At 47.8% G+C, this 112,059-nt stretch overlaps 2 protein-coding genes and 1 long non-coding RNA gene across 8 annotated transcripts; 2 read left to right on the plus strand and 1 right to left on the minus strand.

Moving 5' to 3' along the window:
* The first annotated feature begins 1,048 nt into the window (after positions 1 to 1,048).
* LOC309520457 (methanethiol oxidase-like) lies at positions 1,049 to 32,792 on the plus strand. Of its 2 annotated transcripts, none has more exons than XM_082202286.1 (12): positions 1,049 to 1,272; positions 7,250 to 7,303; positions 11,295 to 11,407; positions 14,122 to 14,307; positions 18,455 to 18,575; positions 21,984 to 22,166; positions 22,641 to 22,819; positions 25,733 to 25,811; positions 27,217 to 27,338; positions 28,859 to 28,951; positions 29,040 to 29,158; positions 32,404 to 32,792. In XM_082202286.1, the coding sequence occupies exons 1-12, from the start codon at positions 1,218 to 1,220 to the stop codon at positions 32,564 to 32,566; spliced, it is 1,467 nt and encodes a 488-aa protein (XP_082058412.1). In that variant the 5' UTR covers positions 1,049 to 1,217; the 3' UTR covers positions 32,567 to 32,792. The 2 variants fall into 2 exon arrangements, with proteins under 2 accessions (XP_082058412.1, XP_082058411.1); XM_082202285.1 differs by lacking the exon at positions 1,049 to 1,272 and adding an exon at positions 5,676 to 5,800.
* Positions 32,793 to 36,220: 3,428 nt separating this feature from the next.
* RFX5 (regulatory factor X5) lies at positions 36,221 to 57,430 on the plus strand. 5 transcript variants are annotated; one of them, XM_082202168.1, is made up of 12 exons: positions 36,221 to 36,491; positions 37,039 to 37,256; positions 37,898 to 37,969; positions 42,719 to 42,856; positions 44,024 to 44,057; positions 47,028 to 47,110; positions 49,228 to 49,347; positions 50,230 to 50,346; positions 50,823 to 50,904; positions 52,678 to 52,876; positions 54,436 to 54,530; positions 55,579 to 57,430. In XM_082202168.1, coding segments are annotated over exons 3-12 (2,148 nt in total). In that variant the 5' UTR covers positions 36,221 to 36,491; positions 37,039 to 37,256; positions 37,898 to 37,967; the 3' UTR covers positions 56,857 to 57,430. The 5 variants fall into 5 exon arrangements, with proteins under 5 accessions (XP_082058294.1, XP_082058297.1, XP_082058295.1 ...); XM_082202171.1 differs by having other exon boundaries at positions 37,898 to 37,965; XM_082202169.1 differs by having other exon boundaries at positions 37,072 to 37,256.
* A 26,469-nt stretch (positions 57,431 to 83,899) lies between these two features.
* Positions 83,900 to 98,230, minus strand: LOC309520789. Its single transcript, XR_014214422.1, has 3 exons — positions 96,895 to 98,230; positions 96,292 to 96,483; positions 83,900 to 84,515 (listed from the first exon to the last, which is right to left on the minus strand). It is a non-coding gene; the product is annotated as an uncharacterized lncRNA (long non-coding RNA).
* Positions 98,231 to 112,059: the final 13,829 nt, after the last annotated feature.

A 112,059-nucleotide genomic window follows, 5' to 3' on the forward strand; every position in this document is an offset into this window, starting at 1 on the left:
GTCAATGAAGCAGAAGTAGATGTCTTTCTGGAACTCTCTGGCTTTCTCCATAATCCAGCGCATGTTTGCAATTTGGTCTCTGGTTCCTCTGCCTCTTCTAAATCCAGCTTGCACTTCTGGGAGTTCTCGGTCCACATACTGCTTGAGCCTTCCTTGTAGAATTTTAAGCATAACCTTGCTAGCGTGTGAAATGAGTGAAATTGTGCGGTAGTTGGAGCATTCTTTGGCACTGCCTTTCTTTGGGATTGGAATGTAGACTGATCTTCTCCAGTCCTCTGGCAACTGCTGAGTTTTCCAAACTTGCTGGCATATTGAGTGTAGCACCTTAACAGCATCATCTTTTAAAATTTTAAACAGTTCAGCTGGAATACCATCACTTCCACTGGCCTTGTTATTTGCAGTGCTTTCTAAGGCCCGTGATACACTTGAAGCACATCTAAAAAGGTAAAGGGACCCCTGACCATTAGGTCCAGTCGTGGCCGACTCTGGGGTTGCGGCGCTCATCTCGCTTTACTGGCCGAGGGAGCCGGCATCCAGCTTCCGGGTCATGTGGCCAGCAGGACTAAGCCACTTCTGGCGAACCGGAGCAGCGCACGGAAACGCCGTTTACCTTCCTGCCGGAGTGGTACCTATTTATCTACTTGTACTTTGACGTGCTTTCGAACTGCTAGGTGGGCAGGAGCAGGGACCGAGCAACAGGAGCTCACCCCGTCGCGGGGATTCGAACCGCCGACCTTCTGATCGGCAAGTCCTAGGCTCTGTGGTTTAACCCACAGCGCCACCCGCGTCCCTTTACCTTTTTTAAAGGCCTCCACATTGACTAAAGAGAGAGAAACGAGGGCTTCAGATAAGCAGGCACAGTTAGAGATCATGCCATCCCAACGTGTGCTTTCATCAAAGCCCGTGTGAGAAGAGGAACTGGACCAACCGGAATCCGAATCTTCTGTGACTGTCTCCTCCTGAGGTTGGAGATCTCCCAAGGGCGTGTGATCACCTGGCTACAGGTGGATGGGGTGGGTGGGCCAGGAAAAAAACTTTCTTGGGAGTCAGCTTTTCCCTTAATGAGTTCCTTTACAAAACCACGCCTTCCTCACCCACCGTTTTGGTATCCTCTTGGGTGTGTGCGCACACATATATTTAGAGGATCCCTCTGGGTATAAGCAGATCTTGAGCATCTTCTTACTGCCGTCAGACGCACAAGCCTGGGCTGCCAGAGGATGTATCAGACAAAAGGAGGAGTTGTCCCGGAACAAGAGGAGCCCGAGAAAGGAGGTAAGAAATGACCCTCTCTGTCTTTGGCCGGCTGCAGCAATAATTAGCATTCTCTTTTATTATATATATAATTTTTATTAAATTTTCTGTTTTACAATTTAAAATACTCATTTTAACATCCTTAAAATAAAAACGACTTCCCTTTACAATTGTTCATTTTGCGTATCATAAATGCCTGCACATTTTACAAAAACTAAACCCTTCAGTATTCCATTATCACATCCATCAAAATTATTTACACTGTTGAATTTATCTTAATGCTCACAGCGTTTTCAGGTGTATGCAACCCTATTATATTCAATAAATGTTTTCCAATCTTCTCTAAACATATGTTCTTCTTGTTCTCTTATTCTATATGTTAAGTCTGCAAGCTGCGCATATTCTGTCTGCTTCAGTTGCCATTCTTCTTTAGCTCGGACCTCACTCATTTTCCATTTGGGGCTAACAAAATACAGGCCACAGTAGTAGCATATATAAATAAACTTTTTTGATAACTGGGAATTTCAGTCTGAATTATCCCCAACAGAAAGGACTGTGTGTGGTGTGTTGTTGTTTTTTTTTGGGGGGGGGGGAGAGAAACATTTTTTTCAATTCTTTATGGATCATTTCCCAAAAGCCTTTTACCCTTTTACAAGTCCACCTCTTTGCATCTCCAGCACTTATCTTATTCAGTCTTATACTTCTGAGCAAGCCTACTTGGAGTTAGCATTCTCTTTTAGTTCATTCATTCATTCATTCATTCATTTAGGGTCTCTCCAGACTGGTGAGGCTTTTCTGTAGGGGCATTGATGCAATAAAAGTGCCTCGGTGATGGATTGATACCAGGCTGTCCACACAGAATTCCACTTCCATTAGTTCTTTTCCTGCTACTGCCCTTTTTTTCCTCTCCCTCCCAATAAACCCTCCCCCCCCCAGACTTCCCTCAGCTCCTTTCTCTGATTTCTCAACTTATGTTGATCTCTGCATATTGTAAAATTGTATGTTGTTGTTGTTTAGTCGTTTAGTCGTGTCCGATTCTTCGTGACCCCCTGGACCAGAGCACGCCAGGCACTTCTGTCCTCCACTGCCTCCCGCAGTTTGATCAGACTCATGCTGGTAGCTTCAAGAACACCATCCAACCATCTCATTCTCTGTCGTCCCCTTCTCCTTGTGCCCTCCATCTTTCCCAACATCAGGGTCTTTTCCAGGGAGTCTTCTCTTCTCATGAGGTGGCCAAAGTATTGCAGCCTCAGCTTCACGATCTGTCCTTCCAGTGAGCGCTCAGGGCTGATTTCCTTCAGAATGGAGAGGTTTGATCTTCTTGCAGTCCATGGGACTCTCAAGAGTCTCCTCCAGCACCATAATTCAAAAGCATCAATTCTTCGGCGATCAGCCTTCTTTATGGTCCAGCTCTCACTTCCATACATCACTACTGGGAAAACCATGGCTTTTAAAATTGTATACATCCTTGTATTATCTATCTATTACGTTAACCCTCACTAAATTTGTGTATGTTTATTCAAAACCTGCCAAGGAGTCCAATTCATTTTGTCGTCTTTTTAAGTACAGTCACACCTCGGGTTGAAGTTGCTTCAGGTTGAGCGCTTTCGGGTTGCGCTCCGCGGCGACCCGGAAGTAACAGAACACATGCGCAGACGCTCAAAATGACGTCACACGCATGCACGGAAGCGGCGAATCGCGACCCGCGCACGTGCAGACGCGGGTTGTGTTTACTTCAGGATGCGAACGGGACTCCGGAACGGATCCTGTTCGTATCCAGAGGTACCACTGTAATTTATAAAAAGTTCCCGTTCTTCTTTACAAATTGCGAGAGAAGGACAACTGCGGCTTTAAAGGAAACGAATTTCTGATTGGAAATGAATCCATATGCCTTCCCTGAAAGCTTTGAAAGCAAGATTGTGTATAAGAGCCCTGACACCATCATGAGCACAAAAAATCATGAATGCGCAATGAAAAGCATGACGAGGAGTGCTTGGAGGAGGAAGGCTCAGAGCTGAGAGATTGGTGGTGGGACCCTGGGAAGACGTCAGAGGGAGAAGATTGGGTGGAGAGTCTGGATGCTGAAGGGGCGACAGGGTTTTGTCAGAAGCCACCACTGAATCATATCTTACAGGTGGCCCTCCATCTTCTGCTTAAAACCCCCAAAGAAGGAGAGTTCACAACCACTTGAGGCTGTTCATTCCACTGTTGAACAGCTCTTACTGCCAGAAAGTTCTTCCTGAAGTTTAGTTAGAATCTGCTTTCTTATAACTTGAAGCCATTGATTTGAGTCCTATTTTCCAGAGCTGGAAAAAACAATCTTGCTCCATCTTCCATGTGACAGCCCTTTGGATATTTGAAGATGGCTCTCATATCTCCTCTTTTCCAGGCTAAACATACTCAGCTTCCTCAACCATTCCCAACAAGGCTTGGCTTGCACGCCTTTGGTCATGTCTTGGTCACCCTCCTCTGCAAACATTCCAGCTTGTCAATATGCTTCCTAAACTCTGGCGCCCAGAACTGGACACAATATTCCAGGTGTGGTCTGACCAGTTTTGAGGTCTGCACCCATGCAAATGATATTGAGTTGGAAGAGAATAAACAACAATGATTGACACGGACAAGGGAGTTTCCATTCAAGGGCGCACAGTCATCTACCAGGAGCTAATTGCTGGTGGAATCTAGCTAGATTAAATGGCCTAAATTACTCGTGTGGATTAGTTTCTATTGGTCTACTCTCAGCAGGAATAACATTGGCTAGAACCTTGTGGATGGGCAGTATGAAGGCATTTCCTGTTCCCCCTTCTTACAATCCCTTCTTTAAATCAGACTTTTTCTTTTTAAATCAGAGCTTGGGCCTTTTCTTGATTTTTTAAATTATTTTATTAAAAAATAGTAACACCCCCCACTACACGTCTGGGTTTCCCCAGACATATGGTCATAAGTCTGCCCAGATGCCATTTTCCGGCCGAATCCCCAAAGGAAAACCTGGACGTACGGCAGCCCTACTAGATAGCCCATCAAATAGGCCACCTTTAAATATAGGGTTCTCTTCTGTAAAGCCACACACCCTCATAACTAGTTTGGAGTGCATTAATTAATGGGCAGCACATGGAGATATTGATCATGACTTGTGGTATTGTGAAGCAAACACCTTATGTGTGCATTACAGTGACAAACTAAACATTCTCTAGAATTTTTTTTTTTAAAAAGCTTTATTATAGGGTTGTATCCAGTGTTGGATCTGTTCAGGGTAAATCTGTTGAAGTGAATGGACCTGAATGACTTGGATCCCTCAATTTCAATGCGTCTATTCTGGACAGATTGCATAACTTAGCTGGATGCATCCCATAATCTCTATATAAACAACATCATGCAACTTCATACTATCTCCACATTCCTTACAAATTCTGAAGGTTGTGTCTAGCATTAGTCCAACTGCACCCATTAAGAATAAATGGGCCTGACAAATTTAGGGCTATTCATTTGAATGGGTCTACCCACAGTATAATGTACTTGGATCCACCCCATAATATTCCCTGACATTCTCGGAATGCTGTAGTTGGAAGTAGTGTCCAGGCAGAAGTCTGCAAAAATTTGGATGTATGGTTAAGTCGATAATCCTTTAAAATAGCTCAAAAACGGGATTTCAATGGCTTTAGTCTGAGTAGCTTACTGTATTACGCTTATTATTTTATCATTAATAATTATGATTTATGAATTGCATTTATAATGCCTTTCTGCAACAGTGGTTTACACTCTTAAAGTACTGAAACAAACAATTTAACTTGTAAAATTGGCCCGGTGGATGGGTGGGGAGTATTGAACACAACCCTAATTACTTTTTTTTAAAAAAAAAATATAACAACCTTTATTTTACCTTTTAATCTCTCCTAAAAATCACATTAAAAAACAAAACAAAACACCTCTCTGTTATCTGGGTATTATCAAAGTGAACTTGGAAGACCAGAGCTCTTTCTTGTTTTCTTTTTTTAAAATAAATTTATTTGTTTGGCTTTTCAGATTGGAAATTGAGTCACATATGTAGAACATATAAAGTAAAAAACAAGGAATCTCTTGGACTTTCCTCCTCCCCGACTGTTAATCATTTCCTCCTGCATCTTTTATGACCACCCAAATCTTTTGCATCTCCGCTGTGTCCAAAATTCACCACTAAGCTACAAGGGATATTCCAATGTCCTGCTCATGGTTTTAACTGTTTGCAATGCTTTTTAAGATAGGTTGTCAATTTCCCCCATTCCTTATTGAAATTTTTGGTCCCCCTGATTTCTGACACTTCATTTAAGCCATTTAGGCATAAAACCCATCAATTGGATCTGTATGAGACTGGGCACCAAGTCTCCCTCTCGCGGTCCGTCCCCTATTCATGCCCCCCAGCCTGGACTGGTCCGTCCTTTATTGGGCTCCCCCCCCTCTGCCTTTGCCACCTGCCTCCCTTCAAAAGACCAGAAGAGGTTGTGCACAGAGGTTGTGGGAATGGCGATACGAGTGTACAGCTCGACTCTTGCTCAACTCAAACTGCAAGCAGGTGCAAAGACGGGATACTGAGGAAGAAGAAGAAGAAGCAGCCATAAGGATTAGCCATAAGGATTGCTTTCAGGATTAGATCTAGCGGGCTCAGGATGGAAGATTTCGGTTGAATATCAAGGGGCGGAGGGTGTTTTCTTGGGGGCAACATACATTTAAAATGTTATGATGCCATGTTCCTGTCCATCCACCTCCCAAGTATCCTGGGAGTTGTAGTTTCTTAAGGGTGCTGTGGACAGTTGCTAGGAGACGTGCACAGGGCCGGATTGAGGTCTGATGCGGCCCTCAGCTACTGAATGTAACAAGGCCCTTTATACGTCCAGCTGTCCTTTGTCAACAACAAATTGTCGCTGTTTTTTGAATACAGTGGTGCCCCGCAAGACGAATGCCTCGCAAGACGGAAAACTCGCTAGACGAAAGAGTTTTCCGTTTTGGAGGTGCTTCGCAAAAGGAATTTCCTATCGGCTTGCTTCGCAAGACGAAAATGTCTTGCGAGTTCCTGCGGGGGTTTTTTCCTCCCCCCCCCTTTTTCTAAGCCGCTTATCAGCTGATCCGATCAGCATATAAGACACTAAAAGCCGCTAATAGCGCTAATCCGCTAATCGGTCAATGGGCTTGCTTCGCAAGACGAAAAAACCGCTAGACGAAGAGAATCACAGAACGGATTCTTTTCGTCTTGCGGGGCACCACTGTATATGCTATGTGCGGGGCCCATAACTTACATCATGGGAGCCTACACAACACAAAACACTGTTGCTGTAGGTTGGTTTTATTTTATTTTATTTGCTTTTTATCTTATACAGTGGTACCTCGGGTTAAGTACTTAATTCGTTCCAGAGGTCCCTTCTTAACCTGGAACTGTTCTTAACCTGAAGCACCACTTTAGCTAATGGGGCCTCCTGCTGCCGCCAGAGCACGATTTCTGTTCTCATCCTGAAGCAAAGTTCTTAACCTGAAGCACTATTTCTGGGTTAGCGGAGTCTGTAACCTGAAGCGTATGTAACCCGAGGTACCACTGTATTTTGGAAACATCCAGGTTTTTTTTCCTTTAAATTTTTTGGGGGCCCCCAAGAGAGTGGGGCCCTAAACTATAGCTTGTTTAGCTTATACGGAAATCCGGCACTTGGGACACAAACCCTATTCCCCTCCTGGAATATTTAGGGGTGTGCGTACCCCTGCGTCTCCCCATAAAAAAGCACTGCCCCTATGATTGCATCCCTTAGTTGTCAGTCTCTCATCAGAAGTAAATAAAGTACCTTCAATGGGTGGGATGTCTGTTTCAGTCCTGCCTTTTTAAAAAATGTGAGTAAGTTTGACATCTTTCTCTGTTTTTTAATGCTGGTTTTAATGTATGTGCTTTTTATTGCTGTAAGTTAATTTTAATAATAATTATAATATTTTTGATGTGGCTATACTGACTCTTTCATTCTCCCTCTTCCAAAACCTACAGAGCAGTGTGGATGTCATGGCCCAGGTTATGCAACCCCTCTGGATGCTATGAGAGGTAAGTCTCAAACTGATTCCACCACCGGCCAGAAAAAATTGAGACCTTATTTCAAGCCACACGACAATCAGGTTTAGCAGTGCTCCCAGATCAAGATTGCTCAGGAGGAAGATTAAGGGATTAGGCACAAGCACAGAGGAGGTGTGTCTTATCAGTGGCTAATAATTATGGCAAAACTTCCAGGTAAAGGAGCAGGATACATTGAAAGACCAGTTGTTGAGGGTGTAAAAGAGGATGTGCTGTTCCGTTTCTGCCCTTCTTGTGGTCTTCCCAGGGATATCCAGTTAGCTGCTGTGGGAGGAAAGGTGTGGGGACTGCTCTGTTCCAGCAGGGCTCGTTTTTTTATTTTATTATAAGAAAATTTACAAACAATCTCTAGCTATGGCTATATAATAGTGGTGTACAATAAAAGCAGGGGGCGCTATGGGTTAAACCACAGAGCCTAGGACTTGCCGATCAGAAGGTTGGCGGTTCGAATCCCTGCGACGGGGTGAGCTTCCATTGCTCAGTCCCTGCTCCTGCCAACCTAGCAGTTCAAAAGCACGTCAAAGTGCAAGTAGATAAATAGGTACTGCTCCGGCAGGAAGGTAAACGGCGTTTCTGTGTGCTGCTCTGGTTCACCAGAAGCGGCTTAGTCCTGCTGGCCACATGACCCGGAAGCTGTACACCGGCTCCTTTGGCCAGTAAAGCGAGATGAACGCCGCAACCCCAGAGTCAGCCACGACTGGACCTAACGGTCAGGGGTCCCTTTACCTTTACAATAAAAGCATCAAAGCTTCATAAAACTATAAAAGGCAGAAGGATCTCCTTCATTCTCAGAAAATGCTTGGTGGAACAGGAACATTTTTCGCAGGTGATGAAATGTCAGGATTGTTGGCGCCTGTCTGATTTCAGTAGGAACAGCATTTCAAATTGTGGGGGCCACCACACTAGAAGCCTTGCCTTGTGAAGAAACTTATGCCACATTTGCACTGTTTATTTAAAGTGCTGTGATACCATTTTAGGCAGTCATGGTTTCCCCTAAAGAATCTTGGGAGTTGTACTTTGTTAAGACTGCTGAGAGATGTTGAGAGGCCCCTGTTGCAGAGGTACAATTCTTAGAGTGGTTTAACAATCTGTGAATTGTAGCTCTGGGTGGGGCCTCTTAACATCTTTTCCAAGATCTCACACCTGCCCTGTGGAACTCCTCCTGTCAGATATCAAAGAGATAAGTAATGATATAATCTTCCATAGACATCTGAAGACAGCCTTGTTGCTGTTTTTTGTGCTGAATATATGCTATATGGTAATTTATGGGCCTAATAGGTATCTAAACCATTTGCACATAACAAAATATGTATTTTATCAAAGTAACTGTTGAACTGAAATACAATTACGCAGAAGTATATTAATAGTGGAAAAAAATTGGGGCCCCCAAAAGAGTGGGGCCCTAACCTATAGCTTGTTTAGCTTATACATACTGTATTTTTTGCTCTATAAGACTCACTTTTCCCCTCCTAAAAAGTAAGGGTAATGTGTGTGCGTCTTATGGAGCGAATGCAGGCTGCGCAGCTATCCCAGAAGCCAGAACAGCAAGAGGGATTGCTGCTTTCACTGCGCAGCGATCCCTCTTGCTGTTCTGGCTTCTGAGATTCAGAATATTTTTTTACTTGTTTTCCTCCTCCAAAAACTAGGTGCGTCTTGTGGTCTGGTGCGTCTTATAGAGCGAAAGATACGGTAAATCCTGCACTGATCTGAAGGCAGCCCTGTATCGGGATGCTTTTAATATGTGCTGTTCTGTTGTGTTGTGTTTCTGCAATATTATGTTGGAAGCCACCTAGAGTGGCTAGGGCAATCCAGTCAGATGGGTGGGGTACAAAAAACAAGTTGTTATTGTTATCATAACGATGATGATGATGATGATGATGATCCATACTGAGCTACAAGTCCCAGAATTCTTTGGGGGAGGGAAGCCGTGACTGGTTCAAGTGCTATCATAACACTTTTAAAAATGTGGCGCAAATGTGGCATAAATAAATACATGAATACTGTCGGACAGTCAGGAGGGCGTCTTCAGATGATCACAATGATCTGGCTGGTGTAGAAAGAATGAAAAATATCTCTTCAGGGAACCTGGTCCATTTAGGGATTTCTACACTAACTAACAGGGACGAGGGTGGCGCTGTGGGTTAAACCACAGAGCCTAGGACTTGCCGATCAGAAGGTCGGCGGTTCGAACCCCCGTGATGGGGTGAGCTCTCGTTGCTCAGTCCCAGCTCCTGCCAACCTAGCAGTTCGAAGTGCAAGTAGATAAAGAGGTACCGCTCCGGCGGGAAGGTAAACGGAGTTTCCATGCGCTGCTCTGGTTCGCCAGAAGCGGCTTAGTCATGCTGGCCACATGACCCGGAAGCTGTACGCCGGCTCCCTCGGCCAGTAAAGCGAGATGAGCGCCGCAACCCCAGAGTCGGTCACGACTGGACCTAATGGTCAGGGGTCCCTTTACCTTTTTACACTAACAAAACTTAGCTTGGTAATATACCAGTAGCCACTGCAAAGCTTTCAGTTTTGGAATAATACACTCACTGTGTGCTGGTACGCCTGGCACTTTTATCAAGATATGAGTGCCGGCACCTCATTTTTTTCACACACAAAAAAAGTACTGAATGCGCCGGTGCAGAACTGTTCCAGCCAAAAGTCAAGACATTCTGCATTAGCTGCAGTTTCCAAATCAACGTCAAGGGTGGCCCCACGTGGAGCGCATCGCGGTAGTCCAACCTAGTAGTTACCTAGGGCCGCATCATTATGGCCAGGTTATATGAATGCTGCTTCATTGTCTGCATTCAAATACTCTTTCTGAAATGTGTGAGAAACTGCACCCAGAGCGCTGGATTGACATCAAAGAGGCCTGAATTAAATTCCCTACTAAACACACATTAAGCCAAGCATCACCTGCCTTGATAAAGCAGTAGCAGGGACATTTACGCTGCCCTGAGGTCCTCGGATGAAGGGTGAAATAAGAATTAATAACCACACTCAAAGTCTTTCGAGTCTTCTATATTAAACTTTCACGCCTCTTAACAGCACCGCATATTACACTCAGCACAATAAAGAAAAGTTGTCCAAGCTGGCAGGTAACAAATTACTTTCAATTCATCAAAGCTTATTAAAATTTCCCTGGGTGCCTGAATTCAGAAAATGCAGAGTCACTGGGAATTGCGAATCAGAGGATGCTTCTAGGCGGTCTGTTGACTGAGCATTCGCCTTAGGCTGTGGTGCGCACAATGCTTTTAAAGCTCCTCCGAAGCCCCTTCTCGCCCCTCAAGGAATTCGGGGCACTGTAGTTCGTTGCTGGGAATTATAACTCTTGTGTGAGGTAAACTGCAGTTGAGGGAAATAATGTGTTTTGAATGTGCAACAGAGGTAAAGCTTTGGTTTCCTCCTTGCAGGGAGACCTTAGACGACAATGGCTATTTAAAGAGGCTTCACTCTGATTTCACTTCCAGTTTCCAGGCACTTCTTTGTCCCATAAAGTCTAATATTTTGTGGACGCAAGACCTTCCAACCATCTTTTAATTGTGCCACCTGCATTTGAGTTGGAGACCAGTGCCATCTGGAGGTCCACAAGTTCCACCTCCTGTCCCTAAAACAACTAAGCAGCTCTTTTAATCTTCCACTGAAATATTAAGAACATAAGGAGAGTCTGTGGAATCTGGCCAGTTCCGTGCATGCGCAGGCGTGGGTTGCGAACGTGCATCCCACACGGATCACGTTCGCAACCCGAGCATCCACTGTAACCTTAGAGAAATCACATTCGGTATGTAATATTGGGACAGATTGTTGCCTGTCCTACAGGGATCGTTGCGACAAGGTGATATCGAAAGACTGTTAGGATGGTATTTGATACAGGTAAGCTTTGCCAAAAGATTTCCCTAAGCTTGGGCTGAGTGGCTCAGAGCTCGTCCCTTTCCTCACCCAAGACAGATCCCTAAATATGGACTTTCCCCCCCTGAAGGTCCACGAGAGAAGCTGATCTACGTCCCCTGCATCTTAACTGGGACTGGAACGCAGCAGCCTGATTACCTTGCAACGGTGGATGTGGATCCGGAATCTCCCTGCTATTGCCAGGTATCACATTAGATCCACCTTCTCTCGCCTGGTGCCCCTTCTGGCTGCTTCGGACTACAACTCCCATCAGCTCTAGCTAGCGCAGGTGGGGCTGATGGGAGCTGTAGTCCGAAGCAGCTGGAGAAGGCGTACGACTTGGGAAAGCTGGCTTTAGGAATCTTTACCACACAGCCAAAAGCCTGTCTTTGGGGACTGTAGCCTCACGAAAGATTCACCTCCAAGAATGGTTGATAAAAGATCCACACTTCTCACTTTGGGAAGTAGTATGTAGGAAAGAAACTGTTTATCAGCCAAACTATCTCTGGCATGGAAGACAGCCAACATTCGAATTCAGAACCCACGGTCCAAAGTGGGTCAGGAAAGGCATTGAGACTCAATTCCGTTCCATGTAAACGCGGATTCTGACTCCTTATGTGTATTGCCAGCAGCGGTTAATTACGCTTTCTGCCACCGGCTGATTTATAGCATGGGAATCTTAGCGAGGTGACAGGTAACCTCGATTAGAATCGTCTGGAAAGACAACCCCCGTGGGGGGAAGATGGAAGAAAGCTCAACCCTAAGGGGTGGAAGGAGACTTCAGAAGGCGTTGTGGAATGCCTTCGAGAACTGATGGGAACCTCAAAGATGGTCAGAGTTTCTAGGGAAGCATTTCTGCCTTAGAAGTCCTCTTACGGGTTCATTATTCGACACTCCTCATTCCCCGAAATCAAAGGACTCTGCAGAAACTGGCTGCCAAAAAGCTGAGAGGCGGAATCAGCAAAAGGCAGATCTTCTTTGCACGGCGGAGATTCTGTCCTTAATCTTCTAGCATTCAGCTTTGTTGGATGAGTTCAATGCCCATTAAATTCTAGGGTTATGAGAGAAGGAGGGAAAAAAAATTCTCCACCCACTTTCACCATTCCATACTTAATTTTATATGCATCTATCATGTCCCTTGGGACACGGGTGGCGCTGTGGGTTAAACCACAGAGCCTAGGGCTTGCCGATCAGAAGGTCGGCGGTTCAAATCCCTGCGATGGGGTGAGCTCAGTCCCTGCTCCTGCCCACCTAGCAGTTCGAAAGCACATCAAAGTGCAAGTAGATAAATAGGTACCACTCTGGTGGGAAGTTAAACGGCGTTTCCGTGTGCTGCTCTGGTTTGCCAGAAGCAGCTTATTCCTGCTGGCCACAGGACCCGGAAGCTGTACACCGGCTTCCTTGGCCAATAAAGCGAGATGAGCGCTGCAACCCCAGAGTCGGCCACGATTGGGCCTAATGGTCAGGGGTCCCTTTACCTTTACCTTTATCATGTCCCTTCTGTCTTGTGGGAAGGAGTTCCGGAGTTTAACTGTGCACTGTCTGAAAAGGAGCTTTATATTGCCTCTCCTGATCCTAACCTAATCTAGCAGGGCTCTCCTTACCTCCTTGGTTCGTTCGCTTTTTGATCAGCCATACCGAAACCTGGCTAGCTCCGTCTGTGAAAGCATGGTTCTGATAATGCCAAATTTGCAGGTCCAATTCCCGTATGGGACGGCTGCATATTCCTGCGTTACAGAGTCCCTTTGTACGTGCCCTGTGTTATTTCCACCCCCTCTCCCAGTTAAGAAATATCGGGAAGGCCTTTGCTGACAATCTCCAAGATACTTTTTGCTGGAGAGGCGAAGACGAAGCAACTTAATAAGACCTGAGAACAATTAACATGCGTCAAATTAATAGAACAGTTTCTTCCAGATCGGGCAGAGCTGTGCACCTGCAGTTCATTTGCATGAACTGCACCCCGGGGGCAAAATCGACCTTTTTTTCATATCGCTGGAATCACCACTCGAAGTGCTAAGTGATAACTTGTTCAGGTTGCTCAAATAAACACTCCCTTAAATGAAAGCACATGGCGCTGGCATCACTTGTCTGGGAAATGTCACTAGCCCCGCAGCAACTAAGTTGGGCCCAGTAATTCCATCGTATACAAGCCCATATTTGCTAATGTGCATCTTCGCATTATTCATTGTGTAAGCACCTCGTGTATATTTTCTCTTTCAGTATTCATAGCCTAGTTGAGGCTCTTGTAAAAGAAAAAGGAAAACGTTTCCTGAAATATACTTGGAGTCGAGTGTGGATTTCATGCTCTTTATTCAGCTCATAGTAGGGAGGAGGAATGGAAGTTCCCCCCAGAATGTCTGCTTTATATACATTATTTACACAATGGGCCCCACATGATTGGCTGATTCTGGGATTCTCCTGTAGGCCAATCAGGTTGCAGATTCACTTCTACCTGGTGTTGGATTAGGTGGCTCCTGCGGACCAATCAGACTGCTGCATTCTGGATCCTATTGTTCTAGGACCAATCAGACTGCTGCATTCTGGATTCTATTGTTCTAGGACCAATCAGACTGCTGTATTTTGGATCCTATTCAACTCAGTACATAACATTTCTGTTTTTTAAAATAAAAAGAACAGAGTTGCCCATGTCAAAATATGCCCTTTGTCAGAAGAGGCAGGGGCCAGCCCGATTGTTAGGCAAAGTGAGCAAGCTGCCTCAGTCGGCAGCGAGGGCACAGCTATGCAATGAGCAAAGGATGGAAGACAAAAATGAATTCAGTTCACATTTCAAGGGAAACCTATTCAGTTTGCACTTTTGGAAATGAGACGCACATGGAAGCGCTTTGGGCAGAGGGGTGGACATCTGCCCCCCCCACCTCACCCAGAAGTCTTACCTTACTCTCCCGTCTTCCCAATAGGTGATCCATCGCCTTCCCATGCTGTATATCGACGATGAGCTTCATCACACCGGGTGGAACGCCTGCAGCAGCTGCTTCGGAGACACCAGCAAGAAGCGTAACCGCCTAGTCCTTCCCAGCCTGGGGTCTTCCCGCATTTACATAGTGGATACGGGGACGGACCTGCGAGCCCCCCGGATGTTCAAAGTACGTCTTCCTTCTCTCAAAGGAGCAGGACTGAGCTAGGCTTGGGTAGAGTGTGGGGAGGGTGGATGAAGCGGAAGGGTCCTGAAGATATCATTCATTTATTTCATAATATTTAGGTGCCCCACCTCTCGCGGTTTTACCGCAGTTTTATTCTTTTTTATTCTTTTTACCTAAATATTATGAAATAAATGAATGATGTCTTCAGGACCCTTCAGAAAAAAAAACACCAATGAAAAACAGTTAAAAACAAATATTTAAAACAGTGGTTCTCAAACCTTTCTCTCTAGGCCACACTTTCAGAAATTCGCTGGCAGCACAACAATTTTTTAATTGATAAGGAATACAATGGAAAATGAAAAGAAACAACTCTTAGCCATGCTTGATTTGTAACGCAGAAGAACAAAACTACTGTGTGTGTTCATCGAACTTTGAGAAAGTATAAAACAGCACAGCAGTCACCTAAGAACATTTCAATCATTCCCAAAATGTAACACTGATTACCCTTGAATATTCCTGCCACACCTACCATCCTCTCCTGCCGCAACAGCGTGGCACGCCCTTCGAGAACCACTGATTTAAAACATTTTCTTTTTACAAATTACATTCAATGCTAAACTTAAAACCAGGTGAAGACACAAGTCAACATCCTGCGTTTCTGGGGGGGGGGGATGTTCTTAGCAGACGTCAAAGAGGGCAGCGAAAGCCCCTCTCTGACATCCACATAAACCGGGACCACATAACACCGGTCCTGAGAGATCTGCATTGGCTCCCAGTACGTTTCCGAGCACAATTCAAAGTGTTGGTGCTGACCTTTAAAGCCCTAAAGGGCCTCGGTCCAGTATACCTGAAGGAGCGTCTCCACCCCCATCGTTCTGCCCGGACACTGAGGTCCAGCGCCAAGGGCTTTCTGGCGGTTCCCTCATTGCGAGAAGTGAGGTTACAGGGAACCAGGCAGAGGGCCTTCTCGGTGGTGGCGCCCACCCTGTGGAACACCCTTCAGATGTGAAGGAAATAAGTAGCTATCCTATCTTTAAAAGACATCTGAAGGCAGCTCTGTTTAGGGAAGTTTTTAATATTTAATACTGTATTACTTTTAACACTTGATTGGAAGCCGCTCAGAGTGGCTGGGGAAATGCAGCCAGATGGGCGGGGTATAAATAATAAATTATTATTATTATAATTATCCATAGGGAGTTCCAAAGTGTGGGTGCTGCCATATTAATGGCATTCGCGATGTGTGTTGAAATGTCCTGAGGATGGCAGTGGAAGGTTTAGAACACAGGGATGGTGAATGCTGGGGTGGAAGCCAGATGCGGCCCTCCAGACCTCTCTGTCTGGCCTTCGGGACTCTCTCCAGGCGACGCCCCTCCTAAGCCACGCCCCTTCTTCTCAGGCCACACCTCTAACTCGCTCACCTTTGCGTCCTCCTTGAGTTTTTGCCTGGCTGGGATGGATCCCTGGACTCTGATGAGGCGTCGAATCACAGAATCTTAGAACTGTCGGGAGGGACCCTGAGGGTCATCTAGCCTGACCCCCCTGCAATCCAGAAATATTTTGGCCCAACGTAGGACTCAAACCCATGACCCTGAAATTAAAAGTCTCGCCGGCTGAGCTTGCTTGCCTGGATGGAGAATGGCAATGTATCAGACTTTTCCCGGGCAACCCTCCCGTGGGCAGCGTGCCAGCGGTGGGCGGGGTCAGAGGCAAAAGTGGGAGGAGCAACAGATGCAAATTAGGCCTATGTAAAGTAGGTGGATTCCTGCACACGCCCCTCTCTGTCCTCCATTCAGGCCTGGTCAGGGTTCAAGCACACATTGCAGTCAGGTGAAAGATTCAAGAAGGGTGTGGGGAGGGTCAGGAGGGGTTCTGGCCTGGGGAGACCTCTGAGGGCCAAATTGTGGGAATCTTCAGGGAGATAGGAGAGGATATATTGTTTCTTAATATCCTTTCTAACTTGCGCTAGCAAGTTCTATAACTTAGCAGAGTTTTACATTCCCCTTTTAAACGCAGAGCAGATAGCTGGTTGCAGGCTCGTTTAAGCCTCTCAATATTACGTTCCTGGTAAGTTCCCTTATATCCCCTTTCCCTCCCCCATGCCTTTTTATGAAGATTACCCGCTCTGGGATCCCACAGCTAATTCTCCCCTGGTCTCCTCGCTGGCCCAAATAGGACTAATTTAGCCAGCTAGCCCTGGTGATCATCTAATGTTTATTGGATGGATTTCCCCCCTAAATTGATTTTTGATTTGTTATTCATTTTTTATACCGTATTTTATGCTGTTTTAAATTTTAAATTTTAAATTTCTTGTTAGCCACCCTGAGCCCGGATTTCTGAACCGGGAAGGGCGTGGTATAAATAATTTTTTATTATTATTTAAAAAAATAAACACGCCACAATCTTGTGTAACGTATATAAAAGACGTTTACTCACACCATCAGTTCACAGTTGGATCCCTGAAGGCAGACTTAGTTATAAATATGTACATATGGATCTACCCCATATAGGGGGTTAATCCCAGTGACTGCAAACTGGAAGTCACTGCAGTTCACACGACAAAAGTAGGATGGAGAAGAAGGGAGGGGGGCTGTGTGCCCATGTGCTTTTGCTACCTGCACAGGTAAGGTCACGCCCACCTCTGGTCACATGCAAAAGGAAGGATGCTCCAGGCCAGGAGGAAACAGGAAGTTTTCGACCGGCTGGAACAAACATCCCCTTTGCATGTCCACTCTAGGAAAACAAGGAATGTTGTACTTGTCTGCTACTTATATATCACATCCCACACAAATAGAGGGCCGCATTATTCTCCTGAGGTTCCCACCCCTGGACGATCCAGTTATTATGCCCCACGTCAAAGAGGCTAACCAATGAATAAAATGGAAATGAGCACTTAAGACAGGATCGCTTTTAATGAGACCAAATGAGGGGAAGAAGCCACCCTTGTGATTTGCTTTCTGATGAAAAGAAGAGTACAAATTAGGGGAGGCGCATAGGTAATATTTTGCTGACCCAGAAAAACACCTTTGGCTCGCTCCATTATTGGCTGGAGTAAAAAAAGTTTGTTGCGTTGCAGAAGCCAAGAATAGGCTTCATCCGAGTAGGAGGAGGAGGAGAATGATTCATAATTCGTACAAAAGCAATTACGCCCGGAAACTGTAATTAGAGTAGATGATATTGAGCCACGATCAGCAGAGGTGGTCCCCTCCCATTAAAAATGTTGGCTTTGGCGGGGGATGTTTAAAATGTTTTCAGAGGATGCAGTCGAGATCGTGAGAGCAGAAATAGATTGGGCATTAAAGGTAAACATGCCCAGGAAGGGGTAAATTGATACGGTTTTCCTGGTGATCTAGACCAGGAAAACAGAGGACAGACAGAAAGCGGACGAACGTGTCAAAAAAGAACAGATTTGAGTTACCACACCTCTTAACGATGCCTTAAAATTCAAATGAATGTATTAGAAACAAGACTTTATATTGCAGTTTTTATACATATACATATGTGTGTGTGTGTGTGTGTGTGTATGCAAATGGGAAGTAAATTGAGTACAAAGTCGGTATCTAAATTCTAATCAGAAATTAATGTACTTAAATTAGTTGTCTTGTAATTTCAATAGGTCTACTCTGAACAAGTCAAGCACGCAACCTCAAGAATTGAAATAACAGAGAAACTCACCATATATCTAAAGCAAGTGACTTCCTTTAAGAATCCTGGGAACTGTTGATTACCCCTCATGATGCTATAATTCCAAGCATCCATAATAAACTACAGTCCCCAGTGTTCTTTGGCGGAAGTAATGTGATATAAATGTGTTGTGTCCACGCAACTAAAGTAGCGAAAGATGAAGGATCTGGGAGAGAAATGAGACAGGTTTTATAAGGAGAAAAGAGCCAACAAAAGAATAAGTTTCTCTGAGAAAAAACAAATCTTTATAGAACATGGATCAATTAAGAACTGGTGAGTTCAGCAAAACTCACATGATCCACTGAGAAAGATCATTTTAATCACATCACAGCCCTCACTGGTGACGACCTTTGGAGTTTGATCTGTGGGTGTGCTGAATCCTGGATTTTAAGAAAAAAGTGCTTTTGTGTAAAGAACAGGATGAATAATCACACCAGAAACTTATTTCTCTCCCTGACTCTCCTCGCAGGTTATTGAGCCCAGGGAAGTCTTTGAGAAGTGCAACTTGACTTTCCCACACACCTCCCACTGCCTGGGCAGCGGAGAGGTGATGATCAGCGCTTTGGCCGACACGCTTGGCAATGGGAAAGGTATGGACAGCTCTGTTTGTGTGTCACTTGGGACTTAAAGGGCGTGGGAGGCAGAGCCCCATGGTGCAAAATGTATATGCAGTTGGCATATGCTACTACAGTCGTACCTTGGCTGTCAAAGTTAATCCATTCTGGAAGTCCCTTCGACTCCCAAAACCGTTCGAAAACCAAGACACAGCTTTCCGATTGGCTGCAGAAGCTTCATGCACTCAAAGCCGCTTCGGACATTCAGTTTCCACAAAACGTTCGCAAACCGAAACACTTCCAGGTTTGCAGTGTTCAGGAGCCAAAACGTCCAGGTATCAAGGTGTTTGAGAACCAAGATATATGTTTATAGATGCCTCCGGGCAAATATTTAGATCGTGAGTGGCTGGGGCCTCGCCAGCACTGCATTCTGCACCCAGAGACCCTGTAAGAATAGTATAGAAACATGAGGATAGCCCTGCCGCTGGATCAGGCCAAAGCGGGGCTCATCCAGTCTAGCATTCTCTTCTCGCAGTGGCCAGGGCTGGATTAACCATTCAACGAAATAAGGGCATCGAGGGGAGAGGAGAACCACAGAAATTTTCCATTACCAGATTTACTATGGACCGTATTGTGAATCAGGTTCCACCAAAAAACCTCCCACACACATATAATATTATTTTTTTATTTTATGGTTTATATTTTGAATTAGAGATATATATGGAGGCACCAAAGTCAAATCAAATATCTTTAATACGGTCAGTGACCAGGAAGCAATTTATAAAATATGACATTAAGAGTAGTATTGTGCTACAAGTAGCAGTAAAAATATGGCCAATTCTCAGAATTGGTGCCTATATTTATGACCAGGTTTCGAGTTTTAAGTTTTTAAAATTCAATTCAGGAGTCGCTACTGTTTATTATCATTCTTTCGATGTTTACAGTTTGAACTCCTTTGTAGACATCATTGCTCATCTTATTCTTGTTGCAATGTAACAGTACTTTGCCACGGACCTGTTAATTTCGGGCTCTTTGTCAGCTAAGAGGTGTCTGATATAGGTGTCGTCTGTACTACGAGGTATTTTCCTCAGAATCAGCTCGATCAGCTCTTTTCTTGAGTCTCGATATAATGGGCAGTATAAGATGACATGCCCAATGGTTTCGATTTCATTGCTGTTACAGGGACATAATCTTTGTTTGATCGGTATTTTATTGTATCTTCCCTCTAGAAGAGCTGAAGGGAGAGCGTTAAAGCGGGCCCTGGAAAATGCCCATCGGTGTTTAGCGTTGTCTAGAACTTTGAGATAGTTTGCTAGATGGGGCCTTTGGGAGTTGTATAGAAGTTTATAAGTTATCGGAAGTTGGTTAAAGTCATTTTGGGTTTCAATGTCCCTAAGTCTTTCTTTGATTATGTTCTTGGCCCTTCCCCCTTCTAAACTTAATAAATACTCTGGGGAGAGACCATATGTGGCCAGTTTTCTGAGAATGCCCTTCAACCAGCTAGATTGGAATTTGTCAAGAAGCATCAGGGAAAGTAGTCCAACCGGCGAGTTGTTAAGTCTTAGCCAAGTGCATAAGGTTCTTATCCATTCTACCAAAGTCTTTAAGTGTTTGGGGCCTCTAACGGTCTTAATCCAGCCCTCCCAGAGAGACACCCCAGTGGAAAACCCCAAAGCAGGAGCTGGGCACGAGAACCCTCTCTCCAGCTGTGATTCCCAGCCCTGGACCAGTGGGATCTCTTTGGCTTGACCCAGCAGGTCTTTCCTGATGTTAACTCCCATCGCCCCCCAGCCACCATTGCCAATGATCAGGAAGGATGATGGGAGTTGAAATCTAGCCATATCTGGAGGGCCACAGACTCCTCAGTGTGGGATACCCACAGTACATCCTGGATTAAGAACTTAATTCGTTCTGGAGGTCCGTTCTTAACCTGAAGCACCACTTTAGCCAATGGGGCCTCCTGCTGCCGCCGCACGATTTCTGTTCTCATCTTGAAGCAAAGTTCTTAGCCCGAGGTAATATTTCTGGGTTAGCGGAGTCTGTAACCTGAAGCGTCTGTAACCCGAGGTACCACTGTATTTAAACTAAAAGCTTAAAACCAGCCTATATAAGCTCCCCTTCTAAGCTGCAAAGGGATGCACTCTGCTGAACAACAGACATGAGGAAGGAAGGATAATAATAGCTAGACTGGGGACTGGGAGCGGCTGCCGAGACCATATAACCCCCGTCCTGAAAGACCTACATTGGCTCCCAGTATGTTTCCAAGCACAATTCAAAGAGTTGGTGCTGACCTTTAAAGTCATAGAATCATAGAATAGAGTTGGAAGAGACCACAAGGGCCATTGAGTCCAACCCCCTGCCAAGCAGGAAACACCATCAGAGCACTCCTGACATATGGTTGTCAAGCCTCTGCTTAAAGACTTCCAAAGTAGGAGACTCCACCACACTCCTTGGCAGCAAATTCCACTGTCGAACAGCTCTTACTGTCAGGAAGTTCTTCCTAATGTTTAGGTGGAATCTTCTTTCTTGTAGTTTGGATCCATTGCTCCGTGTCCGCTTCTCTGGAGCAGCAGAAAACAACCTTTCTCCCTCCTCTATGTGACCTCCTTTTATATATTTGAACATGGCTATCATATCCCCCCTTAACCTCCTCTTCTCCAGGCTAAACATGCCCAGCTCCCTTAGCCGTTCCTCATAAGGCATCGTTTCCAGGCCTTTGACCATTTTGGTTGCCCTCCTCTGGACACGTTCCAGTTTGTCAGTGTCCTCCTTGAATTGTGGTGCCCAGAACTGGACACAGTACTCCAGGTGAGGTCTGACCAGAGCAGAATACAGTGGCACTATTACTTCCCTTGATCTAGATGCTATACTCCTAAGTCCTAAACAGCCTCAGTCCAGTATATCTGAAGGAACGTCTCCACCCCCATCGTTCAGCCCGGACACTGAGGTCCAGCTCCGAGGGCCTTCTGGCAGTTCTCTCACTGCGAGAAGTGAGGTTACAGGGAACCAGGCAGAGGGCCTTCTCAGTAGTGGTGCTCCCTGTGGAACACCCTCCAAACAGATGTCAAGGAAATAAACAACTACCTGACTTTTAGAAAACATTTGAAGACAGCCCTGTTCAGGGAAGTTTTCAATGTTTGATGTTTTATCGTGTTTTTAATATTCTGTTGGGAGCTGCCCAGAGTGGCTGCGGAAACCCAGCCAGATGGACGTGGTATAAATATATCATTATCATATTTATTAATATCAAATAAATATATTGTCTCCTAGCATCTATTCACATCCTTGCACCCTACCCCAGTCTTCACACACACACAAATGTGTGCCTCCCCATGCCTGCTTGAATTAATTTGCACCCTGCTAACTGCAATGACCTCAACCCAAATCACTTCTCTCCGTAAATATGTCGCTTTCTGAGAACAGTTGTTGTTGTTGTGACTCCAGGCGGATTCATCCTTATTGACGCGGAGACCTGGGAAGTGAAAGGGACCTGGGAGCGGCCGGGGGACGAGCCCCCGCAAGGCTACGACTTCTGGTACCAGCCCAGGCACAATGTCATGATCAGCACCGAGTGGGGAGTGCCCAAGTACTTTGTGAACGGTTTGAACCCAGAGGATCTGAAGAAAGGTACATCCTTCGTTTGAGACGGGGTGTGTGTGGGGGGGAATACCTGCTGTTGAGGCGGTCAATTTCAGGGCCACCTTCAGATCACAGTGGTTTGTGGATTCAGAAAGCAGAGAAGGGGGCTTTATTCCAGCCCTAGTGTGTCACGGTCCGGTTCACATGCGATCGAAGTCCCGGCTGGGGACGTCGGGACTGGGGGCAGGATGGCGGGGTGGGAGCAGGAATGGGAGTCCAGAAGCCAGAAGTCGCGAAGTCAGGGGTCCGAGGGTCAGGAAGCAAGGAGTCGCGAAGTCAGGGGTCCGAGGGTCAGATTGTGTTTTTGCTAATAGAGAGTTAACTCCAACTTGCACAGTGTGATTTACTGCTGGCTGACACTGAGGGCTAAAAAACCCCAAGCAGCCTGTTTCCTTGGGTGTTGCAGGATCGTGACCAGGGACCCTCTGTGGTTGATGTTGTCCTTGTTTTGCTCCTCCGCAGAGCGCTACGGGCGTCGGCTGAACGTCTGGGACTGGACGACTCACTGCCTCATCCAGCAGATTGATGTCGGAGAGGATTCCGCCCCGCTGGAAATCCGGTTCCTACATAACCCCGATGCCGCCCACGGAATGGTGGGCTGCACATTGCAGAGTTCCATCCATCATTTCTTCAAGACAGAGGTTAGAATGAATGGGGGCAGGGGAGCCCACAGGACTTTGGGGGCCCAGTAAGCAGCTGGTACAGGGACGCGGGTGGTGCTATGGGTTAAACCACTGAGCCTAGGACTTGCTGATCAGAAGGTCGGCGGTTCGAATCCCCGCGACGGGGTGAGCTCCTGTTGTTCGGTCCCTGCTCCTGCCAACCTAGCAGTTCGAAAGCACGTCAAAGTGCAAGTAGATAAATAGGTACCACTCCAGCGGGAAGGTCAACGGCGTTTCCGTGTGCTGCTCTGGTTTGCCAGAAGTGGCTTAGTCCTGCTGGCCACATGACCCGGAAGCAGTACGCCGGCTCCCTTGGCCAATAAAGCGAGATGAGCGTCACAACCCCAGAGTCGGCCATGACTGGACCCAACGGTCAGGGGTCCCTTTACCTTTACCTTTTTAAGCGGTTGGTGGATTGGGCCCTCCGACTCACTTGGGAATAAGGACGCAGATTTGCATAAAATACCATTTGGGGAAGGGATTCTGCATCCTCTGCCCACACTTCTCCTTTAGCAGTACTTGGAGAAATTAACTTCTAGGGAGCGCCTGACCTCAGACGAACCCACCAGGGGAAGGATGCTTCCTGGTTGCTAGGAAAAAAGGAAGGACAAACTCCAGAGATTCCCAGGGCCAGAAAGTGAGACAGGAGCAATAAAATATAACTGTTTACTTATCACCTGGGGTAGCGCTGTGGGTTAAACCACAGAGCCTAGGGCTTGCCGATCAGAAGGTCGGCGGTTCGAATCCCCGCGACGGTGGAGGAAGTGCAGAAGTGTGGGTTGTCCTCCCTCTATATAGAGTCCATGACGTATAGCCACGCAAAGGCGGTGATCGCTCAAAGATTAGGGGATATTGCCAGACAGGAGGACACAGCCCGTGTGAAACCTGGGTTATTTCTGGGGGAGCAGTTGTATCGGGCTGCTCCAGCTCGCTACCTGGCGGATATCCACTACGTGGAATACCGCAGACTATTTACTGTGGCTAGGCTGAATGTTCTTGACTCGGCGGTTCTGAAGGGAAGATATGGAGGAGTCCCATATGACCAGAGATTATGCCACTGTGCATTGGGTGAGGTAGAATCCACAGAGCACATTTTACTGAGCTGTCCCAGCTACAACGATTTAAGACAGTATCTTATAACTCCATACTTACCCCAGCTCAGTTCCCGACAAAGAGGAAAGCAGACAGCACATCTGCTAAATAAGTCTTCTGGGAAAACAACTTTGTCAGTGGCTAAATTTCTTTTCCTGACACTCAAGCGTTGGAAACGTATAACTGAATGTCTTGATGTGGGTTATTTGTGAGAGATCTAGTACTGTGGCCCTACCTTATTTATGTACCCCGATGATGTTATACTTTATAATTATTGTGTTTTATTTTTGACTATCAGTCGAATAAAGGATACTGATTGATTGAATCCCTGTGACGGGGTGAGCTCCCGTTGCTCGGTCCCTCCTCCTGCCAACCTAGCAGTTCGAAAGCACGTCACAAGTGCAAGTAGATAAATAGGTACCACTCCGGCGGGAAGCTAAACGGCATTTCCGTGCACTGCTCTGGACCTACCGCCTCCCTAAAGCACCTCCCTCCCAAAAGGCCCCCCCCCCGGCCTATGCCACTCATGCCACAGCTGCTGACACTGCCTCGTCTTCGGCAGCGTTGGCATCCTCTTTCTCAGCAGGGCACAGAGCCTTGCCTGGGCGGCGGAGGTAGCCTCTGCGCCGTTGGTGCTTCCCTCCCGCTCAGCCGCCTCAGCTGGAAGGAAGGGATGGCGCCCAGAGGTGTCTGCTGCTTCTGATTGGCTGCCGGAGCTTCCTGCAGCCAATCAGAAGCTGTGCCGTGCCGCGTCGCGGAAGTCAGTATCCACGCAGGGAGGCTTCTGTCCCGCGCATGTGTGGCGCGGGGACTGACCGAGCGGGCGGCAGAGTCCGCAAGGTTTGTGGGTCGGATTAACGAATCTGGTGGGCCGTATCCGGCCCGCGGGCTTCAGTTTGACGACCTCTGGACTAAAGTTACGAGAAAGGAGATTCCAATTAAAAATATGGAAAAACTTTCAGGCCGTGAGAGCTGTTTGACAGTGCAACAGTCTCCCTCGGGATGTTGTGGGCTCTCTTTAATAATAATAATAATAATAATAATAATAATAATAATTTATTGCCCATCTGGCTGGGCTTCCTCATCCACTCTGGGCGGCTTCCAACAAAATATTAAAATATTAAAATACAGTAATGCATCAAACATTAAAAGCTTCCCTAAACAGGGCTGCCTTCAGATGTCATCTAAAAGTCTGGTAGTTGTTTTTCTCTTTGGTGGGAGGGCGTTCCACAGGGCGGGTGCCACCACCGAGAAGGCCCTCTGCCTGGTTCCCTGTGACTTCGATTCTCGCAGTGAGGGAACCGCCAGAAGGCCCTCGGCGCTGGACCTCAGTGTCTGGGCAGAACGATGGGGGTGCAGACGCTCCTTCAGGTATACTGGATATACCTTCAGATATACCTTCCTTGGAGATTTTTAAGCAGAGGTTGGGTGGCCATCTGTCAGGGGGTTGGACTAGATGGCCCGTGGGTCCCTTCCAGCTCTTAAGATTCTTGGATTCTGTCCCTTGCACAAGAGGGATAAAAATGGAACTGCCTGTGATGGAACAGTTTCAGAGGAATACCCAAGGTTTGTAGGAGCGCAGACCTTCCTTCGTGGTGAATCCCAGGAAGGGAATCCCAAAACAGAGCTGTGTGTGCAGATTGGTCGAGGAATGCTGGCTGATGGTTGAGTGGAGGAAATCGAAAGCCAGGGGTTGGGGAGGAACACAGTCGTCTGTCTGGGCCCTTCAGCAGAGATCCCTCCACGCTGCGGCGTCTTGGCGCAGCGGATCCCCCTTCTCAACATGCTTTTCTGCTGCAGGACGGGGACTGGGCGGCCGAAAAGGTGATCCAGATTCCAAACAAGAAGGTGTCCGGGTGGTACTTTCCTGAAATGCCAGGTGAGTAAGGAACGAGAAATGGGCGGCCGGTGAGTTGAATAGGATCCAGAATGCAGCAGTCTGATTGGTCCTAGAACAATAGGATCCAGAATGCAGCAGTCTGATTGGTCCTAGAACAATAGGATCCAGAATGCAGCAGTCTGATTGGTCCTAGAACAATAGGATCCAGAATGCAGCAGTCTGATTGGTCCTAGAACAATAGGATCCAGAATGCAGCAGTCTGATTGGTCCACAGGAGCCACCCAATCCAGCTCCAGGTGGAAGTGAATCCGCAACCTGATTGGCCTACAGGAGAATCCCGGAATTAGCCAATCATGTGGGGCCCATTGTGTAAATAATGTGTATAAAGCAGACATTTTGGGGGAACTTCCATTCCTCCTCACCACTACGAGCTGAATAAAGAGCATGAAATCCGCTCTCGACTCCCGAGTATATTTCACTTTCCACGTTCCTTTCAACTGAATCCAGCAGCCACTGTTCCAAGAGTAAAACCTAGCGTCGGATTTGGGCAATAGGGCAGCTAGCGCCACTTCCTGGAAGACAGAGAACCGGTCGCTGTCGTTCTGTGCTTTGTGAACCCCTTAGATTAGACTACTGCAATGTGCTCCACGCAGGGCAGCCCTTGAAGGCAGCCTGGAATTGTAGTTCTGAGTTGGGAGCTTCCGGGCGACTCTCAGCACCCTCAACAAGCTATAGTTCCCAGAATCCTTTGGGGGCTAGAGGAAGCCATTACTGCTTAAAGTGGCATCAAAAGTGCTTTCAATGAATGGTGTGGTCTCTGAATCTGTGTGGCAGAAAATAACCTAGGGAGTGGTTTTAACATTTAAAGCCCTAGGACCCTCGTACCTACGGGACCGCCTCTCCTGGTATGTCCCACGGAGGACCTTGCGGTCTTCAAATAAATACATCTTTGAGGTCCCGGGTCACAGGGAAACTAGACTGGCCTTGACCAGAGCCAGGGCCTTTTCAGCTGTGGCCCCGATCTGGTGGAACGCTCTGTCACAAGAGACTAGGGCCCTGTGGGACTTGACATCTTTCCTGCAAGACAGAGCTGTTCCACCAGGCCTTTGGCCAAGGCACAGTCTGACCCCCTCCTTCAGTAATCCTCATAGAACTCTAGCCCAACTGCTGCCATTAATTTGATTCTGAATTGATTTGAGAATGAATTGATTTTAGAACGTATTTCAATGAATTGATTGTGATTTTATGTATATGTTATTTTTACTCTTGTTAGCCGCTCTGAGCCCGGCTTCGGCTGGGGAGGGCGGAATATAAATAAATTATTATTATTATTATTATTATTATTATTATTATTATATTATTATTATTATTATTATTATTATTATTATTATTATTATTATTGAATAAGAGAAAGCGAATGCTGACCTGCCCTCTTCTCCTTCAGGTTTCGTCACCGACATCCTCATTTCGATGGACGACCGGTTCCTCTACTTGAGCAACTGGCTGCATGGCGATCTCCGCCAGTATGACATCACCAACCCATTCTGCCCTAAACTGGTTGGCCAGGTAAAAGAGCACCTGACCCCTTGCCAGACTTTGTAGCTTCCGGCTGACCACGGTTGGAAACAGGATACTGGGCTAAATGACCGCAGAATTCTTATCACATCCACACCCTTGGTTCAGTTACACCTCAGGGATGATGATGATGATGATGATGATGATGATGATGATGATGATAATAATAATAATAATAATAATAATAATAATAATAATAATAATAATTTATTACTCATACCCTGCCCATCTGGCCGCTCTCCACACCCACTCTGGGTGGCTTCCAACAGAAAATTAAAAACACGATAAAACATCAGCCATTAAAACATGTGGCTGCCTTCAGATGTCTTTTAAACGTCAGGTGGTTGTTTATTTCATTAACATCTGATGGGAGGGCGTTCCACAGGGCGGGCGCCACTACCGAGAAGGGCCACATCCAACACCCATCTGTCAATCCCTGGACATCACAACGATGACTGGGGATTTAAAAGTACCTGGCAGGCAACAAAACACAGATACAATGGAGCGTGAAGGCTCTCAGCAGGGGGTTCAATGTTCCTGGAACTCCCCACCGCTGCACTAACATCATCATCATCATCATCATCATCATCATTATTATTTGAATTTAGATACTGCCCTATACCCAGAGGTCTCAGGGCAGTTCACATAAAAACATCACAGTATATAAAATAAAATAAAAGCAAAAACCAATAATACCCTGTTAGGGAACTGACATCGGAGCGAGAGGCGAGGGGAGGCTCCCAGATGATGCTGGCGAAGGACCCAGCAGCCGGCGGAGAAACAGCTCAGTAGAGGGGGAAGCCATTCAGCGCAACACCAGGGATAAAGGGGGGCAGACGGGGGAAGTGGAGAGAGGGCTCCAGGACTCTTCACTGGACAGCAGTGAGGAGAGCCCAGGTCCTCCGCTGCCCACGCCTTCCCTGCGCAGAAGACTCCCGCCCAGTGAGAGGAGGAGGAGGAGACTGGGTGTCACACAACTTTTATGTTGGAAGAGGTTCAAGAAACGCCCGCTGACGGATTCTGCCAGTGACTGAGGCAGCCACGATGAGAAGGGGCTGTGCAGCCAGAAAGGTTTAACAAGGCAAATTAGCCGAGAAAGGCAGCAGTTTACGCACGAGTAACTCATACCCATTACATACCCCTTGCAAAGAGTCATATTTTTAAAAGGGTATGGGCTGTTGATCAGGTCAACCAAAGGCCTGGTTAAAAAGGAATGTTTTTGCCTGGCGCCTAAAGGTGTATAATGAAGGTGCCAGCCAAACTTCCCTGCTTCCCCTAAAGAATCCTGGGTACTGTAGTCCGCCCCCCCGCAGTTCTAGAACTCCCAGCACCCTCCTCAAACTACAGTTCCCACAATTCTTTGTGGGGAAAGCCACATGTTTTAAAAGTGTACGGCATGGATATGACCTTGTCAAGCCAAACAGCTCCTTGGAAGATGCTGTGACCCGTGAGCTCAGCTGATTATCTCTCTCTTTCTCCGGGGTTTTGGGGGGCTTGTTTTGCGCCCCCAGGTGTTTGTTGGTGGGAACATTTACAAAGGCGGCGTGGTGACCGTCCTGGAAGACGATGAGCTGGACTGCCAGCCCGACCCGTTTATGATCCAGGTGAGTAAACCGGGAGCCGCAAGGGTGGCGAGGGAGCGGGAGGAATCCAAACTGAACCTTCCTCACGCCGCGTTTTCTCTGCCTTTAGGGAAAGAGGGTCTATGGCGGACCTCAGATGATTCAGCTCAGCCTGGACGGTAAGAGGCTGTACACAACGACCTCTTTGTACACACCTTGGGACAAGCAGTTTTACCCTCAGATGGTCAGGTAAGAAAATCAAGAGGCTAACTGGCTGATTCCGCCCCTTCTTAGAATCATAGAATCATAGAGAGTTGGAAGAGACCCCAAGGGGCAGCGAGTCCAACCCCCTGCCAAGCAGGAAACACCATCAGAGCACTCCTGACATATGGTTGTCAAGTCTCTGCTTAAAGACCTCCAAAGTAGGAGACTCCACCACACTCCTTGGCAGCAAATTCCACTGTCAAACAGCTCTTACTGTCAGGAAGTTCTTCCTAATGTTTAGGTGGAATCTTCTTTCTTGTAGTTTGGATCCATTGCTCCGTGTCCGCTTCTCTGGAGCAGCAGAAAACAACCTTTCTCCCTCCTCTATGTGACATCCTTTAATATATTTGAACATGGCTATCATATCCCCCCTTAACCTCCTCTTCTCCAGGCTAAACATGCCCAGCTCCCTTAGCCGTTCCTCATAAGGCATCGTTTCCAGGCCTTTGACCATTTTGGTTGCCCTCCTCTGGACACGTTCCAGTTTGTCAGTGTCCTTCTTGAATTGTGGTGAATTGTGGTGCCCAGAACTGGACACAGTGCTCCAGGTGAGGTCTGACCAGAGCAGAATACAGTGGCACTATTACTTCCCTTGATCTAGATGCTATACTCCTATTGATGCAGCCCAGAATTGCATTGGCTTTTTTAGCTGCCGCGTCACACTGTTGGCTCATGTCAAGTTTCTTCCACAGCTCTGTACTGAAATCTGGTATGTGTATATCACAAGTTCAGGGGGTTGGACTAGATGACCCTCGGGGTCCCATCCAAGGCTGGAGTTCTGTGATTCTGTAAGTGTCACAGCCTCCCTGCCAGGGAGATGCAAGGATTGAACCTTCACCTTCTGCAGGCAAAGCAAGTGCCAATGCGCTGAGCTAAGCCCCTTCCCTTAAATATAATAGCAAGATTCCAGTCCTCATGGTTATTTTCTTTTTTAAAGATTTCATTAAAGCTTTTTCATAATGCAATACAATAAAAGAATCTAAATAAGAACAAAGAGAGAAAGAGAAAACACCAAAGGAAAACCAAAAAAGGAGGAAAGCGAGAAAAGAAAAAGAAAAGGGATTCTGATTTTCCCTCTGTCAGTTACATAAAAGAAATGATTCAAAATATTCACTAATGACACCCAACTGATCTACTTTCTGTTCTGTTTTCCCAGATAGATTAATTCATTTCCCTTTTCACGCAAGAAGTCCAAAAGGGGATCTCTGATCATTATCTTTAATAAATGCCAGCAATGGTTTTCCTCTAATCCAGGGGTTGGCAAACTAAGGCTCGTGGGCCGGGTGCGGCTCACTGGGCTTGTTAATCTGGTCCGCGGACCCTGCCGCCTGCTCAGTCAGTCCCTGCACTAAATTGGTGCGGCACGGAGGTCTCGCCACACAGGTACTGACCACACAGGGGGGTCCTTTCGGGAGAGGGTGGGACTGGCCCCCCACCATGTCTGAGGGACAGGGGACCGGCCCCCTCCTGAAAAAGTTTGCTGACCCCTGCTCTAATCAAACCGATCAGCTTTATCTCCCATAACTTCAACGACCCTTCCTCCATATTAGACAACAATAAGTCTTTCCATCTTGGTCCACACAAGAGCCTCTCCACTGAGATCGTATATTAAAATAGTGTCCCATACTTCTTTGCTTATTGTGTATACGGTCCTCGTGGTTCTGATGAATGGTCTGATTTAAGCAGGAACACAGGGATATGCCTTGCACTGAGTCCCTCCCCAGGTGCATCTGGTCCTGTCTGCACTAACCATAGCTGTCAACCGTCCCTTATTTGGCGGGAAACTCCCTTATTCCAGCGCCGTGTCCCGCTGCTGTCCCTTATTGATGATGTCCCTTAAATTTCCCGGGTTTCAAAGGAAGCAGTTCCTCTCCCTCCCTCCCTGCCGGCCAGGGAGGAGGGAGGCTCCAACTGTGTTGCTTGGCTGCGTTGCTCACCCAATAAGGAGTCTAAGAACGACTGGGGGGTGGAGCTTGCATGCCTTGTGCCAATCAAATTGGCCGTGTTGCCTGGGGACTCGCCTTTGCTCAGCGCTTCCCAGCAGAGAGGTGGCGGTGGTTTTCCTTGCTGCATCCCCTTTGCCGGGTTGCTGCGCTGTGGGAACCACCGCTTGAGGCTTCGTTTGGCTGCTGGCTGGGCTTTCTGCCTTTGGCTCGGAGGGGCTCAGAAGTCGAACATACCTGTGCCTGGAAAATCCCTTATTTTGGCTGCTGATCCCTTATTTTCGAGGCTGCTGGTCCCTTATTTTCAAATCTGTAAGTTGACAGCTATGGCACTGACCAGCAGCATCCCTCTTGCTTCCCGGCACAGAGTCTTTCCCAGCTGTACCTCGAGATGCTGGGGAATGAATGAACTTTATTACGCTCACAGACCAGGATAAAAAAAACAACAACACATATAAATAAAATAGCAGTTAGGATTATTTTTTAAAAAACCGATAATTGTTAGAGCAAATAAGGACAAAGAAACAAGCATAGGATAAAACATCTGAATAAAATACAAGATTAAACAAAGATAATGGATGGATAAAAACTGAGAATTAAAACAGGTAAGAACTAAAAACAAATATAAACACCCAGTTAAAACAACTGTAAGCATCAGAACTAAAAGACTCGCATTTAAAACAACTATAAGAGGCTGCAGAGTAGAAACCTCTGAAATACAGTGGTGCCTCGCAAGACGGAATTAATCCGTTGCGCGAGTCTCTTCGTCTTGCAGTTTTTTCGTCTTGCGAAGCACGGCTATTAGCGGCTTAGCGGCTATTAAAGGCTTAGCGGCTTTAAGAAAAAGGAAACAAACTCGCAAGAACTCGCAAGACGTTTCATCTTGCGAAGCAAGCCCATAGGGAAATTCGTCTTGCGGAACGACTCAAAAAACGGAAAACCCTTTCGTCTAGCGAGTTTTTCGTCTTGCGAGGCATTCGTCTTGCGGGGCACCACTGTAGAGGACACTCACAACATTAGAAACTGATGGGCAAATATGGTTAAAACAGACAATTGAAACAATGTACAACAATAAATTTAGAAACAATGCGCAACAATAAACTATCCCTGGGAGTTGACTCAGTGTCACCCATGGAACCAAGTTTGGGGATTTTCATGCCGGACTATTTTGAGTTGGGCGATGGTCTGCGCCTACAGATTTGTATGCTGGGGAATGGATTGTGGGGGCTTCTGGATGGCAAGCGAAGGATCCGCCTCTGAGCTCCCTTTTCCCTTTGCCTTTTGCAGGGAAGGGTCAGTCATGCTGCAAATCGACGTGGACACCGAGAATGGCGGCCTCTGTGTGAACCCGGACTTCCTGGTGGATTTCGGGAAGGAGCCCTTTGGTCCTGCTCGCGCCCACGAGATGCGCTACCCCGGGGGGGATTGCACCTCGGACATCTGGATCTAGGCGGATCTAGGTGATCTAGCCAGCCATTTCCCTCCCCTCCTTCCTCCTGCTAAGCTAACTTTATGGGAGCATCTCTTCGTCACAGGTTTCAACCCTTTAAAAATGTCTGCATGCACGTGCTGAGTCAGGGGAGACCCTCTCTCTCCCGAGTCAGCAGTTTTCTTCCCTGCCTGCCTCCAAAGTATTTTTTTTAATATGTATTTCGTACAACAATAAACCAATCTAAAGGGCGTGACATTGCATGACAAGACTGTTGAAAACAGAGCTTCAGAAAATGAATAAACATTTTTTAAAATCTCATATGCTTGATACATGGCCCCTTCATTAATGGGTAGCAGGTGGTCTGATCGTCTGATTTATTTACATACCATATTTTTCCCTGTATAAGACCAGGTTTTTCCCCTGAAAAAATGCATGTCAAAAATTGGGGGGCGTCATATACAATGGTACATCGGGTTATAGACGCTTCAAGTTACAGACACTTCAGTTTACAGACTCCGCTAACCCAGAAATAGTACCTCAGGTTAAGAACTTTGCTTCAGGAAGAGAAAAGAAATTATGGTGGCAGCAGAGGGAGGCCCCATTAGCTAAAGTGGTACCTCAGGTTAAGAACAGTTTCAGGTTAAGAACAGACCTCCAGAACAAATTAAGTACTTAACCCGAGGTACCACTGTACACAGATACATCTCTCCCCATTTTCTTAAATCTGAGTCCCCCCAAATAGGGGTGTCTTATAGACAGAAAAATACGGTAACTGAAAAAGGGAAACTGGGAGGTATCAAATGGGTCACATTTAATCTTCCCTTGCACCTCACATCTATACTGTGCTAAATGCTCAGAGAGCATTTATTATTATAATATTTATTTATATTCCACATTTTCCCCAGACTAAGAAGCGACCAGCATGAGTTTGACCAAACTGCGGGAGGCAGTGGAAGACAGGAGTGCCTGGCGTGCTCTGGTCCAGGGGGTCACGAAGAGGCGGACATGACTAAACGACTAAACAACAACAACAATAATAAATTTTATTTATACCCCGCCCTCCCCAGCCAAGACCGGGCTCAGGGCGGCTAACACCTGGTATAAAAACAATTGATTAAAATGCAACTTAAAAACAAGATTAAAATACAGCCTCTTTTCAGTACCCGTTTCCCATGCAGAAGTTCCCAGCTTCAGCATCTCCCGATATAGGGCTGCAATGCTCCCTGCCTGAAACCCAGGAGATTTGCCCTCCCCATGCCTCCAAACACACCCTCCAGACCCAGAGGAATGGGTGAGACCCACAGGTTCTGCAAGCTTATTCATTCCTGGGGCTGCAGCGTCACCTGGTGCCCAAACTGCCACCTAGCAATTTAAACCGCATCCTTCCTGGAACAAAAAGTCCACCCAGATCCCTTGCAAGTACTGTATAGGGATCCAGTATAGGGATCCAGTATAGTATAGGGCCCAGCCCTCTGGCACCCTAGATTGTCTACCTCCATTATTGTTGAGATCCAGGGTCTACTGTCCTTAAACCACTTCTAGTTCTTGACAGAAGCAAATAGCTGTGCGTGATAAATTTCGATCCAGCCTGCATTTAAAGGCAAAGCCCGTGTATTTTGTACTTTCTGAAGCAATCTGCGAACTGCCACACTGCAGAAGATGCCCTTTCCTTAATTTAGCAATGCAGCCAAATAATGGGTGCAAAGATGCAGTGGTTTTTTTCCCCTCTTAAAAAAGGTGTTTAGGGGTACTCAACTTTGGACTCGAGAAAAGCCACCATGTTATTGTTTCGATTGGGAAAAATAAATGCAGTAAATGGACCAAAGTAAAAGGATTCACAAAATGTTTAGGGGTATGTTTACTCCTGCGTCCCTCTAGGGGGGAAAAAGCACTGCAAAAATGGAAATGCAAAGGTTGAATGAGGCAAAGGATGTGTGTTTCAACGAAATGTACAGGCAATAACCATTAAGCCGCTTTATTTATTTATTGCCTCCATATTCCATTTCTTGCTACCTTCCTGGAGCTCAAGGTGATATGCTTCCCCCACTCCTAATTTAATCCCTACAACCACTCTGTGAGGTAGGTTAGGTAGAGAGGCAGGATCCGGCCCATGGGCACCTTCATGGCTTAGTGGCGATCTGAACCCAGGCCCAACCCTCTAACCACCACACCACACCTCTCTTTGTCAAAAACCGCATAGAAAAATATTTAGATGAGGGGTAAACGGAAGTTCTCGGGATTATTTGGTGTTCTATATGTGCTTCAAGAGGGACACGGGTGGCGCTGTGGGTTAAACCGCAGAGCCTAGGGCTTGCCGATCAGAAGATCAGCAGTTCGAATCCCCGCGACGGGGTGAGCTCCCGTTGCTCGGTCCCTGCTCCTGCCAACCTAGCAGTTCAAAAGCACGTCAAAGTGCAAGTAGATAAATAGGTACCACTCCGGCGGGAAGGTAAATGACATTTCCGTGCGCTGCTCTGGTTCGCCAGAAGCGGCTTAGTCCTGCTGGCCACATGACCCAGAAGCTGTATGCCGGCTCCCTTGGCCAGTAAAGCGAGATGAGCACCGCAACCCCAGAGTCGGCCACGACTGGGCCTAATGGTCAGGGATCCCTTTACCTTTTTAGATGTGCTTCAAGTGTGTCACAGGAGAGTTGGAAGGGACCCTGAGGATTATCTAGTCCAGGGGTCAGCAAACTGGATGCTGCTGAGTGCCCCCTCAGGGCGCTACAATTCCCAGCACCTTGAACTACAATTCCCAGTATTTCGTGATCCCCATCACCAAATAAGACGGGGAATTGTAGTTCAAGGGTGCTGGGAATTGTCCCGTGCATTGAATGTATGGAGACCACAGCCGATGCCTGCCATCCCCCTGCCCAAAAAGTATGATTTTCAAGAAAGGAGCGAGGGAAAATGGGAATAAATAGAGGACAGTTTGAAAATGACGTTTTGTGTATAGGCTTGGGATTCAAATATATAATGATAGGAATTAAAATGTCTAAAGCTAAGATAGAAAGAATGAACAATGTTAAGTGATTAAGTTAATTTTATGAGGAAATTGGTTTTGGAAAACTGTTAAAATGATCCACACTGAAATTCAACTAGGGGGGTTTGAGGAAGTCAATTAACAAGGTTACTAAGATTGGTTTAATTGCGGTTGAGATTTGTGTTTGTTTGTTTGAAATTTTTGGAAAATCAATTAAAAAATGGGAAAAAGCAAAAAAAAAATGACTTTTTGTGGGTTTTGGAGCCTGAGACTTTTGCATCCCAGCGAGCCTCGGGGGTTAACGTGATCCTAGTGCAGCCAGACCAGTCCTTTCAAAAAAAGGAGAAAAAAATAAATTAAATATAAGTATAAAGGCAGCCCCGCGCGCCTCTTTTCCTCGTCCTCTGCCGAACTGGCAGAGCTCGGACCAACCAGAAGCGCGTTGCTAGGCAGACTTCCCGACCCCGCTGGCCAATCCGGAGCCGAGCCCCAGCTGTATCCGGGTGGAAAGCGAGAAAACCACGCGGCAGCCATTTGCATTAAAGAAGAGCGCCGTATCCGGGCAGACCAGAGGCGCGCGGGCCAATCAGAGAAAAAGGAAACCCCGCCGGCCCCGCCCACCCGCTCCTCTTCCCCCCGCCCCCCTCGGCTGCTAGTTTCTTTTTCCCTTTTATTTTTGCAAGGGCGCAAACTGCGAGAGGGGTGGATCCTTTTGCAAGCGGAGTAGGAAATCCGCATTGGGGAAAAGGGGATCCTAAAAGATCCAGGAAATATTATTTTTTTAAAAATTGGAGGGTGGGGGTGGGAAGGAATCCATTAACTCTTTGGGGCAGGGAGAAGTTTGGGTTTTGGAGCAGCGATGTTTGCAGCTGCAGAGTTTTTCCTGAGCCTTCCCTTTTTGCAAAACGCGGCCCGGATCTTCAAAAGCTGCAGGAAGAGGAATCTCAGCCTGAAATAAAAGGTGAGTTCCATTTCACCCTTTCTTCCCCAAATAAATAAATTTATATATGTATATATATATATAGAGAGAGAGAGAGAGAGGTTGGGGTGGGGGGGGAAGAGTTTACAATTCTGGGAGTTTTCTGGGTTAAGGAAGCGGATCGAATTGGGTGTGATCAAGGGAGATCCGTTTCCAAAAAGAGGGAATGGATCAAGACAGATCCCTTTAAAATGCATCAGAGCTGATGGAGGAACTTTGCAAAAAGGCGCCTGTGGTGTTGATGTTTTTCATGGCGAGTTTTTGGATTGAGATGCATGCATTTTAGAAGCAGGGGAGCATAGCTGGCAACTTTTCCCTTTTCTTGCGAGGAATCCTATTCGGAATAAGGGAATTTCCCTTTTTAAAAAAGGGAAAAGTTGGCAGCTATGCAGGGGAGACTCCTGAAAAATAAGGGTTTCCTTCTAAAAGGTAGGAGGATGGGGAAGAAGAGGTGGTCTGTGTGATCTCAAGCAACAAAAAAAGGTTGACCCAATCTCTCTCTCTCTCTCTCTCTCTCTCTTTGCAAAAGGAGGTTTCGGGTTTTCCCACATTCTCACTGCAGGAATTCGAATTTCCCTCCTCCTGGAATTTAAATACGTGGTGCAGCTGCTAGGATGATCACCCGCCTCTGGGGCACACAGGAGATCAACTTCAGTTTCCCGCCCAAGGAATGTGTGTGCTTATTATGGGGTGTTTAGGTTTTAATCTGGATCCAACAGAGGGGATCCACTTGGAGTAGCAATCTTGGTGAGTTAATCTCCCCCTCCCCGCAAGGCAGAAATGTACCGTCAGCCGAGACAGATTGTCTATCAGCGATATATTTTGTATATTTATAAAAAGCACCCAGCAGCCCTTCACGTGAGCTCTGCCTGGAACCCTTTTGGGAGTTGCTAAAAAACCAAAATAATAGGTAGGGTAGTGTGGCGAACAGCAGCTATTTCATCGTCATGCCTAGATTTTCACAGCTGCTGAAAACCTGACAGAGGATGCTTAGCCGAACTTCTGAGTCAGCTTGGCGTGGGATGCAGGAATTTAAAATTAAAAGCCTGATCTTGAGCGTCTAAAATGTACGCTGAGGGGGTGGCTAGCCTTCTGCGATCAATCCAGAGCATGGAAGGTTGATTTCAACATGTTCAACGCTCAAACGTCCCCAGCTTCCTCTCCCCACACATGCCTTTCAATGTGGCCACAGGGCTCTGCCCCCAAGGAGCTTACATTTGTTGGAAAAGTGAGTTTAACGCATTGTTCATCGCCGCAGGTGTCTTTGTCGGCTGACCGGCTGAAATGAAGAATGATAAAAATGTTTAAAATAAATTCGTAAGATAAAAAGTAAAACATTTTTTTTAATTGAATGTATTAACTTATGTGCGTATGTCTCTTCTCCTCAGGGAACTGAAGGTGGCATACATGTTGCTGTCTTCCCCTCTCCATTTTATCGCCACAACAACTCTGTGAGGTATGTAAGGCTTGATGTGTGCGACTGCCGGCTTCAGGGTCACACCTGGGAATCCCAGGAACTGTAGTTTGCTAAGGGTGTTTGGAATAGTAACTCTCTGGGGAGTAAACTACAGTTCCCATGATTCTTTTGGGGCGATGTGGTTTAGATTTATGAGTCCAGATCTCTCTGCCAAAGCAGCTGGTGAGTTTCTGTTTTGTTGTTAAAGGCTCAGGAGCCTTGGCGGCAAAAAAGAGTTGGCGACTTAACGATGATGGGCGGTTTGACAAAGAGTCAGGCATAACTTTCAACTGACATTACTGTTAACTTGTTTACATATTAGCAATGTACAGGGCTGTTTATGGTCAGGAGAAAGTTCCCTGCCCCAAAGAGATTACAGGTTTAAATCACCCGGGCTCTACTCTGAATACTGCGATGCTGCTGTCAAGAGATGAGTGCCTTTGATCATGCACAGAGTGCCCAGATATTCATATCAAGTTGCAAAAGAGCTGGCTTTTGGGTTGATGTGGGATCTAATTATTATTATTTTTTAAAGAGAATTACAGTGGTACCTCGGGTTAAGTACTTAATTCGTTCCAGAGGTCTTTTCTTAACCCGAAACTGTTCTTAACCTGAAGCACTACTTTAGCTAATGGGGCCTCCTGCTGCTGCTGTGCCGCTGGAGCACGATTTCTGTTCTTATCCTGAAGCAAAGTTCTTAACCTGAAGCGCTATTTCTGGGTTAGCGGAGTCTGTAACCTGAAGCGTCTGTAACCCGAGATACCGCTGTATAGGGTCACGCTTAAGGGAGCACAGACAGGATCGCATCGCACCATAATACAGTGGTACCTCTGGTTGTGAACAGGATCCATTCCGGAGGCCCGTTTGCAACATGAGCAGAACGCAGCCTGCGGGTCACGATTTGCCGCTTCTGCGCATGCACGTGACATCATTTTGTGCGTCTGCGCAGGCGCGAGTGGCAAAACCCAGAAGTAACCCTTTGTGATACTTCCGGAGGCAACCTGAAAACGCTCAACTTGAAGCAAACGTAACATGAGGTATGACTGTACAGTCATACCTTGGGTTACAGACGCTTCAGGTTGCATTTTTTCGAGTTACAGACCCACCAAAACCCGGAAATACTGCAACGGGTTACTTCTGGGTTTCGGCGGTTGCGCAGAAGTGCTAAATTGCGCTTTACGCATGCACAGAAGTGCAGAATCGCAACCCATGCATGCGTAGACACGGCGCTGCGGGTTGCAAATGTGCCTCCCGCACGGATCACGTTCACAACCCGTGCATCCGCTGTAATGAGAAATAGTGGGTGAGGGAGAGCAGGTTTGACGGCTTATAGTTCCGAAACGTTTCAGCGCAACGGCTTGGGACATGGCAGCGTAGGGGAGGAAGGATTGAGGACGGTCCCTGCTGACTTTGGGGTGAAAAGGATAAGAAATGGCTGAGTTTGAGCAAGTTCACAAGAGGCTGTGGCGCACTGGCAGGTGCTGTTGTGTCTTTTTCATCCATGGACTTTGCAGGGCTGCTTCCCTCCTGGATTGTACAGTGGTGCCCTGCAAGACGAATGCCTCGCAAGACGAAAAACTCGCTAGACGAAAGGGTTTTTCGGTTTTGCGTTGCTTCGCTAGACGAATTTCCCTATGGGCTTGCTTCGCAAGACGAAAACGTCTTGCGCTTTTTTTTTTAAGCCGCTTGAAGAGGCGCAGTTGCGACGGACCGTGCTTCGCAAGACGAAAAACATCGCAAGACGAGAAGACTCGCGGAACGAATTCTTTTCGTCTTGCGAGGCACCACTGTATTCTGTGCTTTGGAAAAACGGGTTGTCGTTGTTGTTTTAGGTCGAGGGTGTTCTTCAACTGCTATTTATTTTTTTTTACTTAAAAAGCTTCTTTTTTCTCCCCCCGGCCAGTGTTCAGTCAGTGGACTTGCTCGTCTTGCTGTTGCCATGGTTTCGGACCAATCTCAGCCTCCAGAAGTGGAGGAGCTCTCTGTTGCTAGGCAGGATTCTCTCACAAGGCCAGGGACCTTGGAAAAGTTTGCAGTTCAGGTGAAGGTTAGAAGGAGGTGTGAAAGGAGCTGCGGAGAAGAAATAATATCTCCGGGGAGATGAGTCTGAATTTGTTTCAGAGGCTTTGGGGGTGGGAAGAAGAAGAGGAATCTTCTCTAAGGTCCACAGGATGGATGGAAGACAGGCAGCATATGAAAGCGTGGAAGAAACTGCGGAACTCACTGCCACAGGAGGAAGTGAGGACCGCCAGCTTGGGTGCCTTGAAAAGAGGACTGGACAAATTCAGTAGTGATCGTGTTGCGGGGTGCTTGCTTTTTCAGCCGAATTTCCTCTTTTCTTGTTGCAACCTCTAAAGGTTATTTTTTTATATATATAACGATTTTCATTGTTTTTTTCAGTTTATACATCTCAAAGTAAACATTTTACATGTAACAATTGACTTCCCTCCTTCCCCTTTCATCGTTTATTTTACTTATTTAAATTTCCTGCATATTTTACTATAACCAATCTATTCGTTTTTCCATTTTATATCCTTCAAATATTTATCATACTGTTGAATTTATCTAAACGCTACCAGCATTTTCAGTTGTACAAAGTTATTTTCTAAATATGCAGCACTTCTCTTCGAACAAAGATTCTTCTTGCTCTCTTATTCTGTAAATTAAACCAGCTTCCTCCACAAATTCTACCATCTTAATTTGCCAATCTTCCTAACGAGGGATCTCACTCCCTTTCGATCTTTGGGCTGGCAAAATTCGAGCCGCTGTGGTTGCGTAAATAACTTTTTCTGACAACTGGGATCTTCAGACTTAACTATCTCTAACAAAAAGGCCTCAGGTTTTTTGGGGGAGAATGTTGTTTTAAACATGTTTTTTAACTCATTGTATGTCATTTCCCAATAGCCTTTAACCTTTTCCCATGTCTACCACATGTGAAAAAATGTTCCTTCCATTTCTCTGCATTTCCAATGCAGATCTGATCCTACTTTGTACATCTTAACCAACCTACTTGTGGTTAAATACCATCTGCGTATCGTTTCATATAATTCTCTTTCAAAGTATAATAACATGCAGTAAATTTTGAAACGCTCTTCCAGAGTTTCTCCCAGAGGTTTAGGTCTATTTTATGCCCTATCCATTGCCTGGTGTGTCACTGAATCTTTGACTAACTCATCTTTTGTTTCCCATTCTAATAATAAGCTATACATTTCTGACAATATTTTATCCTTATTCCATAATAGTTCTCTTTCAAACTGTGAGCTTTGGTCCGGAAACCCATTTTTCAAAATCTAATTTGAATGTGTTATGTATCCGATGATACTGTCACCGATCGGTAATTTGGCTCCTTACTTCTTCCATTGGGGCAACGTCAGAAGGTTAGGCTTGCCAACTGACCTGGAAAACCCCAGCCAGACTTGCTCCTGCGCCTTTTAGCATCCATACAACATGCAGAAATTGGCTCTGCTCAGAAAGACACCCATTAAGTTAAATGGACACGACTAACATAGGTTTGGGGACGTGGGTGGTGCTGTGGATTAAACCACAGAGCCTAGGACTTGCCGATCAGAAGGTCGGCCGTTCGAATCCCCGCGACGGGGTGAGCTCCCATTGCTCGGTCCCTGCTCCTGCCCACCTAGCAGTTCGAAAGCACGTCAAAGTGCAAGTAGATAAATAGGTACCACTCCAGCGGGAAGGTAAACGGCGTTTCCGTGTGCTGCTCTGGTTTGCCAGAAGCGGCTTATTCCTGCTGGCCACATGACCCGGAAGCTGGACGCCGGCTCCCTCGGCCAGTAAAGCGAGATGAGCGCTGCAACCCCAGAGTCGGCCACGACTGGACCTAATGGTCAGGGGTCCCTTTACCCTTTACCTTTACTAACATAGGTCTATCAAATTTCGAACGGTTGTCCTCTGAGTAGGGACAATAATCCAGGGCCTGTCCCCATCACTCCACAGAAGTCCAGTTAAATTTCCATTTCTGCAAAGGGAGTGACGTCTTGACATGGAGACCAGAATTTACACGCTGTGATTTACCAATTGCTGTTTGTACGCTCCAAATAGTCAATCCGAGCAAATGAGGCTGCGAGATCCGACCAGAGCATTGTATCCCATTCAGTTCTGCTCACAGCAGAGGCATCGAAATAAATGAACTTAAGTTACTGTTCATTTCAGTGGGTCTACTCTTTAGCACCAGGCCTGGGTGTAACACAGGATCAGGGCCGGATTTAGGTTGGATGAGGCCCTCAGCTACTGAAGGTAATGGGGCCCTTTCTATGTCCTTTGTCAACAACAAATTGTCGGTTTTTTGTGTTGAATAAATGCTAAATGGTAATTGCTGGACCTAATAAGTATCTCAAGCCATTTGCACATGTTGCCCTGCAACCAGTCCATGCAGAATGGAGGCACCCTATATATAGAAAGGAGCAAAGCAGGGATATTTTAGGGAGCAGGTGGGGCCCATGACTTACATCATAGGAGCCGACACAACACAAAACACTCTTGCTGTATGTAGGGTTTTTTTAATTTGCTTTTTTATCTTATATTTTGGAAATGTACATCCAGGTGTTTTTTTTCCTTTAAATTTTTTGGGGGCCCCCCAAGAGAGTGGGGCCCTAAGCTATAGCTTGTTTAGCTTTTACGTAAATCCGGCACTCTGACAGGGTTGTTTTTCTCTGGGGTGAGGGGCTCGCGCCATGTGCAGATGCACGCTGCCCTGGACTAAGGCGTTGGGCTCCTCTTTCTCTCTTTGAAACAGGGAACCGAGTGCCATGGCGGACGACAACGGACTTTATACGAAGATCGCGGAAAACGTGAGCGAAAGCCTAGAGGCGGATCCGCAGGGCGTCTCCGTGGAGTCAAGTACCTTGCTACAGAAACTGAGAGGAACTATTTCGTAAGGGCGACGCTTCTTATTCCTTTCCCCGCCTTCCTTCTCTCCCTCCTCTTTCCTTCCTTCCTTCCTTCCTTCTTAGGCCCTCTTTGCACCAGACATACCAGTTCTGTATTTGCAATAAATCATATCTTTTAGTGTGGCAGCACTTCGGAAATCCCTGCCTATTGACCCTGTCCTTTTTTAGACCCCTGCTAGAAACATCTTTGCTTAGGCACAGCCTGCATCCAGACATGTAGAAAGTTGGCACGCTTTTTAATCTGGTTTCCAGCTTATTTCTGGTTTTAATTAATTCCGGATGTTTAGAAAGAGTCGTTTTAAACTGCATTTTTTTACTGGCACCGTCACCGTTTTCTTTTGTGAACCGCTTTGAGGTTTGTTTTACAATCGGGCGGTATCTGAATTTTGTGAATGAATAAATATATCCCCCCCCCCCCGGAATAAGAACAGTATGTTTAAAGCAGCCCCATGCCACTGTAAACAGTCACAGCTCCCCCCAAGGAATCATGGGAACTAGTTTGTTCAGGGTGCTGAGAGTGGAGGGGACGAGACTTCTGTTCTCCGTCACAGGCCTGCCATTCTTGGAGGGGTTTAGCGATCCATCCCTGAGCGGAACGGGGTCTCTTAACCACTCTCAGCCCCCTGAACAAGCAACACACACAGAGAGAGACGTGTTTGAAGCCTGATCCACAGCTAATTCTCCCCTGGCCTCCTCGCTGGCCCAAGTAGGACTAATTCAGCCAGCTAGCCCTGGGGATTTATCTAATGCTTATTAGATGGATTTCCCCTAAATTGATTTCTGCACTTTGAATTTTATTGTTATTCATGTTTTTATACTGTGTTTTTATTATGCTTTTACAATTAAGTGTTTTAAATTTGTTGTTAGCCGCCCTGAGCCCGGTTTCTGAACCGGGAAGGGTGGGGTATAAATAAAAAAATTATTACTATTACCCTGAGGTTGCCTACGCATGTCCTAGAGCAGGCACCCCCAAACTCGGCCCTCCAGACGTCTTGGGACTACAACTCCCATCATCCCTAGCTAACAGGACCAGTGGTCAGGGATGATGGGAACTGTAGTCCCAAAACATCTGGAGTTTGGGGGTGCCTGTCCTAGAGGGTGAAGGGAGCTGAAAAAAATCAAGAGAGTAACACGTGGTTTTCTTCTTACAGGAAGTCTGTGCAGTGCAAAATCGACTACATACTGGTGAGTGGCTGGATGGGGCACTTCAGAAAGAGCTAGGGAATTAAAATAACACACACCTGTTTGTACAATATGTGGCTGAAGAATTGCGCTTTGGGTAAATATGGGCTGAGTTCTCCCTCCAGTCTCGGAGGCAGCATACCAGCTGCTGGGAACCAGTGGTGTAGCGTGGGTTGTCAGCACCCGGGGCAAGGCAAGTAATTTGCGCCCCCTAACCCGTGGATTTTAGCACTCGAGCCAGGTAGGGGCAGAGAGCTGCGAGTGCGAGCGCCCCCCCCATGTTGCGCCCGGTGCGGCCGGCCCCCCTGCACCCCCCACGCTACGCCACTGCTGGGAACACAGACTGGGAGAGTAGCTTTTGCGGTTTCCAAAGAGGCATCTGATACGTCTCTATGAGAATAGGATGCTGGGCATCTTCCGCCTGACGCAGCGCTTCTGATATTCTTCTAGCGCAGCGATCATCACCTGGGCTGGACCCAAGGCTGGCTGCCAGCCTGCAACCTGGGACCCACGTCCACATTTCCCCCCTTTCCGATTTATTCTCAGCAGTGCTAGCAGTGCACATCATTAATCCTAAAGCGGCGCTTACTAAAATTAGCATTACTCCTCAGTGACAAGCAGCGGTTTTTACGCCTTAGCCGAAAGGCTGAGGAGCTGTTGAAAAAATGGTGGCCACGTGGTTGGCCGGAAATCTGTATCTTGTAAGAAAAATGGTTCGTGCCTTTCTCATTCCGTTTTTGCAGCATTGATGGGAATTGATAGAAAGGGTGTCTTGTCAGAAGATTGTATCCTAGCGCACATGGCAGGGGTTACTCTTTTGGTCTGGTTGAGCCTTGGCTGGAGTTGAATGTGGCAGCAATAAGATTTGCCGTGTCCTGTCCGGTGTAGCCTCGCGACTCACCTGTGGGTTCCGACCGATGTTTTAGAGGGTTACTATAAGAGGCTAACTACAAAAACATAGCTAGAAGCAAGTTAGTAAAGGTAAAGGGACCCCTGACCATTAGGTCCAGTTGTGGCCAACTCTGGGGTTGCGGCGCTCATCTCTCTTTATTGGCCGAGGGAGCCGGCATACAGCTTCTGGGTCATGTGGCCAGCAGGACGAAGCCGCTTCTGGCAGAGCAGCACACGGAAACACCGTTTACCTGGAGTGCTACCTATTTATCTACTTGCACTTTGACACGCTTTGGAACTGCTAGGTTAGCAGGAGCAGGGACCGAGCAACGGGAGCTCAACCCGTTGCGGGGATTTGAACCGCCGACCTTCTGATCGGCAAGTCCTGGGCTCTGTGGTTTAACCCACAGCGCCACCCGCGTCCCTCCAGAAGCAAGTTGGAAGCCCTAAAATAAGGAGAAAGTGGGACTTGGCACCTTCCGGAGTGGAATATGCTCAGGTTGGACCTTTAAATAAAGAATTGATGAGTGCAGGAGTTTCTGGTGAGTGTCTCTAGGTTAAAGGAATAAAATGAAGAAGAGGAATGGAGACTGGTGGGCAGATAACCTTATTTACCTGTCTTTTTTCTGGGAAAGGAAGCTCAGGCAGCGGAAGAGGCTATTGGCAGGGCAAGGTGGCATTTAACCAGAAAGGAGGCTCCGAAAAATTGGAGGGCAAACGTCAGTGAGTGGAGGGCAAACACCAGGTGTATTCCAAAGGATGTCATTGACACGATTTAGCGGTGGATCATTTACGCAGCATAAAATGAAAGCGGGAGGAAGGGTGAAAACCCATTCATGCTTCTAAAGGCAGGAATGAAACATCCCACCCACTGGAAGGGACAGAATAATAGAACTGTAGAGCTGGAAGGGACTCCCTGCAATTGCAGGAATCCTGTCCCTGGGTGGGCTCGAACCACCAACCTTCTGGTTAAGGGCCAGATGTGCTGGCCTATTGTGCTGCAGGGGCCACAGATAATTAAAAGCCAGAGGCCCGGTGGAAAAGAAATGCTGCTTTGCCTGGTGCCTAAAGATAAGTAACGATGGTGGTGCCAGTTAAGCCTCCCTGGGGAAAACGTTTGACAAGCAGGGAGCTACCACTGAAAAGGCCCCATTCTCATGTCGCCGCCCTCCAGATCCCCCCATGGAAGGGGCACCAGGAGGGTAAGAGGGAATTCAATGCAAAAACTAAACCAAGAATGGATCACCATATTTTTCGCTCTATAAGACGCACCAGACCACAAGACGCATCTAGTTTTTGGAGGAGGAAAACAAGAAAAAAATATTCTGAATCTCAGAAGCCAGAACAGCAAGAGGGATCGCTGCGCAGTGAAAGCAGCAATCCCTCTTGCTGTTCTGGCTTCTGGGATAGCTGCGCAGCCTGCATTCGCTCCATAAGATGCACACGCATTTCCCCTTACTTTTTAGGAGGGAAAAAATGAGTCTTATAGAGCAAAAAATACGGTATATTCAAGGAGTACCTGAAAAACTTCTTGTGACAGCACAAACCACCTGGCAGATCTTGAATGACTCTTGCATTGAACAGACAATATATCTAAATTTAATGAGGTTTTTTCCCGTTATCAAAAAGATTTAAGAAAATGATATATTAACAGGATACTGTGTAAAATATAACAAGTGTAATTTAGGGTTGTTGTTTTTTTAGAACAATTGGAAGTCTATTTTAGGTCTTTTTTTAAAAAAAGTATTTTTAATTTTTTTGCCGTATGGGATACAAATTGTAATATAATGATGTATAATTTTGTGAAATATGTTTAATAAAGAATTCAATTAATAGTAATAATAATAATAATAATAATAATAATAAATAAAAAATGGAAGGGGCACCTGGAGAAGGGCCTCAGATGATGATTGCTGGGCCCGGGTCGGTTCCTATAGGGAGCGGAAGTCCTTGAGGTATCCGGTGCAAAGCTGTGCATTGTCGCAACAGCTGATCACAAAACACGGCTTGTCTTTACTTCTTGGCAGTTTTCATTTCCTGGTGATCTTCACTTGTCTCTCTTTCCCCCTTCTATGAGCACAGCAAGATGTCCAGAGGTTTACTGACCATGCCAAACTGTATCTCTACCTCCAACTCCCTTCTGGCCCAAGTTCAGGAGAGAAGAAGTGAGTGATCGCGGCCTTGTTTCCCAAATCTTGTTCATTTCCTGCTTTGTATATACTGGAGGGATGGAAACGCTGTGGTGGAAAGGCAAGGAAATCAGAAAGCTGCTTTCTTTAAAATAAAATTTAAAAAAATCATCTAGGAGTCAGCAACTAGCAGCCTCCGAGCGAAACCAACCCCATGGGAGATATAATTGGGCCGGATCCGGTCCAATTGCCTTCTAAATTTGGCCCGTGGACAGTCCGGGAATCAGCCTATTTTTACATGAGTAGAATGTGTGCTTTTACAGTGGTACCTCGCAAGACGAAAAACGCGCAAGACGAAAGAGTTTTCCGTTTTTTGAGTCGTTCCGTATTTCCCTATGGGCTTGCTTCGCAAGACGAAACGTCTTGCGAGTTTGTTTCCTTTTTCTTTAAGCCGCTAATAGCCGTGCTTCGCAAGACGAAAAAACCGCAAGACGAAGAGACTCGCGGAACGGATTAATTTCGTCTTGCCAGGCACCACTGTATTTAAAATGCATCTCCGGGTTATTTGTTGTTGTTGTTTTTAAATCTTTATTAATTTAAATTACACACTGATACAAAGAATTTACAATCTCATACTACAAAATGAAAATTAAAGAACAATTAAGAAAATACAGAAAGAAGAAAGAAGAAAAAGCAAATTTATATACAAAAAAACTTTAATCTTCCTAATTAATACTTAATTAAACACTTAAATAAAAAAGACTGGGTTATTTGTGGGGCATAGGAATTTATTCATTCAAAATATAGTCCGGCCCCCACAAGGTCTGAGGGACAGTGGACTGGCCCCCTGCTGAAAAAGTTTGCTGACCCCTGACTTATCCGAACCAGTGAGACATCCAGCTAGGCCTAAACTTCAGCAAAGTGCTGCCGTGGAATTTAAAAACCAAAGGGCAGGTTTCTAGTCCTTATGGATCCGGAGGATGCAGGGATCTGTGAGGTGCAGGCCTGAGAATCCATCCTTGGAACCGCCGTTGAAATTCAAGTTGGTGGACCTCATGGTTCCCGAGGCAGACTTTGAATGCGAGAGGGGCAGGGTTCGAAAGATGTCAGGGAAAAGGAAGAAGGTGCTGAATTTACACACATTTTGCCAAAACCAGGGGAAGGGGGGATTACAGTGGAACCTCGGTTTTCGAGCATCTCGGAAGCCAAACGTTTCAGTTTTTGAGCACCAAAAATCTGGAAGTAAATGCTTCTGTTTTTGAATGTGTGTTTTTCCATTTTCTCCGTTGAAATTGCCTGCCACCCTTTGCGCCTCGGTTGTCGAACATTTCGGAAGTCAAACAGTCTTCTGGAGTGGATTACTGTTGACAACCGAGATACCACTGTATTGGGTTTTTGTTTTCATTATGTGGTTTGTGTTTTTATATTGTGCTTTTATGCTGTAACCACCCCGAGATTTATTTATACCCCGCCCATCTGGCTGAGTTTCCCCAGCCACTCTGGGCGGCTCCCAATCACATGTTAAAATCAATACAGCATTAAATATTAAAAACTTCCCTAAACAGGGCTGCCTTCAGATGTCTTTTAAAGATAGGATAGCTGCTTATTTCCTTGACATCTGATGGGAGGGCGTTCCACAGGGCAGGCGCCACCACCGAGAAGGCCCTCTGCCTGGTTCCCTGTAACCTCACTTCTCGCAAGGAAGGAACCACCAGAAGGCCCTTGGCGCTGGACCTCAGTGTCCGGGTAGAACGATTGAGGTGGAGACGCTCCTTCAGGTATACTGCACCAAAGTGTCAGCACCAACACTTTGAATTGTGCTCGGAAACGTACTGGGAGCCAATGTAGATCTCTCAGGACTGGTGTTATGTGGTTTCGACGGCCGCTCCCAGTCCCCAGTCTAGCTGCTGCATTCTGGATTAATTGCAGTGTCCGGGTCACCTTCAAAGGTAGCCCCACGTAGAGCGCATTGCAGTAGTCCAAGCGGGAGATAACTAGAGCATGCTCCACTCTGGCGAGGCAGTCTGCGGGCAGGGAGGGTCTCATCCTGCGTACCAGATGGAGCTGGTAAACAGCCGCCCTGAACACAGAATTGACCTGTTCCTATTATTATTATTGTTTATTTATTTACTTTCCTTTCTCGGGGCTGCCAGCCTGGACCTGACTTCTCTGAGCTCAGCTGAACACATGCATGCTTGCACGTGGATCCGGAATCACCTGGAGGAATACCCGGACACCTGTTTGCCCAAACAAGACGTTTTTGATGCTTACAAGTGAGTTCTGGATCTGAAGGACGGGAACCAGAGGCGTCTCTGCGGGGTGGGGAGGTTGCCTCTTCTTCCTCTTTGGCGATCCCTCGTAGCCGAGTAAGATTGTCTTCCATAAACACGGTTTTAACCGTCAGTCCGTAATTGACTGTGGAGGCCAATTCTGGATCCCCCACCTCCTTCCACAGTGGGGACATTGGTTTCAGGGTGGGAGTTGATCACGATGCGGATTTGCCAAGCGTGCCTTCCTCTTAGCACGTCTCTCTCTTATGTTCTGAGTTTGAGTGTCTTCAAAGCCCACGACACATTTGGCAAAGGCTGTTCTCCAACTGGAGCGCTCGCAGGCCAGTGTTTCCTAGTTGTCAGTGTTTATACTACATTTTTTTAGATTTGCCTTGAGACAGTCTTTAAACCTCTTTTGTTGACCATCAGCATTACGCTTTCCATTTTTAAGTTCGGAATAGAGTAGTTGCTTTGGAAGACGATCATCAGGCATTCACACAACATGACCAGTCCAACGAAGTTGATGTTGAAGAATCATTGCTTCAACACTGGTGATCTTTGCTTCTTCCAGTACACTGTCATTAGTTCACCTGTCTTCCCAAGCGATGTGTAAAATTTTTCGGAGACAGCATGTAAACCATAAGCGAGGCAGCGGTGGTGTAGTGGTTAGAGTGTCAGATGTGGAGCTGGGTTCAAATCCCTGTTCGGCCAAACGAAGCTCCCCGCGGGTGACTTCTCAGCCTAACCTGCCTCTCAGGGTTGTTGTGGGGATCGAATGAGGAGGGGAGGGAACCGTAAACGCCGCCTTCAGGGGAGTGGAAGAAGATGGGATCTAAATGCAACTGATAAATAAACCGCCTTTTCTTTTTGTCCTTCCCCTGGCAGGCGTTACTGTGATAACCTTTGCAGCCGCTCTCTGAGCGCGGCCAACTTCGGCAAGATCATCCGGGAAATCTTCCCGAACATCAAAGCAAGGAGGCTGGGGGGTCGCGGGCAGTCAAAATATCCTTTTTGTGTGTGTAAAAAGGCGGTGTGGGTGGCAGTAAGGTGAGTGAAAGGCTGCGGCGGACTGTCTCACACTCCCCAAGCTCATGCAAGCACAACCTTCCTGTGCTCAGGAGATGGCCCAGCCGTATATCCCACCTTCACAAAACTCTTACAGCGAACGTGATCTGTGCGATTCGGTGCTTCTGCGCATGCACAAAGTGTGATTTAGTGCTCATGCGCAAGCGCCAAAACCCAGAAGTGACCCATTCCAGTACTTCTGGGTTCGGTGTGGTGCGCAACCCGAAATCGCACAACCCGAAGCGTCTGTAACTCGAGGTATGACTGTACCTCCAAACGAGAAACAGGCGCAGTGCAGATTCTTCCCGCGAAGGGGTACCCCACAACATCTTTGAGCCTCCCCAGCTATGAAATAAATGGATGTGGCAATGGAAATGGAGCCTCTCGAGTTTCCTCCTTAACTCTGCCCCCACGTATTGCTACAGCGGGATACGGAGGAAGACTGTGGTGAACATGCCCCCACTCCCCAGCCTGGATCTGAAAGAGACGGAGTCGGTAAGGCCCTGGTTGTTGGCTCATTATTCTCTTGCGTGTGTCTCCGTGTTTTGAAAAGCGTTAAGAAAGTGAACCAAAAAGACTCGCCTAGTCCAAGCCCTGTTCCTTTTTTAAAGAAAATCTTTATTAATTTTCACATAGACAAATATACATAACATATAATACAAAAGATGATACAAATGAATAAAAACAATAAAGTAAGAAAGGTTAGAAAAACAAACATAAACAAATACAATATATTACACTTGCATAACAAATTAAAATATGTAGCTTCCAGTAATTCTCATTATATTACTTACGTTATCTGTATTCCTTGCACAGGTTCATATTATTTTATTTTGTATACAGATATACAAGGTACAGGAAATCAGGCAGAAGAGGGCCTTCTCGGTAGTGGCACCCGCCCTGTGGAACGCCCTCCCATCAGATGTCAAAGAGATTTCTGACTTTTAGAAGACATCTGAAGGCAATCCAGTTTAGAAAGGGGAGGTATGGGGAAGTCGGTGAAGTAAGGTTTAAGAAAAAAAGGATTTGAAATTATACATGTTTGTTTATGTGTTTGTTTGTCTGTATTGTGTATTGTTTGTGTTTATATAAATTGTGAAAAAACCAATAAAAATTTTATAAAAAAAATAATGAAGGCAACCCAGTTTAGGGAAGTTTTCAATGTTGGATGTTCTACTGTATTTTTATATCGGTTGGAAGCAAAATATAGTTAACTTTTCTTGCTGATAATCAAAGCTAGGGTTGCTATATTTCAAAAAGTAAAAACCACTGCAGTTTTTCGGTTAACTTGTCAAAGATCCAGGACAAGCTGCCGCCTTCTGGAAATTCCCCCTGGACGGGACATCACTTCCACCTTTGAAATACCGGTAATGTCTGGGAAGTCCCAGACGTATGGCAGCCCTAATCACAGCTGTTAATTTTTCTTGCTGGTTCTTGTTTCATCATTTATTTTTTGGCAAACTGTTTTGAGGTCTTTCCAGCGGTGCGCGAGTCTTCTGAAACACACCAGTACAATGGACGCTCGGGTTGCGAACGTGATCAGTGCGGGAAGCACGTTCACAACGTGCAGCGCCGCATGTGCGCATGCACAGGTCGCGATTCAGCACTTCTGCGCATGCACAAAGCGTGATATAGCGCTTATGCGCAAGCGCCAAAACCCGGAAGTAACCAGTTCCGGTACTTCTGGGTTTGGCACGGTGCGCAACCCGGAATCACGCAACCTGAAGTGTCTGTAACCTGAGGTATGACGGTAAATAAAGCCTTCTGAGCTCAAGACGGAGGCTGCATTGCGCGATAGCGGAACGGCAGAAGCGTGGCATCTCTGGGCCCAAAGCGGTACTTCAGATCCGCTTTTGATGGTATGTGGGAAAACGGTGCCAGGCACTCCTCACTCTTCCTGTTCTTAGAATCATAGAGTTGGAAGAGACCACAAGGGCCATTGAGTCCAACCCCCTGCCAAGCAGGAAACACCATCAGAGCACTCCTGACATATGGTTGTCAAGCCTCTGCTTAAAGACCTCCAAAGAAGGAGACTCCACCACATTCCTTGGCAGCAAATTCCACTGTCAAACAGCTCTTACTGTCAGGAAGTTCTTCCTAATGTTTAGGTGGAATCTTCTTTCTTGTAGTTTGGATCCATTGCTCCGTGTCCGCTTCTCTGGAGCAGCAGAAAACAACCTTTCTCCCTCCTCTGTGTGACATCCTTTTATATATTTGAACATGGCTATCATATCACCCCTTAACCTCCTCTTCCTTCCTCTCCTACAGCCGGAGCGGCCAGAGGTCTTCCAGTCCTACAGCGACGAGGTGATGGAAGCGGCCTGCGCCTTGACCTGCGACTGGGCCGAGAAGATCCTCAAGCGCTCGTTCAACAACATCGTGGAGGTGGCCCAGTTCCTCATCCAGCAGCACATCATCAGCTCCCGCTCGCCCCACGTCGACCTCATCATGGCCATGGTGGTCTCAGGTGGGAGACCCCTTCTCACGCCCGCCTCCGCTCCTTGCGCCTCCATCGCGCTGCCCGACGGGTTCTTCATAGAGCCCACCACCTCTCCTGGGAGTCTGTCCCCCCGCTGAACGACTCTTACTGTCAGAAAGTTCTTCCTGAGGTTTATTCGGAAGCTCCTTCCTTGCCACTTGAAGCCACGGGTTCGAGTCCTGCCCTCGGGAGCAGGAGAAAACAAGCTCGCTCCCTCTTCAGTCCTTGAAATACCGTAGATTCCGGCGTATTGGGCGACTGGGCATATAAGACGGCCCCCAACTTTTGCTGTTCCATTTTAGAGTTAGAGAGTTGGAGCACCGCCGGGGCAGAGCGCGCACCCCTCCTCTGCCGTCGCAGCAGCAGCAGCCCGAGGCGTTTGGGGGGCGGGCGGGCGAGCGCCGCGCTCAGAAGGACTTTCCGCGTCCCCTTCTGTGGGGAGGGAGGAGGAGCGATGCCAGCAGGGGCGCCTCTGCTCACTGACTCCCTCTCCTCCTTCCCAACGCGTATACCCGGCGTATAAGACGACCCCCCGACTTTTGGGGTGATTTTCCAGGGATAAAAAGTCGTCTTGTACGCCGGAACATACGGTATTTGAAGATGGCTTTCTTGTTGATATAATTTAATTTGTAAATTGCCGCAGGCTTCTAAGCGGCCTGCGAGTGTGGATGAGAGTGATGCCCACGTTGGAATACAAAATATAAACCTCTTGACTTACAAGGTAAAACAGGTGGGCAACTTCTGGATCGTGGGCCACTCTTGGGGGTCCAATTTGGCCCCCGAGAAAGACTCTGTCAGTCGGTAGACGACACTGAGCTAGATCGGTGATGCAGTTGAGAGCAGCTCCTGAGTTAAACCGGTCTAAACCATGAGGAGTAGAATCTTGCTTTATGTTTACAGCCAGCTCAGGGGTAGAGCGTTTGCATGCAGAAGGTCCCTGGTTCAATCCTCTATTGGCGTCTTCAGGTAGGGCTGGGGGTAGCCCCTGCCTGAAACCCTGGAGAACCCCCGCTGTCAGCCAGTTTAGATAATACTAAGCTCAATAGGTAGGACGCGGGTGGCGCTGTGGGTTAAGCCACTGAGCCTGGGACTTGCCAATCAGAAGGTCGGCGGTTCGAATCCCCACGACAGAGTGAGCTCCCGTTGCTCGGTCCCTGCTGCTGCCAACCTAGCAGTTCGAAAGCACGTCAAAGTGCAAGTAGATAAATAGGTACCGCTCCGGCAGGAAGGTAAACGGCGTTTCCGTGCGCTGCTCTGGTTCGCCAGAAGCGGCTTAGTCCTACTGGCCACATGACCCCGAAGCTGTACGCCGGCTCCCTCGGCCAGTAAAGCGAGATGAGCGCCGCAACCCCAGAGTCGGACACGACTGGACCTAATGGTCAGGGGTCCCTTTACCTTTACCTTTAAGCTCGATAGACCAATGGGTTGGTTCTGCATAAGACAGCTATGTTCCTATCCCCCAGTGAGTTCCCCACTTTTTTTACTTTTTTTGTAACGGAGCTTTGTTCAGAGAAAGCTCTCTTGATCTAAATCTTTTCTGGTTGCAGAAATTACCGAGAACCACCGTGACAAACGGCCGCCCCAAACCATGAAGAAAAATGAGCCAGAAGGCCTGGAGAGTTCAGACAATAAACAGACCCAGGTAGTAGTAACAACAACAACAACAACAACAACAACAACAAGTTATTGCTTATACCCCACCCATCTGACTGCTTTGCCCCAGCTACTCTGGGTGGCTTCCTGCATAAAAGCTTCCCTGAACAGGGCTGCCTTTAGATGTCTCTGGAAAGTCTGTGGTGGTTTATCCCCTTGACATCTGATGGGAAAGTATTCCACAGGGTGGGCGCCGCCACCGAGAAGGCCCTCTGCCTGGTTCCCTGTAACCTCACTTCTCGCAATGAGGGAACTGCCAGAAGGCCCTCGGTGCTGGATCTCAGTGTCCGGGCAGAACGATGGGGGTGGAGACGCTCCTTCAGGTATACTGGGCTGAGGCCGTTTAGGGCTTTCAAGGTCAGCACCAACACTTTGAATTGTGCTTGGAAACGTACTGGGAGCCAATGTAGGATTTTCAAGACCGGTGTAATGTGGTCTCGGCGGCCGCTCCCAGTCACCAGTCTGGCTGCCGCATTCTGGATTAGTTGTAGTTTCCGGGTCACCTTCAAAGGCAGCCCCACATAGAGCGCATTGCAGCAGTGCAAGCAAGAGATAACTAGAGTATCCACCACCTTGGTGAGAGAGTCTGTGGGAAGGGAGGGCCTCATCCTGCATACCAGATGGAGCTGGTAGACAGCTGCCCTGGATGCAGAATTGAGCTTATGTAAGCACCTCAGAAGGGCCTTTTAGTTGGACCAGTTCAGCATCATGTTCACACCGTGCCCAAAACAGCCCCTAAGGTGTTATCTGGTGCGATCTGCCTCTGGTCTGGGAAATGCACAACACCCCACTGGAAGAAGTCTAAGGGAAGACCCAAGTGTGGTGGCCGGTGGGGCACAGAGATTCAAAAGTCGAAATTCAACTTTGTGAGGGGGAACCACACCCCCAGTTTGGGCAGGATTCTCGATTTCTGCAGCCCCATCTGTAGTCGACCCATTTTATCTCTGGCCTTCTGGCTCATCCCTGGGTTTGGGCCTGCGGCTTGGCCAAAGGCCAAAGGGCAGCTGAACCCAACACTTCTCTTGTCCTCTCCTCAGGCCAAAGCGGAAAACGCCGCCAAGCCCTCAGCCACAGCTCTGCGGAGCGAGGCCAAGAAGCCGCCGGATGCCCCGGCGAAGCCCGCCAGCAGCCCGCAGATCAACGCCTTGGTGGCTCGGCTGCCGCTGCTGCTTCCCCGCGTCCAGGTCCAGCCCGGGGACCGGCTGGTGGTGTCTCCGGGAGTGGCGGCCATGCACCCGGCCCCCGCCGTGCTGGCGCCCAAGCTGACTGCCTCGGGGGGGACGGTCAAGATGGCTCTCTCCGTGGGGCCGGGGCCGTCCACTCTGTTGGCCCCCGCCGTGAACGGGCCGGCTGGCGTGGTCAGCCCTCCGAGCGCCGTGCCGGTGATCAACATGATGCCGGTGATCAACATGGCGCCGGTGCCGCCGGTGGCCGAAATCGCGCTGAAACACAAGAGCGCCCCTGCCGGTGGAGGGGTGAACGGCTGCGAGGCCCAGCGGAGCCCCCAGGACCCGCAGAGAGCCAAGCCCCCCACCAAGCGGCCGGCGGAAGCACCCGGGGAGGCGACGGCAAAGAGGAAGCGGGGTCGGCCGCGCAAGAAGGCGGACCCCCCTTCGCCCGAGAAGAGGACCGCCAAGGAGGGAGCGCCCGGTGCCGAGGAGGACTCGGATATCATCGTCGTGACTGTGGGTTACGGCGACCAGGCCGCCCGCCCGTCCTCCCGCTCCGGGTCTCGGGAAGAGAGCGCGGAAGTGGAGGTGGTCCACGTCGGGAAGCCCAAGAGCCCGTTCCCCCAGGAGACGAGCGAAGAGGGCCCTTCCCGGGCCGGCAGCCTCATTGTCAGCCCTGCCCCCAAAGCCGCTGTCCTGCCCACCCAGGTGAGTGTCATCAGGGGCCGGAGGTCCGCCATGCCCGTTGTTGTGAAAGAGACAGGAAGTGACTGGAAGGAGACAGGAAGTGGCTCCAAAGAGACAGGAAGTGGCTCCAAAGAGACAGGAAGTGGCTCCAAAGAGACAGGAAGTAGCTCGAGGGAGCCCCCGCAGTTGGCTGAAGGCGCAGCTGCGCCGAGGATTGGTACCAGAATCACCACCGCGAGGGACTGGGAGGACCCAGAGAGCGAGAGCTCCTCAGAAGGTGAACTCCAACCCACCGATCTTTCCATGCGCAAAGTTGTCCCGCCGCCTGCCAAGGGTCGCTTGGAGGCCTGTGGCTTGCGGCCCTCGTCTGTAAACTTGCACAGGGTCAGTGCAGACCAGGGGAAGGCAGCAGAGACGGCGAGTCCGCCTGGGACATCGGCGCAGGCCCCCAGCCGATAACATCACCCCACCCCTGCTCTGGGGTGCGTCTCCCAGTGCCAAGCTCTCCCATGCAAAGGCCCCCTGGTTCTCCTTGCTTTAACTAATTTAATGCACGCGTGTGGGGGGGGGGAAATACACTGCGATGTGAGCTTGCAAAAGCGACTTTCCGTCATTCCTCTTCCTTGGCCGCCTTGCAAGGCTGTGTGGCTGAGAAGTTGCCTGACCTGGGCTTTGGCGCCACCTACTGTTCAGCTCCCTGCTTCCTGGCCCACCAGCTGCCACTGCACACCTGAATTCTTTTCTCAAAAGCCCAAGCGGCCTGCCATGCTCTGATAAGGGGAGTGAAAGTGTCGAGAATGGAAGGGTTCTTGCAGAGGTCATTTAAGCAGGCCACATATGGGAATGGGGGTATATTTACGGGACCCCACCACCCTGACACCGATCCCTCCCCATCGCTCTCCTTGGGACTTCAAAGGGCTGGGCAGGAGAATCCTCCCCCGTTTGGAATTTCTGCACAAATCTTTCTCAATCTGAAGGGGGCGAAATAGTGTTGCGTTCTGAGTGCGGATCCTGACCCTGAAACACCCTCCCCCCTCCAAAAAAAACCCCCTTCTACTCTGAACTTTAGAGACAATCACCTTGCAGCCAACATCCCAAAGAGTTTTGTTGTTCTCCCCTCTCCGTTTCCAGCCCAGGGGCTTAGGGACATTGGTGGGGCAAGGGGGTTGTCCCTCCAGATGTTGCAGGCCTAGTGGTCAGGGAGAGCAGGAGACGTAGCCTGGCCACAGGCCAGTGGCGCCCTCGTATCCCCTGGTCTCTCTCCCGGAGAGTCCTCTGACCTGGGGGCAGTTTAAAAAAAGTTAATACCCGTATTTGCTCCTTTTTTGTTACTCGTGTGAGTTGTTACTCGCCTCTTCTAAGTTCTCCTTTACCGCCTCTTGTTTCCATTATAAATACTGAAGAAACCTTATGCACATTAATTTTTTTAAAATAAAAATAAAAATGGTTGTATATGTTTTGTTAAAAGTTGTTTCATTGCCTCCGCCGCTGCAGACGTTATAAATGGTGGGTTAGTTCTACTCTTGAGTAAGACCCATTGAAATTATTGGATAGGCCTAACTTAAATCCGTTTTTTTTTTTTTTTTTTGTGGGTCCATGCTGAACAGAACACATTTGTTCAAAAGTCCTTCGCTTCTTGCATACTAGGATTAAAGAAGCTGTGGATTTTTAAACCGGGAGGGAGGTTGCTGTTTTTGTTCTCACTATATTAAGTATTTTCGTGTTTCTATGTTGCAAAGCATCCTCTGATCTTCAGATGAAAGGTGGTTTTTAAAAAAAAAAATTGGTGAAGAAGACCTCAGCTGCCGCTGGCAAGAAGCCTATTTAAAATGCTTTGAAAGCGCTCCCTCCCCCCCCCAAAAAGACTCCCAGGAGCTGTAGTTTATCCCTCACGGAGCTACGATTCCCAACTCCCTTAAGAAACTACACTTCCCAGAATTCCTGGGGTGAGTAGTGTGAGCTTAGTTCTTTGTTACTTATTATTTGGTGCAAGTTGCTTGGAGTTAAGATAAAGGTAAAGGGACCCCTGACCATTAGGTCCAGTCGTGACCGACTCTGGGGTTGTGGCGCTCATCTCGCTTTATTGGCCAAGGGAGCCAGTGTACAGCTTCCGGGTCATGTGGCCAGCAGGACTAAGCCGCTTCTGGCGAACCAGAGCAGCGCACGGAAATGCCGTTTACCTTCCCGCTGGAGTGGTACCTATTTATCTACTTGCGCTTTGACGTGCTTTCAAACTGCTAGGTTGGCAGGAGCAGGGACCGAGCAACGGGAGCTCACCCCGTCGCGGGGATTCAAACCGCTGACCTTCAGATCGGCAAGCCCTAGGCTCAGTGGTTTAACCCACAGCGCCACCCGCGTCCCTTTGGAGTTAGTTTCATTAAAAAAGAGGACTAGTAAGTTTACTAAATAATAATTTAAACGTTTGGTGCCCAAGCAGCTTTAACCTGGAGAACCTTCGGCCATCTGGCTGTTGACTCAACTCCCATTGGCTGGCATACAGGCTGGTATTGCCCGCTCAGACTGGCAGCGACTCTCCCCGTTAAACTGCAGGCTGATCTTCTGTAACGCGAGAATCCAACCGGTTTTGGCAATACTGTAGGGGCTGCCATATGTCTTTGATTATACCGGACATTACTGGGATTTCAAAGGCGGAATTGACGTCTGGGAGGATTTCTGAAAGGCGGTGCTTTGTCCTGGATTTGAGGCAAGTCGAAAAACTCAACAATTTTGAGGTCTCTCCCCCCCCCCCAACACACAAAAAAAAGACTGGGGATTGGAGTCCATCAGCTTTTGGAGGGTCATGGGCTCCCATGGACTGGCTGCCCCCACATCTGGCTCAGGAATCAGCCTGGGAACTCTAGAGAGCTGCTGGCATTTGGCGTCAGCAATACTGAGCTACATGACGGAGCATAAACCAGCTCAATTTAGGTGCGTCATTTGATCAGTCCTAAAAATGCTTGCCAACAAAGGTCCGTATAGTTAAAGCTATGGTTTTCCCAGTCGTGATGTACGGAAGTCAGAGCTGGACCATAAAGAAGGCTGATCGCCCAAGAATGGATGCTTTTGAATTATGGTGCTGGAGGAGACTCTTGAGAGTCCCATGGACTGCAAGAAGAGCAAACCTCTCCATTCTGAAGGATATCAGCCCTGAGTGCTCACTGGAAGGACAGATCCTGAAGCTGAGGCTCCAATACTTTGGCCACCTCGTGAGAAGAGAAGACTCCCTGGAAAAGACCCTGATGTTGGGAAAGATGGAGGGCACAAGGAGAAGGGGACGGCAGAGGACGAGATGGTGGGACAGTGTTCTCAAAGCTGCCAGCATGAGTTTGACCAAACTGCAGGAGGCAGTGGAAGACAGGAGTGCCTGGCGTGCTCTGGTCCAGGGGGTCACGAAGAGGCGGACACGACTAAACAACAACAGCAACAATTTATTTATTTATACCCCAGCCACTCTGGGCAGCTTCCAACAGAATATTAAAATACAATAGTCTATTAAACATTAAAAGCTTCCCTAAAACGCTGTACTGTTTTTAACACTGATTGGGAGCCGCCCAGAGTGGCTGGGGAAACTCAGCCAGATGGGCGGGGTATAAATAATAAATTATTATTATTATTATTATTATTATTATTACTAAACAGGGCTGCCTTCAGATGTCTTCTAAAAGTCTGGTAGTTGCACTGGCCGCCTCCACATCTGGCTCAGGAATCAGCCTGGGAACCCTAGTGCTGGCGTTCGGCGCCAGCTATACTGAGCTAGATGACGGAGCCTAAACCAGCTAGCTTCCCGGGATCCTCAATTTAGGTGCGTCATTTGATCAGTCCTAAAAATGCTTTGCTCCCCCCCTTCAAGCCACTAGGCGGCGCTACCCAACCATCTGAGTATTTTGGCTGGAAATGCCAGAGGTAAAGAACTGGGATTACCACACAATGCGCGATGTGCACAGGCAGATAGCTTGACAACGGCCAGGGAGACACAACACGGACCAGGTTTGGTTTTTTAAAAAAAGAAGTGATTTTTATTACGTTTTCATTTTTTTGTAATCACAATATCCATACGTAAGTCAGTAAGCTCATACATCGCTCTAACCGAGCATCGACCTCCTCCCGCCCCTCTTCTTGACTTCCGTACAGATTTACTTTATTCTCAGCGTTTCTATAACCACTTTTTTACCTTCTCTCTTATTTATTCTTTATTAAGTTTTATTAAGAACAAAGTAGAAAAAATATACAAAGAAATAAAATACATGTAACCAAGGGAAGATTAGAAAACATTTCTTCGCTCTTATTTTTATATTTCCCCTTATTAAATGTAAATCAGTTCCTTACACAGTGGTACCTCGGGTTACATATGCTTCAGGTTACATACGCTTCAGGTTACAGACTCCGCTAACCCAGAAATAGTGCTTCAGGTTAAGAACTTTGCTTCAGGATGAGAACAGAAATTGTGCTCCAGTGGCGCGGCAGCAGCGGGAGGCTCCATTAGCTAAAGTGGTGCTTCAGGTTAAGAACAGTTTCAGGTTAAGTACGGACCTCCGGAACGAATTAAGTACTTAACCCGAGGTACCACTGTATTGTCATTACAAAACATTTCAACTCAAAGCTACAAACGTTTTCAGATGTTTACAATATTCTTTCATATATAATATAAATTTGCTCCAGTCCTTTTGAAACACTTCGTCGCGCACAGACCTGGTTTCAAACTGGCAATCAGTTTAGATGGGGTGGGGAGAAGCAGGATTATCGTAAATTTCTGCTCAGCAATTATTTCCTACAGTATTTCCTAGAATTGTAGAGTGGGGAGGGACCCCAAGGGTCATTTAGTCCAACCCCCTGCAATGCAAGAATCTCTTGCCCAGTGTGGGTCTCGAACTCTGCTTCTGATCTCAAACCGATTCTAGAATTCTTCGTTTGAGGATGACAGCCTCCCTTCGAGGTCTCAGCATGTTCCCCACTCGCGAGGATCCAACGATGCCATGATACCCATTTACACCACCCTCTTTTTCCTGGAGTCTAGCCATAGAAGGATCTGATGGCCACATTCATACATTTAAAGCACTTTAAACCATCATGGCTACCCCCTCAAAGAATTCTGGGAGCTGTAGTTTGTTGAGGGTGGTTCTGAGAGCTGTTGGGAGACTCCCCGTTCGCTCACAGACCTACAATTCCCAGAGTTCCCTGGGAAGAGGGATTGCTTCTTACACCACTGGATATTTTAGCTCTATGAGGGGAACAACACCTAGCACCCTTGGCAAACTACAGCTCCCAGAACTCTTCGGGAGTTGTTTAAAGCGGTATCGTAGTGCTTTAAATGTCGGGTGGGAACGTCGCCTTGGAGATGAACCAATAACACAAAAATCTCCCAGCACCCAGTGCGGTCCATGCTCAGGAATAATGGTGGGAACTGTAGTTCCGTAACGCCAGCAAGGTGACATTTCCCTATCTGCCTGCTTCAAACTCTGGTTTTAGAACTGATTCTGAGACCCAGTTTGGCTTACAGGTGCAGATCCATGGCAAGCACATTTAAGGCGCACTACTCCATTGGAGATTTTTATGCAGAGTTTGGGTTCTTTAGCTGTGTTCCCGGCATTGCTGGGAGTTGGACTAGATGACCCCCTTCCAACGCTAGAATTCTACATCTCTGTGCCTTCGCCCAAAGATTCCCGGGAACTGTAGTTTCCTGCCGCACAGAGCTGCAATTCCCAGCCCTCTTAAACCACAGTTCCCAGGATTCTTTGAAGGCAGTAAAGGGAACCCTGACCATTAGGTCCAGTCATCCAGTCATTACTTATCCCTTTGATATCTAACGGGAGGACGTTCCACAGGGCAGGTGTGAGATCTTGGAAAAGATGTTAAGAGGCCCCTGTTCCCCTCCCAGATCTACAATTTAGAGTTCCCTGCGGAGAGCACTCTGAGAATTGTACCTCTCAACATCTCTCAGCAGTCTTAACAAAGTACAGCTCCCAAGATTCTTTAGGGGAAACCATGACTGCCTAAAGCGGTATCGCAGCACTTTAGGTAAAGGTAAAGGGACCATTAGGTCCAGTCGTGGCCGACTCTGGGGTTGCGGCGCTCATCTCGCTTTACTGGCTGAGGGAGCCGGCGTACAGCTTCCGGGTCATGTGGCCAGCAGGACTAAGCGGCTTCTGGCAAACCAGAGCAGCGCACGGAAATGCCATTTACCTTCCCGCCGGAGTGGTACCTATTTATCTACTTGCACTTGGATGTGCTTTCAAACTGCTAGGTGGGCAGGAGCAGGGACCGAGCAACGGGAGCTCACCCCATCGTGGGGATTCGAACGGCCGACCTTCTGATCGGCAAGCCCTAGGCTCTGTAGTTTAGACCACAGCGCCACCTGCGTCCCCTTTGAAGGCAGAAATGTGCGTCCAAAGCATGGTGGGGATTTGCCCTTGTGAGTGCGCACAGAGGAATGCATTGCAGACTAAACCCTCCAATATGGCCGGATTCGTGTTTGTTTGGCTGCTGGGTCTGTTTTGAACATTCTGTCCCCGCAGAGAGACATTCCAGAGGTCTGACTCAGCTCTGGCCTGGCGCAGCCGGTTCCAAGGTAAACAAGCCGGGGGGGGGGGGAATCGGATTCCAGCTTGGCGTTTCTGTACCTGAATGTACCCGGTTCAGCGATGGGGAAAAGGCATGTTCCAACGTGCGGGGGACCGCTTGATATATATGTGTGTCCCTGCATTTCCCCCCTGTTAAATGCTGAACTGCTGTTTTTTTTAAAAAATAATAATTTTTTTTTTTTACCAACAACCAAAACACAGTGAAAACAAACAGTGAAACCCCCAGGCGGCTGATACATTGGGTATACATAATCAATAATAACATATATTCAAATCAACCATATGTACAGTTCTATATACCTTAACACTCCTCCCTCTGCAAGGTTTAACATTTTAATTGCCCCAAATTGTTCAAACCTGCCCAAATAATTCAATATCTTATCAAACCAATCCTCCTCCTCCTCACTGACCTTAAACTCTTTCATTTTATGTATCTTCACATGTATTCTAAGATTATAATATTTTTCAATTTTCCCCTCCATTGGTTCACCCCTTCCTCTTCTGCATTTTTCCAATTACTCACTATAACCTGTCTGGCTGCAGTTACCATCAATTTAACCCATTTACATTCCTCATTTGTTTCTAACTCAGTGGTACTCAGTAGCACTGATCTGCTGTTTTTAGATAACTTTGCCCCCTGTTTATGCACAAATATTTCTGCCAGGGTGGCTTTGAGCATACGCAGAGTGCCCTGCAAACGAATAGCCATCCTTTTGGGAGCAGGGATGTACCTACCGATCAAATGCAGAGTGCAACTCCCCCATTTTTTGGTGGTGGTGGTGGGGGAAAGCTTTTCGAAGCAATGTGCAATGTGCAACTGTTAGCGGAAGATTCGGACGGAAGGAGAAACTTCACGCAGCACAGTTAAACTGTGGAACTCTCTGCCACAGGCCAGCAACTTGGTGGGTTTTAAAAGAGGGTTAGGCAAATTCATGGTGCTCGGAAGCCAGCGTAAGAAAGGCCAAAGGCCCATTCAGTCCCGCTTTCTTGAGTGGATATGTCAGTTCTGGCCTCTGATTTCCCCACCCTTACATTGTTTTCCACAACAGTTTGTGATTTATTTATTTTTCAAAGCCTTCATGAAAATTCACCAGTATTTTAGTGCAAAATTCTCCTAATATTTTTCTGTGCAAGCTTTGTGCAAAGCAGTTCCCCCTAATATAATAATGATTGTCGCCGTTTTTTGTGTTGAATATATGCTATATGGTAATTGATGGACCTAATAGGTATCTCAAGCCATTTGCACGTGTTGCCCTGCAACCAGTCCATGCAGAATGTAGGCACCCTAGATAGAGAAAGGAGCAAAGCAGTGATATTTTAGGGAGCAGGCGGGGCCCACGACTTATATCATAGGAGCCTACACAACACAAAACACTCTTACTGTGTGTAGGTTTCATTTCATTTGTTTTTTAGCTTATTTTTTGGAAATGTACATCCGTGTTTTTTTCCCTTTAAATTTTTTTGTTGCCCCCAAGAGAGTGGGGCCCCAAGCTATAGCTTGTTTAGCTTATACGTAAATCCGGTACTGCTTGCACCAGGAGAAGAAGCGGCAGGAAGGAGCAAGGCTGGTGCAAGAGGATCCACGGCAAGGTGGTTTCCTCTCTCTGCCACCCACACGCTCTTTGCGGCTGATCGGTGCCTGATGGGGAGGGCGGGGGAACACGCCTGCAGCAAAACAACCTGCAGCCAATGGCTCGCTCCATCCCAGCTTTTTGAAAAATGCAAAAAGAGAGAGCAAGTCAAGGGTTTTGCACGGCTTGGTCCATGGTGCAAATAAACCCGTGGAAATGATATCCGTGTCCCTTTCTTTGGTGGGGAGCTAAATGCGGCCCCCATAACTCTCTGTCTGGCCCTTGGGAGTCTCCCTGAGACCACACTCCTCTCCCCAAGCTTGAATTTTGTCCTTGAGCTCCGCCTGGGCGGAGGATAGATAAGGTCGCACCATGTATGTAAAAATGAGCCTACCTGCACAAAGGTAGAAATTTGCATTTGTTGCTCCGCCCCCACTTTTGCCTCTGGCCCCACCCACAGTGGTGTGTGGCCCCTGGAAGTCTGCAAGGAAAGGAAGGCGGCCCTCGGCTGAATGAGGTTCCTCAGCCTGGCAGTTACAGAAGAGTGCCCTTCCTGAGATGACTGGAGAGAGATGCTACCAGTCTGTGTGGACAATATGGGGCTAGATGGACCAAGAGTCTCAGCTGGAAGAAGGCATCTTCCTCTCTTCTGGTGCACCTGCTTCTTCAAAGAGATAGACGGGCATTGCCCTCACGTCCCACTATAGTAATAGTAATAATAATAATAATAATAATAATAATAATAATAATAATAATAATTTATTATTTATACCCCGCCCATCTGGCTGGGCCTCCCCAGCCACTCTGGGCGGCTTCCATAAAAACCAAAAATACAGTAAAATATCACACGTTAAAAACTTCCCTAAACAGGGCTGCTTTCAGATGTCTTCTAAAAGTCTGGTTGTTGTTTTCCCCTTTGACATCTGGTGGGAGGGCGTTCTACAGGGCGGGCGCCACCACCAAGAAGGCCCTCTGCCTGGTTCCCTGTAGCTTTGCTTCTCGCAATGAGGGAACTGCCAGAAGGCCCTCGGTGCTGGATCTCATCGTCCGGGCAGAATGATGGGGGTGGAGATGCTCCTTCAGGTATACTGGGCCGAGGCCGTTTAGGGCTTTCAAGGTCAGCACCAACACTTTGAATTGTGCTTGGAAATGTACTAGGAGCCAATGTAGGTCTTTCAAGACTGGTGTTATGTGGTCTCGGCGGCCGCTCCCAATCACCAGTCTAGCTGCCGCATTCTGGATTAGTTGTAGTTTCCGAGTCACCTTCAAAGGTAGCCCCACGTAGAGCGCATTGCAGTAGTCCAAGCGGGAGATAACCAGAGCATGCACCACTCTGGCGAGACAGTACCCAGCTTTTTTTATTTTTGCAATCCATAAGGACTAGAACCTTAAGTGGCATTTCAAAACCGAGTTCTGCAAGATTGCAAGCCTGCAGTTTCTCAGATGCCCCGTGTGTACAGCCCTGCCTTGAATGGAGGGCAGCTTCCATCCCCAATGTTGCAGCAACAGATTTAAAATTTTTCCAACAAAAAAACTGAGCTGACCCACCGCAGAAGCCTCTCCCGCCAGGCACTGATCTGGACAAACCTGGGTCCAAAAACTGTAATGGAAATAAACAGGGCAAGTTTACGGAACTTGACTTGTGGCTCTGCCAGGTACCACAGAGAAGTATAAATATTGTTGCAATCCTAGCATTGTTGATTCACGTCGGTTCAGTTCATGGGTTGCTATGCCAGGAATGCGGACCAGCCGTCCTCCGGGGCTCAGCAGGAGGTGAGAGCTCGCTGGCCGGCTGCGCAGCACTTTGAAAGCATTCTTGTGCAAGCTGTAGAAGTCAGGGCTTGCCCCAACTGCGCCCTCGTGCAAAGAATCCTACAAACTAGTTTGCAAAGGGGGCAGAGAGTTAGGAGATTCTCCTTACGCACTCAGGAGAGGTGTTTTCCCCCACAACCCTGACCAAACTGCAGGCCCCAGGACTCTTGGGATGGTTTTGCTGTTGTTGTTTAGTCGTTTAGTCGTGTCCGACTCTTCGTGACCCCCTGGACCAGAGCATGCCAGGCCCTCCTATCTTCCACTGCCTCCCGCAGTTTGGTCCAACTCATGCTGGTCTCTTCGAGAACACTGTCCAACCATCTCGTCCTCTATCGTCCCCTTCTCCTTGTGCCCTCCATCTTTCCCAACATCAGGGTCTTTTCCAGGGAGTCTTCTCTTCTCATGAGGTGGCCAAAGTCTTGGAGCCTCAGCTTCAGGATCTGTCCTTCCAGTGAGCACTCAGGGCTGATTTCCTTCCGAATGGAGAGGTTTGATCTTCTTGCTGTCCATGGGACTCTCAAGAGTCTCCTCCAGCACCACAATTCAAAAGCATCAATTCTTCAGCGATCAGCCTTCTTTATGGTCCAGCTCTCACTTCCATACATCACGACTGGGAAAACCAGAGCTTGAACTATACGGACCTTTGTTGGCAAGGTGATGTCTCTGCTTTTTAAGATGCTGTCCAGGTTTGTCACTGCTTTTCTCCCAAGAAGCAGGCGTCTTTTAATTTCGTGACTGCTGTCACCGTCTGCAGTGATCATGGAGCCCAAGAAATGGTTTTCAGTGGTACCTCGGGTTACATACGCTTCAGGTTATATACGCTTCAGGTTACAGACTCCGCTAACCCAGAAATAGCACCTCGGGTTAAGAACTTTGCTTCAGGATGAGAACAGCAATCGTGCTCCGGCGGCGCGGCAGCAGCAGGAGGCCCCATTAGCTAAAGTGGTGCTTCAGGTTAAGAACAGTTTCAGGTTAAGAACGGACCTCCGGAACGAATTAAGTACTTAACCAGATGTTCCACTGCAAATGGGATGATTTAAAGTGGTTTAAAACTTCATACGTTTAATGTGCATGACTCTCCTTCCGTAAAAAGAGAATTCTGGGAACTGTAGTTTGTTAAGATGGCGTGATGATGTAGTTCGGTGAGGGGTGAACTTTAAGAGAACTTGGCAAGGGTTTTTATCTCCTTTGTTGACACTGAAGAGCCAAGTCGACAAGCCCCCTTCTGGAATTCCGGGGTGCTTTCCTCTGGATCACAGAAATAACCCAGCTGTTCATAAACCCAACCACATAAGAAAAACAAAAAGTTTTCTGTCTTCGTTCAAAACAGCTCGTCTTCCTGTTTTCAAGCGTGCCAATTGGCTCGTCGGATTGTCTTTTATCTAGGAATCAGCGAATCTATCAATTTCAGCTTCTTTCGGTTGCTCAGTCTTTCCAGGCTTAAGTTCAGTTATCTACATTTCCATATCCGTTAGCAATTTGTAGATATAAAGTTCTCATGAAAACCCACCAGCGTTTAAGTGTGAGTTTCTCCTAATAGAACACCTTTTCGCATGCAATTTTGATTCTTCGCTTATTTCGTTTATTGCATTTTTATCCTGTCAAGGTGGCATGGATAGTCCTAGTCCCCATTTTATCCCCACATGCAAGGTGGGTCAGGGAGCTACATGCGGCTGAGTGGAGATTTGAACCCTGGGCTCTCCCAGGTCCTAGTCTAGTGCTCTAACCACTACACCACCACTGCCTAACAGACACAATTTGGCAAGGCAATTGCCCCTAATATGACACAACTTTGCATGTTATTTTCATTCATCTATGCATTTCTTCTGTGCACCCTTCAACGTAGCAGAAGCCATTTTTGCACCTGGATTGAATTTTCCTCCATCCCTTCTTATATCAAATGTTTGCGATGCTTTTTCTTTTAAAGTGCTATGTTGTTAAGTGTTCCCGTTTCCCTGTGTTATATATCAGGAACATTTAGAATCCAGAAACTTTTATCCCAACCAGGATCGGATCGGCAACATTAGTAGTTCCAAACCTGGGCATTCCCTAAGAAACGGATTTTCCTTAAGCAGGGCGGAGCCAGGTGGGAAGAAATTTGTGAAGATATGTTCAGGGAAGTTTTTAATGTCTGATGCTGTACAGTGATACCTGAGGTTACAGATGCTTCAGGTTACAGACGCTTCAGGTTACAGACTCCGCTAACCCAGAAATAGTACCTCAGGTTAAGAACTTTGCTTCAGGATGAGAACAGAAATTGCACGGCGGCAGCGGGAGGCCCCATTAGCTAAAGTGGTACCTCAGGTTAAGAACAGTTTCAGGTTAAGAACGGACCTCCAGAATGAATTAAGTTCTTAACCCGAGGTACCACTGTATTGCTTTTAATATTCAGTTGGAAGCTGCCCAGAGTGGCCGGGAAACCCAGCCAGATGGGCGGGGTATAAATAAATTATTATTATTATTATTATTATTATTATTATTATTATTAGGATTGGAAAGTGCCCCTCTGGAGCTGAACAGTTGAGTCCATATGAAGCTCCCAGCAGAGAACAGTTTGTGTTGCTAAGGAGGGGCAAAGCCCGACATCTGAGAGACACAGCCTGCATTCCTTCATAAATAGGTTTGCGTGGGGTGTGTGTGATGGTGGTAGCAAGACTTCTAGGGACGCTAAAAAATGCTGCAAGCATCTACCTGCCAACCGCAGCGACAAAGGCTCATTGCCTCCCGCGTGGCTCCCTATACAACTCACTGTTTGCGGAGCGTTCCAGGAAGCATTGATCCTTTCGCGTCCCTTCGCAACCCTGCGCCTTCTGAGCCACAAACCAGGCTATGGGGTCTCCGCGCCAGTGCATGACCTCCGATCTCTTTTTGCGGGGCATGCAGAGGCTCGACGCTCCACCTTGGCGCTGCACAAGAATGTGGCTGGATCAGGCCAAAGGAGGCCCGTCTAGTCCAGCGCTGTGTTCTCACCACAGCCAACCGGGACCTGAACACAAGAGCACTCCCTCCCGCTTGGATTTCTAGCAATTCAGGAAAATTAGTGCTGCTGACCGTGATGGCTAGTGGCCATTGATAGACACATCCGCCAAGAATTTGCCAAATCCCCTTTTAAAGCCACGACTGTGGAAGCGAGTTCCGCAGATTAACGGCACACTACATGACCGAATACCGGTACTTTCTTCTCTCTGTCCTGTTCGTCCCAACATTCAGCTTCATTCTCTGTCCCTGTGTTCTAGCCTTATGATGTTGCTGTTGTTTAGTCGTTTAGTCATGTCCAACTCTTCGTGACCCCCTGGACCAGAGCACGCCAGGCCCTCCTGTCTTCCGCTGCCTCCCGCAGTTTGGTCAAACTCATGCTGGTAGCTTTGAGAACACTGTCCCACCATCTCGTCCTCTGTCGTCCCCTTCTCCTTCTGCCCTCCATCTTTACCAACATCAGGGTCTTTTCCAGGGAGTCTTCTCTTCTCATGAGGTGGCCAAAGTCTTGGAGCCTCAGCTTCAGGATCCGTCCTTCCAGTGAGCACGCAGGGCTGATTTCCTTCAGAATGGATATGATAGAAGGATTTAAAAAAACACATTTTCTATCCACTTTCTGCATCACATGTGGCTATCTATAAATTTCTTAACGTGTCCCCTCTCCCTCGCCTTTTCTCTAAAGTATCCTGCTGCTGATCAGGCCGTGTCAGAGCCGGGGTGGAGAGGCAGCGCTCGAGGCAGACGTGGGTTGGGTGGTGTGTGAGTGCAACAGGGCCTGTTTCTGCCAACTCAGCAGAGCACGTTTCCCCTTGTGTGAGCAGTTTTGCCCTTTGCAAACAACTGTTGCCTGGGCAGAGGAAGACAGGGCTGGTGTGAGCATGAGTGTGTTGCTGGAGAAACCAGCGTGAAGCCTCACGCATAATTGAGCGATGGTTTCTCCCTGTTCCGCTGGGTGAGCAGGCATGCGGGATCCAGGCCAGCTCGCCCAGCTTCTCCTGCGACTCTTGGCCGCGGATAAATGCTGCGTGGGGTGCGCAGGGAGCCGCTCTCTGTACGTGCTCAGGGATAGCCTCTCGAGGTGGTCGCGTTCTGCCTTGGATGGAAGGTCATGGACTGGTTGGGTGAAGAGGAATGGTGGGAGGAACGAGGTGGGAAACCCCCCAAGGGAAGACCGCTCAGAGCCCGGGGATTGGCGGTGGGACAGTGATGGGTGGTCAGAGGGAGAAGACGGGGAAGGGGAGGCGTCGGAAGCTGAAGAGGCAACAGGGCTTAGTGAGTGGAGAGAATCTGCGGCAGAGAGCAGTCCAGAATGAGAAGCAGGAGAGGAGGAGAGGCCAAGAGGTGGAGGCGGAGCTAGCTGCTCTGGAACCCAAAGCGGCGCACATGTTGTGCACCTGGGGGCAGGGCTAGCCGCCTGCAGGGGCGGGGCTAGACACCCACGGGGGAGGGGAGATCGTCCCAGGGGGGTGTCATCTGTGGCGAGTGGCGAGCATCCCCAGGGGATGCCTCCCGCAATGAGCGTCCCAAGGGGGTGGCACAGTGATGCGACGACACCCCCAGGAATGACACCCAGGACAGGTCGCACCCACTGACCCCACCTTCCTCCGCCAATGCCAAGAGGCAAAGTGAAGTCCAGCTGGAGAAGAGTCACGGGTGTCTCCCTCTCTTGCTGCAAAAAGTCCCTCTTCCGCCTTGTCTCCCAGACCCAGAAGAGGCATGAAAAGGGCAGAGGATAAGTTAGCTTTGCAGAGGCACAGTCTCTGATTGCTTGGGGAAAGCCCTGGAGGGGAGGGGAATTAGACGGCTGGGGGGAGGCAGGGAACTTCAGTCTTGGCGACTGCTTCATGGGGGTAAAACCTGCCGGACACAAGTTGCTGTGCTCACAAGGCCTGGCACTCCTGTGCACACCCTGTTTTCACTAAGAGAGAGTTAACTCCAGCTTGCTCACTGTGATTTACTGCTGTCATGTAAGAACTGGACGAGGTTCATTCGGTCCTTTAGATGCAGCCGGATGCGACTGCTCTGACTCCCAAGACATCAGCAGGGATTTTCTACATGTTGTCATTTGGTCGTGTCCACCTCTTTGTGACCCCCTGGACCAGAGCACGCCAGGCCCTCCTGTCTTCCACTGCCTCCCGCAGTTTGGTCAAACATGCTGGTAGCTTCGAGAACACTTTCTAAGCATCACGTCCTCTGTCGTCCCCTTCTCCTTGTGCCCTCCATCTTTCCCAACATCAGGGTCTTTTCCAGGGAGTCTTCTCTTCTCATGAGGTGGCCAAAGTCTTGGAGCCTCAGCTTTAGGATCTGTCCTTCCAGTGAGCACTCAGGGCTGATTTCCTTCAGAATGGAGAGGTTTGATCTTCTTGCAGTCCATGGGACTCTCAAGTGTCTCCTCCAGAACCAGAATTCAAAAGCATCCATTCTTCGGCGATCAGCTTTCTTTATGGTCCAGCTCTCACTTCCATACATCACTACTGGGAAAACCATGGCTTTAACTATACGGACCTTTGTTGGCAAGGTGATGTCTCTGCTTTTTAAGATGCTGTCTTCCTCTTTAATTGTAGAAGCAGCTGAGATTCTTAGAAAACTGACCCTGGGACCCTCTCCCACAGAGGTGCAGGGGGAGAGACATTTTTAGCTGGGGGGCCACATTCCTTTCTGAGCAGCCTTCCGGGAGTGACATGGCAATGGTGGGAGGAGCCAGAGGCAAAAATGGGCGGAACAATGCATGCAAATTACTTGAGGGCCAGAGAGAGGGCTGCATGTGGCCCCTCGGTTCCCTACCCCCCATTTCCCCGCTATGCAATCTTGTTGAATATGCAAACTTTTGCAAACCAGTGTAATGTTTTCGTTTGGTACGTTGCTTTCGTGAGCGGACAAATTTATATGCACGCTTTTCGTACAAGTTGCTCGGCTGGAGAATTGTACTGCGAAAATTCAGGGGTGGCTGTGTTTCATCATTTATGCATCGTTTCAGAAAGCGCAGGTTCGGTTAATGTCGCCTTTTGATGTCAACTGAATCACGCTTCCCTGCCGCTCCTGCTTGCAAGGTCTGGTTCAGGTTAATTGAGGCAGCTGGTGTGACCAGGAACAATCTGACTTCGGTACGAAGGATTTTTGTGTACCCAGGTGGGCGTGAGAAAAGTTTGGAGAAAACCTTTGCATGTTTTGAGACTAATCCTGGCATGGGGAAGTGGCGACGCCCAGTTCCGATGATATGATTGAGGCCATTAAGAATGAACTTTCCTTCCCTATGGACTATGTCCATTATAAAACTGCAATTCCCTCCCTCTGGAAACATGTGTGTTTATCTTCTTTTAACCGGGGGTGGCGGTGGTAAAACCCCAGCCCTGATATACGGACAAGAGAGGCAGAGTGGGAAGTGTACTGTGAAGAACCTGCTTGGCATTTAAGCCCCAATGCGTTCGTTCTGATAAAGAAGGGCGTTGCCCCGCTTGCCAGCTGGCTTCACCCAGCCGACAACGCTGAATATCTGTATATATTGCACATGTCGAGGCCTGAGGCACCTGGCTGCGAACGTGCTCCCAGGAGCACTGTCTTGGGCCCTGGAGAGAAGCGAGTGAAAGTTTCCCCTCCCTCTCTGTCTCCTCACTTCTTAGTCACCTGCTAAATGCGCAAGCAGCAGCTGGGCGGCAGATGCACACGTTGGCATGACACGAAGCCTGCGGAACTCACCGCTGCAAGGAAACAGGCACTGGCTTAGACAGATTTCAAAGGGGGTCTGATAAAGTGGGGCTGGTGATGGGAAACTCTATGTCTATCAGCTATATCCAGAACCTCTGTGTACAGGCGCAGTCTACATCTGAATATTAGATGTTGAGCAGGGGTCAGCAAACTTTTTCAGCAGGGGGCCGGTCCACTGTCCCTCAGACCTTGTGGGGGGCCAGACTATATTTTGAAGAAGAAAAAATGAACGAATTCCTATGCCCCACAAATAACCCAGAAATGCATTTTCTAATAAAAGGACACATTCTACTCATGTAAAAACATGCTGATTCCCGGACCGTCCACGGGCCAGATTTAGAAGGCGTTTGGGCTGGATCCGGCCCCCGGGCCTTAGATTGCCTACCCATGATGTTGAGGATATACAAGGGTGTGAGTCTGTTATCTTTGTGCTCCTGTTCATGAGCACGCCACCACAGTTCCCAGGATTCTTTGGGTGTACACAGTCACAGGGGCAGAGTTCATCCTTTTTATATTGATGAATGGCCATTTTCAGTAATTATCTTCTGTTGTTTTTGTCCCCACCCCACCCCCCGCACAGCTGGTTTCTAATTACTATTCAGCTGTTTTGTAGTCGCTTTGAGACTTCCTGCAAAAAATAATAATGAATAAACGGCCTCGGTCTAGTATACCTGAAGGAGCGTCTCCACCCCCATTGTTCTGCCCGGACACTGAGGTCCAGCTCCGAGGGCCTTCTGGTGGTTCCCTCCCTGCGAGAAGCCAAGTTACAGGGAACCAGGCAGAGGGCCTTCTCGGTAGTGGCACCCGCCCTGTGGGACGCCCTCCCACCAGACGTCAAAGAGAAAAACAACTACCAGACTTTTAGAAGACACCTGAAGGCAGCCCTGTTTAGGGAAGCTTTTAATGTTTGATGTTTTATTGTGTTTTTAATATTCTGTTGGAAGCCGCCCAGAGTGGCTGGGGAGGTCTGGCCAGATGGGCGGGGGATGAGTAATAAATTATTATTGTTATAAATTACTATTATAAATGATGGCAATGAAGCTCACGAGGATCACAGGGTACATGAAGACCAGTGCACACAAAAACACATAAGTATATACACTTGGGCCAGCTTAGCCTAGCGGTTACTTTGGAGCAATCTTTGCATTTTCATCAATTGCTTAACGGCAGTTCGATACCCCACGGGCGCTGTCTAACTTTAAAAAACAAGTATATCCACTTTATGGGAAATGTCTGCAACTTAGTGGATGTTGACATTTGCTGGCAAGTCTCGAGATTGTAGGAGGTAGCTCAGCAGCAGGAAATGTCAGTTATATTTCTATGCAAATCAGTCTCTTAAGCTTAAGCCAAGAAAGAGCATTCTCTATAAGATTGGATATCAATATACAATATCAAGACTTTGAGATTAGACCACTGAAGAAGCCCGGGAAACTATCTTGGGAGTGTGGTACCTGCAAGCCCCAGTTAAAGGGTCCCATCGTGGGCGAACAGCGGCCTCTTGATTCCTTGGACTGCCAGGGCGAAACAGGTGCAAAATGCCAGCACCCTGTCTCTACAACTTTATTGGCTGTTGTTGTTGTTGTTGGGAAAGATGGAGGGCACAAGGAGAAGGGGACGACAGAGGACAAGATGGTGGGACAGTGTTCTCAAAGCTACCAGCATGAGTCTGACCAAACTGCGGGAGGCAGTGGAAGACAGGAGTGCTAGGCGTACTCTGGTCCATGGGGTCACGAAGAGGTGGACATGACTAAACGACTAAACAACAACAACCTTAATTAGAGACAGCGCCGGGCATGTACAAATGTAAGAAAGCCTCGTTTTCTTTTTGCAGATTCTTCGCCTGCAGCTTTGTTTCCATTGTGCTGCAGTTCGTCTCCCGGCAAAAACAGTGTTCAACTTGCTGTCCCCTATTGTGAAATTACATAACGTTTTCATCTTTAATTGCATCATTTATGTTGTCGTGACATTATCCCACCCACTTCCATATATCAAATTTAATAAATAAGTACAATTTAATAAAACCATTCATTTTAATGAAATTATTTATTCTAATATATAAAAAGATAACACAATGGGAGGTGGGGAATTTAATTCAATTTTTTAAAGGTTTTTACAAAATATTATTGGGTATTGGTAACAAACAGATGATGGGTTTTTATTTTTTTACAGATTATTTCATTGTTTTGCTCTTTTGCTTTGAAGGTTGGTTTATTTTTGCAAGCAAGCGGTATATAAATTTTATGAAATGAAATGAAGTAACGCCCTCAGTTACGTGTCTCTCGTGGACAGAGAGCAGCAACAAGAGTGAATACCAGACGGATTTCCGTTCTGGATGTGGGGCGAGGAAGCGAACATGAAGCAATTTCCGCTCCTGTTTTCACTTCTGCTGGAATTCTCTGACATCCCTCCCAGCTCATGTAACGGGAATGCAGATAGTCTGGTCTCAGGCTTAGCTTTGAGACCAAACTCTGCGTCACATTCCTTTGCTGATCATAGCATCACTCTTCAAAACAGAGGGCACAGAAGCAGTTGTGACTTAACTGGAAAGGATTGCCCTACGGAAGTCGGATGCTTCTGATTACGCAGCAGGGCTCGCCTGCTCCCCCACACAAACAAACAATTTGACTTGCATCACACTTGTGGGGCAATGAGGGATTTGTCACTGTGAAAGTGTCTCCTGCAACAATGGACAGGCAGGTCTGTCAACTTCATCTTTTTCTTCCTTTCTCCCCTTTGCAATTCCAAGTTCAAGTTTCCACATTTCCACATCCCCAAACCCTAAAATGTATTTTATACAATGGACTTTTTATTTCTATTCTTTGTATATCGTATTGTTGTTTTATTGCTATGGCTGATGGCTGTCGCAAATAAAGATTCGTTCATTTCCACATCAGTGTGCCCATTTATTTTTCCCCAGGTCCTCGTGAAAACTCATTGTTTTCATGCAAATCTCTCCCAGTATAGGACTTTTCGTACGCAATTTTCCTTTATACGTTTTTGCAAAGCCATTTTCCCTAATGTCATGCATTCTCGTAGCATATTTTCACCAATCTACACAGTTAGATGTACATTTTTCTATGCATTCCTTGGCCGAAGAGTTGCATCACAACACTGGAAGAAGTGCGAGTTTTGAAGGATGGCTGCGTTTTGCTTTGCATAATGTTTTGGAAAGCACAGATTGGACAGGTTCGCCTTTAATAAAGTTTTTATTTATACAACAAGAAAAAAGAAAAAAAACACAAATACTAAATTACACACAAATTACAAAAATAACCATTGTTGTTGTTGTTTAGTCGTTTAGTCAGGTCCGACTCTTCGTGACCCCATGGACCAGAGCACGCCAAGCACTTCTGTCCTCCACTGCCTCCCGCAGTTTGATCAAACTCATGCTGGTAGCTTCAAGAACACCATCCAACCATCTCATTCTCTGTCGTCCCCTTCTCCTTGTGCCCTCCATCTTTCCCAACATCATTGTCTTTTCCAGGGAGTCTTCTCTTCTCATGAGGGGGCCAAAGTCTTGGAGCCTCAGCTTCACGATCTGTCCTTCCAGTGAGCACTCAGGGCTGGTTTCCTTCAGAATGGAGGGGTTGGATCTTCTTGCAGTCCATGGGACTCTCAAGAGTCTCCTCCAGCACCATAATTCAAAAGCATCATAGATAACCATAGATACATAATATTCTTAGCAAACAATAAAACATCTATTGGTCTTAACACTAAAGACCCAACCTCCCTTCTATTCCACACTTCAAATTCATATTACTTATTGCCAATACATACTTTTATCATAATTAAACTTATTCTCAATGTCAGGGTTGCTTCCAGATCCTAGCTCACAGAGGATCACGCCAGCCAGCGATCATTAAATAAAAGTCTTTATTGAGTTACAGTCTCCATTCTCAAGCTGCTGCGCGCAACTCTACGTCTTATGCTTAGATCGGCGAAGCTCCGTCTGAGTCTCCGCCCCTTGTGCACCAACTTAATATCCTAGCCCTGCTCCACCTTTTCCACCTGACAGTTCTCCTCTGGGTCCCTCTGCCCCCCGGGGTCTCTTCCTTCCGGGATTCTTCTGACGCTGACCCCCCGGACCCTTCTGTCTCCTTGCGCCGGGCTTTAGGACCTGGCTCCCTTTCCGGGCTGCCTACTGCGCCACCTTCCTGTGCATTTGAACTTGGCGCGCGCGCCCAACCTTCCACTTTCCGTCTAACCGTCTCTTCGCTCCCCGATGGAGGTGTGGCCACTCCTGACTCGTGCCCTCCCTCCTGTTGTGAGCTGCCAGCGCTTGATCCCTGGCGCCCTTCCTCATCCCTGCTCTCTGGCGGTGACGCTGGTCCCGATTTCCAACTGCTCCCCTCTGAGTCCCCTCTGGCTCTATCTTCCTGGGGTGTCCCCCTAGTCTCCCCCCTTGCCCTGGCCACTGGTGCTCCTTTTTGTGAATCTTCTGATTCACTGGAAAGACTCGGAGATCTCGGGTCGTCGTCATCACTCATCTTTTCTTCTGCCTCCTCCCCCTCGCTCTCTGTTTCCTCCCTTTCCCTCGCCTCTGCTCCTGAACCCCTGACACTCAATAAATCTTAATTTCTTCTATCTACCTAGCAACTATTACTGAAGTTCCTCGAATGCTGCAACAGAATTTAAATTACTATATTTATTTTTCAGATATTCTTTGAAAACCTCCCATTTTGAAACAAATTCCTGTTTTGATTTATTCTTTATTTTTTCTGATAAACCATCTAATTCGGCATATTCTGTCAGCTTTTGGATCCAATCTTCTATAGAGGGGATTTCATTACTCTTCTGTTTTGCTGCGATCAAAACTCTTGCTGCCGTCGTCGCATTTAAAAAGATACCCTTCCTCTTTTGCGGAATATCCAAATCTGTTATTCCCAGGAGGTAGGCCTCTGGTTTTTTATTGAAAGAGATCTTTAGCATTTTTTTGCAGTTCTGCATGTATACCTGCATGTACAGTATATCCCAGAATACCTGTATTTTCCTACATATCCACCACATATGGTAGAATGTTTGACAGGTTTGCCTTTAAATGTGAACCGAAAAGTTTCTCCTCCATCCGTGGTCGCACACAGCTCTGTCCTGGCTGCTGACCCTCAGAATTAGCTGCCTGAGGCAGCTACCTCACTCTGCCCAACGATCCGGCCGGCCCCTGCCTCTGTGGAAAACAGGTGTATTTTTACACGGGCAACTTAACTCCTAGTTGGATTCTCACTTCGGTTCCGCAACAGGTATACTCTGTGCAATCTCTGCCATGTGTATCACTGCAGAGAGTCATGCTCCAAACGTTTGCCAGGCCCCGAAGAGGATTGCTAATTTTGGAAAAGGAAGAAAAGATATCAGTTCCAATTCAGCAAAGGAGAGGTGTCTGTTGGCCCTGCTTTCCCTGCATGAAGCTGGTGAGGGTTCCCAGTGCAGTGCTCACCCATCTCTTATGGCAAGGGATGGAAGCACATGCTGGGAAAGTGGTTGAACTTTTTTTTTGGCAAAGTTTTTGAGCTGCTTTTTTTTTTAGTTTTGGCCAAAGTTGTTGTTATGGAAAATTGGCAAGAACAGCACTTCCAATGTGGGCTGCCGTAAATTTGGATTTTCCTGGACATCTGGCCGATTTCCGCCCGGACACTACTGCCAACTTCCGTATTATTAATAATAATAATAATTTATTTTTTTTAATACCCCGCCCTCCCTGGCCCAGAGCTGGGCTCAGGGCGGCTAACACCAGTAAAATTACAATAAAAACGTAACGGGGGGGTGGTGGTGGTAAAAAACCCAATTTAAAATACAGGTTAAAAATGCAATTTAAAATGCAGCCTCATTTTAAAAGTCAAAACCCATAAGGGGAGGGAAACATAAGGGTCAGACTGAGTCCAAACCAAAGGCCAGGCGGAACAGCTCTGTCTTGCAGGCCCTGAGGAAAGATGTCAAGTCCCCCAGGGCCCTAGTCTCTTGTGACAGAGCGTTCCACCAAGTCGGGGCCAGTACTGAAAAGGCCCTGGTCCTAGTTGAGACCAACCTAACCACCTTGCGACTTGGGACCTCAAAAGTGTTGTCATTTGTGGACCTTAAGGTCCTCCGCGGGGCAGACCAGGAGAGGCGGTCCTGTAGGTACGAGGGTCCTAGGCAGCGTAGGGCTTTAAAGGTCAAAACCAGCACCTTAAACCTGACCCTGTACTTCCAGACATAATGCACCCTAGCAACATGCTCATCTTTCGCAGCAAGGTCTGCTTCCAAGATTCTCCTCCTGGCCCAAATTTTTCCCAACCTTTGGACCTGCTCTTGTTTCTGAAGGGGAACAGGTTCATTCAGAGTGTTCCTCTATCCTGTTTTGTTTTATTTCCAAACTCTGTATTGCAGAACAAAGGAAGTTGCCTTATTCTGAGTCAGAGAGTCAGCCCTTCTATTTATTTTTAATTTTAAACAAAGTTTTGTTTAAACAGTTTCCTTAGCTCTTCGTACACTATATCTCAGAAGCCTTTGATTTTATCGCATGTCCACCACATATGTATGAGTGTCCCTTCCGCTTTGTTACACCTCCAACACACTGATTTTGTTTTATACATTTTACATATTTTGGGTGGTGTCAAATACCATCTGTAAAACATCTTTATTAAATTTTCCCTTATCGCTTCACAAGCCGTAAATTTCCAACTCTCTTTCCATAATTTTCCCCGTGATGATAATTCGATAATTTTACCTATATCTATAGCCCATCTAATCATTGCCTCTTTTACCTGTTCGTCCCTCACCTCCCACTCCAGTAGCGTTTCATAAATTTTAGAAGTTACCTTGGTCTGATTTTGTAATAACTCTTTATCTAGTAATGAGATTTCCTTTGTAAAGCCTCTTTTCTTGTCTGCCTTGAACACTTCGTTTAAATGAAGCATCATTCTAGGTTAGGGATGTCCACACTGACTGGTCCAGATCTTTCCTGGAACTCCCTGGAGATAATGGGCATCAAACCTGGGCGCTTCCACATGAAGGCCAGCTGTTTTCAGTCTCATTTGAATGCAATGGGACATATGTCTCAGGAGGCCTGTTCAGGATTGCACGGAAATTCGTTAGTTTAACTGCCAATGTGATTGCATATTGGCAAAGACCGCAGCAAAACTGTTGCAGCGCAGAGCACCAGATTTGCACCAGGCTGGCATATTTCAGGGGGTCTACTCTGAGTAGGAGAGGGACGCGGATGGCACTGTGGGTTAAACCACAGAGCCTAGGACTTGCCGATCAGAAGGTCGGCGATTCGAATCCCCGTGACGGGGTGAGCTCCCGTTACTCTGTCCCTGCTCCTGCCAACCTAGCAGTTCGAAAGCACGTCAAAGTGCAAGTAGATAAATAGGTACCGCTCCGGCGGGAAGGTAAACAGTGTTTCCGTGCGCTGCTCTGGTTCGCCACAAGCGGCTTAGTCCTGCTGGCCACATGACCTGGAAGCTGTACGCAGGCCCCTCAGCCAATAAAGCAAGATGAGCGCCGCAACCCCAGAGTCGGCCACGACTGGACCTAATGGTCAAGGGTCCCTCTACTCTGAGTAGGACGTAGGTGGCCACCACCCAAGTCTTGGGAAATCTGGGAACGGCATTCAAAAATAGCTGGGATAGGGTAGGGCACTGAGAAGGATTACGGGTCCTTCGATTCCCTGGCTAAACTCTCTTTCCAGTGATGATCAAAAACCAAACCAAATAATTAACCCACGTTCCCCAAAACGCATCCTTCATCCCGGTTGTGGAGTCTGGCTCTCCCTGGCCAGAGTGGCAGCATTGTTTTTCCGACTGCAGACGACGTTGCCACCCTGGCCTGGGTCACCCTGGCACCGTTCACGCTGGCGGGGTTGGGGGCAGAGTGAGGTTGGTACTTCCTAGTCCTGTCAAGCCTCAGAATTTCCCTTTTGCACCCAGCAGCTTAACAAAGGCACTTTGTGCCGATCCGGCCCCCTCCCCGCTTCGCCCCATAAAAGCACCCGTTGTTCTCATTTCCTCTGCTGAGCTGAGCCAGGCCTGAACTGGCTGGTTTTTGTCACGCCGAAACCTCGCCCCCCCTTCTTCCGTAAAGGAATGTTTCCTCCCATCCAGAGCCCGGCAACCGTGCTTGGAAAAACCGGGGTGGGGTGGGGTCCCCTTCTTAAAAACCAGCCGGGTTTCCATGCTTGTTGATCCGTTAATGCTGCAGACAGTATTCTGTGCTAATCGACTCAGATTAAACCCCACAATTTCCCTGCGCCTGAACAAAGGCTTTTTTAAAAAGAAACCTCAGGTCCAAGAGCTAAATATGGACCCCTGTGCATCACAAAGTGGCCCTCAGATCTCTCCCCAGGACACAAGCCTCTCCCAGCCAGCCGTGCCCCTTGTCGGATCTGTTTTGCACCCTCCTTAGGTGTTTTTGCCTGGCTGGGGTTTGCCCTCGAACTCTGACCATGTCCCTTGCTCGTCTGCCTGCCTGGAGCTAGCCTACTGCACAAAGGTGGCAATCACCTTGGTTGCCCCACCCACTTTTGCCTCTGGCCCCGCCCACTTCTGCCCACCTGTCTCTCTTTGGCACTTGAGCCTCATTCCCAATCCCAGGGGGTTTCAGTCTTAGGACAGAGGCAGAAATGAAAGGGGGGAAAAGAGGACTTGAGTGATGTGCAGAGCGCAAACATTAATCTGCTGCCCGCAGCTGGGATTTGGGAAGTTTCTCCTCTCCAACCAACGCGGCACAACTTCTGTCTGTTGTTTTGACACAATACAAAGAACTGCACCTTAGCTGTGTACGTGCAAGAAGTTGTGTCACTTCAGTTACGGAGATTTGCAACAAGGAAGTCTCTTTTATGTGTGTGTATGGAGTAATGCTTTAAACTCACCCCTCGGGCATTTTGTCCTGGCAAAAACAACGGCCACAGCCAGCCATCAAGGGCAATCCCTTGTGGGGCATGCTGTTGTTGTTTTCACCCACAAACAAAATAATAATAATAATAATTTATTATTTATACCCCGCCCATCTGGCTGGGTTTCCCCAGCCACTCTGGGCAGCTTCCAACAGAACATTAAAATACAACAGTCTATTAAACATTAAAAGCTTCCTTAAACAGGGCTGCCTTCAGATGTCTTCTAAAAGTCTGGTAGTTGTTTTTCTCTTTGACATCTGGTGGGAGGGCGTTCCACAGGGCGGGTGCCACCACCGAGAAGGCCCTCTGCCTGGTTCCCTGTAACTTGGCTTCTCGCAGAGAGAGAACCGCCAGAAGGCCCTCGGCATTGGACCTCAGTGTCCGGGCTGGATGATGGAGGTGGAGATGCTCCTTCAGGTATACTGGGCCGAGGCCGTTTAGGGCTTTCGAGGTCAGCACCAACACTGGGAAAGTACTGAGAGCCAGTGTAGGTCTTTCAAGACTGGTGTTCTGTGGTCTCAGCGGCCACTCACAGTCTAGCTGCCGCATTCTGGATTAGTTGTAGTTTCTGGGTCACCTTCAAAGGTAGCCCCAAGAGGCAATGGAGGAGGACTGGAAAAAATTTAAAGACTATTTGCAAAAGTATTATAAGTTGTATGAAACATAAGACGCCGTATGATTTGGAACGTTAGCCCCAGCAATGAAATTTAATTATCTATGAAATTGATAACATTCATGAAAGAATCAAAGTTTAAATGGGTAAAAATGACATTATGTTATATCTTTAGAGTAAATGGAGAATAAGAGATTTAAACTTAAATTGCAACTGAAAATATAAAGAAACACACGAAATAAGGGTATAATTTGCTGATAACTTTATTATCAAGAATGCATTATGTGGGAGATGTGGGGAAGTCCAATGGAAATTTGAAATAAGTTGTTGAAATGGTTGTGATTTTCTGTTCTTTTTTCTTTTTTTCTTCTATTCTGCCTTTCCTTTTGTTCTTTCTGTAATTTGGAAAAAATGCAATAAAAATTATTATATAAAAAAAAAACAAAGGTAGCCCCAATATGCAATGGATGATCGTTCTCCCCTTTCCTGCTCACAGTTTGCATTGTGCTTTTTTTGGGTTGAAATGAATGGGGTAGAACAACATAGCAGGCTGAGATAGATATCATAGGGTCGCCCCCCCCCCCCCGAAGAAGCTGAACTGCAGCAGAAAGGAAACGGTGGTGCGGGCGACGAAGGAAATCAGTGCTTCCTTCTTGCATCCCTTGTGTAGCGTTATAGGAAGAGACAGAAAAATAATTTCCTGCCTCTTTTTCTAGGGCCTTCCCCAACCTACCCAAGTCATCCAGAATTATAGCCTTTAAGCCATGGGTAGGTAAACTAAGGCCCAGGGGCCAGATCTGTCAAGCCTCTGCTTAAAGACCTCCAAAGGAGGAGACTCCACCACACTCCTTGGCAGCAAATTCCACTGTCAAACAGCTCTTACTGTCAGGAAGTTCTTCCTAAGGTTTAGGTGGAATCTTCTTTCTTGTAGTTTGGATCCATTGCTCCGTGTCCGCTTCTCTGGAGAAGCAGAAAACAACCTTTCTCCCTCCTCTATGTGACATCCTTTTATATATTTGAACATGGCTATCCTATCACCCCTTAACCTCCTCTTCTCCAGGCTAAACATGCCCAGCTCCCTTAGCCGTTCCTCATCAGGCATCGTTTCCAGGCCTTTGACCATTTTGGTTGCCCTCCTCTGGACACGTTCCAGTTTGTCAGTGTCCTTCTTGAATTGTGGTGCCCAGAACTGGACACAGTACTCCAGGTGAGGTCTGACCAGAGCAGAATACAGTGGCACTATTACTTCCCTTGATCTAGATGCTATTCTCCTATTGATGCAGCCCAGAATTGCATTGGCTTTCTTAGCTGCCGCGTCACACTGTTGGTCAAGTTTGTGGTCAACCAAGACTCCTAGATCCTTTTCACATGTACTGATTCCACCCCACGCCTCCAAATGCAGGTTGTGCAATTATAGTTGGGAGCCCTTGCGCAAGACGCCTGCGTCCCTGAGAGATCAGACTTTTTGGGGTGAGGAATGTGATGGTGAAAGATGCTGGATAGAATCACAGAGATGTGATTTATCTAGTCCAACTCCCTGCAATGCAGGAATCACAGATAATTTGTCTTTTTTATTATTGGTTTTTTAACATATCATTTTCAACAATTATTAAACATACTTTTATATCTTATACAGTTCTTTTTTTACTTCCATCAATCACATCTGAAAACTTTCCAATGTTTTCCACTTAATTTATATTTCTTACTTTCACTGTTACATTTAAATATCATAATATCTCTCTTCTTTCTTTTCTTTGTTTCGTATATTCCTCCGTACAAAACTTCTTGTAGTCCTACTAGTGTAATTTGTTGATTACAGTTGCTCTTCAAATAGTTCGCATATTTCTTCCAATCTTCTGTGAATCTCTGGTCCTGCAGGTTTCGAATCCTTCCTGTCATTTTGTCCAATTCTGCGTAGTCCATTAATTTCGTCTGCCATTCTTCTTTTGTCGGAATTTCTTCTTGCTTCCATTTCTGGGCCAACAATACTCTTGCCGCTGTTGTTGCATATAAAAACAGTTTTAATATCCTGTCTATTAATGTCTTCACTTGTAATACCAAGTAAAAATGCTTTTGGTCTTTTTAAAAATGTATATTTCAACATCTTTTTCATCTGATATATATCATTTCCCAGAAGTCTTTTTACTTTCTTACATTCCCACCACATATGATAAAATGATCCTTCTTTTTCTTTACATTTCCAAAATTTATTACTTGTCTTATACATTTTAGCTAATTTCACAGGTGTGATATACCATCTATACATGATTTTCATCATGTTATCTTTCAACGCATTACATGCTGTAAATTTTATTCTTTCTTTCCACAACCTCTCCCATTCTTTTAGCTGTGTATTATATCCAAACACAGCTAATTTGTCTTAATCATCAGGACAACACTTGCTTTCACGCAACGGCACCCAAACGAATCAGAATAAATGCTCATTATATAGACAAATGTTGTCTAATCTTGCAAACAAATGAGGATGAATAAGCCCGTTGTTTGGAACCACCTTTAGTAGCAACTCAAATTCTCAAGCTGTTGTAAGACTACTTGGAGTGAAATAATCTGCGCTCAGTTGGTCACAATGCAATTATTATTATTATTATTATTATTATTATTATTATTATTATTATTATTATTATTATTATTATTTCCCCATATGTCCCAAAGCAATGCAAAGAATAAAATTGATGTCTGGTTTTAATCTTCACTTTATGGCTTTTATTGCATGCTTCTACGTCCTTTTGTTGTAAACTGCTTTGAGGTGCTTTATGAAACAGTGGTAGATAAATATTTGCATAAATAAATAAGAACAGTTAAAAATAGCACAAAACAAACAAACAAAACAGAAAACAAATAGGAAAGCATTCCAAAGTGGACCCCAAGGCAGAGCGGAAAAGCACCGGATCAGACCTCCCCCCCCCACAAACACATTTGTGCTTCTGAGCATGCAAAGAGTGCTTTCCTGGCCTCTCCCTGCAACTGCAACCACTTCCCATTGGCCTGGAATTTAGGAGAAGGGATTCCAGTTCCGAGGGGGAGGCTTATAGCTTCAACGCGGCTTATGGTTCTTCTTGCGAGCTATAAGTGCTCTTTGCAACAAGTGTTTTTGTTCTGCTTTTCTTTGGGGCTAATGGAGAATTGAAACTAGACGATGAATCAATACCAGCGCAGGGAGGAAAAGGAATGAAGAGGTTTGTTTCGCTTGCTCTCTTGAGCAGCTCAAAAACAGCAGCAAGAAGGCAGGAATGCCATATCACTCCTTGCTATGAAAAGTAAAGGTAAAGGTAAAAGGAACCCCTGACCATTAGGTCCAGTCGTGACCGACTCTGGGGTTGTGGCGCTCATCTCGCTTTACTGGCCGAGGGAGCCAACATACAGCTTCCGGGTCATGTGGCCAGCAGGACTAAGCCGCTTCTGGCGAACCAGAGCAGCGCATGGAAATGCTGTTTACCTTCCCGCCGAAGAGGTACCTATTTATCTACTTGCACTTTGAGTGCTTTCGAACTGCTAGGTTGGCAGGAGCAGGGACCGAGCAACGGGAGCTCACTCCATCGTGGGGATTCGAACCGCCGACCTTCTGATTGGCAAGGCCTAGGCTCTGTGGTTTAACTCACAGCGCCACCCGCGTCCCACTATGAAAAGTCCCATCTGCTAATTTCTGCAGACCCAGGTTCTTAAGGGAGAAGCTGGCCGCGTGTGCATTTCTGACACACACACACATGCTTTAAATGAAGGGTCAGTCCATCCAGAAGCAATTTGCTGGTTGAAGGTAAATCAAGTTCATCACGCTCTTGAAGGATGCTGATACCTGCCGGAGCAAATGTTCTAGTCCTCATGGAGATAAGGGAGCAGTTTGCATTATAGAGTCGGTGCTGAGAAGCTCCAGTGTAGGCCATGAAGCTAACATCTATCTATCTCAGCTAGGACACAGCTGCGAAACAACCGACAGGTGTGTGGCCCTTTCAGATGTGGCTGGATTTGAACTCCCAACAGACTCAGCCAGCATGACAAAGGCTGGGGGAAACGGGATTCAGGCCAGATTTTGCCAGCCAGAGCCTTTGGATTGTGGCTCCATCAGCCCCACTCAAAGCAGCACTCAAAAGCTTAACAGAACCAAAAGAAGGAACCTTTTATCACATGTGGTGGATGTGCCCCAAGGTAAAAGACTTCTGGGAAAGGATTTATAATGAACTGAAAAAAGTGTTGAAAGACACCAGAAGCCTTTTTACTTGGTATAGTGTGTGTGTGTGTAGGGGGGGTGAAATCCCCCTGTCAGGGAACTGACATCGGAGGAAAGGGAAGTGGTAAGGCTCCCAGAGACTGGGAGAGAGTCAACAGCCAAAGCAGGGACCAGCAGGGGGAGCGCGGGGTCTCTGGAGGAGGATCTCAGTAATGCTGAGAGAGACGCAGCAGCCCAGGCAGGAAGCAGCAGGGGAGAGAAAGGGGTGAGAGACACTTCGAGCGAAAATAGCGGGGAGGTGTCAGAAGCAACTGCAGGGAGACCCATACTTCGCCGGAAGCTGCCACGTCGTGAGTCCAGGAGACGCGTTTCCGTTAAGGAACTTCTTTGCTGGAAGCGCTTCCGCAGACAGCCACTGTCAGACTCTACTAGTGACTAGAGCAGACATGTCTGAGGAGCTCTGTCACACACAGAGGTTTGTGGGGTCGCACAAACTCTGAAGGGGCACAATTTTAAGCACAAGCAGCTAACCATCCCCTGACAGCAGTCTGACAGTCTCTGTACGCTGCCTGTGCAGGAGAAAGCATCATGAGCAACCCAGTCGGAACCGGAGACGCAGGGGTTGGAGCTGGTCCAAGCTTGGAAGAAAGGTATCAAGCTCTGGAGGTCCAACTTGCGCTGCAGACGGCGAGGCTCGAGGAGAGAAGGGCTCAGGATGCTGACAAAAAGGGGAGAACCACTCAGTTCCCCAGAAAGGTACCAGGATTGGTGCAGAAGTTTGGGGGGGACCCCAAGGATTACCATGCCTTTAGGACTGAGATGCAATATGCTCTGAATGTGCAGTTTGATGAGTTCCCTGATGAGGAATCGCAAGTTGCGTTCGTAATTGGGCATCTTGAGAAGGGGGCGCGGGACTGGGTTCGACCCCTGATGGCAACGCACAACGATATCCTAAAGGACACTATGAAATTCTTTCGTGCAATGGATATCATGTTTTCCAGCGATATTGAGGAAGGGGCGGTACGCAGACAGCTAATGGCTTGCAAGCAGGGAAGCAGATCTGTCCGTGAGTACTGGACTGAATTTACCATGCTGATTCACAGATTGGGGTGGGATTTATCGGCGGCACCCATTCAGATGCTATTTGAAGAAGGTCTTTCTTCAGCTGTGAAAGACGAGCTGGCCAGGAGCCCCAGGGCGGGGTCTATGGATCAGCTGACCAAATCTGCGCTGACCATTGGAGCGCGCCAGGAGGCAAGAGCCTTGGAGAGGCGGGAAGGGAGAGGGGAACGTTGGAAGGAGTTGCGCATTCCAGACATTCCTGAGCCAGCTTTCCCGCCGGCAGAGCCGATGGAAATCGGAACAGCCCGCGCGCGCGCAGTTTCAAAGCCCAGTGAGGGGGCGAAGAAGGAGGGAAAGGGAGCCCGGAAATGCTATCTCTGCCAACAGCCAGGCCACTTTGCCAGAGTCTGCCCCCAGAGGAAGGAATGGCAAGGGATGGTGGGAGCTGTTGAGGGGGAAGAGCAGGGAGAAACGGAGCAGGTAAAAGCCAACGCCTGGTTGCCAGCAGGGCACTGCAGCCAGGCCAAAGAGCAGTGAAAGTGCCCCTTCCCCAAGTGCCAGTGCCAGAAGCTCCTCGACCTGCTCTAGTGATTGAAGTGTCGCTAGAGCTGCAAAATGGACACCCCCTAAAAATAAAGGCGCTGTTGGACTCAGGCAGCTCCTGCAATTTCATGAGCAAGGAGTTTGCTGCTGAGCACCAGATACAGACTATCCCTTTAAGCAACCCCTTGCAGGTGACCACGATTGATGGCAGGGAACTGTTGGGAGGAGGCGTCAGCTTGCAGACCGTCCCAATGATAATGAGGGTGGCAAGGCACACAGAACTGATAGCGTTTAATGTGGCCACCTTGGGAGGCGCTCCCATTATTTTGGGAATGAGCTGGCTAGCCCTACATGATCCGCTGGTGGGCTGGCATCAAAGAGTGGTTTCCTTCGGTTCCGCACACTGCTTAGAACACTGCAGGGCGGAAAAGGGGTCAGCAGGGGCCCAAGCCACCCTAGCAGGGACGGAAGTGATGGAGAAGGGGAAGGTGCCACCACAGTATGCTGATCTCAGCGACGTGTTCAGCGAGAAGGAAGCGGACCAACTACCCCCGCATAGGCCCTTTGATTGCCAGATCAATTTACTCCCTGGAGCACAGCTTCCTGTAGGCAAGTTGTATGCCATGTCAGACAGGGAGATGCAGGAGTTGCGAGCGTTCATTGACAAGAACCTGAAGAGAGGCTTCATCAGAGAGTCCAAGGCAGCGGGGGGTAGCCCAGTGTTTTTTGTGGATAAAAAAAACACGGACAAGCCGAGGCTGGTATGTGACTTTCGGGCCCTAAATGCAGTGACAGAGCCGGCGGCTTTTCCTATGCCCAGGATTGATGATATTTTGACCAGGGTGCGAAAAGGAAAGATTTTTACAAAGCTGGACCTAAGGGGGGCGTACAACCTGATACGTATAAGGAAAGGGGATGAATGGAAGACCACCATGTTCACCCCTTTGGGGGCATTTGAATACCTCGTTATGCCTTTTGGATTACAAACAGGCTCCGCGTGTTTTCAAGCCTTTATGAACCATGTACTGGGGCCTTTGCTCTACAAGAATTGCGTGGCCTTCTTAGATGACGTGTTGGTGTATTCGGAGAATGAGGAGCAACATGTGAGAGACGTCAGAGAAGTGTTGAGCAGGCTGCAAGCCAACAGACTGTGGGTGAAACTGGAAAAGTGTCAGTTTCATACCAAGGAGGTGGAATTCCTGGGGTACCGCTTGTCAGACAAGGGGTTGGCCATGGACCCCGGCAAGGTTCAAGCGGTGCTGGAATGGAAAACACCCAAGACCAAGAAGGATGTGCAGAGGTTCCTAGGGTTTGGAAACTTTTATCGTAAGTTCATCCGAAACTTCGCCCACCTGACGGCGCCCATCACGGACTGTCTCAGCAGCAAAAAGAAGTTTGTTTGGACGGGGGAGGCGGAGCGAGCGTTTGAGGAACTGAAAAGGGCCTTCGCCTCTGACGAACAACTTCTACATGTGGATTTACAAAAAAAGCTGAGGGTCGAAACAGACGCTTCTGACAGAGCCATAGGGGCGGTGCTTCTTCTGCAGCCGGGGAAGGAGGGGTCAGAGTGGCGACCGTGTGCCTTCTTTTCGCGAAAGCTGAACAAATCTGAGAGAAACTACACGGTGCACGACCGGGAACTTCTTGCTATTTATGAGGCCTTCCGGAGATGGAGGCACCTACTAATTGGTGCACAACAGAAGGTGCAAGTGTGCACGGACCATAAGAATCTAGAGTATTGGAGAACTGCGCGAGTGCTCAACCAAAGGCAGTTGAGATGGGCCCAGGAGTTCTCCAAATTTAACTTTGAGATTTGTTACGTACCAGGCCCGGAGAACGTTAGGGCGGACGCTCTCTCACGCAAACCTGAATATTTGGAGGGAGAGGGTGCACCCGAAGAGACCCATGTTATTCCCGAGGACCGCTGGGTGTGTGGGGCGGCTTTGGTGGGGCAAAGGGAACTGGTAGAGGGAACGGTGCAGGATGAATACGCCCAGGACAAACTCAGGGGTCTCAGGAGGGAGGGAGACAAACCCGGGGGTTTTGAGGAGAGAAACGGGGCGTTGTATTACAAGGGAGCGTTATACATACCTGAAGGGGAATTGAGGGAAAAGGTACTCAAGCAACTGCACGATAGCCCCACAGCAGGGCATTTTGGGCAACACAAAACCATGTGGCTGGTTACCAGGGAATTCTGGTGGCCCAAGGTCAGGGAAGATGTGCGTGAATATGTGAGAGGGTGTGACCGATGTCAACGAGCCAAGGGGGAGAGGCGGGCACCGGCAGGTTTATTAGAACCACTACCCACGCCGGAAAGACCATGGGAGGCAGTGGCAATAGATTTCATGACTGATCTGCCCAGGTCCAAAGGGAAGACAGCCATTATGGTTGTGGTAGACCTGTTAACCAAGATGGCCCACTTTATAGCCTGCTCACATGCGGTCACAGCAGAAGAAACCGCTAGATTGTTTGTGGAAAATGTGTTTAGGTTGCATGGTGCCCCCTTGAGGGTGGTTTCGGACCGAGGGAAACAATTTACTTCCAGGTTCTGGAGGAAGCTCATGAGCTTGTTGCATGTAGAGGTGAATTTTTCCACTGCCCGTCATCCAGAAACCAATGGGCAGGCGGAAAGAGCTAATGGTGTCCTCCAGCAATATTTGAGGTGTTATGTGAATGACAGAGAGAATGATTGGGTGGAGAAGCTGGCGTTGGCAGAATTTGCCTATAACAATGCAGAGAACGTGTCCACGGGGATGAGCCCTTTTTTGGCCAATCACGGGTGTCATCCCCGAGCCTTCCCAGGGGGGGAGGGGGAGAACTGGAGCGTTCCTGCCGCAGAACAGTTCGTTGAAGAAATGGAAGCGATCCATCGCCAGCTCCAACTTAATTTAAACAGGGCGAAGGAGGAATATAAGAGGCAGGCAGACAAAACCAGAAGGGAAGGGGAAAGCATTAGGGTGGGGGACCAGGTGTGGCTGTCCACCCAAGGGTTACCATTTAAAGGAGGTTGTAAGAAGTTAAGACCCAAAAGACTGGGCCCATTTGAAGTCACGCAACAGGTCAACCCAGTGGCTTTCAGACTCCGGTTACCGAACCACATGAAGTTGCACCCAGTGTTCCACAGATCATTGCTGTCACCGTATATAGGGGACAGAGAGGGGAGGGTCAATAGGGGACCAGCTATGGAGGAAAAAGAACACAGCTACCATGTAGCGGAGATTCTCGATTCTAGGTGGAGGGGAGAGCAAGTAGAGTATTTGGTAATGTGGGAAGGGGAGCCGGAGTCGGAAAACACCTGGGTCAGGGCAGAGGATGTAGATGACGAGGTTTTGATTGAAACTTTTCATCAGAGATTCCCTAGAAAACCCCAGCCAGTGGCGAGGTTCCGGAGGGAATACTTCGCCACCACCGACGACGAAGAAGAGTTGGAGGGGTTCGCTGATTCCGAGGTGGAGGAGGATTCAGCGAGTCGGAACGAAGACCGATGGAGGGAATTGTTCGAGACGTCTGAAGATGAAGAGGATTCTTTTAGGGGTTTCAGCTCCTCACCGCCCAGAGGAGAAAGTAGGGGCGGGGGAGAGGGGGGCCCTGGAGGGGAGGTGGATGTCAGGGAACTGACATCGGAGGAAAGGGAAGTGGTAAGGCTCCCAGAGACTGGGAGAGAGTCAACAGCCAAAGCAGGGACCAGCAGGGGGAGCGCGGGGTCTCTGGAGGAGGATCTCAGTAATGCTGAGAGAGACGCAGCAGCCCAGGCAGGAAGCAGCAGGGGAGAGAAAGGGGTGAGAGACACTTCGAGCGAAAATAGCGGGGAGGTGTCAGAAGCAACTGCAGGGAGACCCATACTTCGCCGGAAGCTGCCACGTCGTGAGTCCAGGAGACGCGTTTCCGTTAAGGAACTTCTTTGCTGGAAGCGCTTCCGCAGACAGCCACTGTCAGACTCTACTAGTGACTAGAGCAGACATGTCTGAGGAGCTCTGTCACACACAGAGGTTTGTGGGGTCGCACAAACTCTGAAGGGGCACAATTTTAAGCACAAGCAGCTAACCATCCCCTGACACCCCCAAAAGGATGTTACTTTTTTTTTTGTACGCCACAACAGCTGCGAGAATATTACTAGCGAAGAATTGGAAGAAACAAGATTTACCAACTATCGAAGAATGGCAGATGAAGATGATGGACTAGATGGATTTTGCCGAACTGACCGGGAGAGTCTGAGACCAGAGAGAAGAGACGGTGGAAGAAAATTGGAAGAAGTTTAAAGAATATTTGAAAAAATATGTTAATATTTAAATATTAGAATAGTTTTGGAAGTGGATATAGAGTTAGAAATAGAAGATTGTGTATTTTAAAATATTATTATTTGTAAGTGATAAAAGGTGAAGATTTTTATGGTAAAAGTAAGTGTGATTTAAAAAATGGTTAGAAATTATGATATATATAAACTGCTAAAGATGAGGTAAAATGAAAATCAGATAGGGGGGACTTGCGGAAGCCCACCTAAAAATATTTAGAAAAAATAAGGATAAGACAAGAATTTGTTTGTATTGTTTGTTTTTCTGTTTGTGTTGTTTAGTTGTGTTATAAAATAAATAATTTTTTTGGGGGGGAAACCACAACAAAAGCTTAAGAGAGCCCCTATGGACAGGGGCAGTGCACCTGCAAAGTCAGCAACATGTTGTGGCATTTCTGCTTATCGTGCCGCTACTCAGAGCTTTCCATTGGTCAAGGGGAGTTGCCTGCGGCTAGACTCAGTTCTGGCGCTGGAGGAGACTCTTGAGAGTCCCATGGACTGCAAGAAGATCAAACCTCTCCATTCTTCAGGAAATCAGCCCTGAGTGCTCACTGGAAGGACAGATCCTGAAGCTGAGGCTCCAAGACTTTGGCCACCTCAGGAGAAGAGAAGACTCCCTGGAAAAGACCCTGATGTTGGGAAAGATGGAGGGCGCAAGGAGAAGGGGAGACAGAGGACGAGATGGTGGGACAGTGTTCTCGAAGCTACCAGCATGAGTCTGACCAAACTGCGGGAGGCAGTGGAAGACAGGAGGGCCTGGCGTGCTCTGGTCCAGGGGGTCACAAAGAGTCGGACACGACTAAACGATTAAACAACAACAGACTCAAACCCCACTTTGTAAGAGTGTAAGAGGCGCCCTGCAGGATCAGACCCGTGGCCCTTCCAGTCTGGCATCCTGTTCTCACAGTGACCAGCTGGATGCCTGTAGGAAACACTCAGGCAGAATCTGAACATAAGAGCTCTCTCTCTCTCTCGCCTCCTGCAGTTTCCAGCAACTGGTATTCAGAGGACAATCACTGCCCCAAACTGTGGAGGGCAGACCAGAGCCATTGCGGCCAGTAGCCACCGATTAGCCCTCTCCTCCTCCATAAGTTTGTCCGATCCTCTTTTAAAGCCATCCAAGTTAATGGCCATTGCTGCCTCCTGTGGCAGGGAGTTCCACAGTTTAACAGTGCCCTATGTGAAGTAGGGATTTCTGTGATCAGTCTTCCAACATTCAGCTTCACTGGACGCCCAGGAATTCCAGTGTCATAACAGGGAGGAAAACTTCCTCTATCCACTTTCAACCCGCCATGCTTCGTTTTATAAAACTCTGTCCTGCTACCTCTCTCGCTGGCCTTTTCTCTAAACTAAAAAGTCCCCAAATGCTGCGACCTTCACAGTGTGGCAAAATGACACACAAAATGAATTATAACTTTTACCACCCACCCAAAAAATGGGTCTGGGTTTCCCCAGACTGGCCTGATTTAAGTGTGTGTGGGTGTGGGTGTTTGTGCGCGCACACCCACACACCCACAAACACCCACACACCCACAGGGCTTGTTCTGCCTGGCAACAGAGACTGTAATAGCACGATTTCGGAGAAACTCTGCGTGTCGGTTCCTCTGCGAGAAGCCACAACTAGTTTCACAGTTTTCCTGCAAAGCAGAAGAAGTTTTGCAAGACACCCTGCATCTCAGCACAGCTCTCTCTGGCCTGCTGCCCCATGTACCCTCCATGCCCCAGGCCTGCTACCCCAAGACAAAGCCACGTGGACTTTCCTGGCACCTTAAAACGAGCAGTCAGATTTCTCCATCAAGGAGAGGGTACCTGGGGATAAGGAGAACGCCACAAACAAGTGTTAAACTGATCCATTTCAAAGTGCAACTTTTTTTTTTAAAATAACCTCTCCAGGCTTTCAGGCAAGGGACAACCCCGGCTTGTTCCTGGAGGTGAAGCCAGGGCATTCTGTTGTTGCTGTTGTTGTTGTTTAGTCGTCGTGTCCGCCTCTTCGTGACCCCCTGGACCAGAGCACGCCAGGCCCTCCTGTCTTCCACTGCCTCCCACAGTTTGGTCAAACTCATGTTCATAGCTTCGAGAACACTGTCCCACCATCTTGTCCTCTGTCCTCCCCTTCTCCTTGTGCCCTCCATCTTTCCCAACATCAGGGTCTTTTCCAGGGAGTCTTCCCTTCTCATGAGGTGGCCAAAGTCTTGGAGCCTCGGCTTCAGGATCTGTCCTTACAGTCAGCACTCAGGGCTGATTTCCTTCAGAATGGAGAGGTTTGATCTTCTTGCAGTCCATGGGACTCTCAAGAGTCTCCTCCAGCACCAGAATTCAAAAGCATCCATTCTTCGGCAATCAGCCTTCTACATACAAACACCTGCTCTACACCCGAGCTACGAATCCCTACATGGGCAGTAGCTAAAAGCCAGCAGCCATCCAGAGAAGTCGACGCTCATACACTGAATTTGGGACGTTCTGCATGCTAAGCAGGTGCTCTACCAGTGAACTGCAGCCTTGAAAGCGAATTAAGATTCCAGCCGCCATGGTTCCGAGCGAAAGGCTGGTTTAAATAGGAGTGTAGGAATTTGCCAAGTAAAACCACTAGTCCATCTAGTGGATGTCTGCTCCGACTGGCAGAGGCTTGCCAAGCTATCTGGGACCTACCCGGAGAGGCCAGAGATTGCAGCTGGGACCTTCTGCATTCAAAGCAGGTGTCCTGCCGCTGAGCTATAGCGTTTTACAGTCAAATAAAGACATTGCAGTGCAGAGGGAGCAGGCAGAGCGAGAGATTGGGGGTACACACAGTTCTGTGCTCCAAAACCCCACCACCACTTGCCACCGCCCCAGCATCTACCAGATGAGCCGGCTGTCACGCTAAGGCTAATTCTTTGGCCAGCTGCAAACACGCAATACATTTAAATAACTCCACCCGAAAAGAATCTGGGAACTGTAGTTTCAGGGTGTCCTGCCACGGCTTAAACTACCCAGTAGCGATGTATGGAAATGAGAGCTGGACCATAAAGAAGGCTAATCACCGAAGAATGGATGCTTTTGAATTCTGGTGCTGAAGGAGACTCTTGAGAGTCCCAGGGACTGCAAGAAGATCCAACCTCTCCATTCTGAAGGAAATCAGCCCTGAGTGCTCCCTGGAAGGACAGATCCTGAAGCTGAGGCTCCAAGACTTTGGCCACCTCCTGAGAAGAGAAGACTCCCTGGAACAGACCCTGATGTTGGGAAAGATGGAGGGCACAGGGAGAAGGGGACGACAGAGGACGAGATGGTGGGACAGTGTTCTTGAAGCCACAAACATGAGTCTGACCAAACTGCGGGAGGCAGTGGAAGACAGGAGTGCGTGGCATGCTCTGGCCCAGGGGGTCACAAAGAGGTGGACACGGCTAAACAACTGAACAACAACAGTGTGCTTTTAAAGTGCAGTGGGTGCACAGCCTTACACCACCACCTGCCTGCGGAAGAGGCGTCAATAATACACAACACCGCAAGTAAGATTATTTATCAAGGCCGGGCCCTGCTATCAAAATGTGCTCTAGATAAGCCCTCCGGAATCAGCCTCACTCACAGACACAAGGAAACAGGGCATTTCGAAGTCAGCTTCCTGCAGCCGAGACAGCAGCGGTTCTAAACGCAAAGGCGACAGGCGGAAACACTATAGAGCCCTCCTGCCTAAACATAGACTACCCTGAAATACCTTCTCTCTCTTTGAGGGCTGAGCTCTGCCTCACATTGCCTCAAAACCGCTTATTTTCTGCTGCTCAGCTGTTGTAGCAAATTTAGAATGTAACCTCGCTGGGGCAAAGAACACTTTTCTGGGTGTGTAGCTTATAGATATATTGGTGGCCTTTTCTCTCCAGAGCTGCTGGTTGCTCATGTGATCCGATGCCTTATGAGGAACGGCTAAGGGAGCTGGGCATGTTTAGCCTGGAGAAGAGGAGGTTAAGGGGTGATAGGATAGCCATGTTCAAATATATAAAAGGATGTCACATAGAGGAGGGAGAAAGGTTGTTTTCTGCTGCTCCAGAGAAGCGGACACAGAGCAATGGATCCAAACTACAAGAAAGAAGATTCCACCTAAACATTAGGAAGAACTTCCTGACAGTAAGAGCTGTTTGACAGTGGAATTTGCTGCCAAGGAGTGTGGTGGAGTCTCCTACTTTGGAGGTCTTTAAGCAGAGGCTTGACAACCATATGTCAGGAGTGCTCTGATGGTGTTTCCTGCTTGGCAGGGGGTTGGACTCGATGGCCCTTGTGGTCTCTTCCAACTCTAGGATTCTAGGATTCTATGATCCTCAACCAGAATCCTGCTTTTTTCATATTCCAAAAGAACCAAAACCAAAGGGAAACAGTGTGGTAGTGAGCTGAGGGGCCACGCCAGACCAGTGTTTTACTGGGGACGCATCCTGCAAGGTGCTTTTGGCCCACTAAGAGTAGTTCAGTGGTGGATTTTTCCCGCTTTTTAGGGGATGTTCTGTGCGGCTTTCCAAACCCTTTATACAGTGCCATCGCTGTCCGGAGGAGCGACAGCACGAGAAAAGCGGGATGAAAAGTCTTCTTCTTCTTCTTTGGCGATCACTCGCAGCCGAGTAAGATTGTCTTCCATAAGCACGGTTTTAACAATGAGTCCGTAAGTGACTGTGGAGGCCAATTCTGGACCCACACGTCCTTCCACAGTGGGGCTATTGGTTTCCAGGCGGGAGTTGATCACGGTGTGGATTTGCCAAGCGTGCCTTCCTCTTAGGACATTTCTCCCTTGCGTCCTGAGTTCGAGTGTCTTCAAAGCCCACGACACATTTGGTCAAGGCTGTTCTCCAACTGGAGCGCTCGCAGGCCAGTGTTTCCCAGTTGTCAGTGTTTATACTACATTTTTTTAGATTTGCCTTGAGACAGTCTTTAAACCTCTTTTGTTGACCACCAGCATCACACTTTCCATTTTTAAGTTCGAAATAGAGGAGTTGCTTTGGAAGACGATCGTCAGGCATCCGCACAACATGGCCAGTCCAACGCAGTTGATGCTGAAGAATCATTGCTTCAACACTGGTGATCTTTGCTTCTTCCAGGACACTAATAAAATAAAGCAGAGCCGTTGTGGTACAAGGCACCAAGAGATTTCAGCGGGAAGTTGCAAGGATATTTGGGAATGAAGCTGGGTAACCGCCCCAAACCCTTTGCCTCTCAGGGATGCAGCGGGCAACATCGGAAATGTGCAAAGTTGTGCTGGCTAGCCTGGTCCTTTAGGGGCTCTGTTGAAAGTGGCGGCATGGACATTTCACCTTCGTCCACACAGATGAAGCTGGACCGCTCCAACTCCAATCATCCCTGAATATTGGACTTGCTGACTGGGGCTGAAGGGAGTCTGGAGAGAGCCACCAATCAATCAAATCAATCAATCAATCAATCAATCAATCAACCAACCAATCGTGAAGGGCCACCAGCCTCCTGTCCCTGTCTAAATCCTGCCTTCTTGAACTCTTGACTTCCTCTACACCCCTTTGGCAGGCAGATATGTTTGTCTACGCTGGAGGGAGGGAGGGAGGGGTGAATAAATCAACGCCCCCCCCATGGCTCTTTCATCCCTCCTCTCCCAGGGTCAGGGGCAAATGCTCAATAGGATGTTAACTCCCAGCCTGGGAGATGAGGGCAGCAGGAGGGAGTGGGAGGGAGTCCCACGGGGACGCGGGTGGCGCTGTGGGTTAAACCACAGAGCCTAGGGCTTGCTGATCAAAAGGTCAGCGGTTTGAATCCCCGCAATGACGGGGTGAGCTCCCGTTGCTCGGTCCCAGCTCCTGCCAACCTAGCAGTTCGAAAGCACGTCAAAGTGCAAGTAGATAAATAGGTACCACTCCGGCGGGAAGGTAAACGGCATTTCCGTGCACTGCTCTGGTTCGCCAGAAGCGGCTTAGTCATGCTGGCCACATGACCCGGAAGCTGTATGCCGGCTCCCTCAGCCAATAAAGCGAGATGAGCGCCGCAACCCCAGAGTTGGCCACGACTGGAGTAAGGGTCCCTTTACCTTTAGGTAGTCCCATACCCAGTGCTTGCAGCATGCTAAGAAGCCCGTGCTAAACCCTGGCTGCTCAAAGCAGGAAGAAGCCAGTTTCAGAAAACGCTGCTCATTTGTGTTTTGTTTCCGGTTCCCTCCTGCCTCGTCTCTGCTGTGTTTCACAAGGGCAGCACTGAGGCTAGCCAGGAGGAAGCGGACAGCCAGGGGGATACCCCTTGGGCCGGTTAGGTGAGGGCTGGATGCTAACACAGCTGACCCAGGACCAAAGGTCTATGTCTCTTAGCCTAGCCTATCACACAGGGTTCTTGTGAGGATACAAGGGGGAGCTAGTATTTCACTTCCTTGGAGGAAAGGTGGGAAAGAAATCTAATAATGATTAAAGCTCTGGTTTTCCCAGTAGTGATGTGTGGAAGTGAGAGCTGGAGCATCAAGAAGGCTGATCGCCCAAGAATGGATGCTGCTTTTGAATTCTGGTGCTGGAGGAGACTCTTGAGAGTCCCATGGACTGCAAGAAGATCCAACCTCTCCATTCTGAAGGAAATCAGCCCTGAGTGCTCACTGGAAGGACAGATCCTGAAGCTGAGGCTCCAAGACTTTGGCCACCTCATGAGAAGAGAAGACTCCCTGGAAAAGACCCTGATGCTGGGAAAGATGGAGGGCACAAGGAGAAGGGGACGACAGAGGACGAGATGGTGGGAAGGTGTTCTCGAAGAGACCAACATGAGTTTGACCAAACTGCGGGAGGCAGTGGAAGACAGGAGGGCCTGGCATGCTCTGGTCCAGGGGGTCACAAAGAGGCGGACACGACTAAATGACTAAACAACAAAAATGAATAAAGGGAGGAAGGATGGACATGGTTTGCGCTCATTATAAAGCCACTTCCTATTGGGGACAGGCCGTTGCTAAGTGGTAGAGCTCTTGGGAAGTGTTAGAGCTCCAGCAGGCTCTGGGGGGGGGGACTCCCTGTCTGAAACCCCTGGCAGCTTCTGCCAGTCAGTGCAGACAGCACTAAGCTTGGCGGGCAATAAGTCTGACTTAGGGGAAAATCTGGAGCCTGATATCCTGGCAGGCTGAGGCCTACAGTGTGAAAGTTGGTATTTAACTGAGCAAATGATTAAAAACGTATAGGACAACGTATTTGCTGGAAATGTAAACAGAAAGAAGGCACCTTCTTCTTTATCATATGTGGTGTAACTGTAAAGTAAAAAGAATTCTGGGAAATGATATATAATGGGTTGAAGAAAATGTTTAAAATAATGTTTGTTAAAAAAAACCAGAAGCTTTTTCGTTAGGAATTATAGGTACAGAAATACCGAAGGAGCAGAAAAGACTGTTTTTGTACGCAATGACAGCTGCCAGGATGCTAGTAGCCCAGAGCTGGAAAGAAGATAAGGTCCCTGCCAGAGTGGAATGGGCTATGCAGAGATGGCAAGAATGACCAGGAAAATCAGAAACCAGGAAGATCAAAACTTTAATAAAGAAAGCGGTAAATTTATATTACATTTGGCAGACCATTGTAAACAACTGAACTCTTTGGCAGGACTTAAATAACACTTGTAATGTAACAGAGACTTTGGATATAATGGACAATTGAACAATTAGAGTGACTTAAAGTATGCAGTAGAAAAGGTTAACGACAGAACCCATGGAGGGGCAGAGGGAAGTCCAAAGATTCGGTAGAATCTGTTTATTTGTTTTTATTTGTAATTTTTGAATGCAAACTTTAATTTGTAAAAATCAAATAAAAATCAATACAAAAAAAAAAATACAGTGTGAAAGTTGGTGTTCATTGCCATCTGGGTGTGGCTAGAGAGCTGGATGGGTTGGTGGCGAGAAAATGGCTGGCATTAGCCTTCCAAGAGGCCTGAGCTCGTTGAACTGAAAACCTGTTGCTTCCAAGACACACTGAAAGCAGCTGGCTTCGCCTCCCCAGAATCCTGGGAACTGTAGTTTGATAAGGGTGCTGGGAAATGTGGCTGTGTGGGGGGTTCCCAGGATTCTTTTGGGAATGCCTGGTGGTTTAGATGCATGGTTCACTTCTTCAAAACTAAGTTCTACTCACATTGAAATGAACGGACCTTTGTTTCCCATGACCATTAATTTCAGAGGGTCTATTCTATGATGCCTTATGAGGAACGGCTAAGGGAGCTGGGCATGTTTAGCCTGGAGAAGAGGAGGTTAAGGGGTGATATGATAGCCATGTTCAAATATATAAAAGGATGTCACATGGAGGAGGGAGAAAGGTTGTTTTCTGCTGCTCCGGAGAAGCGGACACGGAGCAATGGATCCAAACTACAAGAAAGAAGATTCCACCTAAACATTAGGAAGAACTTCCTGACAGTGAGAGCTGTTCGACAGTGGAATTTGCTGCCAAGGAGTGTGGTGGAGTCTCCTACTTTGGAGGTCTTTAAGCAGAGGCTTGACAACCATATGTCAGGAGTGCTCTGGTGGTGTTTCCTGCTTGGCAGGGGGTTGGACTCGATGGCCCTTGTGGTCTCTTCCAACTCTAGGATTCTATGATTCTATGATTGGGGAATGTGGGTGACGCTGTGGTCTAAACCACTGAGCTTCTTGGGCCTGCCGATCGGAAGGTCATGGTTCGAATACCCGCGACGGGGTGAGCTCCCGTTGCTCGGTCCCTGCTCCTGCCAACCTAGCAGTTCAAAAACATGAAGTGCAAGTAGATAAATAGGTACCACTCCAGCAAGGAAGGTAAACGGCATTTCCGTGCGCTGCTCTGGTTCGCCAGAAGCGGCTTAGTCATGCTGGCCACATGACCCAGAAAAACTGTCTGTGGACAAACGCCGGCTCCCTCGGCCAGTAAAGCAAGATGAGCGCCGCAACCCCAGAGTCGTCTGCAACTGGACTTAACGGTCAGGGGTCCCTTTACCTTTACCTTTACTCTATGATTGATGTTGGATATTGCAACCCCAGGTTTCAGTACAGGTGTGTGTTTGACTGCTCAAGCCCTTTGGTTCCAGCATTTGTTTTCAAAGTAATATAACCTCAGTTCTAACTACTTCAGTTGACCTATTCTTCATTTTTTTAAATAAAAAAATGGCTCGCTCTTTTCGGATCTGAAATGGTAAAACAGAACAATTATGTGGGAGGAAAGGTTTTCTGTCTGATCTGTATTGTTTTGCTTCGCTTGTCTGTTAAACGGAAAAAAATATTTAATATTTTTTTCCAACAGAGATGGCACAAATGCGTACTTTTGAAAATGGAGCTTCGCCTCAACATGCCATTGCCAGGAACAACCCAAAATATCAGTACCTAATGGAAATTCTCAGTTCTAGATCTGAGTCACCCTCACATCAGCCCCAAGGACAGGTGATGGGCGCATGGCTGTGGGTTAGCGAGTCAGCCGCAGATGACTCAGAAGGACACCCTCATAGCCAGAGACTCTGTGAGGAAACTCTGGAGCAGATGTGGCTGTGAAGAGGGAATAGAGAAAAGGTCAGAAGAGCCTTCCTTGATCAGAGCAAAGGTCCTTTGAATCCCAGAAAGGAAATACATATTCCATTATGCAACACAGCACCACAGAATTGTCTAGTTGGAAGGGACCCACGAGGGTCTTCTAGTCCAGGCATAGGCAAACTTGGCCCTCCAGATGTTTTGGGACTACAGTGGTACCTCGGGTTAAGAATTTGTTCTGGAGGCCTGGCCTTTAATTTGAATTCAGCCTGATCTTTTATTTCCCTTCTCTTCCCTCTCCCTCCCCTTTTATGAAGAGCACCCGCTCTGAGATCCCACAGCTAATTCTCCCCTGGCCTCCTCGCTGGCCCAAGTAGGACCAATTCAGCCAGCTAGCCCTGGGGATTATTTGGGGAGGGGGTTGTGTGATTTAAATGTATAGCGCTGACCTGTCCTGGGTATCATGGGTTCCCCATGCAGCTTATATTTACCCCCCCCCCCTTGGGTTAAGGGACGCGGGTGGCGCTGTGGGTTAAACCACAGAGCCTAGGGCTTGCCGATCAGAAGGTCGGCGGTTCGAATCCTCGCGATGGGGTGAGCTCAAGTTGCTCGGTCCCTGCTCCTGCCAACCTAGCAGTTCGAAAGCACGTCAAAGTGCAAGTAGATAAATAGGTACCACTCCGGCGGGAAGGTAAACGGCGTTTCCGTGCTCTGCTCTAGTTCGCCAGAAGCGGCTTAGTCCTGCTGGCCACATGACCCGGAAGCTGTACGCCGGCTCCCTCAGCCAGCAAAGCGCGATGAGTGCCGCAGCCCCAGAGTCGGTCTCGATGGGACCTAATGGTCAGGGCTCCCTTTACCTTTACCCTTGGTTAGGGGGTGAGAGGACTGTGCAGGGGGGGCAAATAAACACCGTGTGGTGAAAAAGAAGTTTAGAGGCAAAGTGCAAAAAATAAATAAAAATAATCAGAACTAAAGAGCATTGGATTGTTCTTTTGACTTCATAATAAAGTCTTGATGAAACCCAAACCCAAAATCTAACAGACGTGAGCATGTGCAGAGTGCACTTTCCTTGCCAGTGATGAACCTCTGTATTAACGAGGGGGTTCCCCAAGGAAACCACATTTCTTATTTCTTTCTTTTTTCAAAAAAAGAAAGAAATATTTATTGTCCTGTTGTTAGGAGAGGCGAAGCGCAAGTTGCTTGGAGACTTTTCACAATAAAGGGGCAACAAGAAAACATAAGAAATCAGGAAACAGGGAGGACGGAACCAGGACATCACAAAAACACGCTATAAAGCTTTACATAGCGATCATAAATAGAAAGTACCGGGAGGGGAATAAGAAAGTAGGCATTTCTTATCTGTTACGATTCCTCGTAACGACGACTGAGGAACAACAAGCGCTGATCGCACATTGCTATTTCTTGTCTTTATTTCATTTTTGTCCCTAGGGATTTGGGTTGGTGGGGGAACACACCCACAGCACACATTTAATCCTGAGGATAGTGGTACTCCCCCCCCCAGCGCTACAGTTCCCAGCACCCTTAAACTACAGTTCCCAGGTGCTTTCCACGTGCTTTAAGTGTATGGTGTGTGCGTGTAGCCAGGGAGGACAATTTGGAAATAAATGGGTGTGTGTGTTTTTTTTGCAAAGATTTTTTTGCCAGCCTCCTCTAATGTCAGCTGTTCTTATGACTCACTGGTGCTGTGTCAAGACTTTACAAGCACATTCACTGACTCATGATGTTTATGGATTCCCAATTTCCGTAGCCTCCAGAGAAGAGGCAGAATACGGGCACCGTCCCCCCACCTCTTTCAAACCCCAGCAAAATTTTATATTAAATTAGAATACAGAATTTGAAGGAAAGCCTAGGACGATCGGGCAAACAGCATCGACAGAAACCTGTTGTTAATCACGGTTACTATAATTAAGCTAGCGTTGCAAAAGAACACATATAACGCGGCCTAACAGGTTTACGGGAAAATTGGTATTTTTTGTAATGTTTTGGAACAACCAGTTCAGCGGTAATATGCACACCTATGCAGCTTTCAACCTGCTGTAACAGTAGTTCTTTTACTCCTTATCTTTGGTTTATTTTGCTTATTGTTGTGGAAACTTTTGCTGTCCAACTCCCTGAGGGATTCTGAGTCCTCCTAAGTCCAGGATCGGTCAGAGAAGAATGGATGGAGGCATGAACCGGTCAAAGCAAGGAGATCTTCATTTTTCTGTTGCAACAGAGTCCACCCACCTACCCACTCTCCTTGCAAGGAGGCGAGAGACCAAGAACAAAGTGTGCAGGAAACTTTGAAGACTTTAGACATTGCCAAAGACCACCCTAAGAGCATCACACTTACATCACAGGAAGAGGTGGTCTCCATCAGAAATTTGAGCGTCTGGCTTCTCTCCTGTCTGTCAACATAGCTGAAAATGTTTTACTGATTGCATTACCTGAGCAGTCTGGCCATACTTTAGAGATGGTAAATACTAAAGTTCTTGAATCCAGGTCACAGGCCCACCCTATTCCTACACAAAATATGCCTTTAAGAAAAGGATTTGTAAGTGAAAAAGAAATAATGGGAAAGGTGTCTCCAAGATATTGCCTTCTGGAGAGGAAATAATTAGAGTAATTAGGAGAGCCAGTATGGCATTTTTTGGATTGTTCTGTGTGCTAAAATAATGTGTAGTTTTCTCAGGGGATATTTCCTAAATTTTGAAGGGTGAAGGACTGGTTTTCTGTGGAATATGTGTCTGCTATGTGTGTGTGCCCTAAAATTTTATAACATTATTAATAAAATACAATTTATTAAGAAAAGAAAGAAATATTCTGTTAAAACAGAAAAGCCCATATTATAATGACAGAGTAGGGTTCCCTCCTTTGCTATAACACAGCACCTAAATTTGGATGGGAAATAACAGTAAAAGCTGAGCTATAAAAACTAAAATGGCAGCTATAGAAACATAAAAGAAAATGATAGTTATCACATGTGTGGATTGTAATGCAGTTGAGTTCACAACCTCGTATATTTGTGCTTAGACACAACCTCGCATCCGGAACATTTCAGCTGTAAAAAAGACGCAAGTTTCTAGACCTCATGGTGACGAAGAGGCAATGCCTGAGGCAAATGTGATGATGATGATTCTCATAGTCCACATACCAAACCTGAAGAGGGCAGTGCAATTGAGGGCAGGCAGGATTGCTTATGGGGTGCAGAGGGGTCGGGTGGGCACCCACAGCTCTGTCCTTCAGCACCTCAATGGGGCAGATAGAGAAGCCTGGAGTTGGGGGCACAGATCTGAGATGCACCACTTGCGAAGTGTAGTGATAAAATACTTGCTCAAGGCCACAGGAAGTGAGGAATAAGCTTTGGAGCAGTTCTGATCAGTATCTAAGATAGGGGTCAGCAAACTTTTTCAGCAGGGGGCCGGTCCACTGTCCCTCAGGCCTTGTGGGGGGCCGGACTATATTTTGGGGGGGGGATATGAATGAATTCCTATGCCCCACAAATAACCCAGAGATGCATTTTAAATAAAAGGACACATTCTACTCATGTAAAAACACGCTGATTCCTGGACCGTCCACGGGCTGGATTTGGAAGGTGACGGGGCCGGATCCGGCCCCCAGGCCTTAGTTTGTCTACCCATGATGTAAAAGGCCAAGAGGCCTTCTACTTACCCACTCCTCACCTCCAACCCGCCCCCCAACTCCTTCCAAATATAAAGTTTACGGCTCCACTTTGGAAGAGAGAGAAAAATCCAGCCCGATCAGCTCCCCAAGATGTCAAAAGATGGGGGTGCCATTTCTATGGGGGGGGTCTCCTCCCATCCAATATGAGACACGGAACAAGATTACTTTTGGTTCCAACCAAATTGGGATTGTCGCCAGTTTTATTTTCCAGAAGCAGGCTGCTCCGGAGAGCCTTTGGTCAAGTCATACAAGTGGAGATAACCAAAGGGAAAACATTTATCTCAGCCACTTTTTGTTTTCTGAAATCTGGAAAATGTCAAGAGCCCCCACTCCCCACACTTTCCTGAGTGCCGCTGTAAGATCTGGTCGTAATAATAATATTAATAATAATAAATAATAAATAATAATGGAAGGTCGCTTCTGCCTCTGAAAGCATACATCAACATCATCGTAAAGCCAGACCCTTGATGGATGAAGGGCACATGGCTTAACTAACCTTGTTTAGCTTTCTCACCAGCTCTGAATTCTTCCCTTTAAACACGTACACAAGCTGGGGGGGTGGAGGGGGGAGAAAGGAATGCAGCCTCCCCTTTGTCCCGAGGGCTGCGGACGTGTGGTGGCGCATGATTTGGGGTGGGGTGGGGGGCTGTGTGTCCGTGCTCTGCGTGCGGAGGGAAACTCCAAAGCCAGACAGGGCAGGGCGCTGTGCTAAAGGTGTGTTAGGCGCTTAATCCCCTAAAAAACACACCAAAAAGCAAGACTATAGAGGGTCAAGCCCTACCCATAAAATAAAGAGTTTGAAACCATGGATGTGCCTTGCCTGGCTGTAGTTCCTCAAGCACGCCGGGACATTTTTACTCTGTGCATGATTTGGAGCTGGGGTAGCCAGTGCCGTGTTGTCCAAATGTCTCGCCCGTCACAGAATCGTAGAGCTGTAGAGTTGCAAGTTCAGCCCATCACAAAGTGGAAATTGCAGCTAAAGCGTCCATGACAGATGACCATCCAGCCTCTGCTTAGAAACCTCCAAGGAAGGAGAGACCTCCGCCTTCCTAAGGAGTTCATCATCACCGTCGTCCCCGACCATTGGGCCATGCTGCCTTTGAGGTTACGGGAAGCTGGGGTGTGCTTCTTCAGTGGCTACGGGAGAAACTCTCTTTGCACATGCTCAGAGGCATCTGATCCAGGGGTCCATGCTTCCATGTATCTAGGGACCGAGCCCCGGCACTGAGGGCTACTTCCAGTTTGCAGCATCCTTCCCTAGGTCTTTGGATTATCAGCGGTCAGCAAGGTTTATCTTGCCTGGGCCGGATCAGTCCCGCGGAGATCCCTGCATGGGCCAGAATTTGGGTATCTGCGCATGCACAGATGCAATTTTTGGCGTCTGCGCAGACGTTATTTCTGGCGCCTCGGAAGCAAGTCCCCGCGCCGCACTGCGCCAGTTTAGTGCAGCACGTGAACGCGCATCTCGGTTTGAGGGCGGCTCGTGGGGCAATCAAATGACCCCCGAGGGCCACTTCCGGCCCATGGGTCTTAGGTTGCTGACCCCTGGATTATGCCATCTGTTATGTACTGAGTTGAATAGGATCCAAAAATGCAGCAGTCTGATTGGTCCTAGAACAACAGGATCCAAAATGCAGTAGTCGGATTGGTCCTAGAACAATGCAGCAGTATGACTGGTCCGCAGGAGCCACCCAATCCAGCTTCAGGTGGAAGTGAATCCGCAACCTGATTGGCCTACGGGAGAATCCCAGAATTAACCAATCACGTGCGGCCCATTGTGTAAATAATGTATATAAAGCAGATATTTGGGGAAACTTTCATCCCTCACTACTATGAGCCGAATAAAGAGCAGAATCGAAAAGCTTGCCTCCTAAAAGCACCAACAGGTGGGGTCTAGCCACATGACAGGAACAGTGTGGGTGAGCCACTTTGCACGTGCTCAGAGGCACTCAACTGGTCTTTTCACATTCTGGTTGTTTGAAATACCAGCAATGCGTGTGTAGTTTGTGAGCAGCCAGGGAAAAAACAATGCTGTCCAGGGTTGTAAAGACTGCGGAGAGAATAATTGGGTGCCCTCTTCCCACCTTGGATCAAATCTATGCTGTCAGGTGCCATAAGAAAGCGGCAGAGATAGTGCAGGATAGTACGCACCCTGGAAATGATCTCTTTCAGCTTCTGCCTTCTGGAAAGAAGGTGCAGGGTTATAAAGACCAGGACTAGCCGCCTGAGAAACACTTTCTACCCAAATGCAATTCTGGTTCCAAACGCAGCATAAGGGGTCTCTATAGTATAGTGTATTTTAAAATGGGGTTTCAGAGTTTTTACGGTTTTTGAATGTTTTATGTAGCTTTTCAATTTCATTGTTCTACATGGGACAATGACAATAAAGATATCGTATATCGTATGAGAGGACATGGAAACCCTTCTTGAGGCAAGAACTCTATTGTCAGGGAAGGGCCCAAAGCTCAGCGACAGAACAACTGCTCTGAATACAGAAGGACCCAAGTCTGACCCCCAAAGGTAGGGCTGGGTATGACCCCTGCCTGCCTGATATCCTGGGGAGCTTCTGCCAACCAGTGTTGGCAATACCAGATGGACCAAGGGTCTGGAAAAGGCATCTTCCTCCCCTCCTATTTTCTTCAGAACCATGAGGACTGGAACCTTACTATTGTTTTTAACGGCTGCAGCTCAGGGGCAGAGCATCCGATTTGCCTGCAAAAGGTCCTTGGTTCGATCCTAGATGGCAGATCGTCCCTAGCCTGAAACCCCAGGCAACTGCTGCCGGTCAGTGTCGACAATACTGAGTTCTGCCTAAGGCCACTTCCTAAATCCTAGTGCAAGGTTGTTGTGCGCTCTCAGCCCGCCCCTCTCTCCCTGAACAGGCCTGATCCAGCTGCGCTCTTCGGCAGGGTTCGTTTCCACCCAGGGAGGGGAGATCTCATCGGCTCTGTCCTGGTGCCAAGATCCTTGAAAGCAGAGAGGCAGACAAAAGGAGCAGCTGCCGCGGAAAGAGCTTTGGGGCAAAAGGGCCTTCGGAGGAGCAGATGCAGAAGACCAGATGGCAGAGCGGGGGCTTCGTCATATGTTTCTCCCCCCCCCCAGCCGCTCTCAGCTTCCTCTTGCCAACTGCAATCTGGCTTTGGCCAGCTCTCCCAAAAATAAGCTCCTTTTGTTCTGCTTTCTATTCGCTCCCCTCCTGGGTTTCGCCAGATCTTGCTCTTGCTCTCTTTTTTTCAAAGCTCCCAATTAACCGCCTTCTTTGCAGGTGGGTGGCCAAAGCGGGGAAGGACGCAGCAGCGAAGGAAATCCGGAACAAGACTGAAAAAGGATATTTTTTTTCCACCCCTCTGGTGGTGGGAAACACAGAACCAAGGCAGTGGCAGGAATGATCTCTCAGGTTGTCTCCAACTCCCTTCTGCCCAGAGCAGAAACCCATTGAAACCAGCCGATTTAAGTAAGCCGTGGGCATTGATTTCGGTGGGTCTACTCTGGAGTAGGATTCGGTCGGATAGCGACGTAAGAAGAGGATGCTGGAATGAGGCCAACAGCCCATCTAGTCCAGTCAACCAAACGCCCCAGAGAGAAACCCTCAAGCAGGATTCGAACCCAAGAGCAACTCTCTCTCCCGTCCTGCGTTTTCCAGCAACTGGTATTCGGAAGCCCTCTTGCCATCGCGGCAAGTAGCCATTGATAGCCTTATCCCTCCATGAATTTATCCAGACCTCTTTTAAAGCCATCCAAGTTGGTGGCCATCACTCCCTCTTGTGGCAGGGAGTTCCACAAGGCTTTATCTGTCTTGAATCTTCCCAGCATTAAACCACATGGGATGTTGCGCTCTCGCTCTGGGGTTGGAAGAGAGGTAGAAAAAACTTCCCTCTATCCGCTGTCTCCATGCCGCGCATATTTTTATGCGCTTCTAACATGCCACTCCTTACTCGCTTTTTCTCTGAACTGAAAAGGCCCAAATGTTGCAACCACCCGCCACACGCGGTCCAAAAACGGGCCTCATGAGAAAGCCTCGGTTTCTCCCTCTGTGAAATGGGAAGAGGTCAAGGCAGTTCCCCAACGTGACTCATGAGGCCCTGTCGCAAGAGTGTGGATCCCGACTCTGGTGTCTAGCCGGGAGGGAAGCTACGCAGAGTCACACCTCTCTCCTTTCCTGTCCGTGGGGGGCAATAAACTCTACCCACCTCCTCACTACACCCCATGTACGAAGCACAGGGAAATCAGCAGAGTTGCTTCTGCACAGATCAGGCGGAATGTCTCAGCATAGCACTGCACCACAACTTGGGGCAACAATGTATGTGCTGTTTTTTAAGCATTTGTTTCGCTGCAATTTGCTCTGCTCTGAACCGGTGCGTTTTTTAAACTCTCTCTAAGCAAACAAGGGGTTTTCCAGTTGCCAGCTTTTTGCCTTTCGGATACTGCTGGCCTGTGGCGGACCTACATTTGGGGGGGGGGGGGGCTGAAACATGGAATGTTAGGGGGTGTTATGAGAAAAAACTGCTCCTTCAGTACCCAAGAGCACATATGGAGTCCTTTTGTAGCTTCTCTATCGGTAGGAGACAAGAACAGAGGCCAACCAGAGAATATTGAGAAGCAAAGCAGCTCGTAAGCCTGATCTTTATTAAAGCTGTTGCAACAAGGTGCTCCCCCCCCACACACGGAGGGGGGGGACTCAGAACAAAGGTGTGCTTGCCCTTATATAGACTTTTAAAATTGCCTAACCTCAAACTCCAGACCACCCCCAGAAACATCATACATACATCACAGGAGGGGCGGACTACAACAGAAATCTGAGTGCGTTGTTTTTTCTCTCTTGTCTGCTAGGTTGTCTGATTGCTAGGTTGGGCATCCTGGCCACTCTCTTGTTACTCAATTCCTGAATCCAGGCCACACCCAGGTCACAGGCTCACACCCTATTCATATCTTAAATGTGCCCTTATGACAGGATTTGTGAAAGATGTGGGTGGCGCTGTGGGTTAAACCACAGAGCCTAGGGCTTGCCAGTCGACGGTTCGAATCCCTGCAATGGGGTGAGCTCCTGTTGCTCGGTCCCTGCTCCTGCCCACCTAGCAGTTCAAAAGCACGTCAAAGTGCAAGTAGATAAATAGGTACCGCTCTGGCGGGAAGGTAAACGGCGTTTCCGTGCGCTGCTCTGGTTCGCCAGAAGCGGCTTAGTCCTGCTGGCCACATGACCCGGAAGCTGTACGCCGGCTCCCTCGGCCAGTAAAGCGAGATGAGCACCGCAACCCCAGAGTCGTCCGTGACTGGACCTAATGGTCAGGGGTCCCTTTACCTTTACCTTTACGACAAGATTTGTGAAAGAGACACTGGGGAGATTTCCCATTTCCTTCGACCTTGCAGAGAAATATTTGATGTCATTTTGGGAGAGAGAAAATGGTTTCAGGACTTTTCTGTGGGTTTCAGACATGTAGTTGACATATTTGTATGTGTTTGCTCGGTACATTTATAAACATCTATTTTTTATATATAAGACCTTAAAATTCTTATTTTAAGGGGGGTGGGGCCTTCACAACCAGCAATGCGGTCTGGGTATCTAACCATTGTCATCGTTACCTGAGAACTGGCCATTGCGTGTACCTTCCCCTCTTGCCTCTAAGGTGTCAAATCAACAAAATAAATGTTCATAAATAGACAGGGTGTGTGCACACATGAGCCACATTCTGAAATGGCCTAGGTGAGCAGTCCTGAAGCTGTTTTGGCTCTCCCAAATGACCCAAAAACTTTTATCTGCAGTAGAAGGAAGGAAATGGGCGATACCTTTCCAAATTGTCTTTTCAGTTGCAAATCCCGTTAGTTGCTAAACTGCCTGGAATGCAGGGATGGAATGAGGAAGAGTATACGGGTTTGTTAGCTTGCCTGCGGCCGGATGTGTCCAGGAGAATTAAGTAAGGAGCAGAAGCGGAAAGGAAAGCAGTTATGTCGGAGGAGCATAGGAAACTCGCCTTATACTGAATCAGACCCTTCGTCCATCAGTTCACACATCAGACATCAAAATAAAAGCACACATTCTACTCATGTAAAAACACCAGGCAGGCCGCATCGGAAGATGGCTGACAATAACATCTCTCCGACCCACAGGAGGTAATTAGGAGGCTGTGATGGGAGTAAATAGCCTCCCTACCCCCCCCCCCGGGATTGGGGGGGCTGCCTTTGCCTGCTGTGCCCTATACCACCCCCGAATTTGTGGGGATGGGGGCACTAGGCAGAATGCCCTTCTGTGGATTTCGGTGCTCCTGGACGCTGTCTCTGATCTGTGCCGCTAGCTGCAAGAACTTCAAAAGGATTAATTAGGAAGAAGCGATGCACATATTTCAAGGAAGGAGGGGGAGTAAA

This window comes from Podarcis vaucheri (assembly GCF_965113315.1).
Source record: "Podarcis vaucheri genome assembly, chromosome: 16".
In the NCBI taxonomy this organism is placed as follows: domain Eukaryota; kingdom Metazoa; phylum Chordata; class Lepidosauria; order Squamata; family Lacertidae; genus Podarcis; species Podarcis vaucheri.

Excerpts from the sequence above, each read along its gene's own strand:
- LOC309520457 (XM_082202286.1), top strand. The coding sequence starts at position 1,218 with ATGTATCAGACAAAAGGAGGAGTTGTCCCGGAACAAGAGGAGCCCGAG. Across the intron at positions 7,304-11,294 it reads CCCTCTGGATGCTATGAGAG|GTCCACGAGAGAAGCTGATC; the intron begins GTAAGTCTCAAA and ends CCCCCCCTGAAG. Across the intron at positions 22,820-25,732 it reads ATCATTTCTTCAAGACAGAG|GACGGGGACTGGGCGGCCGA; the intron begins GTTAGAATGAAT and ends TTTCTGCTGCAG.
- RFX5 (XM_082202168.1), top strand. Across the intron at positions 42,857-44,023 it reads AAACTGAGAGGAACTATTTC|GAAGTCTGTGCAGTGCAAAA; the intron begins GTAAGGGCGACG and ends TTCTTCTTACAG. Across the intron at positions 44,058-47,027 it reads GCAAAATCGACTACATACTG|CAAGATGTCCAGAGGTTTAC; the intron begins GTGAGTGGCTGG and ends CTATGAGCACAG.